Source organism: Lates calcarifer, linkage group LG17, assembly GCF_001640805.2.
Source record: "Lates calcarifer isolate ASB-BC8 linkage group LG17, TLL_Latcal_v3, whole genome shotgun sequence".
NCBI lineage: Eukaryota > Metazoa > Chordata > Actinopteri > Centropomidae > Lates > Lates calcarifer.
The window spans coordinates 22943179-23084186 of NC_066849.1; the positions used below are offsets into that span (position 1 = coordinate 22943179).

The 141008-nt window shown below is 40.7% G+C and overlaps 10 protein-coding genes across 14 annotated transcripts; 3 read left to right on the forward strand and 7 right to left on the reverse strand.

Moving 5' to 3' along the window:
* Positions 1-3593: 3593 nt before the first annotated feature.
* Positions 3594-12243, reverse strand: cp (ceruloplasmin). Of its 2 annotated transcripts, XM_018671540.2 has the most exons (24): positions 11929-12243; positions 10691-10935; positions 10396-10608; positions 9742-9915; positions 9568-9659; positions 9222-9384; positions 8989-9127; positions 8723-8862; positions 8105-8245; positions 7950-7994; positions 7639-7853; positions 7391-7541; positions 7049-7261; positions 6759-6963; positions 6484-6623; positions 6272-6400; positions 5759-5865; positions 5613-5668; positions 5393-5464; positions 4918-5009; positions 4631-4770; positions 4481-4537; positions 3949-4054; positions 3594-3863 (listed from the first exon to the last, which is right to left on the reverse strand). In XM_018671540.2, exons 1-24 carry the CDS (start codon positions 12087-12089, stop codon positions 3841-3843), a joined length of 3219 nt encoding a protein of 1072 aa, XP_018527056.1. In that variant the 5' UTR covers positions 12090-12243; the 3' UTR covers positions 3594-3840. The 2 variants fall into 2 exon arrangements, with proteins under 2 accessions (XP_018527056.1, XP_018527057.1); XM_018671541.2 differs by lacking the exon at positions 7950-7994.
* A 1192-nt stretch (positions 12244-13435) lies between these two features.
* On the reverse strand, positions 13436-21545 carry tm4sf18 (transmembrane 4 L six family member 18). Its single transcript, XM_051077509.1, has 4 exons — positions 21163-21545; positions 16722-16790; positions 15949-16091; positions 13436-14723 (listed from the first exon to the last, which is right to left on the reverse strand). The coding sequence occupies exons 1-4, from the start codon at positions 21340-21342 to the stop codon at positions 14525-14527; spliced, it is 591 nt and encodes a 196-aa protein (XP_050933466.1). The 5' UTR covers positions 21343-21545; the 3' UTR covers positions 13436-14524.
* A 1870-nt stretch (positions 21546-23415) lies between these two features.
* LOC108880111 (glutathione hydrolase-like YwrD proenzyme) lies at positions 23416-34313 on the reverse strand. 2 transcript variants are annotated; one of them, XM_051077508.1, is made up of 12 exons: positions 34101-34313; positions 32983-33136; positions 32735-32888; positions 31921-32127; positions 30205-30357; positions 30032-30119; positions 28727-28805; positions 27387-27543; positions 26362-26544; positions 25940-26024; positions 25240-25335; positions 23416-24350 (listed from the first exon to the last, which is right to left on the reverse strand). In XM_051077508.1, exons 1-12 carry the CDS (start codon positions 34198-34200, stop codon positions 24205-24207), a joined length of 1602 nt encoding a protein of 533 aa, XP_050933465.1. In that variant the 5' UTR covers positions 34201-34313; the 3' UTR covers positions 23416-24204. The 2 variants fall into 2 exon arrangements, with proteins under 2 accessions (XP_050933465.1, XP_050933464.1); XM_051077507.1 differs by having other exon boundaries at positions 28727-28898; positions 34101-34312.
* A 1504-nt stretch (positions 34314-35817) lies between these two features.
* tm4sf4 (transmembrane 4 L six family member 4) lies at positions 35818-41470 on the forward strand. The gene is given in 6 exon segments (XM_018671543.2): positions 35818-36292; positions 37202-37291; positions 38778-38885; positions 38887-38927; positions 40044-40230; positions 40605-41470. Coding segments are annotated over 6 exon segments (615 nt in total). The 5' UTR covers positions 35818-36121; the 3' UTR covers positions 40623-41470.
* A 591-nt stretch (positions 41471-42061) lies between these two features.
* Positions 42062-44209, forward strand: LOC108880113 (transmembrane protein 69). Its single transcript, XM_018671547.1, has 3 exons — positions 42062-42167; positions 42815-42859; positions 42983-44209. The coding sequence occupies exons 2-3, from the start codon at positions 42815-42817 to the stop codon at positions 43772-43774; spliced, it is 837 nt and encodes a 278-aa protein (XP_018527063.1). The 5' UTR covers positions 42062-42167; the 3' UTR covers positions 43775-44209.
* Positions 44210-44741: 532 nt separating this feature from the next.
* slc25a24 (solute carrier family 25 member 24) lies at positions 44742-55889 on the reverse strand. Of its 2 annotated transcripts, none has more exons than XM_018671545.2 (10): positions 55323-55889; positions 52632-52758; positions 52454-52541; positions 50569-50680; positions 47575-47733; positions 47217-47369; positions 46952-47059; positions 46277-46444; positions 45994-46144; positions 44742-45908 (listed from the first exon to the last, which is right to left on the reverse strand). In XM_018671545.2, exons 1-10 carry the CDS (start codon positions 55500-55502, stop codon positions 45727-45729), a joined length of 1428 nt encoding a protein of 475 aa, XP_018527061.1. In that variant the 5' UTR covers positions 55503-55889; the 3' UTR covers positions 44742-45726. The 2 variants fall into 2 exon arrangements, with proteins under 2 accessions (XP_018527061.1, XP_018527062.1); XM_018671546.2 differs by lacking the exon at positions 55323-55889 and adding an exon at positions 52850-52963.
* A 1655-nt stretch (positions 55890-57544) lies between these two features.
* Positions 57545-75945, forward strand: LOC108880115 (protein FAM102B). 2 transcript variants are annotated; one of them, XM_018671549.1, is made up of 11 exons: positions 57545-57826; positions 62546-62666; positions 63858-63887; positions 64324-64440; positions 64964-65010; positions 65876-65970; positions 68430-68531; positions 69436-69670; positions 70800-70936; positions 71451-71520; positions 72569-75945. In XM_018671549.1, the coding sequence occupies exons 1-11, from the start codon at positions 57681-57683 to the stop codon at positions 72609-72611; spliced, it is 1143 nt and encodes a 380-aa protein (XP_018527065.1). In that variant the 5' UTR covers positions 57545-57680; the 3' UTR covers positions 72612-75945. The 2 variants fall into 2 exon arrangements, with proteins under 2 accessions (XP_018527065.1, XP_018527066.1); XM_018671550.1 differs by having other exon boundaries at positions 68433-68531.
* henmt1 (HEN methyltransferase 1) lies at positions 68471-82133 on the reverse strand. The gene is made up of 10 exons (XM_018671548.2): positions 81951-82133; positions 81568-81680; positions 80297-80431; positions 79416-79598; positions 79074-79260; positions 77690-77903; positions 77420-77534; positions 76995-77152; positions 76123-76263; positions 68471-68548 (listed from the first exon to the last, which is right to left on the reverse strand). Exons 1-9 carry the CDS (start codon positions 82032-82034, stop codon positions 76154-76156), a joined length of 1299 nt encoding a protein of 432 aa, XP_018527064.1. The 5' UTR covers positions 82035-82133; the 3' UTR covers positions 68471-68548; positions 76123-76153.
* An 11998-nt stretch (positions 82134-94131) lies between these two features.
* LOC108880102 (uncharacterized) lies at positions 94132-126000 on the reverse strand. Its single transcript, XM_051077261.1, has 56 exons — positions 125562-126000; positions 124496-124795; positions 124259-124279; positions 123791-124054; positions 121522-121640; positions 120702-120843; positions 120153-120419; positions 119702-119962; positions 119330-119590; positions 118860-119114; positions 118434-118694; positions 118074-118337; positions 117291-117623; positions 116923-117183; positions 116459-116716; positions 115970-116233; positions 115547-115804; positions 115141-115401; positions 114679-114933; positions 113980-114243; positions 113640-113750; positions 113143-113406; positions 112546-112806; positions 111166-111426; positions 110823-111086; positions 109033-109293; positions 108555-108815; positions 108164-108427; positions 107762-108031; positions 107232-107492; positions 106874-107134; positions 105908-106171; positions 105369-105629; positions 104866-105126; positions 104321-104581; positions 103977-104237; positions 103600-103860; positions 103136-103393; positions 102799-103059; positions 102056-102229; positions 100986-101246; positions 100574-100834; positions 100193-100453; positions 99764-100024; positions 99367-99627; positions 99004-99261; positions 98271-98534; positions 97909-98169; positions 97550-97810; positions 96944-97204; positions 96582-96824; positions 96214-96474; positions 95823-96110; positions 95346-95582; positions 95172-95237; positions 94132-95030 (listed from the first exon to the last, which is right to left on the reverse strand). Exons 1-56 carry the CDS (start codon positions 125866-125868, stop codon positions 94744-94746), a joined length of 13869 nt encoding a protein of 4622 aa, XP_050933218.1. The 5' UTR covers positions 125869-126000; the 3' UTR covers positions 94132-94743.
* Positions 126001-131987: 5987 nt separating this feature from the next.
* Positions 131988-140476, reverse strand: LOC108880105 (fibronectin type III domain-containing protein 7). The gene is made up of 12 exons (XM_018671531.2): positions 140386-140476; positions 138340-138600; positions 137586-137846; positions 135498-135758; positions 135124-135387; positions 134708-134962; positions 134363-134620; positions 133983-134237; positions 133259-133513; positions 132304-132564; positions 132115-132144; positions 131988-132019 (listed from the first exon to the last, which is right to left on the reverse strand). The coding sequence occupies exons 1-12, from the start codon at positions 140474-140476 to the stop codon at positions 131988-131990; spliced, it is 2484 nt and encodes an 827-aa protein (XP_018527047.2).
* Positions 140477-141008: the final 532 nt, after the last annotated feature.

The window sequence follows — 141008 nt, forward strand, 5'->3', positions numbered from 1 at the left end:
CAATTCAGCCAGAACTAAAGCTGAAAGCTGAAGTCACTAAGGCTGCAATGGTTTGAGCACAATAGAGTGCTCACATACTGCTCCTCCATTGACCATCGCTGGCCTGCAGCTTTGGGCTAGTCTTGGTTTTCCCACAAACCAACAGAAGAGCAGGAGTCAGTGGCTCTAAAGGTACAGTCACAATGGTGCTCTAATCAATGCTATTTGCTTCTGTGTAATCTTGTTTGCTTTGCTTTCTATATTTTATTTTCAAGGTCCACTTCCTTTCATGAATGCACACATGAGTTCCCAGTGCTCTGACAAGTGTTGGCAATCTGGGCCATACCAAGTGGGATTAGAGGGTGGGAGGAATCCTTGTTTTATTCTTCTTTGTGCATCAGCCCTAACAAGAATATCTGTGGCTTAAATGTGGTTTTCTTACGTTATTGCACAGTTAAAAGTTAAATGAACAGTTTAAAGAGTGTGAGGTTAACTGACTTGACAGCTTTAGTTGTTTGTCTCTTTACACCGCTCTATTAAGTAGGTGGTTTTGACCAAGGGGTAGCTGCTGTTCAGATTGAAGAACTGTTTTGTCTGTGAAGCTGTGTTATCAGTTAGAAAGCATTTTCTGGAAAATTTCTTTTGGGCATTTATGTTGCTCCAAGCCTCCCAGAGCTGCTGGTTCACAACCTGATCTGAGTTTTCAAATCCATACCCAACACTGAGGCTGACAAAGTGGAGGTCTAAAAAAGTCGAGCTGAGCCTGACCGGCTGAGTCTCTGATGTCTTAAAATGCCCAATGTACAGACAACACGTCCTTTTGATTTAGTTTCTCCTGTCACACCCTCAACAAACATTTCAGATTTTACCCCTACAGAGATCTGAGAGTAACACATTTCTCATCCATTTACCAGTTTTGAGTCACAGCCTCACATGCTGCTAGCATGGCTTTTACATTTTGCAGCTTTGAATCAGCCACATCGATCAAACAACTGTCTCTTGTTCAGCTGGATTCAACAGCAAGAACAGATACACATTATTTTGGTGTAGGGTTGTAGCCACCGCAGTTTGGAGTGAGAGCGAGTGTCAGGTTAAGTTTTGCTAGTTGAATGTGACAGAGCTGTTAGCACATCATTGAGATTCAGTACAGGTTTAGATCAGAGCTGGCATTATTGGCCACATTTCATGGTCTGAATCTTTTAAATTCCATTTCCTTGCCAGCTAATGGAGGACTGCAGGTGGCTGCTTAGACACTGATCTGCACTCAGTACAGTGTGTGTGTGTGTGTGTGTGTGTGTGTGTGTGTGGGAGAGACAGTTTGTGTGTGTGCTTGTAAGTTGTGTGTGTGTGTTTGGTGGTGATAGGTAATCTTCACAATCTCAGATCCCTTTGAACACTCAAAAAGGGCAAAATGAGAATAAAGTGGCTCCTCACAAACCTGCCAAACTGTTTTTATCTGAGTCTGGGAAACCTAAAGTGACTCATTGCATTTTCTATTTAAGGAATTATTTATACGATACTAAAATACATTGTTAAGCACTTTCCACGTGGCACCAGGCTCCAGGAATCACAGACAGAGCTTACAGGAGTTGTAGGATATGTGGCAACCTTCAGATGAATGGAACAAGTGATTGAAGCCAATTTCTCATCAGTACTTGCAGACATACTGCTCCAAGTGGAACCAACCCCTCTAAAGGTCCCTCTGTGGGACACTGACAGGCTCAAAGGCTCCTAGTTGCATCACCTTGAAGCCCTGTAAGTCAGTTTATTTGAGGTGAAAGTAGCTCCCACCTATGGAATACCAAATGGGTCAAAATTCACCTGGTTTTAATGGTTTTTAACACCTGGTTTCTCACTCCGTTTCACTATTCTGTTAATGATAATGGTGCATTTATCAAATTTAGATCAATTTACTTCACAAAAATGACAAAGCACAACCCAGTCTCGAGACAGTTCATGAAACAGACTTTACCTTCACACTTACACTGGTGAAACAAGATAAAATAATGCAAATTAGCCATAAGATGTAACAAGCTCTCTGATTGGTTAGAGAGCCCTACCTGCCTAATACGCTGGCTGTCCTCTCTAACAAGATCCTTTTAGGAACATTAATGCATGTGTTTGCGCCACCATCCCATGGTTACTTAGTATTGTTTTGCCTTGTTTTACCAGCACAAGGCTCAAAGTGTCATGAAGAGGCAAAATGGAGAGGCTGAATGACTAAACAAATCAAATAGCTCATAGAAAAAAAGGAAAAGCAGCAGGGAAATTGAAATGCAAATAGTAAAGGAAATTGCCCTTTTAAATTCCTGATTTAAAATCTGTATTAATTCAATTTGTGAATCCAGTTATTTGTTTTTGTATTTATTTGGCATTCCATACAAATGTGCCTCGTTCGCAGTGACATCAGGTGGAAAACAGTGAAATCGTCAGCTCTGCTGTATCACACTGGGTGAGCTCTGCATTCATAACAAAGATTCCTCTCTAAAATCTCGATTTAAACTCCACCAAAACAAGTAAACTCCACCAAAACACTCCCTGCCTGAGAGTGCCCTGAGATTGTGTACTGTTACTGTGTGCGTGTTTGTAAGAAGTCAGACCATCACAGTGGATAAAAGACACCATCCAGCAGCTACAGAAAGGCACGTGTCAGCGACATCTGAGCTGTTTTACACTGATCTGTGACTGGAGTGATCAAGCCTCACAGGTCACAGACTTTCTACCACTGCTGAACCCCTGTCTGCTTTTAAAGTGGCAGCACTGCCATCTATTGCTCCTCCAGACTGAACCCCTGCTTGTGTAAAAATCATCTTACAGTGACACCCTGATTGCAGCTTTTCTGGTAGCTTTCATGAGCTTTCACTTGAGCATACCTGTGGACTAAAATCAATTTTTTTTTCCTATCTCCCAGCATAAACCCTCCAGAGAGAACGATTGCAGGTGATTCTCAGTCATATCTGGTTTAACCCATCAGCATCCAGCTCACTTAAAAATTTCCATCTTATTTTATACAGTTTTAAGGTTGGAGAATCATCTTATTCCACACTGTCTGACAGCATCACATACTGTATATATTTGGTATCAGCTTGTTCCAGCTCTTCACCGACACATCATTAAACTATAATGAACCCAAGACTGTTTTCAGTGACTGCATCATTCCCTCAAATTTAAATAATCAAATTTAAATAATCAATCAATCATGATTTGTGTGAAAATCCAGCCTGACATATTTGCATTCTTTGGAAAACTTTGGGACCTCCACTTTCATTCAGACAAAGTTCTATGAGTTTAAACAAAGCATGATTTTGTAGCTGCTGAGCCTCAGTTCCTCCCTCCGTCTAGGATTTTTCTCAGTATTCCTATTATGGGTAATTATATAGTCCAGTTTCTGCTGTGTGATGAACTGACTGAATACAAGATCATTTAGTTCTATCAAAACTAGACTTTGACACAGGGAAAGACAAACAGTGCAAAGAGCCTACAATGTTCACAGCTGCGTTCATGAAAGTTCATCAGGCATGAGTGTCGTAACATCAGGCTATAGTGCCCCCTGCTGCCTGATTACCGTCATTATGGTCCACATAAAAGTCAGATAAAACTACTGACTTCAACTCTCAGGTGTTAGCTTTTCTTTATTTTTTACACTGACATTGTTTGTCATTTGGAAAACATCAAGGCAGTCAGACAATTATAAAAATGCACATTTCAATATAAAATGAATCTTGGATTTTGATGTTCTGTTTTGTACCCTGTCTCTGATTTTACAGAGAGATAAATGTTATTGAATTAGCTGCTGAAATTTACTTTTAAACTGGTCTGTTTGCTGTTTTCTTCAACATGGACTTGCTGTATGTCAACTGTTCAGCCATAAAATCTCTTCTTTACTGTTGAAGAGAGACAGACATGTTAATCACCTACACAGCATCTTCATCATTATCATTTGTCTCCTTATAAAACCAGCATCCTTACCTTTTTCAGTGACAGTATACATCGCCTCCATGCCAGCTTTGATGTGATCAGTGACGTGACAGTGGAGCAGCCAGGTACCAGGATACTGAGGACGCATCTTTACTGTCTTTAAAGGAAGAAAGATGACAAGAGAGTTTCAATTTTTGTAGAGTTCAGCAGCAGTGTCGAGTCAAAGAAAATGTTTTTCAGTTTGCTGGATTGTGACTGGAAATCAAATCTTTTCTCAGATGTTTTGTATTTATTTTATTTAATGATGGCAGGCTCCACAAAGGAGTGCTGTATTGGTTAGAAGTGAAGCATCTCATAATTTTAACAGCACTTATCAGTTGTTTTCTTTATTAAAACTGATAATGAGTTGAAAGTTTATCTGTAACACACTATTTTGTATTTGTTCACAACTTTTTTTTGTCTGTTCTGTTTTAATAAAAGTTGGAGATGTAGAAATCTAATGACTCTTTTACAACTTTTTATAATGCTGTGGAGTTTTTAGAGAGAGCAGAAGCTGTTAAGTCCGGAGATTTTGAGGTTTTACCTGGAAGGTGGCTGGAAACAGCTCGTACACATCAGTCCGATGAGGACCTCCACCCAGCTGGAGAGAAAAGAGGAGGTGTTATCACCTTTGAGTGTTTTGTATTCTGTGATTTTGGTGGTGTGTCTTGCATGTATATATGTTTTTATTCACCTTATATTCCACACTGTGTCCATGCCAGTGTGCCGTGTGTATGTCCACTTCATTGCCCATTCCCATCAGGTACCAGTACACCTTATCACCCACCTCCATGTTCAAACCGTTCACATTACCGTACACATAACCGTTAATGGCTGCAAACAAACACATAGAAAAGCACATAAACACACACGCATTTTGGAAATAAAATTTAAGGACATTTCTTTTGATGTAGATAAAACAAGGAAAATATCCCATCTGTCAAAACAATCTATTTCATTTTGTGTGTGCCTTTATTTCACCATGCATCTTGTTGCTCTCTATAAAGGTTTCATCATCCTTCAGGTTCGTGCGGGGGTTCCTGATGTGGGTCCTGATGTTTTCATCCAGATACCTGTAGTAAAAATAATGACAGCAATAATTTTGCCTGATGATGTGCAATATAAGTCCAGCAGTTTTTGTTTCTGGCCTTGCTGCGGAAAGATCAACACCACAGATGGTGCTGTTGTGTGTCCTGATGGTAACGTGTACAGTATCACGTAGATAAGACATGATTTGTTTTTAGTTATAAACCTTGCAGTCATCTTTTTCTCTTTCACAGCTGATGAAATAGTCCATGTAAAAATTACTGACAGATCTTTAAATCAGTACAAGTTCTGACATATGTGTAAATCTCTAAAGCTGTTATCAAAACTATCTGCATGACCTGACACTGTGAAGGAAAAGGGAGGAAATCTAAACAGTTGATAGTTTTACAGTTAAAGTCTCTTTACTCACCAGCTTTCATTCTCATCAAAAACCAGGAAAAGCAGTGCAAACTCTTCTACTTCTTTCTTTAGTCCTAAAGTCCTGGAAGCAAGTTTACAGAACTGAACATTAGCATTTTAGTATCAAATCATCCATTGATATTATTCCCATAGATTTGGGAAACACACAAACACACAGTATACTGCATAACAATGGATCTCTATCAGTGCATTAATGTAGAAACACTCACCTGGCCCAGCTACGGCGACAAATCACCAACGGACCAATCAGCCCGCTGTACAGGTCCTTGTCAACAAAGAGGAAATCACTGGGTTAAGGCCTATGTGCATCTGTGTGGTGTGTGTGTGTGTGTGTGTTTTATGTGTGCTAGCATACCTTGACAACATCAACAGTGGAGTAATACGCTGACACAGAGCACTCCTCCTGCTCTGTGGTCGGTCCTGTATTCTTTGTAACGTACCAGTAGTAGGTGTGAGTCTCACCTGGGGAAAGACATTGTGGTTTTTAAGGTTTGAATCTCAATGCTTCATTAAGAAAACAGAAAATATACACAGTGGGAGAACAAGTAGTGCTAAGACCAGCCAGGATTTCAGGATCAAAAAAATGAGAGTGATATAAGTTTACAATAAATCAAGTGACGCCATAATCAAACAAAGTAATATAACTGTTGGTGGCACTGAAAAATTCTTCATACTACTTCCAACAGTAACAGAAAGTGTTGAAAAGGGAAGTTTGTCTGGAAAACATTTGCGACCCAAACTGTTTATTGATTTTGTCTCTTTGCCAAAGTAACAACCGGGAGAAATGAGCATTTGGGGATTTTCTTTCCACTCCAAATATTTCTTGATTGTCCACCTCCCTGTCAGCTGATACAGTATCTGTGTGTACCTGGTTTGGTGTGGTAGACATCAGGGGTCTCTGTCTTGACTCCATGGGCATGTATAGAATAAGGTCTGGATGCCATGTTTTTAAAAACCACCTTCACTTTGTCTCCAACATCAGCATGAATCATTGGACCTGAGTGGAAGGAAGAATCTCTAGTTACAGGACCATGATTTATTCTCAGTTCTTTGTGCTTTTCTCATGCCCTGAAGGCCTACCCAGAATGCCAAGGTGCTCCATATCAGCCGTTCTTTCTATCTCTTTGGTGAACTTGTCGTTAGTGTATTGGCGGTAGACCACCTTCTTGTAACGGGAACCTATGAATCCACCCGCCTGGTCCAAGAAGGTAGGAGCAGGACTGCAGAGGTAGAGAGTTTAATTTTAACAGGAGGAAATAGTGGACTTATTGGGGGCTATTTTTACCTGCGTATTAATACACTTTTGTTGATTTACAGCTGCAGGAATGTGAGGTGTAATTCAGGCACCACTCTACCTTTCCTGACCGCGGAACATCTCGGCCTCCCAGGTGCGGTTCGGAGCATAGTTCCAGTCCGTTTCCACGGCAGCGATGTAGTATGTTTTTGAATGGAGCATGATCTCACCCTGACGCTGCAAGATGCTGCACTTCTCTACCGTGTAGTTGGCTCTCATTCCACCACGGTAATGCATCACTGTAGGAGACACCACCTCAAACTGACCTGAAACACACACACACACAAACATTATATCTGCAGCCATAGAATACACTATATGTATGTGTGTGATTGAATGAAAGCTGTGTACCCATGCTGTCTGGCTCCATAGTGACAGTGCGTGAGATGTGAGGGAAAACACTGATGGAGTCTCGTCTGTTCTGGCGATAGAGGAAGCGGTTTCCCTGGAAGTAGAGGCTGTTGATGTCCGACTCTGACCCCAGTCCTGACAGGTGCCATGTTACTTTGTTTGCCTTGCACATGGTCAGACCTGGGAGGTTCCTATATATAAAGCCATTGATGGCTACAAGAAGGAAATGAAACATAGTGATTATCTCAAATGCGATAAAACTTTTCAGGTGAAATGTTAAAGATGACAAAGAAAAAAGAAGTGGAAATATTGGACAGTGATCAGTCTGTTTCTCCTACAAACCATGCATCTTGTTGCTCTCCATGAAGCCCTCGTCCTCCTTGTTAACAGTGGTGGGAGAAGTGGTGAACGTCCTAATGTTGTCGTCCAGATACCAGCTCAGGTTCTCGTCAAACACCGTGGCCATGAGGTGGAACTCTTTATCATAGTTTTTCTACAAGAGCAGAAGAGAAACAGAAATGTGTCAAAGAAAACAGTCCAGTCCAACCCTAATTTCCTCAGTCTGTATCAGTTCCCGGCTCTGTCCTCACCTGTACTCCTTTCTTCAGCGATCCCTGGCGACAGATGAGGAGGGGTCCAACCAGCCCAGAGCTGGTGTCTTTAACAGGGTCCACCCCAGAGTAGTAGAGATAAGACAGACAGTCGGCCTCCCCCTGCACTGGACCAGCATCCACTGGCACTGTCCACTCGTAGGTGTGCATCGTCCCAGATCTGACCAGAGCAGCCGGGGGAGGAGTCACCACTCCTAATAGCCATGGACAAGGAGAATTAATATCATAATAAGATTTATGTTAATGCATGTTAACTAAGAGTGGTAATATAAGTCAGGTTCTTAACGCACGTGGTTCCCTCTTCAGCTCCCGCAGTTTCTTTGCTGTGTAAGACTCTGAGGGGAAGAGGATTATGGGAGGAAATATGGATGAGGCAGACATGAAGCTCTTGTACAATATATTATCTTATGCACTGATAACTATGTGTATATATGCATATATTTACCCTCCAGTTCATTGTGATAAACTGTCCCATCCTGTTCTACGCTGTACTGAACACCATGTGGTTGGATAGAGTAAGGCCGGCTAGCTTTGTTCTTAAACACCACCCTGATAGTGTCCTTCTCTTCAGCTCGCAGAACTGGACCTGGAGACACAGATGGACACAAGTGCACACACACAGAGTTGTTGGTTTGTTGGAAATTTAAGACAGACTCATATGACATTTTACTGGGAGACATCTTGCATTTGCAAACAGTGCACATGCTCAGATTTCAAAGACATGGGGTTTACAGCTGAGAAGACTCCCAGGAAAATATCAAATATCAAAATACTTTATACAAATATTGTGCTAAACAAACAATATGAAGACATATAGAAGCATGTGAGATATGCATTTTTATATTTTCTGACATTCAACAGACTAAATGATTACTCAAAAAATATTAGGTAATTAGAAGATACACTTTTACTTTGTACCAAAAGCACTTGACTTCACACATAACTAAACCAGAATCAAAGTAGGCCACTGACTTTATTTCTGCCTTCAGAGCAGCTCTGACTCAGAAATTTTTCCCATAATTAAAATGACATTATGTGCCACCAACATAACTGCATGGATTACCCAGAATTCCAAGGTGTTGCTCCTGTGGGGTGCGCAGCATCTTTGTTGTGAAGGTGTTGTCGGTGTATTCCACGTAGCGAACCTTCTTATAGCGGCTCCCAATGCGGTTTGGACCTCTGGTTACAAACATGTCTGCTTCACTGCACACACACAAAAACACAAGTGTTACACAGGAACACCAAGACCAGCCAGGACCATGTGTGTGTGTGTGTGTGTGTGTGTGTGTGTGTGTGTGTGTGTGTGTGTGTGTGTGTAAAGTAACCAACCCATCGGTAGGCAGTGAAGGAGCATAATCCCAGACCTCCTCTTCTGCAGCTATGAAATACTCTCTGAGTTCACCGTGCGGCCTGGGTTTATGGACGTTGGGGAAACACTTCTTGATCTCAAATATAGCCTGCATTCCAGCTTAATGAAAGCACAAATTAAAATGTTTTAGCCACCACCAGGGAGGTTGGCATCACAATTGTGTGTGTGTGCGTGTGTGTGTGTGCGAGCTCACCCATCAGATGGTCGTTGACGGTGCACGTCAGCAGCCAGTGTCCGGGGTTATCAGCTACCATTTCAGCTGTGGTGCTGGAGGCCGGGAACAGACTGACTGTGTCTGTGTGGTGGTTCTGAACGGTCAGGATCTGGCCGTGGAAATGAACTGAATGCATGTCCACCTGTCAAAGAAAACAACATTTAAACTGGGCTCCTGATGGGTGCTTTTACCTACAAAGAACATTTAGCAGCCTTACAACTGAAGTAAAAACTAGCTGAAATACAGACATTTGTTTTTGGACATGTTCATAAATTTGCTTTTTTGGTAATTAAAAACAGAACAGTTATTAGTACATAATAGTTACCTCATTCCCTAAAGCCAACATGTGCCAGTGGATCGTGTTACCTTGGCACATGCTCAGTCCAGGCAGGTTACCATACAGATAACCGTTTATACCTGCAACACACACTCAGGTTTAAACAGTGTATTTAAATGTGTATATGAGGAGGAGGAGGTGGAGGTGGATGATGCCCCTCACCGTGCATCTTGTTGCTCTCAATGAAATCTTCATCCTCCTTCAGGCCTCTGGCAGGATTCGTGATGTACGTCCTGATGTTTTCATCCAGGTACCAGCTGAAGTTCTCATCCGACACCATGAACAGCAGAGCGTACAGGTAGTCTCCTGACCTGTCGCCGTGTAAGTCCAGAGTTCCTGGAAAAGAGAGTCTGTTGTTTTGGGATGTACTGCATACAAAGATGCTGTGGTGGAAGAGTAACTAAATATATTGATTTAATTCTACTTAAAATTAAAGTTTAAAAAAATCAAAACTGTGATACTATGGCTGAGGATTTATTCAGATCCTTTACATAAGTAAAGGTACACATATAATATCAAGAAGTATTATCAATAAAAATGTACTTAATGTGAAGTTAAAGTACCTTTAATGCTGCACAATCATAATGGTCATTTTAACATTTATTTGTATTACTTTGGGATAATTTAATACATAACAATGCATCAGAAATCACATGTTTATGATGATTTTACATTCAAAAGTAACCCGTACCTACAGCAGTCATAAATGAAAATGTTGTGAAGTAGAAATCTAAAATAGCAGAATATGGAAATACAAGTACAAGTGAAGTAATTGTACTTGTACTACCAGATCTGAGGTTAAAAAGGTTCCAGTACCTCTCTTACAGACAATGAGGGGTCCTAACAGCCCTGCGTTGATGTCTTTTGGGGGGCAGACGTGGGAGTGGTAGAATCGGGTCAAGCAGTTGCTGTCCTGCGATGTTGGGCTGTGGCTTTCAGGGAGGGTCCACTCATACGTCACTGCTGCACCAGGAGCCACCGAGTCATCAAGCTTCAGCTCTGGACTAGTACTATCTGGGTACAGGGCTCCTGAAAGAGGCAGATACAGAAACACAGTCACACATCTGTCTGTGCTCTGACTCATGCATCGTCTCACTCGTTCATTCCTCACCCTCGTTGCCCTTGCTGTAGTTCAGTCCATGCGGGTGGATGCTGTAAGGTCTGGTTGCTGCGTTCTTCAGGTGGACGATCAGCGTGTCCCCCTCCTCAGCCATCAGCAGGGGTCCCAGGTAGCCCAGCCAGTCCGGCTTCGCCACCTCTATCCTGTAGGTGGCGTCACTGTACTGCTTGTAAATGGCTTTCTTGTAGGTGGAGCCGATCCGTTGGGGGCCTCGCTTTAAAAAGACTGAGGCTTCTCTACAGTGACCCAGGCAGAGAGAGAGAGGATGAGATGTGTGCATGTCTTTTATCTGCTATTATATGAATTATAGTTTAAACATTTAAAAAAGTAAATAGATTAAGTGAAAGAATAACTTGTATTTTGTTGATTCTGCCTCTTTACACCCTGTCCTGTTACGGTGGGAATGAGAACAGGTCTGAAAAGCACAGGTGTTACTAATTAACATCTCCAGCCTGGAAATCAGCCATTTATTTCATTATTTACACCTGTGCTTTTCCTACTGTGACATGTTAAAATGTCTTCTGTGGAAAAAGGCCCAAATCATGAGGGGAAGACATTCATAATTACATTTATCATTAATGACGTGTTCTTTATTTTCTATCTACATGCGTGTCTGTCTTTGAGTGTTTAAACTCAGGCCAAGTCAATATTTCTATGAACCACAAGTGAATAAAGTCAATAAAAATGTCCTTTATCTGAAGATAATTTTTTTAGTCAAATAATCACAATGAAAAATTAGTGACTAGTTAAAGATGGAGACACATCCAAAAGAACATTTAAAAAATATTCATACATATTCATGTATGTTCAACGCAATTGTAAACATATGGAAGGAATAATTGCTCCACTCTGGACTGGCCTTGGTTTTTAATTGAGAGCAGTGGAAGATGGCAGTTGTGCAGTTACTGAGAAAGGTGGAGGAGAAGCTGAGAAGACTGGAGATGGTCAAAATCCAGAGAGTAGAATTCACACTTTGAATGTTAAATAGACACAAAATCTCTTAAGCACTCAGAAAAATGTAAAGCTGAACAACTCCATCTGCTGATGAAGACTGTGTGATCTGTTCGAAAGCTCCAGACCAGCTGCTAATGAACTGTATGGTGTTTTGTAAACAGAACACTGCTATGTTTTATCTTTTTCTTTCACAGTATTGTTGGCATAGCTTCAGGAGCGATGGGGACGACTGACTCCCTTTACAATGAAGAGATTTAACCATATTATATACTTACTCATCCTCCTGCAGTGTGCGGTTTTGAATGATGTTCATCCCACTTGGGGCATAGTTCCAAGACACCTCCTCAATCCTTACGAAGTACTCTCTCCTCATCCCAGACACACACACAGCTGCACAGCAGAGCAGCAACACACTCCTCAATGCTGACCGACGCATTCTGATGATAAAGTGTCTGCGCTTTGACAGCTGTGAGTAAATCCAAGGAAAAACTGCCAAGGAGGGAAGATGAGTCTTTATTTCTGTCCAGTGATCCACTAGATGATGATGAAGACAGACAGAGCAGTGGGCTGTCTCAGAGACTTTAAACCCTCGGTGTGTCTTTATACCCCCTCAGCTGACTGGCAGCTAGAAACAGACAATCAGAGCAGAAGGGTCACTGACCATCAGACATGGGGTTTCGAAGCCAACCTATCAGAGGCCGGACCACCTGTTTGATCAGCAGCTTTGACTTACATAAGAGCAGGAACTGTTGCTTTGTGACATCCATATTTGGTTTGTCTAAAATGTCAAGGTTTAAGTTACACTTACATCATATTACATGTTGTCTCTTTTCAGCTGAAATAGAAAAAAAACCTGTTCTTTATCACACTTATTTTTTCTATGCTTGTTGAAATGCAGCCAAACATTTTCTGTAGTCGTGTTTAGTCTGTGATAACAACACTCTGACTTGATCCAGTCAAGTTTGTTGCTCATCGTTAAAGACACTGGAAAATGCAGTGCACTGCTGACTACAACTGAATCAGTCTAATCAAGCTAAGTAGTTTAATTACCTAACATCTGAATTACCTCTATCTAGCTCTTTAGTTATTAAGGACAATCAATGCTCCTTTCAAGACTGGTTTATCAGTGTTCTGCAGGTCAATTTTAATTATAAAGTACCACTGATAAAAAAAAAAAAAAAAAAAGGATTGTCTCCCCACAGCCACGCTGTAGTAGAGACTTTGTAAGAGTTCATTTCATTTACCGAAAACAACTTGCAATGGCTCCCAGTGGTCAAAGGCCACATTTACTCAGTTTGGGTCCCAATGTGGATCAATAACAGGCAACTCTGGAAACTCCGCAGGACACAAACTCTTGTCCCAGAAGTGATTACAACACTCCAAGCAAGCTGCATGCAAGACACACATACACACACATTTTAACTGATTATACTTAAGCTAATACTGCATTTCGTCAGTGACCCTCCTCCCCTGTCAGAGTGAGTAGGGCCAAAAATAATGAACAGATAAAATGACATGTGATAAGCAGGCAAACAAATCATTTACAGTAATAGCTAGATAGAAGGGGCTTTGCGCATTAATAAACAAACACACATCTGCTTGCACATCTGTCTCTGCTCATTGCAACGTGCTGTTTACCACTGATATCTTTGGGGAGTTTCGGTTTAACTGCCTTGGCTGAAGATTGTCACTGTAACTGTCCTGACTATCATTTTGAAGTTTTTGGAAGGGTAAAAAAAAAGTAGCTGGTTTCATCTCCAATGTCATAAAACACTTGGTATATAAAATGGAAACTGTTATTTTTTATTCAAGGCAGCACAAACAAACGTACATTATAAAAATATGTCACTAAAATATATATAAAATGTCCGTTAACACTGAACTAGAATCTGAAAGACATACAGAAAACAATTTACAACAAAATGCTGTGAAAATGAAAACAAATGTACAAACACGCACAAATTTGCTTGTAACCCATGAGTCGCCCCAACACAATGTATAAAAGTTGGAACCACAAAATAACACAGAACAGAAAGGACACTTCGACGTGCCTCATGAGAATCGTCAGACAAAGTGGCACCTTTAAAAAAAACAAAAACAAAAACAAAACAATAATTATGGAAATGTTCATTTGCCCTTGGAAGAATACCATCAATATTGACAGTAAAATGTCCACAACAATTATAAGTGTACTGGTATAATAGCATTGATTTTCAAGGCAATTTCATCTCTGTCCATATGATAACACTGGTATTGTAGCTGATGGAGGTATACAAAGTACAAAGTGTAAAATAATAATAAAGAAAGTGAGCAACCTTGACATTGTAACCTATGAAATTACTGAACAGCTGTCACTATTTTAACTTTACATCTTTAAAAATAAGAGCAAATACAGAAGGACACAAGAAGGAGTTAAGATGTACAATGTTTAACACAGTTGTGTGACAACTGTGCAATGACCTCAGTAAAACCTATTGTCCTCTACACTACATATCATTATTAGAATTATTATTATTATGATCAAGGTTGCTCCAATTCTTTCTTACTATTTGTACATGTGGGTGTGCTTAGCTTTCTTTCACCACTTTTACCACAAATAAAGTACACCTTCCTATTCCTATGTAGTAGATAGGACACAAGAACACACACACAAAAATTATGGACAAATATCCTGGTGTCATCAGTGACTGCATAATGATTGATTTTGCCACAGTGGTTACATATGACTGATGTACTGCAGCTGCCAGATGCCCATGACAGTGCGTGTGTGAGTGTGTTGAAATAGTGTGTTGTGTTGCACTCAGACACATGCATGTACAGTATTTCTGTGCAGGTGAATGTACATACAGGTGTGTGTGTGTGTGTCTTTGTCTACGCATTAAGACTATACTCCTGCTTATAGCAGCAGGGCCGGCAGATGGCGTTGACTAAACCGCTCCCCAGCTGTAAGAGGCAGATGATGAACTCCAGCACGGCCAAACCCAGCAAAACACACAGAAGAGTCACGTTCCACTCTACAATGTGAACCGGCTGAAGACACTGTGACCAAATCTCTGGCTGCAGCAGATACCTGGAGCAGAAAGAGAGAGAGAGAGATCGGTATGAAGAGTGAATCACACAGTCGGAGGGATGTACAACATATGCAAATAAAGAGGCTGTTGAGTGTTGTGCTACACTGTGTTGAAATACTAGGGAAAGGAGATACATGCTTTTAAAAATTGCATTAGTGGACAATCATACACAACAAAGTTTACCAGTATATTAAAGGGAAGGACATGGTACAGGCTGAGAGTTTTCTCTACATCAGGACACAGACACCTATAACGGTGCTTATTAAAACAAATTAATTTGTTGATTTTTATCTCTATAGAGTGAAAAATGTTCATCACTAGTTCTGAGAGTGTGTTTAAATGTGTTGTTTTATCCAACCAATGGTCAGAAACTTAAAGATATTCAATTTTCAAATACATAAGACAGAAAAAAGCTGAAAACACTCATATTTGAGAGAGTGGAACCAGCAAATATCTGGCATATTTCTTTATTAAAGCTTAAACAATTCATAATTTATAAAAAGAAATGTTGCTGGTTAATAGTATAACTAGCAGATTTGAATGAGTCAATCATTCTAATTGTATCAAAATTTAGTACTTATACCACAGCCATTTACCAAAGGCAAAAAAAGAAGCCGTGTTCAAAGCATCCATTTTTAAAATGTGTGAGTAGCCACTTTTACCCATCATTAGGCTGATAACTAATAACACAGCATGAAGCAGAGATACAGTTGATTATAATGCTGATTTAGCATTATATTTAAGGTGTCATTTTACATGATCTTAGGGACACCTGCTGGTCAATCCAAAAGAGATATACTGGTATCAATCAAAATAAAGAAAGTAAGTTGATATTTAAGGTGGACTGAAATGGGCCACTTGCTCCATCATTGCAATCAGTGCGTAAAAGCATTTTCTGTTTCAGTCAGCTTTACCCATGCTGATATCAGTGATGTAAAATGACGTATCATTGTTGGAATTATTCATAGGAATTAGCTTTTGCTCTGTCATATTCTGTAAATATACTCTGAAATTATAAGGAGTTAAAAAGAGTCATTTAAATTTTTTAGGTTTTATAATACTGTGTGAACTGCTTTAACAGAAAACAAAGCTGTAATCACGAAAACAAGCATGTTTAACTCTTTTATGTTTTAAACAAACAGAATATTGTAAACTCAGTTTATGCCACCACATACACACACTCACACACACACACACACACACCATGGTGCAGTATCTTCCTACCTGCCCCCCTGGTCTGCAAAGGGGTATGTCCAACCTAAGGAGGTGAAGCACTGGGGACCCTGCACCAGGGTGAGCCCCGACATGACGAAACAGTAGCTGGAGCCCACCAGGCCGACCACAGCTGCCAGCACAGACCCGCACATCTTGAGAGGAACACACATACGCAAAGTATTTTTAAAGAACATTCACATGTTTGGAAGTCTTTCTGGACATTTGTGCAAGCTGTTCGAGAGAAGAAGCTGTATAGAGACAGCTGGAACATACACACACACACACATCCTTACTGTTTGAATTGCATGTTTAGTGCCAACATTTGTTCTCTTGATTGTCTTGTGTTTTTATTGTGGTATGTTTTTATGTGGTTGTGTTTTTACGCTGCTCTGCTGCTGTTTTGTTGAATAATAAAGATCTGAACTAAATTCAAGTGAAGACACGCACACACACACACACACACTGCAGCTGTGCATGTGGCTCGAGTGCAGTGAGCAAAGCTTACTTTGTTGAGTGTTACCTAACAATGGGACCCTTGTTGAATTATCATTGCTGGATTAGCATTAGCATTCCACCCCATAAGGAAACTGTGTTAGCTGGCTTAATGACAACTGTACAGTATTATTATCAAAGTAGGAGCAAAAGAGAGTTTGGAGCCAAAAAACCTCACATTTTGATGGGAACTCAGACTGAAACAGTTATTGAATAATAGACTGTGTTTAGCAAACAGAAACATATGAATGTGCATTTGAGCATGATTCATAGATTAACAAGCATCTTACTATTAAGCTCTCGTTCCAGCAGCAGTTACATTTCCCCAGAGTGATGAAGACAACAGCTGGAAGCAGCATCTGTAAGCACAGAAGAGTACATTGTTTCACTACAGTTCCCGAACAAAAGCACTTTTAAGACCTGTTTGTCCACTACTGATGGCAATTTATGGGTTGAAAAAACAGTAAAGGTTATTAGGAGGCTGGAGCTGAGTTCTTTTAGTCACATTTTGCTATGAGGGCAGATGATCAAACTTTGACCTTGCTTCTCTTTGCTGGCAGTTACTGCAGCTGCCACAGTAATTCTACACTTTATACCACCATGTGTACCACCAACCATTTTTGTTCCAGCTGTCACTGTTATGTTTCTTAATAGAAGCAGTATTGTTCATATGGATATTACCTAAAAAAAAAAAAAAACATCACCCAGGAAGTAAACATTTAGAGCAACACTAGCTGGGGCTGCTAGAAAAGAAAAATAACCATTTAAACTTTAATCAGCCTGCGTTTGGCCTGAGGATGTTGTTAACTAAATCGAAATAGTGTATCCTCTGTATGGGGGGCATTTAAGGACATTTCAGTCTGTCAGGTTCAGCTTTACATTGTCATATCTGGCTCAGCTCTTTGCAGCATCAGCTATGCTTAGACAAAATAAAACATGCTAACGTAACATTCAGGTTGTGCCAGAAATCACTTCCTCATTCACTCATCTACTCCCTGTATAATAATTTATTTAGACTAATTTAGACTTGTATCACTTGAACTGACATTGTTGCACTGTGGAAAGAAAGTACTCTTTTCATTCCACTGTGACATTTATATGCAATATATAGCACCCTCAAAAATTCCAACACAAAATTTCAAAACCTCAAATAAGATGGTGGAGGGTAAATATAGTCAGCTATGCAGTAAATAGGAAGTGATTTTGGACGCAGCCTTAAAATTACCATAGGAATTAGATTAAAAGTTATCCTGAACTTAAGAGTTATATAAAGTCAACGTTTTGATCTGTTGTCAGGGCTATATGAAAAATCAGGAAGTCAGCAAACTCATTAGACTTTAGCCTCTGGAGACCATACATTTCTGAACAAAATTTAACTCAAATTCACCAACACAGTTGCATCATTGGTGTTGCTCAAAACACTTAGTCGTGTTATAGTTGACTGTTGCTTTACAGTCATAAAGTTGGATATGGTGGATCGAAAGAGCAAATTACAGATGATTTAAGAGTTCTACTCTTTTACTCTCCCTCCCTTTTTCCTCTCCTCCTCTTTCCCGTGCTGTTGTCTCTCTCCCAGCAGTCAAGGACATTAAATCACATCCTAACAGAGGGAGGGAAGTTCCCAAGGTTTTACACACACACACACACACGCACAGAGATCATAGGCATCGTTATATACACATCCTGGATGTCCCCCTTAAATGCTAACAGAGACAGAGAGAGAGGCACTGACAATGCAGAGGGAAGTGTGCAGAGAGAAAGGAAGAGAGAGAAAGAAGGAAAAAGGGAGGGAGGAAGAGCGAGGGAGAGGAAGGGAGGGAGGGAGCTAAAGATAGATTTCTCTCAGAGGGGTTCAGTTTGCTCTTTGACTCTTTTACGTTCTGTCATTCCACAAAGAAAGGAAAAGAGCAAAGAGGAAAAAATAAGGACAGCGGGGCAGAAGTTATCGAAGACAAAGGAAAAAAGATACATCTATGAAACCTCCAGAATTAACACAGTCCTGCTTCTTATGCTGACAGAATGCTTTCCACTTATACCAGAGGCAACAAGAAAACATCCAAACAAACCCAAACACAGATTAACTGCTGTGCAATCCTCAAATACTGTGTGTGGCCTTCGTCTTCCTCGACTGAAGTAAGATTCAAGCCATGATTTTATTTCTCTTACTGGAGGCGTTTATTTCTTCTAAGATGGCTCAAAGTTAAAGGTTTTATGATCTGCTTCTATTTACTGTTGCTCCTGTTTGATGTCAATACAAACTTCCAGCAGTACATCCTGCATAATCCCTGACTTTTACTGTGAAACACCTGCAGGAAGGGAGGTGTCATTTGCAGCAGTTTAAAAAGTACATTTTAAGGTTCAGACTTTTCACTCTCTCATACCTTGACTAACTTTAAAGCGACACTTTGTAACTCTTTTACCTTAAAATATCGTTCCTACTTAGTGCCCGAGCACCTGTTCTTGCTCTGTGTAACTATGGTGAGCAGGTACAATCTCCTGCTAACTGAGTGATAGTCAGCAGCTTAAACTGCTGGAATCAGGCAGAAAGTTTAAGAGTAATGCTGATCAGTTAAAAAGACTTAGAAGTCAGTCTTCATCTTCAGGGAGGAAACTTACACTGTGCAGCCACAGTTCAGCTCAATGAGTGGGCCTACACAGTCCAAGCTCTGGTCAAGTGACTTTTGTTATGTGTTTTCTTAAAGGGAAACCGCTTAACCACTCGGACTCTGAGCCCAACAGAATTAATTTCCCCTCGTGGCTGCAGAGGCCGCTGGTGCTCAGAAAAGTTACATTCTATTGCTTTAATTACTCCTCCGATCATTGTTCTGTGTCCTCTTCTGGTTTTAAAATGCCTCACTGATTCATCACTGCTATAAATAAAGTTTTCTAACAGTGACAAATACTGTGCCAAATCTGTTGTACGCTGTTTTGTTTCAACTCTAAACTGCTGCAGAAATTAACAATTAAACTGTCTGTCTCCTCCATGAGAAAGTCAAATAAAAACAGCTGAGACATGCCTTCTTTTGAATGCTGTTCTTACTGTTACCAAATATTTATCAAAAATACGAGGGAGTGAACCTTCAGCAGGGTTAATCTTGCCTGGAAAATGACAATCTCCCCTCTGTTCCTCCTTAAAACCAAACTAAAAGAACAGCTCCTTTCTGCTCAGTCGGAGCATTAAACCCATCAGATCAGCAGCAGTGTAGAGCAGACAGATTAACTGTGAATTCACACAACACTCCATTGTTCTCAATAAATGACTGCAAACACACTCAGACTGAATGAGTGTTGAAGGAGACACAATTCATGTTTAGTAATCTTTTGGTTTAAAATCGTGTTTTTATGAGGCAAAGCTAAATAAAATACACAACTAAACAAATCTACAAAGAGAATAGTGAGATAAAATCCTATGACTTTTTCTTTTTCCTATTTTTTCTTATTATTCTCTTGTCATATAATAAATACAAACTGAGAAAAATAAAGAGGCTTCAGTCTACGCTGCCACTGACGGAACGACATGTACCATCGTCAGTCTCTAGATAAGGGAGGAAGGGCGGTGATAGTCATTCTCAGTGAAAAGTTCATGGTTTGACCACAAAACAACAAGAGTTTCTGCTGCACCGTTTAAGTGTCACATGGCTCAAACACTGTCAAAGCATCTCATTCATTTTGTTTAAATGTGTTACATACGGCGGTTAAAACATGGTTTCAAATGGTTTTTCACTCACTTTGGTTCCAGATGAAAAGAATCTGGATGTAATGAAACAGTATAATTGTTTCTGTTTCAGCGAATAGCGATCGTGGTAAGTCCCACCATGTGGTACCAGTGACCTCAGATAAACCTACATCCATTAATTGTTCTAACTTCTGCCAGGCAAAATAATATTTAATGTTTGGAACAATGTTGCCATTCAAAACCCTCCTACTTTTTTTACTGTCACTTCCCTTCATTCATTAGAGTGAATGACGATTCTTGTCATAATCAAAGTCAAATGTTTTATACTTTATATAGAATAAGACAAATGATATATAGTGTGACATAAGTAATGTTATAGTCATATCAAGTAGACTCATAACTCTTTACTCGCTTTCAACAACAACTTATTGTCATATTTTTATGAATTACTTATACTCGTTATGTAGAGAAATAATGGCAAAAAATTTCAGAGGCACAGAATTTTAACTTTGACTGTGTATAATACTTAAAATGCCTGATCTGTACACCAAGCTTACAGTGATGCTACTACAATCTGCTCCCTTTTAAGCTGCAGAAAAATGGATGGAAGGATGTGCATCAGAGTTTGTTTCAAATTTTGTCTAAAATCTTGTGTCATTCAAAGAAAACAATAATAACTCTAGATGTTTTCTGATTATCAGTTTCATTATCAAGAAACAGGTGATACTGGTGAAACTATAAGGGTAAGTTTGAGCTGTGTAAAGTTAAAGGAAAGTTGTTGCATTATAGTAAAGTTGAGATTTTGAAGGTACCACTGATTTTACTTGAAGTTTCAACCACATTTGGTGTATTGCTTGAAGTGTGGACAAAATATTGGTGGTAAAATAATTGGAGCTTTGCATTTTCCAGACAATCAAAGTTGCCACCAGACTATTCTAACCAAAGCTGTAAAGAATCAAGTATCAGAATAAATCCTACAAAAAAATCTAGAAATATATATTTAAAAAAGACAAACAAAAAATCAATAAGAACACGTGCCATTTTTTTTTACTCACCAGCAGTCCTCCACCTCCTAGTCCACCAAAGTACCAGATGTAGCTGGCCAAACGGTTCTCCTGAATGTAGGTGGTTTCTCCCATAGGAAACAGCAGCAGCAGGTTGGCCAGGATACAGCACAGGGCCAGCGGCAGCAGGGCCAGACCCAGAGACCTGGCGAAACCAAACGAACAGCACATCCTTCACCCAAAAACACACACACAACCACAGGGCAGGAGAGGAGAGAACTGGAGTGGACCGAGGAGAGCCGCGAAAAGACAGAGAGAGGGGAGGGAAGGGTCAGAGCAGCTGGGGAGCCAGGAAACAAAAACAAGTGACGAAAGCTTTGCTGGATGTGTGTGTGTGTGTGTGTGTGTAAGTACTTAACAGATTCTGCCTCCCATCACACAACGTGCACCAGGAAACAGACTCACAGGAAGGGGGCTGACCAATAGCTGCACAGAGATCAGCCAGAAATATGAAAAATCCCACAAGAGAGAGAAAGTGTGTGTGTGTGTGTGTGTGTGTGTGTGTTTCCCACAGCCTCTTAGCCAGCGGGGCCTCACACTGCACTCTAAAGAATTAATTTCCCTCAGAATTACTGAGTCACAACAACAGGTTGACATGTTTAAATACATAATCAGTGCATTTTTTCCTAATCCCTTTTTCCTACATGGTGAACACATTTGTACAGTATATATTCTGTATATCTGTCTGTACTCTGACTAGTCTGCAAAATGTTCCCACAGACAAATTTAAAATGCTCATGCTATCCCACCTACAGTCCAAAACCTTTAGAGAATTAAAAGTGTGAAAGGATATACTCCTAAAAGATTTGAGATTTCTTTTAACTCCCTGCACAAAAGCTGGAAACATTTTTAAAATGGCATATCTAAACATACGGTTTTCATTAAGCGCCAGCAGTGCAGTTCAGTTTAACAAGAACCAATAAATCAAAATGTTTTATAGATGTTTCCAAATTCCCCCTAAAATGTGTTCATGGGCGGGAATATGATAAGATTCCTGTCTCTGTCTTTCTAGGTCAGAATGATACAACAGCTCAGCAGGTCTATGTAGGGCAATAGGGCACAACATGACTCCTAATAGAGAGCCTGTGTTAGAAAGCCAAAAAGACTGTGCCTGTGCACATATGTGTGTTTCAGGGGCCCAGCATGTTGTGAGCTACATTATAATCCATCTGGAATTCAGCACATCCAGATAAACTGCACTGTATAAGCTGAAACTGACCACTAACAACCTGCACTAACTGGCTGGGTTCATTAAGGCAGATTATGTAAAACAGAGTGACAGAACACATGGTTCTTTATAGGAACAAATGGTTGGTACCAGGGTGGGTTTGGAGCTGTAAGCAGATCAACACTGAAACAAAGTCCAACATCATGTTTCTACATCCAGAGATTTGTGCTTAAGTAGAAACATGTTTGAGCTGCCAGCTCCAGGATGTAAGTGGCTTAGCACAATGTTTACCAACTCATTATTTTCACACAACCCAAGCTACTGTATGTACTGTAACTGTAATAATCCATCCTGTCTGGTGTCACTTAAAGATAAAACCCATCATACACATATGCAATACCCACTTCCCCAGGCATGCTTGAAAGCATGCAATGAACTAAATGCACCTCTGCTAATTAGTCAAGTCACAATCTCCCTTTCTGTTCCTGACTTAGGGCGTTGAATATTGACCAGAGAGGTGTTTTTGCAGAACTTTATAATGTCACAGTGAAGCTGACCTTTGACCTTTCACCACCAAAATTTAATCAGTTCATCCTTAAGTCCAAGTGAACCTTTGTGCCAAAATTGAAGAAATTGCTTCAAGGCATTCCTGAGATATCATGTTCATGAGAATGGGATGGACGGACAGACAGACGGCATAAAAAGATACATCATATGCAATGTACCAGTGAAGAAGGCCATGTCGTAATCAAAATCCAAAGTGGTGTTGTAGCACTAGATCATAGCTCATAGAGGGCCTGAAATAGAAATGTTTTTTCCTCAGGGGAGCATGAGTGTGCTCAGTAAAAATTTATGATGGTGGTGCTAGAGAAAAGGTCAGAGATTAAGTAAAACATCAGGATTCATTTACCAAAGAACTGTTACTGAACTCCAGACAGTATTAACCAGTCCTGATAAAGCATTATACACAGAGGACTGTGAGCTTCACCAACAGAGAAGCAGTCACTGACTTTGAAAACTAAGTGTTGCTCAAAAATAAATAAAAATTTATTCATCATTTGTAAACATGTAAAAAATCATTCTGAATAGATCCAGTATATTTCATTTAGCACCACAGATCATTTGAAATACAGACTGCTTTCAACAACAGCAAAAACAAATATGATATGTCACTGATTGACTTAATTCACACACATTATTACATTATCTAAACTCAATTTGTTGAGTTGTCAATGTTGCCTCGAGTAATGATGCAACTATCATTTATTGAGGAAGGAGGGTTATAGACTGTTTGTAATGATCCTGGTACCATTTCTAGCAAACACCACATTAGCAGCAACTAATTAGAGACTGAAACTGATAATTATCTCAACCACAAGACGAACAGACGTCAGGATTCATCCTCTGGGGACTGATCTTTGGTGTACAATATAATGTTACACAAAGATTTGCGCAAACAAACCCCTAACCATGACATCAAAATGCAGAACACATGACATATGACACTGGTCTGCAGCTAGTGTATCTCACAGACTACATAGAGCACATACAGTAGCAATAATCAATTACATACAAGTGTGTATGTAAACAGACAACAGTAGTAAAATGAGAAAAGAGCATGATGAAAAAAGGCACTTCATCAGTGTGCAGTCCATATCATCCTGCGCTACAACCTGAATTCTTGTCAAGTTACACATGGTAATAAAATCAATCAGCTGAATAAAAGGTTCACTGTGAAATTTATCACAGCCTAATACTGAGAGAACTTCTCTACATTTCATGTAGGAATTTGCCTTCAGAAAGCTTTGTGATCAGTTTATCAGATTATTACATCTACAGTGGAGATGAAAGGAGGTTAACTATGCCTAGTAGCCCTGAGCACATCCATCAGCTCTGGCATCTGATCCCGCCCACAGCACCCTGGCTGGATGATCGGCTTGATTGACAGATGGGTTCCACCAATCCCCCACTGTGATGATCTGTCCCCGCCCAAACTGAGACCTCTTGTGGCCTGTGTGTTTGAATGAAAAAATAAATAACAAAAAGAGCCCATTAAACAGTCCCATCTTTCATTATTTAACCAGAACATTACATGTGTCATTAGTATGCTACGATCATTTCTGTGTTTTACAGGTGCTTAAAAATGTCCTGAAATGTCTCTCAGGATGTGATATTCTTGTTTTGATTCATATATGGAAACTCTGGATAGGACAAATGCCTTGCAGATACAATATGAGATTTGATAAATCAGCAAATAGGATGAGCTTGGATAAAGACAATAAGTATGAATGAATTTTGAAGAGAGAAACATCATGAGATGAAGGTGTCAGTTAGCCGGTTACACAGTTTTTTTCTTCAGTGATGAGCACAGTGATGAGCAGTTTGATATTTGGTTCCTTAAATTAGATCTTCTTGTTAATGATTATCAAAATGTATAATGATCAGTGTCAGAAAAGTAGATAAAGCCAGCCTCACAAAGTTTAACTCACCCAGAATGAATCCAGTAGAAGGAACAAGTAAAAACATCCTGTTTGCAACAGGAAGCAACAGGGTTTTGGGGAACTAATACCACTGATCTGAGACCACCGGTTGTTTTAACCATGGTCTTATTTGTTTATGGCTGTTACTATAAAACACTATAGTAACTGATGTAACACATTAACTTGTGAGTAAATTGACTGTACTTACATAGTGCTTCCCCATACCAACCACTCACAGCGCTCTACACCACGACTGACATTCACTCATTCATACACACATGTACTCAGCATTTGTTCTAACACACACACACACCCATTCACACACCCATGATACATCGAGGGCGATTTAGGGTTCAATATCACAGACTGGAGGAGCTGCGGTGACCCGCTTTACCTCCTCACACCTAATGCAACACCTACCCGTGATTGGCCAGTTGACTTTCTGGCCTCGTTTTTTCAGCTCCTCAGCTACCTCCTGGTCGACCCCCTCCTCCAGATTAACCAACCACTCACCAGCTAAAAAACAGAACGTTCAATCAGACTATGATTTTGAGAAAAGGTGCTCTATAAAAACATGGAACGTAGCACTGCTTTAACTCTCATAATTCTCAGCTTGTACAAATTAAGTTACAATACGTGATTTTTTTTTTTTTTTTACAAAATTGAACCATCCTACTATATGAAATACACACCTACATCTTTTATGACCACTTTGTGACTGAATTTCTGAATAAATCGTATTGTAAAGGCAGTGTCTCTGTTATCAGGCATGAGATATGTTAACTAATGCATAAAAATAATAGATAAAAGCATTGAGGAAGAGAGCTGAACTGTATTTATTCTAACACTGATACAAAGTCAATTTATCCTATCACATATACAATATATTATAACCAAAGGAAATGAATGTCAGTGTGACTTATCTAATCAGTGCCCCTCACAAGAGGAAGTATACCACTGTACAGTGTTTTGTCTAAATACACAAAATCCTTAATCATTAATCAGGACATGATGTTCGACTGTGTGGAAGACACTTAACTGATGCTAAAATCAGTTTGAAATGTGTGTGTGTGTGTGTGTGTGTGTGTGTGGCCGTGTTTTGGAGGGGGAGCGTGCATACTTTTTTGGTCATACTGTACGTAGACTCTCGGTGCATCCAGAGCTTCTTGAGGATTCATCCCGAACTCCAACATGTTCAGCAACACCTAAACACAACATCAGTTGTCAAATGATTAAAACATTACACACCAAGGTATCAATGAAAACCAATGTACCCAACACTGCTAAATCATATATTAATTAGTGTTTACTATTTCTCCCATGCCTGATCTAGTCTTATAATAAAACCATCAATAACAAAAACAATTTTACTTACAAACAGAAAAATCAAAACTGGATCTTTATCAACAAAAAGATAAATGATAAATTAAAAAACTAAGTGTTTGGGACATACTGTAGTGTTTGGGACATACTGTATCTTTAGTTTATCTGCTAATTTTCAGCATTCAGTGCTTGACACAACTCTGTTCCTGGCTAGTGTACCTGGACGTGTCCTTGTGGCTGCATAAAAGCCCCCATCACTCCTAGCGCAGCACGGAGTTGTGGTTTTTCTGATGTGGCAGCAGAGGCTGTGAGGAGTGCAGGTATTATGGTGTGATACGGCCGTTTCCCCCCAGCAACACAGTTAATGTGGTTACGACGCAGAGAAAAGTTGGCACCTCGATTCTGTGAGAGAAGAAAAAGAGTTTTCTTATGGTGAATATGTGGATAAATTCAGTATATATAGGTTCATAGGTCTGGTTCATGATTACCAAAAATATCTCCAGGTTAGCACCACACACACACACACACACACACACACGCAACACAAACTCACCATTCATTCTTGCTGGCAGTGTTACTATGAAAAACAGGCTAATAAAACATGAAAGAAGTAATGTTACTATGCAAAAATAGCCTAATAAAATATGAAAAATTGTCACTTGTTCATTCATGCCTAACATTTTCCATTTTGTTTCAGAAATAAGCTGCACTAAAAATATTCCTACACTGCTCGCTGCTCATGCAGGAAATACAATTGTACTTTAGCATCAGACCAAGCATGTTTCATTTATAGTTATATAACATTTAGATATCAAGCAGAGACAAGCTAAGAAAACCAGCATACATAGACTTTCAATGAAAAAGGCGCAAAAATGAGTTGGGAGAAAATCACTTTACATGTAACTAGATTGTATCATAGTTTTATTTCTTATATTTTTCTGTTCAATTTGTGTGTATAAATAGTGAAATAATATTTTTTACAACCTCAACATGTTCTATAATAATATTTGGAGTGAGTTGAGTGATTTAAACTGCATAGGATAAGGACAGTTTAAAATATGCTGAAAAGATACAAAAATGAACCAAAATTAATTAAAATTAACCTGGACTTATTCATCAGATTCACTCGTGTGGCCACCCACTCTGCAGTGACTCGACAATTTGTTAGTTTTACATATCCATCACTACCTGACATGCACACACACAAACACAAACACACACACGCTCTCTGTGACCCTTCAGACCTGTAGTGAGAATCCACAATCCTTTGGGACCAGCCCACTCCCAAAGGCCATATAGATGCTGTTAACAAATGAGCATGCGTTCCCATGACTGTCAATCACACAGAAATAGACTGTGTCACTTCCTGTCATTAGGCCAGGCTCCACTCCCTCCATGGCCCTACAAATACACACACAGACACACACACAAAAGTAATATTAAAGACAAATAATCAGTGAGGTCCTGTGTCAAGCTTCTATATTAATAGTTAGTTTTGTTGGTGTTTGGTGTAACAAATACAGCCAGAAATAACAGAGGAAATAAAGTAGTTAGAAGGTTACAAGATATTTTAAATCATCTTTGCTTGGCACATCTTCATTCTGTTTGCAAATGTAATAAACTCTTTTGTCTACATGAGTCCTTACTGGGGGTACACTATGTGCTTTTCCTCTCTAACAATGTTTGCACAGAAAACTGACTTTAAGAAATTCTTTAAATTGTTGAAACGAGGAGTGACTGAATGAACCCTGTTGCACTTTTAAGAGAAATGTAAACAAAACATTTTAACTTTAACAGAATAAAAGCTGCATCTGCCTCAACTTTCTTTATGATGATCTTTATGATTGTGTGGTTTCTCAATACAGAGTCAGTGAAAAAACACCTCAGCCTGCAGCATCATAAATCTCTAATAAACTAGAACCTTTTGCATGCTATTGGTTCAAACATATTGTAGGGTGTTGGCCGAGAAATCTGACTGACCAGCTGCATGCAAGCTCACATTTTACAGTAACTAGGTTATTGCAGTACATATAAACGTGATCTATAATTTCCTGCTTTCACCTGATTTCTCTCTGTTAGCTGGTTTATTACATGCATGTAAACATAGAGGCTGTGAGGACACAGATCTTAAAATTAACACTTAATTTAGGGTTGGCTGAGGTTGTCGTTAAGGTTGAATAAGGCCATACTGAATGAATGCAAGGTGGATTAGTGTAAGTATTTGTGTGTGTTGCTTAACACAGTAACACACGGTCAGTAATTTAATGTTACTAGAATATTAAAGTACAAACAGCAGGATTTAGCCACACAGACTATGAAAGATCATCATGTTGCTTTACATAGACTTATAGTCTGTTTGTCTATTTGTCTTACAACTGATAAAGACCCACAGTTCAAAGTCTACATCACTGGCCAATAAATACAAATTGTTGCCAAAGATAGATACACACACACCCGGCAGATGAGGGAGGGAGGGGAGAGAGGCATGAAGGGATGAACGTTACAGTCGCAAGGTAAAAGTCTACAGTCCTATCTTAAGTCAACAGAGCACGACTGGTACACACTGGTACTGAAAGACACACACCTCTCCATGCTGATGCACTGTGATCGCTGACGGCTGTAGCTCTTGTCCAGTAAGGTTTCCAGAGGGAGGGTCACGTGGTCTGGGTCACCCAGGTAACACAGAGCATCTGTTAGTGCCAGACACACAGCCTCCACCAAAACATGGATGTAGTCAGAGCTGTTATGGCCCAAAGCTACACACACACACACACACAAACACACATACAAAGATGCTTGTCAAATTCCACAATCCTTTTAAACAAACATTGCAATTTTTACAACTTCTGTTTCTTCCTCTACTCCTCTGAGGATAAGAAGAAAGAAAAAGAGACTACAACAATTTCAGACATGTATAGTATGCTTACACTTACACACAACATAATGAATAAATAAGTGACATTTTTTCTCCTTCTTTCTGACCACAGATATAGAATCATTATGTGGAGTTTTTAATCATCACAGCTGTTTTCTATGGGCGTCACCCTTTTGTTTTACATCTGCTCATGTTGACAACCGTATATTTATCCAATATTTAGTTTTAATGGTCCTCAGTTGCTGCATGCTGAGATATTTATCATTATCATATCAGTTTGCATGGGATTATTCTCTTGAAAGACGAACTGTTCACAATAGGAAAAGTAAGAGTTCATGAACTTTCTATCAGCTGTATCAAACTGTACCTCTACCAGAACCCCATCATTACAACAACACTTGATCAACTAACAAATGGAATTTCCCACAACCTCACTGAATGTTTTCTCTCTAAATGTCTTGATTTAAGCTAATCTGTGGACCCATCTGGCTGCAGTGTCCTGCACTAAAGTGTTTGGTCCAGTGTTTGTGGTTTTTGCCCTGTTTAACCAGTCTGAGATGGCGGTGAATCATGAATCAGACACCTGATTCATGCTGCATATGTCCAGACACTGAGTCAGATGTCAGTGGAGGCACTGAGCTGAGCTGGCACTGGTTTGGTGTCCTGAATTAAAATTCCAGGGCTGTCCCAGTTTCTCTTTGAGGACGGACGCTGCTCTAAATGGAGCTATTATGTCATAACAGTTATAATTATAATAGCAACAATGAGAACTTCTGTGACTGATCAGTGTTGTGAGATATAAATTAACTTATCTGTGAATTAAGGACATATTTTTCCACCTTCCCTTAGTGGTATATAGCCATGTAGATTTTTGGTTTTAATAAAAATGTACACATGTAAACATCACCCGCCACTTCTTACTCAGCATCACAGACAGGTTCATTCACCTCGACCGGTTTTTCAGAGGCCAGCAGAGACCTCAGTGGTACTTTGGCTCAGTGTCCCTGTGGTTACCTTTGAGAGGGAAGTTCTCCAGGATGTTGAGCAGCAGCAGGGCAGCCAGTCCCTGACTGTTAGGAGGGGGCTCCCATAGTCGCACGCCCTGAAACACACAATGGAGTCATTCACACTGATGACCAAGTTATTAAAATGCAGACAGAATAAGCGTCACTGGTCACCGACCTCACCTTGTATTCTGTGCTTATGGGGGTGATGACCTCACTGTCGTGGCTGCTGAGGTCATCCAGGGTCATGACTCCTCCGTGTTGGCGGATGACATCAACAATGGCTTGGGCCACTCTGCCCTGGTAGAAAGCTGGTTTTCCCCGTTCACCCAGCTCCTGTCGATACAACAGTCCATCAGTGTTACAATCAATCAATCTATTGGTCAGTCAGTCAGTCCATTAGAGAGTTTATCTGTTTGCAACTTTTCTGTCCATCTACATGTTTTAACCACAGTAAAAAGCATAATAAATATGATGGTTAACATGATGTGATGCTACAGAAGTTCAGCATTTTAAAGTAATGCAGGTGACGAGTTCACTATTGTGTAAACCTGCCACTCCAATCAATGTTATTGAATGAGCAGGAAGGCGTGAGTTAATGTATGATTATTCACTACAATGAAGTAACACACATCATCAACGCCGAGGAATGACCGCTAAGATGCCATGGAAACCATTCATCAATGAGGCTGAGGTCACTGCTATTGTTTTCACTATGAAAGGAACGTGAGTGAGTGTGTGTGTGTGTGTGTGTGTGTGTGTGTGTGTGTGTGTGTGTGTGTGTGTGTGTAGGGAGCTGTCATGGGCGTATTTGGCAGTTTTCCTGCATTATTGCATTGCTAATGACTGTGAGTGTTTGAAAGTAGTAATACATAGGAGCAACAATCAGTGTGTGCTTTAATGGTGAAACACAAGCAGACAGACACACACACACAGTGAGTCATTGTCACTGATAGGAATCTAAAAAGTGAACACAGTTTTATGAATATCACACTGTCCACTGTCCACAAAATCTCGGTCACATACTCAGATAACGGACAGGAAAGTCAAAGACTTGGAAAGTCAGGAGACACAGTCACGCTGAAGGTGACCTTTGACCTTTGGCCTTTTGGATATAAAATGTCATCACTTAATTATTTTATCAGTTATTTGTGTGAACTTTTCTCATAATTAGTGCATGAATTCTTGATCTATGTCCAAAAATGCATTTTGTGAGGTCACACTGACCTTTGACCTTTGACTCTTAACCACCAAAATGTATCACACCATATTTGGTGAAAACTTGACTGTTTAATATGAACTCATCAAACAGATAAGCAGTGGAGAGGAGGCTTTATTTATGTTTTCATTCTTTTCTGGTTGTGGCAATTTGTCAGCATTGGAATTCATTAAACCCTTGCTAAATATTTTTAAATATTTTTAAATATCACTGCCTCCACCTTCACCCGTACTTCTTTCCTTCCCCTCACCCACTTTCTTCTCCTGACCATTTCTCCCCCATCATCTCCTCTATGTCCTATTTTCACTTCACCCCCTCCACCTTTCCCTCTCTATTTGCTTCCTTTAACACCCCCGTGAAATGTACATTCCTCCCTCCCTTTTGTTTTCTTTCCATATCAGGTCCATCATCCCAGTGGGGTGAGGCTTTTTTTACCCATATGTCCCTCGGTTCATCCAAGGTCTTCCTATACAGATGGCTAAGTCAATGTTAGAAAAGCAAACAATCTCTGGGAGGATGTGCAATTGACACAGTATTTTCTCTGGGGTTCTACATTGCTCTGTTTCCTTCTTGTCTAAATAACATTCAGAAAAAAAATGTCCCAGTGCTCCTCACATAACATCTGATCCTGTGTTTTTCTGTTTTTGTTTTTTTTTTGTATTTCATTTTCAAGGATTTACCTTCAGGGTCCGAGCTAGGGCAGGGTTTCTAAATACTTGTCCACTTTTGGGAGGGTGATTGTCAATCAGCAGGTCCCCACCTAGTTCCTTCCCAGCATCTCTCAGAGCAGCCACGCCATTTGCCCAGTGGTGAGCTGTTACCTTGGCAACAGGAAACCCCACCTCTGCAAGCTCCAACGCCCCACTCAGCACCTCCTGAAAGGACAGCTATGGGGGGGGGTAGAGGAAACACACACATTACCTCACGGGAAAAAGCTCACTGAGCAGGAAGTGTGAGTCATTGTTTGGAGAAGAAATATGTGGAGACTAAAACTGGTTTGTGATTTCCTCTCAGGGTTTTCCAGAGAAAGAGGAAAAAACATTCAATTAACTGTTAGCTCTGTGCAGGTCAGAGGAGTAAACTACTAACATGAAGAGTAGAGTATGCTAGGTGAGAGAGACAAATTAGTTGTTCAGCTTTAGAATAAATAGAGAAGTTTATTTTCTGTCAAGTGGCCACAAATTAATTTAACTGTGAGACACCTGTGGAAACCCTACCATAGATGGCTATGTTACTGCTGTTTTGACCAAACTGTGTAGTATCAGTATCAGGAGAGTTTATCCACTACTCTTCCGTTTATATATGTATCTGTTCAACACCACTGTTTAGAACATAGAGTCCTAGACTTCCAAGTGTGTTTGTGCGTGTTAGTGGTGCAGAGTTTACACATTGGTTGTTTATGACATGCAGATGATTATGTTAGATGGGCTTTTGCATAAAACACAAATCAGCACAAATAGTTCTACACAATAAGACACTGAAACACAGTCAAACCTTGTGACTCCCAAACAGCTGCACAGTGTCACACCAACACGCAGGAGCCCCTGGTACTGTGATATTCAAGGCATTAAAAGGCGAAGGAGGGGCATCTGCAGTGTAACCACGGCTTTCCAGGAACTCCAGGGTCTGCGCTCTAGGCGAACGACCACTAAGGACACACAAGGAAAAAAAGAGTAAGAGGCTCAGCTGATTATTCTGTATCAATAAGACGAGAACAGCAGTGGCGAGAGAAGAGTCTCCACCTGCCATTAATTCCTCTGATCTCTCCAGTGTCTCCGTTGTAGAACAAACAGAAGGCGTCTCCACCAGGACCGGTGCTACATGGCTCTGTTACCGCCAGCGCTGCTGCTATGGCAACTGCAGCATCTGCCGCATTACCACCACGCTTCAGGACATCTGGATGCAAACACATACCCATGAGTGATTGACGTGACTGGCTCAAAATAGCTTTCCTAGCCTAAAAGGACCTCACCAGAGTGTGTGTTAGCGGAGTTCACTACAGTGATTTTCCACAGTACCTTGAAGGCAGCCACTTCTTCTCCTCCTCACCCAAAATACAACAACCAAAAAATGTTTTCTCTCACTTGCCCCCAGTGGTATTTATCTATGAAAACAGTTTTGGTTTGCAGAGTTTTCAACATATTCACTGCTGAGATTTTTGCCTCCACTCCATATGTCCCATGTCCCATGTTTAGCTTGTGAGCTGCACACACTAAATTCAATTTACCTCTATTTGTATGTCAAATCTCAAGCATCTCATAATGTATATTGCCTGGTAATACTTTTTAAATCAATATGCACTAGAGCATAAGAGTGTAGATGTCGATTTCCATACCACTTTGATATTAAAGGGAAACACTGGGAAAGTCATGGAAATATATTCAAAAAACCTAAAACACAACAGGATGGGCAGAAATAAGAGTAATAAGAGATTTGTGATTTGAGAACTACTTTCATTACTGATTAATTGTTATGCTCTTCTTTAAGCCAAATTGTTCCTGGTTTCAGGTTCTCAAATATTTTTAGTTTTTTATTTCTCTTATATGATGGTAAACTGAATATATTTATGGTTTGAACTGTTGGTTGGACAAAACTAAGCAAATTGAATATATCAGCGCGGGCTAATGGAGTCTGTTTCACCACTATCTTGCTAATATTTATGGACAAAGCGATGAGGGTTTCTGAATCTCCTGTTTTTTAATGTCAGAAAAGTTTGTGTGTTTGTCCTTGTGTTCACTTCCTTCTGCTTTTATGAGCTGACAAAAAATTAACGTTTTTGCTTGAAAAACTGAAACTTTTTCAGGAGACTGTTACCTTGCAGTCGAACTCCAAGATCACTATGGCAACTGTTTCCACTCACCCAGTCCTATATTTGAAGCTAGCGGCTGGCTGGACGCTACACAGCCGTGTAAACACACCACAGGAGACCGACGAGAGGAGAAGGTCAAGTCGGTATCCATCCCGCTTTAACGACAAGCGACTGTTAGCAACAAAAAGGGCAAAACAACCGGAAAAATAAAACCTTTCCCGGACGCAACCTCTGATCAATTACTCGGGCATCGATTGGGTTTGTCTCTAGAACGGCAACAGAGAAGTGGATGACCGATCACATCGATGGAGGCTGAGTTTTTAGCGGCAAAACATAATAATGTTAAAATAATGTAGACTTTTAGACGGAGAAAAATGTCCACAGTGGAGATAAAAGAATTCTTCTCACAGCAGAAACATTAAAAATGGTTTTCACCTGTTTTTATGGTGAATAGAGTGACTAATCTTAAGCATCAAAGTTCAATTCTTGAATTGAAAAAACTCATCACAGGGTTCATTTAGCAGCTGCTCTGAGGCCTTAAGTTGTTCGCATGATCTAAATCAGCAGATGGAGTAGCCGTGAAAATGTAGATGGGTCAGCTTTCCATTTTCTAGGCGCTTCTCATCCATATAATTAATGTTGTTCCATATGAAGGCTATGTGAAATTAGGCCATATGTTAAGGAAATGTGAAATGATCTCAAACCTGCAGACTATTATTTGCATGATGGAATGACTTATTTGCTGTGAAATATCTTTTGCAAATTGTGCCTGTGGAACACTGACAGCCACCCTCTATGCAACAGAACATTAACACCAGAGGTGTGGATTGAGTTATGTAAAAGCTATAACACTGTTGAATAATTACTAGAGCCCTACTGATAAAAGATAAAGTAGAAATAACCACATGCACTGTTGCTTGTGGATTGAATTCTCCTATTATCATGAAACCAAAATCTAAAATTCATCAAATAATACAACCCAGTAAGTTTAGGATGGATTGCAGACGTTCTTCAGGACCTCAGCTCATATTTACAAACCTTTTTACCTTACAAACCCGAAGTTCAAGTCCAGTTTAAGATTCAGTTTACTGGTAATTTCCTCAAAATGAAGAGACCCATTTAATCATTAAAAATGACACCAGAGGCCAGGATCCAGACCAAAGAAACTTTAATAATTAGTCAACAGATTAATGACTCACTTGGGTGTTTTCTATGGCATAAAAAGCAAATAAAACTATTAACCTTTCAAAATCAATAATTTTATGGATTGCTTAATTTTTTACTAATATTAACTCAAACTGCCTATGTTATAACTATTTGACATCTTGATGATTCTAAATTAGTCACATCTGTGGTGAAATACCAGACATGGCTGTGATCAGGTGATCTTCAATTTGTCCTTCTACTGAGCATCTTTTGACATTTTGTGTTATATAGTGCTGAAAATCATCATCTCAGGCATCTCTCACATCGCTCAGCCTGTAATGCACCATGAAACCTTATTAATGAAAAATTAGGTACGCCTAGCAATAGATCCTGACTAATGAAGAAATTCTTCTTGTTACTCACTAAACGTGGTGGGTGCAGATCAGTCTTTAGGGCCCCGCTGTATCGACCAGCTCTCTGTCACTTCCTCTTCTGTCTCCATGTACACAAAACACTTGGTAGAACATTAACCTTTGTGTCTTCACTGGTGTGTCTGTGTGCACTGCCCTGCATTAATGGCTCTGTGTCTGTTTGCTTGCAGCTACATGTGTGTGCGTGTATGTGTGAGTGCAATGTGACGGCTGGCTGCTGTAAAACTGAAGCAGTGAGATCACACAGGGAGATGGACAAGGGGTGGTTGGGGTAGTATAAATGCTCAGCTATAGTGCCACATCCTCAAAAACAGGACAGGTGAAGCAGACAGCATATTTCGGAGTAAAGACGAGTGATTAAAACTTCACCTTTGTTTTGTCAGTTTTAGCTAATTCAACTGAAAGATCAGCCTAAGTGGATTTTAAAGACGGCAAGATATTTTCAAAACCCAAGGAGTTGTTTCTATCACAGGTGGTTTTAGCATCAGTGTCAGAATGTGTTCAGGCAGTTTTGCCAAGTGTCTGGGGATCACCCTGATTCCTCTAGCAATAGTGTGTGTGCTGTGCAACATCCTCCTCTTCTTCCCCGGCGGTGAACCCCCGGAGGACGGACACATCACAGAGCAGGTCTGGTATTTTGGAGGCATTCTGGGATCTGGAGTGCTGGTGAGTGTGTTAAACAACAACACTGAAGGTAACAGTGGGTGAAATCTTCTCTGCCACATTGTGTAGTATCAGCTGTTTTTATCATCACTTGAGACAAATTTGTCTGCATTCTTTTTTAATTTTTTAAAATCTTGCTACAATAGCACATGACACTAATTTGACATCATGATGGCATGTGTGTGTCTGTGAAAAGTCATTAGGGCTGCAACTAACAATTATCTTCATTATAAATTAATCAGGCAAATACTTCTTTGATTAATCTAAAAATTGATCACTCTATAGAGAAAGAAAGCTAAAATACTCATTAAAATATTCCAGATCCAAAGGTGCTGTTTTCAGATTGCTTGTTTTGTCCAATCAATGGTGTAGTCTTAAAGATATTCAGTTTAATATCTCATATTACAAAAAATTTTTTAAAAAAAGATTAAAAAGCAAATCCTCACATTTAAGAAGCTGGAACTAAAGAATGGTTAGCATTTTCAGCCAATTGTTTAAGCTCAGAAATCTATATTAACAGTCACACTTACATTAAAGAAGTAATGATTGAAAATGCAACTGAATGTTACCATATAGAAATGCTAGTAAGCCACTATGTGTATGTGTTTACAGCATCTTTTAAATGGTTCAGATAGTGTATTTGTGTTTGTGTATTTGCCAAAACATTAGACATTATTGGTGAAAATTGGTGTAGAACACCAGTTCAGGAACTAGTTACACAACACAATGTATCTTAATGATTATGATGGGTAATTAGGCTGTTCAGAGTCCTCCTGTATATGGCAGAGGAACAAGTAATTCATCATCTGCTCGACAGATTCATTGTGTGTGTGTGTGTGTGTGGTGTGTGTGTGTGTGTGTGTGTGTGTGTGTGTGTGTGTGTGAACTTGGGGTGTGTTTTTCCATCAACAGATGATCTTCCCAGCTCTGGTCTTCCTCGGCCTGAAGAACAATGACTGCTGCGGTTGCTGTGGCAACGAAAGCTGTGGGCGGAGATTTGCGGTGAGGAGGATGTTTCACTGCTCCAACTTCTCACCATAATCAGATTATTATTTACAGTTGTGGCTTTCAAAAAGTTTGGGCACGGATCCTAATTAGAGTCACACAGGACAGGAAGATTAGAAAGGGTTGCAAAACAGTTTTATTTTGGGTGGGTAAATGTTAAACACTTTTCAGAACTGTAAACTTGATCATGTTTGCCTAATGACCAAACAATTTAGGGTGAAACATCTGCACAATTTGATGGCTGTTGTTGCACATGCAGGTCAGGCTGTGGTCAGCCACAGTATGAACTGCAGGTCACATGATGCCCAAGATGTAAATAATTGAATTATTATTTGAGGTTTCAGGGTCGTAATATTGTTGCTGGAACACTTTTGTAATAATCTATAATAAACTTTTTTTGTATGGGAAGGTGCTTGTATAAGTAACATAAGACAAAACATAAACATAATGCGAATACACAACAGCAAAAGAGAAAACAAAACAAAAGCTGTTAATGTCATTACCACCATATGTGCTTTTTAAAATTTAATGAAAAAGGTCTTTGCACATGTATCATGAACCAGAGCACGACAAGCATTTTTACTTAAAACATAACTTGAGTGGTAATGACTCACTATGTTCAGTTCAAGAAATACTGTAACTAATTAAAAATGTTGTAAAACTTTAATTGGAAAAAAATTGAAAATTAATAAGCAACACAAAAGCTTTGATGTAGAACTGCGGTTTCTATTCTATTTTGTTTGTTCTCTCTCTTTTTTTGTACAGTGAGGGGCTCTGGTCTCCACATTTTTGTCTTCACCTGTTATATATTATATTCTGAGCTACACATTGCACAAGATGATCTCTACAGTTTGCTGCAGAAAATATGAGCAGTTAACAGTTGTTCAACCTTTTACTGGTGAAGTTGGGTTAAGAAATAGATATGGTAAACCTCATGGCCTACCATACCTAAAAGAAATGAATGAGCATTAAAGCTCACAGTGTTAACTCTGTGTGGTCCTGCTGCACCTGTGAACTAATTACTTTCAATAGAAAACAAACATCACAATGCCACTGTGTACACACACACACACACACATCATGATTTACACAGCAATAACTGTGTGTACTCTCTCACACACATACACACACAAATTGATGAGATTTCAATCACTGTAAGGAGAAATTCCTCTGATGGGAGTTTCACATGACTTCCTCTCACAGAGCGAGTATTGTGCTGCAGCAGACACACATACTGATCGATACTTCAGGAATGTGTAGGTGTGTGAGTGTGAGGAAGGAATCAACAAACAAAAGTCTGTCAGATTACTGCACACACACATTCACACCATCTCAGATGCCCTGTGTTGGCCGCGTTAGGTTAATGACCCTCACCCTGGTCTTTGCGCACCGAGATAATAACCTCATTGTTGTCATTGTTTAAGAAGTAAAAAGCGAGTTTGTTGAATGTATTGATTCCTTCCGTCTCTCTCTTTCTCTGTAGATGCTGAGTTCCATACTGTTTGCAGGTGTTGGGGTTTTGGGGGCTGGTTACTCAGTCATAGTTTCTGCTGTGGCCATCAACCATGGACCTGAGTGTGTGGTTAGCAAGAATCGACACATATAAGGAGTGGGGCAGTCCCTTCTCAAATGGGTGAGACACACAAAATTATGAAGCAGTTCTTATGAGTGTAAGCACCAGTGCAATAATGGATATGTTGTTTCTTTCAGCTAAAAATATCAACCATATTCTCACTGAATGGACATGTACAGAAACATTTTAGATGTAAAGACTTAAAGGTTTATTTGCTCAGGGTTTGAGATCTCTGTAAAATAATAATGATGTAAAATTTCAACAACACCCCAATACAATGGAGGTGACTGGAACTTCATTTGTGGTTAAACTGGCAGTGAAGCAGTGTCCCTGTTAATACTGGATAATCCACAGGCCAGGACTAGATTACCAACCCAGCAACCACCCCAGGACTTCAGATCCTCACAGCCCCATGGACTTAAGTTTAATCATGTGGTTGCCCTCAGTGTAAACTGTCTCCGTGTAGGGATCATAAAGAGGTTCCAGGTGTGTGACTTATCCAGAGTGACAGGTACACTGTTTGTGGGAGAGAAGAGATGATGCATGCATTCACCTTTATGAAGTCACATTAGAAAACACAGGCACAGATATCTTTAGATATAGACAAGAATTGTGTCATGTTTGGGTCATATGATCATTTAAACTGAATTACTTGTTTTAAACACTTGTTTTAAGTAGTTCACTTTAAGAGAAAAATCTATCTTTATTTATTAGCTGTCGTTCCCTCTTTTAATCAGAAATACTCAGATAGTAATTGTTCATTCCCAGAACGTCCCCACAGGTGAAACTATAGGATGTTCCCCCCATGTTTTAACACTTCATTACCATAACGTTTTGCAGAACACTGCGTGACATTACAGGAAACTGAGATTTATTCCTAGAGGAAACATTTTCATATGACCAACAGAGAACGTTCTGCTTACGCCTAAAATGTCCCCTTTGAAACATTATGATCATCTAGTTATATAGAGAACTTTAAACTGTAATTATTATGTTTGTCACCTGTAGAAAGTGTTAGACAAGGTGCCCAGAACATCCCCGCCTATTTGGGTGCTTAACTTGTAGCTTGTAACACCAGACTATTAAAGTGGCTGTAGACCACTGTGTTCACTCATTAATTAACCTGCTGTTCACCAGATAAAAACAGCTTGTCTCTTTCTCACTCTCCCTCTCCAGAGACTACCTGTCCAACAAAACTTTCTGGTCGCTGTGTTTAGAGCCGCACGGCGTGGTGTCCTGGCATCTGTCTCTGTTCTCCGTGCTGCTGGTTATGGGTATAATCCAGATGGCGCTGTGTGCTGTGCAGGTGGTGAACGGCCTGCTGGGAGCTCTGTGTGGGGACTGCTGTGGCTGCTGTGGAGGGGTCAGTATCTATTCTGAGTTTACTACAGAGAGTCTATAGATAAATCAAAATTTATATTATATTGGCAGATATAACAGATATATTAATAGAGAAGAAAACAGTCAGTGTAGTGTTGTTGTGTGACGATATGTCAGGAAGTTAAAAAAGATTACAAATACCCATTAAGCCACTTATCCACATAAATGCTAATAATTAAAACCTAATCAACATACTGTCTATTCCCCCTTTTAATGCCACATTTAAGAAGCTTGATTTCTAATTTGATGTAAGCTGAGAAGAACTCATCAACTCCAGTGAATTTACGTAACTTGCAGCTAGAGGATTATATTGTGAAAATAAACCACGTGTAAATGTTAATAATGTTTGTCTTTCAGAGTGATGGAGCTGTCTGAGTGCTTCCTGCAGCTGTGAGAGTCTGAGGGTGGCTGGGTTTTCCTGTATTTATTGTGTTTTTTTTGTTTGTTTGTTTGTTTGTTTGTTTTTTTCGAGGACGGAAGTAATTTCTTGTTTTATCTACTTTACATGCTGTAGAAATTTGAGCTCATTGATCACAGGATGTGAGTTTTTTAACACCACCAGTGAAATGACAGAGCTCTACATTTAAAATGTTTACTCCATCGAAAACATTAATGACTCCAACTTCTCATTATTCAGTCTGAATGTCTATCTCTTGCTTTTTTATAAAATATGTTAGAAATTTTCAACACTAACCACCTTTTATGATTTTCTTGTTTGTACCTGCTCTTGCCTTTTAGTGATGTTGTGGAGTGTGATGGTGATACTGCATTAAGCAGTAAATAAAGATCCTATTTTTATATACAAATGATTTGTTTTTTCTAGACAAGATGAAATGATGATAGTAACCTGCTGGAACAATAATTTTCCGTCTCATCTTCAACATGTTGAATTTTCCTCCTACATCTCATGAATGCCCCCTGCTGGACATTTAGACTCAAAATTACTGAGCATGAATATTTTATTCCAAATGTTATCTCTGGCTTTCCATGCTAAACCCTTTGTTGTCTCAGTCAATCGTCTCAATAAAAGACAGAGGTGTTTTTATTTTGTAGTAGGTTACAGGAAGATATTTAACACTATGTTTACTATTTTTCCTGAATTACCCATTGTGAGACCTAATGTAACTGTATGGGTTTTTGTATTTCTCTTTTATCTACACATTCTTTCTCATGAGGCATTAACTTGTCTGATCTGTTATCAATTAAAATATATCTTTCTCTAAGCCTCTGAATGACTCATCTGATTCCATGCTATTCCCTGGGTTTACCAACTGACCTCAGCAGCATTCACAGCATTTTCAGGTCATGGTACAGAAGAAAAGTCAATTATAACAGCTTACTGAAATTTGAAGATGCAGACAATTTTACTTCCTTTTCATCCTTTGACAAATTGTAGCTACAACATTAGTGAAACTTTGTTACTTTCATACCTACTGCTGGACCTGCCACAGTTATCTAAACCTGGCCTCAGGTGATAAAAGCCATCATAACAACATGTTACTGTACTGTATATTGATGTTCAAGAAATCATTGTATCGTGGCAGTCTACCGCAGCATTCCAAGCACACAACCTGCCAGCAAACAAATTTCTTACAGCACTTATTTTTCAGTTTTATTGCCCTATAGGCCAATAATACATTAATTTAGTACTAAAAAGGCTGATTAAACATAACATAGTTTATAAAAATAAAATAGCACATTTCCCTTTTTGTTATATTATTAACAATTATTAATCAAACCAGCCTGATTTTATTAGATCCACTGAATTAAAGCGGAACTGAAGTTAGGGAGATCAGGACGAAGCTTGGCAAACACGGAAGAAATAAACCGTAGTACCAGCTCTAAGTCTGCTAACTTCCCACTGGCTGACCCTGAGGGTAACAGACAGTCGAAGCATAAGGGTTTTACCCTGAAACGAAGGTAATTATAATGTTTGTGTTACAGGAATGTGGTTTATATCGCACGGCTTCAGTTGTGTAACGTTAGCTGTTAAATTAGAAACGTTGTTGTTGTATCTGTTGTGTCAAACGCCGTCCTTTCTCTGCAGCGTGAAGTAACACTGCTGTCCTGCCAGTTGTATTTTGCTTTCTGTGACACTTGTGTAGGAGTTTGAACAGGATGAAATCAGTAAAGACAGATTTGGTTTGTGTGGAAACTCATTTCCGCTAATATGATGGCGAAACGACCTCAAAATAATGATGAGGAAGTTTCTCATTATTTTAATATACAAAATAATGATTTTCGAGAAATATAGGTTGTTCTTTGGAGAAGGTTTCTCATTATGTTGAGATATTAAATCATTATTTCAAGATACCAAGTAAAGTTTCACGTTATTTTTAGATACTATCAGGAACAATATTCTAGATGCCCAAAGCCCCTTTTAAACCGGATGCATTTTTAAATGTGTTGGATTTTGTTTTGGGAGATTTGATGTAAAATATTTTTGGCTTCATTTACATTTTATTCCTAGATTCCTTTCAAACTCATATTCATCAATCTTAATGAAAAAAATTAGCCTTTATTATGTGTTTCTGCCTGACCTAACCTGACCTCTGTGTCCTTTTTAGATGCTCACTGCCATGTTTAGAAGAGGCACCTTTGCAGCTCAGAAGGTAAAGGACCATTTTTGATATCCCAGCTTCCCGAGCACAGTTGTTCATGTATCTTGGCAATGATTAACCATTTTAAAAGTAAAAATCAATCAGAATTTTAACACAAATAGTTTTTTTTCTCAGGTGTTGCACTGGGCAGGTCCTTCACAAAGATGCTGGACATCAGCCCTTACTGGAGCTTCTGATGATGGTGGATCTAGGACCCTGCAGACCTGTTGGGCCTCACCAGCAAAGCTGCCATCTAAAGAAAGGGGCACTGGACTTTTAAAACCTCTTGCTGTCCATGGTTTCAAGCGGATTGAGCTCTTCATGAGGACTCAAACCCATGCTGCTTCCTTTCTAGTGAGGAACCAACATTTCCACTCCTCTGCTGTGAGGTTGAAGAAGCGACCACAGCCTGAACCTCCTCCCAGACAGCTGCCTCTGCTGCGCTATGACATGGAGCACTTGTGGAAGGGTCCCAAACCAGCCTTGGTCCTGGGGTTTGCAGGGCTGATCCCCTTTGTGTCCCCTACTTTGTTCATGGCTGTGACTGAGAGCTATTTCCCAGAATTAGCCTACGCTCAGTTAGCCTACAGCGCCTCCATCGTTTCCTTCGTGGGTGGAGCTCGCTGGGGATTCGCTCTCCCTGAGAGCAGCCCCGCCAAACCTGATTGGATAAACCTGGCCAACAGTGTGGTTCCCTCCATGTTAGCCTGGGTGACCATGCTGATGAGCGACAACATTGTTTCCGCAACATTCATGGTCATTATGGCACTTGGAATTGCGCTGCATTACGACCTCTCTCTGCTGCCCACTTACCCCAGCTGGTTCAAAGCCCTGCGTGCCATCCTGACCATTGTGGCATTTTTTTCTCTACTTGGCACACTCCTGATTAATGGAACATACCCAGAAAAGAAGATTTTCTCAGATTAAGTAAACTGTAAAGCTGGACAATAGATTTTTATTTTGCTTTTTCTTTATATTAAAGAGTTTTCTGCCCCATTAAGTGTCTTAATCAGAGCTCTGTCAGATTGAATGCTTTTGTCAGGAGTTGTATGTTTTATATATCATGCCATGAACTGACCTCTGTAAAATCAAAAGAGAAAATATAAGGGCAAAACTATGTTTCCTCTTATCTCGTCTAAAAGGTCTTTCTTACACATCCAGCTGTTATATTAGAGCTTGTATCATCTTTCACAGAGAGAGGAAATAAGTATCTGTCAGTGATTTTTGATACGACCAGTAGGAGTTGCCAAAGTCAAAGACTTTCAGATCCTTTCACAGTGAAGGAAAAAAAATAAAATGGATTGAAAAAGCTCATGAAACCACACTTGATGAATATAAAATAAATGCACTTGTGTCTTGCAACGTGTTCTTTGTTTGATTAGACGATGGAACAGTCAGTCCACATTTTATAGCTTTTCAACAGACTTCAAAATGATGCCTAAAATGTGTCTGTTTTGTGAGGACGCCCAGAGGTATGCAGTTTAGGTTATGAAAAAGAAAAACTTAAAGAGCCTGTACCCAGGAAATGTTTGGTGTTTTAAACTTAAATGATTTAGCCATTCAAATTATTAAGTGTTATAAGAGTCCAGTAGGAACTGGATAGCTGGAAGAGTGCTTCTTTCCTGTAAGTTCCTTCCATTAGTATAGCACTACAAATTAGCATAGCAGCCTTTCACTTTGTCCTGTTACGTGCTTAGGATCAGACAGCTAAAGTCAGGAGTACTGACATCACTGGGGGAAAGGATATTACATAAGATCTGAATTGGAGTAATCTGTACTTAGAGCCACCAGCAAATAGTACAACACACATGGCTCTAGTGGAAGCTTTCATCAAACATATTCATTTAAATTCAATTACATTTCAAGATGAAAATTAATGCAATCATGTCTCATGTTTGTATTCAAATTGGTTTATTACTGTAAACACCAGCATCTAATGAACCAAATATTGGAAAGAAAGGCAAAAAAACGGGACGTCTGAGAAAAATCATGTAAGGCACATTACTCCCCTGTTCACCAAACTCACTAGAAAGGTGCCTTAATAATGTCCTGTGTAAAGGAGACCTTTGTGGAACCAACAACACTCAAGTGAAATCATTTGCCAAAAGACATAACAGTGAATGTCCAATGTGTAAATACAGTATTGCACTTCCAAAATTTCAGGGGGAGCTGTATAAATCTGGATGAGATTCTGGAAAAAAAATGAAAAATGAGACTTTCTGACTTTCTGACTACTTCTGATAATCATAGAGAAGAGAAAGAAAAAAACTGTGACTCCATTTTAGCAGGTGATATCTTGGATTTCTCCCCCAGACTCAAGTTTGGTACAATAAGGTGCTTTTTGGTCAAATATTAGAGGAACATGTGACACATTTGTGGTGGAGTGACATCAATGGGACCCACGCGTAAAATGAGACTTATATAAAAACATTGACATTTCTACTTAAACCAACAATTAAACCAAACAAAAATAAGCTCTCAGAGTGTTTGTATTTTTTAAGTTCTTTGGTTGATTAAATGAAAACTATGCCCTGAGACTGACAGTGCACTTAAATCTGCGGGCGCATCGTAAACGCAGCCTGGACAAACCCCATACAGATGGAAACACTGTAGAAGTCTTATTAATTATTATCATGCGAGTTCTGCAGGATTTTCTAAACAGCTTCTTTACTGTAGTGGCTCAACAAGTCCTGCAGTCACTTTAAAAACTTCTACAGTGGCTCCATCTGCAGCAGAGTCCAGACGTTGGTGACCTACAGGTAAAGTTCTTAACATGACAGTTTCCCTAATATGTAAGAAGGGAAATGTTTTGAAATACAAAATTGCTGCACATCCTTTCACACTCTGGTAATCACAGATGACTTTTTTTTTTTTGCTGCCTACTTTTGAATCCCCAGGCCAGACCTCATGTACTCATACACCACGTAGCTGATGCTGACAGCCGGTATGACCTTCATGAAATTGGGCAGGATGCCACGATAAAGTCCAAAGAAGCCCTCCTTCTCCAGAATCTTCTTCACCATCAGGTTCATCGGCAGCTGCTCTGAGCCCTCTATGGAAGCTGAGAGAAGAGAAGGACGGTAACACAACACAATGGATTTGAAACAAAACAAAAACTGACATTAAAGAGCTGTTTTTCTTCATACCTTGTGCCTGCATCCTGGTACGAATCAGAGCCAGAGGGTAGCTGGCTAGCTGACCACATGTGCTGGATATGGTACCACAGCCGAGCAGCACCAGAACACCTGGGTTGGCTGTGTCTTTGGCGTAGTGGGACAACCAGAAGTTCTTCAAGCTCTGAGGATGGATAGAGGATGAACAAGACATGTATGTGTGTCTTGGGTCTACCACACTTACCAAAATCAATGTAGGGTATAGAACATACCATGTGGCAGCTTATTGTTCATAGACAGATTCAACACCACGTACCTCGTACACAGCCAGATCTATGCCAGCATAGGGAATGATGCCCAGAATATTGGGAATGTAGCCCTTGTAAAATGCCTTCACTCCCTCCTTTTTCAGGATTTTCTTGGCACAGTCAAACATTCCTGAGTACTGTCCAGTCTTCCTCAGGGTCAGACGGGTTTTCATCACCTGAACAGACAGAAATTATCACTATTATTCACCAGACAGCACTTTGACTTCGGCCTCCATTCAATCCTTTAGACAGTGAGAGTTACATTAACAAATTATTTATAGTCACATCAGATGTTCTGTCACATCCTGTCCTGCTGTCCAAGGTCATATCATATTATATACTGATATACTCTCTTCCTATTGTTTCAGTCATTATTTCCGGTTTTATTTTGAAATACTCACCTCTAGTCTTGTTTCAGATACTTCCTGCCCTCATGTGTTTCCCAACCATGTGATCACCTGCTCCTCCCTAATAGGTTTCACCTGAGTCTGATTGCCTCCTCTCCTCTTTTTGTTTCTCTTTTTGACCCGTTGCCTCTTTGTGCACCCAACCCTGATTTGTGAAGTAAACACTTTGGGTTCTACCGCCTGTGTTTAACTCGTGCAATTGACTCCTGTTGCCTGAACCCCAGTTTTACTTTCTCTCTTTAACCTTTTTGTCTTTTTACTACTCTCTCTGCTCACCTCCATGGGGTAGATGGCAGTTTGCGCTGTGGCTCCAGCCAGCGATCCAGCCATGAACCTCTCGTGGGTCTGGATCTTTCCTGGTTCACTGGCCAGCAGCTTCTTATACTGATGAAACACAGTGACACAGGAGTGACGGTCTATTCAAGACTAACAGTGACAATAATATGATCTTTGATAATTAAAATACCAAAATATAATTCATTTTTATTAGGGTGACTGTGGCCAAACCTGAAGTGTATGTTGCTGTAATCAGTGAATCTACCTGCTCATACGCCATGAATTTAATGGCCGTCTCGGGGGCGATCTTCAGGACATTAATGCCGTTTCCTCTCCACAGAGACGTCACGCCTCCTTCCTTTAACATTTGCTTGAAACCACCGACCAGGCTGATTTTGTTGCTCTTAGAAGCATGCACCTGTAAACAAAAAAAGACTAGAAACTGACTTTTCAAAGGAAATATGTTCATTAAGCATTAGAGGCAGCCTGTAAAATACATCAAATAGACTTAAGAACAGGTTAAACAACTTAAATAGGGGAATTAGTTTGAACTTTTGCCACATTATCTACCACAGAACCCACTGAACACTCTCAACCACTGAAAAGTACAAGTCCTAACTCACCTGCATGAAGACCTTCATTCTGTCCAGCGGGGCGGTTCCTGTACGGGACACAGCGCCCGCCATGGCTCCTGCCGTCAGCTGCTTCCACCACAAACCAGTCGTCTTCTCCTCCTCTGTGAACTCATCTGGGATGGTGAGGCTGTCACCGATGTCCAGCACCTACACACAACACAATACAGTTAAATCACAGTAAAGGATGTTTCTAAAAACATCAACTCGTCAGTTCCCTGTAGACTCTCAAACCCGTGGACTGCTTTTGAGATGCATTTTATCAAAGCCTCAAAGCCACAGGAGACTCACAGCTTCACCTTGTACTTAATGCCTGGCAGGACAGGACACACACCACATCCTTATCCAAAATCCTTGCATAACTACAGGTCCACGCTGGGAGATTAATTACATCAGTTACAGCAACATACAGTATCTGTAGCAATTTAATTTAGACGGCTCAGTTTAAATACTGTGTGGACAAATCCTTGTGTGATCAGAAGGCTTGCATTGATATTTGATAATTAACTTATACCAGCATATTGTCTTGTGAACAGACTACTGGAACATTTAGAGGCAACACTGATGTGCAACGTCACTCTACACTTGATCTGAGATTGGAAAATGGAATTAAATCTGTTGTCAAATAGAAGCAGGACAAAGAACATGACGTTCTGTACAGTGTCATAAAAAGGTGAATGATATCTCAGCAAGAAATACTGTACTACTTTTGTGAATCTTTAAACGTACTTGTCAAGTGAGACTTTGATAATTAATTCCAAGATGTTGTTGCACTGAATAGAGTTTTATGGGAAACCTAATATTTTGTCATCTCCTGTTTATTCATGAGAGTGGAATGTAAAAACTTATTTTATGTTCCCAGGGTCTCGTGTTCCCTAGTTCAATGTTGTGTTAACACACATTAACCCTCCTAATGCATTTGGGTCAAATTTAACCAGTTTCAGGTTGAAATATATATATATATATATATATATTTTTTTTTTTTAATTGAAACTTCAAAACAGCTATATAAACTGGACTATGAGGGAAAACATGCTGTATAAACTAGAAGCCCTTTAACACTAATCTGTGCACTGTGACTATAAAGTGGAGCCCATCCAATAATGGATTTCCGAGGGCTTTAAACATAAACAGTGAGTGAACAAATTACATAATGGCAACACTAATTCTTAATTACTTATTTCCTATTATTTAGTATTTATTTGACACATACTCCAATAAATATATACAGTATCCATGTTAAGTTAAAACTGACCGATACACTGACCCCACTAATGTATCAGTGACGCTCTACCATAAAGACACTGAATTCATGACCAGGTGGTAAACTAAACCCAAAAGGGTCAACACACAAACCTACCATGTCCACCTCCACCTCATAGATCCCCCCATCGTCTTCAAAGTCAAGGAAAAACCATTTCTGCTGGTGTTGCTGCTGCTGCTGAGGCTGCAGCAGAGCCATGGCCATCTCAAGCCTTTAACAAAGCTGCTGATCCAGCGCAATGCAGTCCCAGTATCGAACAAACTCCCTCCTAAACCGACCTGGATCCTTCACACGATCCTAAAAAGGTGCCCGGTCAGATGCCAAGGGACTGCAGATCCAATCCAGCCTGAGGTGAGACACGTTGTATACCGAGTGGCCAGTAACCATCGGTGTGAATACTGGAGGTGGTGGGAGGCTCTAACTGCCATAGATGTTACCAACCACTCCTTCAGTCTCACTCCTGTCCTGCTCTGCTCTGCACTCACTTCCTCTCTCCTCGACCTGTCCCAATCCCACTGACAAGCTAATCCCCCACCACAGGTCAGGACTGAAATTAGCTTATCTCCGCCAGGTTTAGCAGCTCCAGGTTTATTTGACCTGGGAGGTTGTGCCAGTGAACAGAGGCAGCAGACGTCAGAGATTAGCCATTCACTGGAAATGGCACGCAACAATTGTACATGTCACAGTATTAGTTCCATGTAGCCAGTGATCTACATTTTGAAGTTCAGCTGAGACAGAACAATGTGAATATTCTTTGTTGGTCTGTTGGGCAGCAGAAAGTTGAGGTGTGAAACAACATTTCTAGAACCAAACCAGAAAGCTCTCAATTAGCATGGTTGCACTCGATGTTGTAATAAATAAAATGTTTTGTTTCTCTGATCTGAATCTGATCAGGAAAAGTCAAGCTTCTTATCCAGTGTCAACCTCCGTGTCTTTATGGTACAGACTTGATCGTGCTCAGAAGTTACAAACTCTTCATAGCCTCCTCCCCCACCTCTCTCCCTCCTTTTCTCACCTCTTCTCTGGAAATGAATGAACATAATCTGGTGACGCAGAGATACTGAGCTGCCAACGTCCTCAGCCAAATCCAGTATCAGCTGACCGCTCTCTTTAACAACTTTCCCCTTCAGTGTTGGGCATCTTAGAGTGAGGTCTGAGACGCTCAAAGGACACTGAGGGCACAGGTTGGACGATTAATTGTTTTGCCTTCATGTTGTGTTTTTTACTTATGCCTCTTTTCACTGAAGGAAATATGTGATGCAAAATGACTTGGCTTGAGGGAATTTGGGACATGCTACTGTCTCCTCCACAGGAAGCAAAACAAAAACCTATTCACCAGCACCAACTATTCATGGTAACCTCATCAAAAACAAAGGAGACATTAACATGAGCTAAAAATACTCAGCTTTAAAGTCCCACACCATGAAAAGATCTTTATTCTGCATTTTTTATTAATACTTTTCTCCTTGTGTCCTCCATTAAAAACTACTATTAAAACTTACACTGTAGCTAAATTAATTTACAATATACTGAGTTGAACCTTTGTGTTTTTTGGCTCCATCTTTGGTTGTAAGTGGATGTTATTTTGGTCTGTGTTTACTAAAGGGAATCCATCTTTAGGATCTCTGCTCTCTCCCTCACACACACACACACACACACACACACACACTAACATAAGGACACAGACAGTACAGTGACTGAGTCATGCTCCGCCTCCTCACCGTGGTGTGCTTCCAGAAGCGAATAATCTCCTGCAGGTTGGTGGCCGGGTTAAACAGGAAGTGCTCCCTCCATTCATTCCAGTCCACAGTCATGGTGCCGTCCACATCAATACTGCAGAACAAAGATAAACAGAAAAAATGTTATTTTATGTCCAGAGTGATGTTTTACCCTGGCTCAGCTGTCCTGTCTATTTACAGACTAGTCCGAGCTTCGTACTGGCTGATGCACAGAGATTTATTCTTCCTCCTTCATCTGAAGTTTAAGAGAACAAACACAAAATGAGGGGAGAGCCACTTAAACACCTTAAACCCCCAGGCTATCAGAGCTAATTTCTCATATTTCAGTAAATACCTAACGCTACACAAAATGAGAACAGCCAGTGACATTTAACCACAAGTTTAACCAACCAGTCAACTTACATTCCAGAGTATTTGAGACAAACAAGAAAGGTAATATCAGTGCTGAATATTAGCATTACATTCACCAAGATGAAAGTGATAACAGTGATGGTTTATCTTGTTAATTTCACATCATACCATTGGGCCCTCTGTCAAAGGAAACAGACAAGTGGATCAACAGTAACGCTGATACTCCATTCCAAATCCCATTCACTTTTTGGACCAATTAAGTTCTTCCTTACCTCTGCTCAGAGAGAGAGGGAGGGATTTGCCTAATGTTAACAGATAATAGTGAGGGAGCATGCAAACAAGAATTAGGTCACAAGTCATAAAGAGTGAAGTCATCCAAACCACCACCAATTATAACACATATAACATCTCCAACTACCATACAAGATGACATATCTGAGCCCAAGTCACTCCCCCACCTCCCCTTTGGTCTCTTCCACAATCAGTCTCTGTCCTCATCTTCCCTCAGCACACAGCTTTTATTTCCTTCCTCTGTGTCTGTTCAGCTTAGTAACACACTCATCAATTACAATTATTGTGTTTTTTCAAACAAATCTCTGGGTCTGACTCAAAGTCATGGACATCCTGCTTTACTTCTCTTTCTAGGTCTCACCGTCACATGCGCTCCTGTACATATGCACAACCTTTGTCTATGCAAATACATCACATACTGCACAGCTCCCTTCATAAACTGGACTAACTTGAGGAGCAGCAAAAAACTGAAGTTCTTAACATGATCCCAACTCATTGTAACAAATAAATCATCTCATAAATCCTCCTTTATCTGTGGTAAAACATTTTCTGTGCAGCTGAACACGCTGTCACTGTTTGCTCACTTAAAAAAAACTGTTACAACATATTTGATGTAGCTTTTATTGTCTGCCTCCCAGTATGTCTGGGCCTCCTGCCAGAAAGACAAACACATACTACAAGTTGCACACACATGTAGTACCCAGACCTTCCTCTGTGAGTGTCAAAATAGTTTACTGATGCAATCCACTATTGTTAATACCATCAGGCAGCTCAATCAGCATTCATGAGGAGAAGCAGTGGATTAAAAAAATTACAATAAACCTACAGTAACTACAGTCTGAAGCTACAGATCTATCTATCCTGCAGTATGTATGTATAATGTGTGTTGTTGAAATTAGGTTCAGGAGTCTCTTAAGGGAGTGCTGAGTGTTCCTTTCAAACTAGGAAATATTCTACAACATATTAATATATGGATACAAATGGATGTTATTCCTTAACATTAGCATGCTGTCTCCAGCTCAGTAAGACATCTTTATCATATCACAGCCAAAACACACACTAAACTGGTTATCAGTCGCTCACACTGGTCTCCTCCTTTAACATCTTGAGGTTTTAACGAGCCTGGGTTAATACATTTTACTCACATTTGTGTTGCAGAGCACAACAAATATTGCAAAATGGAAGGGACCTAATTTATGAGCAGCTGTAACATGAGCAGAAATACCTTTTAAGGATCTTCTCTGCATCCTCCTTAGTGATTTCCATTCCCAGATCAGCGAGTGACTGCTTTATCTCCATGAAGTCTATTCGACCTGTTGGAAATAAAAACACAGTCGTCTTCTTGACATTTCTCACATCCCACAAACTTGAACAGTGGTAAAATCCATAAATATAAAGTTTACCATCATTGTTTTTGTCCAGGCTCTTGAAGGTCAGCCGTAATTTCTTCTCATGTTCCTTTAGGTACTTGGAAAACTCATTGAAGTCCAGCCCGTCATCTTTGTCCTGGTCTCCAGAAGAAATAATTTTCTAAGGGGGGAAAAAAAACAGTATATCATCACACCAGTTTCTTTCTTTCTGTCATGCCGTGACCAAGTGTGTTGGCTGCTGGTTGTCTGACCTCCTCTGTGACTGAAAGTAGAGGTTCAGGTTTTGCTGCGACATGAGGTAGGTTTGTCATCGCCTCCTCAAACAACAGCTGCTTGATTCTACCAGCTGGTGGCGGAGTAACACAGAGAAAAGCTTCTTCACTTTATCTCAACTCACTTCCTGTGTAAGCTCCATGATTTGGCCTAATTATCTGTCATTAACTTTCCCTTACATAGTCGAAGCTGTTGCCTTTTGATTTTATATTTCCTGCTTTGCATTCATCCATTTATCTCTTTTTTTTTTTACTGTTATGTAAATAAAGATTGTCCTTGTTCTAGATCAAGAAAATTGTCTTACTACACTATAGGTGCGTAATGTTGCACAAAAATGTGCTGACTCATGATCAGCTCCTCAAGACATCAGTTGCTATCTAGACCTGTTTCACAAGTCAATAGGTGATCTAATCCATTTGGGTATGTGCAATCCATATAGAAAAATTAAGCATTAATAACATGCCAGTTTTAATAAATCATTCTGTGTTAAAATTATAGATTAATTAAAGATCTGAGTTATTGTGATGCATGACGACTCTACTGGCCAAATAAGGCTGTTAGAGAATCAGCCAGTGCACATGTTTATAACCACTTTATCATCATTATCATGTAATTGTATGGATAGTGAACGCTCCTGTTTTATAGCACCTGGTCACACACAGCGCTGACCTCTTCTTACCTTCTCTCAGACTCAATGACGAGCCTGAGGAATGCAAGATTATTTGATTAGTAAAGGTGGGACCATCCTCTTAAAGTCGCAGCCCGCAATAAAAAAAACTCACCTACACCTACACTGTGAACTTTGAGACAGTTTGAGAAATTCAGGTGTTCCTTTTCTTCAACCACGCTACTCTTTACCGGCCTGAGCTTGCTGTTATTTTTCCAGAGAAAACCACATGACTGAGATGGTGATTTGGCACCATTAGAAAAAACTATATAAGAAAAACCGGAGGAAATGAGGCACAAACTGAGGTTGTGACGTCTTGTCAAGGACCTGATCATTCACAGACTTAGCTGCCCAAGTGGAAGTACTGAACCTATTTGTACCAAAGTTGGAAATGGATGGGGGATGGGCCAGGGAGGAACCTATTACATGTTATTGCAGATCTGGTTAAACGAGTGGATTCAGACTTTTTTAATCACTTCTTTAACTTTGCAGGATGGGGCATTGGTGGGGGTATGCATTCTACTGAGCGCCATTCTAGTTTCCTTTCTATTTGCTTTATTGTTATAAGAATAAATAGAACTGTTAAAATATTCAGACAAAAGATGTGCATGGGAATAATGAACTGCTTCCCTCCGCTCCACATTAGAGATCTCAATGTGAGATCATTTTCTGGATTAACGCGACTGTTGTAGGTGCAGGACCTGAGTTTGGGTTTAACTTTCGGGTTACAACCAACAAGAAATGGAAGAAATACGTCATTACTTTTTTTTGCTTCACCTGGGTTGACAGGAATGTTTGTTGCTCCCAGTTACACACCTGGAAACTGCTCTGAACAACCACAGTCTGACCTGTTGGGACACTCAGCAGACACACTGGTGCGGTTTGGGGTTAAGTGCCTTGCTCGAGGGCATGTCCATGGTAGTAATGAGAGAGGAGCTATATCAGCTCTTTGCTCTTGCTGCTCATTTAGAGTCCTGAGTTCACTGTCTCAACAAACGTTTCTAAACTTGGAGAAAGTTCATTTAGAGATATAATGAGAATAACATGCTAAAACTCACATTGAAGATTATGTGATATGATGGAAAAGCTCCAGAACAGCCACTAAATGGCCCTCATGGTCAGACTGTTTTCCTAACTGATGTTTTCAATCTCAAGAATGAACTTTGAACCTAGATTTTTAGGCCAACAAGGACAAGACGTCCTTAAAATGCTAATAAACATTTCCACGTCGACTCTGCAAACTACATCTGTTGATGAACCTCATGTAATACTAAAGAAAGCTCCGGAACAGCTACTTAATGGACCTTGTGACTGATATCTCATCTTTTTAGATAATGTTTTACAATGCAACATAATATAAATCTGAATAGGGAGAATTTGGGACTGTAACTATGAAATAAATGTAGTACAAAGTACAGTTAAATAAAGTAACGCTGAAGCTATCTGATGACTTGATGAAAAACTTTGACCACTGAATAGTCATTTTAAGTCATTTATTAAGTGCCAAATATTTACTGGTGGAAAAACAGAAGGTAACTCTTTGGCCTCTGGGAAACTGAAAATCATTTTTCACCGGTTTACCAGTATCTCAGTGCTGTACTTACATGCAGTACATGAGTAAAAGTAATAAGTTACTTCCTCTGAGGTCTACAGTTAGGGTTGGTTAGGGTTAACTCTGAGGAATTACCGCCTGCTCAGTTTAGTCAGGAATGCAGTAGCACATATAAAGCAACTTTCTCCTCCTTAAGGCCTTTATGTTTACTGTTCAGTTTCTGTGGCTCTACCTGAGCTGCTCCTTTCCCGGTTTTGATGCCCATGGCAGCCAGGCCTGCCTTCAGCTCGGACACATCCACTTTCCCATCCTTGTTGGTGTCGAGCTTGGCGAACAGCTCCTCGTATATTTTCGGCGCATCTTCTGCGCACTGGCAGTCCGTAAAAAACAGCTTCCTTACGACTTGGTACATGGTTAAACGGAGAGGGAGATCTGTAGAGGCCTCTGGCAGCTCCACACAGACACACAAATTGGGCAACTATACTGCAGTGGCAACACACACACACGCACGCACTCACACACTCACATACACACAACCCGATTCCTGTGGTTGGCACTTCTGGTTTCAAGCAGTTTGGATGGTCCCGTTTGATTTTCAAAGAAATGTCCGCAGTGCAGCTTGAAAAACAAGTCGTAGAAAAGTCCTCACAGTTCGGTGCAGCGTGAAATCCGGTAAATAAACGATATAATGTAGAATTAGAGTAAAAAGCTGTTGACGGATGAGGTAGGTTTGCAACGCTGAGCGAAAAGGGTGGAGAGGGACTCGGTTCAGTTTGCCCGAGAAGACCTCCTCCTTTACTGCGCACACACACATCACAGAGACACACCCTTCAACAACACACACTACTCTGTTACTAGGTTTATTATTTCACGGCGTGTGTTTCCATATATAGATGCGTAGACAGGTATCGTCCATTTACTTTGCAGATTCCCTAAAAAAACTCGTCTTTATCATGTGCTTGATAAGCTTTTAGTTTTAGACTTCGACCTCTTTCTTTTCTAACTTATTGTTGTGGTGTTGTGGTAACACCCACACACAGGCGCACGCACGCGACTAGGCTATATTATGTATGTATTCATATATGCAGTATAATCCCTGCTCCCATAGTGGGCACCATGGTAACATTCAAAATTAATATGACTAATCTGTTTCCGTTCGGTGAGTCATACCCACAGGAATCTGACAGATGGTCCTGGCAAAAAAGTATCCCCAAAAGTTTTTAAGTGGGGGGTCGGTCCATTGTTTTGAAGGCGAAGGAGGCTGAGAGGTGGATGTGAGGAGAGGGTGGAGGTAATTCAACGCCAGAGAAATAAAATATACTCACTTCGAAATGTTTGAATTTTAGTGACATACCTCTCTAACCCTTACTTTGTATTTATGGTTTATTTTTATTTTCAAAATCCTGGTGTGGATCCCAGAATTTCCAAAGACGCCAAATGTTTAAAGTTAAAAATCCATACGATTATGCAGGTATATTATTATTATTATTATTATTATTATTATTATTATTATTATTATTATTATTATTATTAGAGCGTTAAAGAGAGCAAAGCAAAGAGCAACACCTGGCGGATGTCTTTATATTAGTAAACAATTTTTAAAGTGTGTAAGATTTGTCTGAGACGTGCATTTCACAAAAGTGTCTTAGCAGTGGCAAGATTCTACCACAAGGTGGCAACATTTGTTATACGAGAGCAGCTGGCGTTACTTGTTGTGATTATCTGATCAATCAGTGCTGCTGTTGTCTCGATTGACCACCAGGGGGCGATAGAGAAAGGAGGCGGGCCACAATTAATCAAGGTAGCGTCTGACATCACTGTGCTTCCGTTAAATTCATAGTTACTTCAAGATAAAAGCACAGGTGACTACAACGTAGAAAGAGAAATTCCATGCATGCACAAGTACAGACTCACACAGAGGCAAAAATATTTCAAAGTATTTATTTGAAAAATGTTAGATCACTGTGTTTGTCGCGGTTAAGTGTATAAACTATGTAAATTCACAATTACAGGCTAATATAAATATTTAGTTGTCAGTTTAGGAAGACGTAGCTAAAACACATGCAGTCTAATACAGCAGTTAAATCTCCCCTTCATGAATGTTATGATGTTCATTCTCTGTTGATGCAATCGTATGACCATTTTGTAAGCTGCAGCTTTAGGTATTTTAGGTTCGAGTTCATTTGCACTGTGTTATTTTGACAGACGTTTCTGTTATTTTGTCCCTTCCATTCAAATCAGTAAGGGTAGGCCAAACCACAAACTCCCTCTTTATAACATGCAATGCAGTACATACAAATAGTATAAATAATAAACAATATAAATACGCATATACATCTACGGTTAAGTATGTTTTACCTACCTTCACTGCTGCTTTATGTTAAAAAAAGGGAATGCTTTTATTTTGTAACTTCGACAAAGGAAGTGGGTCTCCTTCGTCGCTTCAATAAACGTGACTCTTGTGGCTTCACCATCCTCCCACAACACAACACTACACTACTCTGTACCTGTGTTAGACACAACACAATGGGGCTGTAATGTCAGCGACGGGCGAGATCAGAGCATCATCTGAAGAGTACTGAGCCTGTGTATGGATTTAATGATGATGAAGAAGAAGAAATTCAAGTTCAAGGTGGATTTTGAGCTGGACGAGCTCTCGTCGGTCCCCTTTGTCAACGGTGTCCTCTTCTGTAAAGTCAGACTGCTGGATGGCGGGTTCTCCGAGGAGTCCTCTCGGTGAGCATGTTTGATTAATACAGATGTTTTAAAAAAACTAACAGGACCTAGTTAGCATTGGTTAATCTAGCTCCGTAGCTTCGGGTTATTAAGATACGATCATAGCTAATCACCTAGCAGGCTACCTAACGTAAACTAGCTAACGTTTGTCAGTTTGCCACTGTAACGATATTTCAGTGGTTCAAATTCAACGTTACCGTTCACATTTTAACAGATGAGCCAGTCAGGATTGTAAACTATATGTCAGCGTCGACTGGAGAAAACGTGACGACTGCTGCTGGGAAATATCCATTAATTAATTGCCATTTTCTTAATGTTTAAGGCGACAGCTGGTTGTATTTCACTGGCTAACTTCCTCGCTTTACTGTGGAATTGATTGATTGACATAACTCCTATAAAGCAAAATACAATTCAATTGCTGCTAAATCAGTACTGTCTGTTGTTTTGATTATAACTGATCGAGTCAACTGATTGTTGGGGACAGAGCAGAGCTGTATACCAGTACAAGTCATTTACATTAGGACAGCACTTTCTCAAATTATCTCTGTCTCATGTATTTTCCTGTAAAAATAAATAATAAAAGAGAGTAGAGCTGCACCTGATAATGATTATTTTGATTACCAATGAATTTAAGCAAAAAAAAATTCTGGTAATAGAGCCCCACAGATCAAGATGATATTGTCAGATGTCTTGCTTTATCTGACCAACAGTCCAAAATCATCTAGATAATCAGTTTATCATCATGTGTGACAAAGAAAAGCATCAAATCCTCATAACTGGAGAAACCGCACATATGTGACGCCTTTGCTTAAAAACTGACAAAAATATTCAGCTGATTGTCAAAATAGTCGCTGGTTATTTTTCTGTCTGTACTGATCAATAAATCCATTTACCTTTGCAGCGATACCATGTTTGTCACCTGTTTGTGCAGCTAAAACTGTAAATTTGTTGCCTACACTATGAGGGATTTTTAAAGAAATTAAACTGGTGGATGCCACTAATTGTTTGGCATAAAGAAAATGACATACCAGTTTAGGGTCTACCTAGGGGTCCACAGCAGAGTGATAAAGTTATTGTTGCTTTCAAATTGAGACAAGCAAAGAAGCTTGTTCAGGGCTTTGACTCATAAGTTACAGTTAAACAGACCACTGTTGCTCCACATCTCATAGACTACAGAAAGAAAAGCACAAAGGGCTGCAGCAAACAACAATTTTCATTCCTGATTAATTTTCAGATTATTTTCTTGAGAAATCAACAAATCACTTGGTTTATAAAATCTCAGGTAACAGAAAAAAAATGGCCATTTAAGTTCCCCAAAACCCACGATGACGTCTTCAGATTGTGATTTATTGTTGCTTAAGACCCAGAAAAACTTGAAATCCTCAGAACTGAGAGTCTGGGACTGGATCATTTTTGGTTTGTTTCCTTGTAAAATAAGACCAAGAATTACTCAGTTATCAACATAGTTGCAGATTAATTTTCTGTCAGTCAAACAAGTGATTTATCTGCTAAATGTTTCAACTCTAGAGCATAGATTTGTTATATTAATTGTCTGAATAACTATTGTAGTAAACCAGTTTCAGGCCACCTGCACAGGTCGTGTCATTTTCCTGTCAGTCAATCCCCAGAAAACTGAGACATGTCCCCCAGCAGCTTGCCTTAGCCAGTTGTAACGACTTGTTAACACATTCTGCAATCATGTATGAAAACTAGTTCAAAAGTGAGCAAAAAAAAAAACTTAAAAGAGTAGTTGCACCTACTGGAGAGGGCCATGGGTTACATCAGACAGAGAATATTTGGAACCACTGCACAAGGGCAACTGCAGCAGAAATATGGTGCTTTGCAAAATACTGGCCATAAAAGAGGCTGTTAAGGGGAAATGGAAGACGTGATACCAAATAATTGGCAATGAAGGGAAATTACCCCCAGTATACCCCATTATTCATTGTCACCCAAGGGTTCACAGCAGTGTCACCATAATGCTGTAAAGCTGAGGCAAGCAAAGACGGTCATCTCCTCTGTAACCTGTTTGTGCTTTCACTCATAAATTGGACTGGCTTCTGACATTGGACAAAGGGAAAAGCATTGTTTTGGAGGCAGGCTGCAGGGATTAGATGGCTTCACCCTGATTATATAACAAGCCTTCTGTTGCTCTACACTAAGTAGCTCTTATAAAATGGCTAAACAGAAAGCTCCAGTGTGCACTGGACTTTCTGAGTCAGGATGCACCTAAGGTCATGGCATTAGGGTTTTAATATAGCCACAGTTTTCTTTGTATATTTCTTCACATGCAAGCAGCCAGCTACGGCTAAATGAAAAGACCATAAGAGGTCCATAAAATCCCCAGACAGTGAAGTTCTGGCTCTAATTAAAACATCCTGTTCTGCCTCTGTCGTGTTTTAACTCCAGCCCTTTGTACTTTTTATGTCTTGGCCTATAGATTTTACTCAAAAGGATGATGAGGTTACAAGTCTGAGAGGGTATTAAATGACACTTTTCTGCAGCAGTTTGATTTGTTAGACCCCCAAACTAGATTTCCTCTCACACTCTTTTGAGTCATCCCTGCTGTGAGTGTAAGGGAAGTGGGGATTGTTGTTTTATGAGCTTTTTTTTCCCTTTGGTGTGGCTTGTCAGCTGAACTGAGCTATTGTTTCAGCCCTACTCTAGTTTTCCTTGTTATGTGTTTACTTCTTTGAAAATATAACATTTTATGGACAAATTCAGACATGATACTTCCATTTCAGCTCAGACACAGGAAAGCCCTGCATCAAATTCTTGTCATATAGATTTGTTTTCTGTGTAGGGGTGTGTTTGTGAAAGTTTACATCTGAAGTCTGACCACAGCTGCCTTTAAAAGGAAAACAGCTGTAGTTGAACGAGATGTCCGACCTCTAAAGTAGAGAGATGAGAGTGACGACCTCCGCTTGTGCTTAAAACGCTCACTAATAGGTTTTTTGCTTTGCTGAGAAGCACTGTGAGCTACAGTACATGTAATCAAGCCTGAATTCCTGAAGCACACAGTGTCCAGCTGGGTGGGAGTTCCCTTTCCAACTCTGGGAGTTCACTCTCTGAAATTTCATCGACCTCAGGATGAAGTCAGCGTTTGTAAAACGTTGGCCGCACATCTGCTGCTTTTTATTTGTAGTGAAGCAAGGACACAGGCTCATGTAGTCAGTCTTAAACGTCTCAACTGTAATCCCAACACCCTGTTAATCGTTTAAGTCTCATGTCATCAACGCTGCACTAAAACATTTTCGGCATGTATCCGTCAGTCTTTGGCTCTTTTTGTCACTATCTCAGATGCAGACACTTGCATAGATTTTTTTACTTGTTGCATCATTTTCAGTCGTACTGCATTAGGAGAGGAAAACTGTCAGCTCTCTCTGCTCGTGCTTAAATCCAGCAAAGTCGATTGAAATGAATGGCGTGTGGGCCGTCTTGACAGAAGGGAGCTGGTTAGGTGAGTGGGAGAGGAGACGATGCCAGTGAAAGGGAGGCCATCTGGGGTATCGTAATGCTGCCCACGCACATGCAGTCTTTCTCTTTCACTTCATCTCATCCTCTCACTGAGAGTAGGCTTCACCTCACGATCATTTTAACCTCCAGCTGCCGGAGGACATGTCGTTTTCCATTTCTCTCGTGCCAATTCGAGCCACACCCTCTGCCACAACCTTTAGTTTCACCAGTTAAATTAATCAATAGGTGAAAACGGCACTGTAATGAATTAGTTCATTTATTAAGCGGCCAGAAGAATCTGAGGATAAGCACATAAGCTCATATTGGCAATCTGAATCAGCAGCCTTAAGCAGTTTGTTAATCCAGTAGTCATTCAGCCCAAGTGGCTTTCACTGTTATGTAATAGTGATATTTAAATTAATGAAATTAAGTTCTACACTTCAGGGATGTGATCAGGGCTGAAATAAGACAAGGCAGGAAATCGACCAAAGAATCTGCAATAAAAATAAATCACTATGCATGTATGAGTATGCAGGGTGCAGCTTTAAACCTTTTGGTTTGGTACAGATACAAAACATTTTTCAATAACCAGCTTTATAAGCAAAAAACTATATTGTGAATATTTTGACAGGTATTGTGATATGAGTCACAATTTTATTTTGTAAATTTTAGAATTTCTTTTTCACTGAAAAAAAAAAGATGATGATGTGATTTTTGCTGAGGCATGTTCCCTTACACCTGGAGGATATGATTTGTAGGCCGGGGCATTGTACCACAACCACAGAGCAAAAACCCACCAACAGAATTTAGGGGTAAGCCAGAGACGTCACTTCCACAAAAGTGCAGTAGGAATAAAATGCTAATTTAGAGCTTAATCATAGGTACATGACAAGAGAAATGCTTTTAACCCAGTCATGTATTCAGAGCAAAAACACCCTTTCTCATATACAGTGTATGATGCATTTCGATTCTGGTACAGAGCCAAATAGTTAATCAGTGGTCATAGTGTGAGTTGTCCAAACCACAAAAGGAAATGAACCAGTGACTCGCTCTAATGATTGAGTTCCATCAGGAATGAAATCCCAAACTCTGTCAATGTTTGTTACTCTCTCTCTACCCATTGAATCTGGAAGCATTATCTGATATAACATTTAGTCAAAGCTGTTTGTCTAACATAGCTAAGCCCACAGCATTCAGTCTGTGCTCAACACATACGATTATCTGACCTTAGCTTTTACTGAAAGAGGTGATTTCCTCTCACAGGGAGCCAGTGCAGGCCAACTGTGTCCGATGGAGGAAGCGCTTCTCTTTCCCCTGCAAGATGAGTGCCAATGCAGGGACAGGTGTACTGGACCCCTGTGTGTGTCGTGTCTCTGTCAGAAAGGTACAGTATGTGGCCACCATCACTTTAGATAAAGATACATTCTCTGTTGTTGATCCATAATCTTGATGCTTTGCATGTGAACGAGCAGTATCAGGTTAAAGATGCAGCAGAGAAGGTTTTTGTGTAAATAAAAGTCTCCTGGTCTCGTCAGTGTAAAAATAAAGTTCTGGTATTGGTTTTGTGCAGTTTTTATGCGGCAAATTGAAACTCGAGAGTGGAATGTGAACTCTTAAAACTGCAGCTAGCAAGCACAGCAGTCTAAGGAAAACAGACTCATCAATGTGAAATCTTTTACCTCTCATCCTTTTGCTAGCTTATAACCTTTAGCCCCAAACACAGATGTGCTCTGTTCAGTCTAATCATGTCATGTTATGTGGCTTTTAAGAATGTAAGGTATAAAAAGAGTAATAAAAACAATGACATGAACCAGCCTTCCTGTCAAATGCATTTTTGTGTATCCACATTGTTTCTGCAAACTGTTTCTGCAGCCAAATGCATAAAAGTCTGCATAGATTTATGATTAAAACTGTGTGTACACAGGAAGGCAGAAATACGCATACACAGTCTTTTTGTTAGATTTATGAAGCCACACATATGCCTGGTTCTTGGCCAATGGATGTTGAAACATCCTTAATCATCCGTTTGTGCATCAGAGCAGCTGTCATTATGCACAACTGTTACGCAAGGCTGTGGCTATTTATAGCATCCATACCATTAATTTATGACATATATCTGTAAACCATCATCACTGCAATATTTCAATCATCACTTTTAAACTTAAGAAAATTATCAATGATTAATGTATAAGAAAGTGCATTTGCTATTTAAACAACATGGGAGCTGGACAGGAAAATGCATCAGTATGAAACTAGCAAAGACAGTTGGCGCTAGGTCCAAAACAGAGCTGTACATCTTTCACCTTTTCACACATTCTTCTATCTTCAATAAATATCAGCTGATTGGTGGAAACCAGTATATGCATGGTTTTTGTGCATTCACATCTTTTAAACGTCTCTTCACTTTTATAAAATGTTTCTTTTCCCACCCCAAGTATTTGGGGAATTTAGTTGAATCCCAAACAAATTTGATGGACAGAATGATCATTAATCTTTTTTAACTTGACTTAACATGGATTCGAATTTTTTTTTGTGTAACATTTTAATTTCACATGTTTATGCTTCTCCTCTCTAGGAGCTGAAGGGCGGGAAGGCATATGCAAAGGTAATATGTTCCCATACTTCTGTTATCCAATCCCCATACCCTAACCCAACCTCCAGGTCACCTACATTTATAGTAATCAGCCATATTGATGTAGATAGGCTTGTGAGCCCATAGCAAACAGATGGCCCTCACTGCCTGCAGGTTGGCTCATTACTGTATGTCATGTGTTCTCCCTCTCACTGTTTGAAAGTAATTATTTACTGAGCTTCTAAACCTCTTAGTTTTTCCATAAATATAAAAATGGCAGAAGTTTACCAGTTTGTCACTGAAGGAAAAATTATTTCTAAGATGTGTTAAAGTTGTTCAGTTTCTCTGAAGTTTCTCTCATGGTGACAGTGTCCTTTTACATCCAGAGATTGTCACATTGCTGACAGGGCAAAAGATCAGTCCCCTGAGAGCAAATAAAGTTCACCCCTTGTCATTCTCTCTCCTTCAGCTCGGTTTTGCGGATCTGAATTTAGCAGAGTTTGCCGGCTCAGGGAATACAACCCGCAGATGTCTGCTGGAAGGCTACGATACCAAAAACACTCGACAGGATAACTCCATTCTCAAGGTAACATTGAAGTTACGGTAAAGCATCCACACCACCCTGATTTGACTTCTTTAGGAGAATACCTTGCTGTTTTGAATACAAGTGTGGTATTTTTCTCAACTGGGAACGAGGTGGGGAAAGGTTTTTGCATAAACATCTAGCACTGTTAACAACAACAATGGCCAGGTGCCCAGATAGTCTGTAAACTGTAGCCAGTGTCATCTGTGGAAAATAACTGGAAAAATTTGATTTTTGCCTTCCACCTGTCATCATCTGCTGCATTTCATGAAGAATTAGTACAACCCCTAATGTTATAACATTTATAATAAATCAGTGGGAAAAGATTCACCGTGGTTTTTAAAGTTGTTTAAGTCATCAGTTGATTAATCTGCAGTTCTAATGTGACTTCTCAAGTTTAAAGTACAGCTGTGTTTGAACCAAAACACCCTTCCTTTTCCTCTTTGAATTAAAAATCCATGCAAATAAGAGCCTTGAATGCAAGTCAAATCTGAATCAATTAACAAGTATCTTGTTCTTGTCACAGGTCATCATCAGTACACAGCTTATGTCCGGAGATCCCTGCTTTAAAACGTAAGTTAAAATAACGCCTTCTGCCTTTTTATATATGATGTTAAATCTGGTGTTGTCTGCAGTTGACACAGTCTTGGGTCAGTGTTGGTTTCAGCTGACTTGTAGCTCTGTCACTTGAAATTCTTGACCTTATAATTTTGATTTGATTGGAAAATTAATTACGAAGCTGTTTTGACCAAAAAAGCTGATCCTGACTGTGCCATAACTTAAGGCCATGTTCTCTGTAGTTTAAGCAGTGGGTTGTTATCTTGCTCAGTCTTTATAAAGATTAATTTCCTAAATAATTCTTTGCCAGAGTTGTGACATCAAATCTGCTGCTGAGTGCATTTGTTTGGGAGCTGTTCCAAGGAGGTGTGGTTCTTACAGCCTCGACAACATTGTGCTTTGTCAGACTTGGGAAAGTTTCATGGGAATCAAACAGTATTACAGGATTATGCAAGCCCAAGCAACTGTTAGCTAATCAGATTTTCACTTGTCAAAAGCACTGACTGATTTCACTCTGCAAGTAATATACCACAGGTCATTGTAACAGCTCCTCTAGCAGATATATGGTTTTCAGTTATAGTGTGTATCAGCACAGAGAGATAAAAGCTTGCTTTACCCAAGGGCAACACATGACCTAAAAATTATTCAGTAGTCTGTATATTTATGACAAAAGCTTCATCTTCTTTTCTCTGTACAGCATACTCACTGCATACTCATATAGCAACCAGACTGGTCTTTTTCCCAATGAATCTTATTTCATTTTCATCAATTATTTCATTTCTTTCTCCCCATTTCCCCGTTTTTGTCTTTATCACTTTGCTTTGACACACTGAAATACAGTAAAGAAAATAAAGCCTCATTGTCTGTCCTCCGTCCTCAGGCCTCCCTCCACAGCCACAGTGATCGGGATCCAGAGTGACGGAGAGAGCCTGCTGGAGGAGAGGAGGGGAGGAGACTCACAGAAAGGCTGCTCTGGTGAGATCAACCACACCACATTACACTCCTCTGCTCTGCTTAGTCATGCCATTTGCTTTTTCAAACATTTACAGGGACCTAGTAGAGAGCTGCTGTGTGCTGAGCCACCTTTAGTTTTGGAGTTACTAACACAAGAAGTAGCAGCCTTACTGTTTTCTCATCCTCTCACTGTTGCTGTCTTAAGCTACTATCAATCACCGGCATAGATTTACATTAAGATGATACAGATATATTCTTACCAACTTGGAGGAAATCTAAAATATCCCTCTCAACCACAGACTGTATATAAAGACCTCTTATCTTGACAGTCTCTTCCCATTAAAATTTTAGGTTGTGTCACAAGGCTGAAACAGATTTTCACTTTAATGTGATCCCGTCTACTCAGTTGTGTGCTGTAGACAAACTCGCTGTGCAGGAGTAGATTTGCTCAACCGTGCCTCAGTGCTTGTCCTTGTGACATCAGTTTCTATTCTGTGTAGCTATCTACATAGCAGATCTAACCGATGATGATGCAGACAGGATGAGACTGAAGTGTACCACCTAGATTCAGATCAGGGAAGGGCATAAGTTTTTATTTTCTTTGATGGAGTGCTCTGTTGTATCTAAGAAACCACTGCTTCTGTAACACCCTTAGCAGTTATAAGGAAGTGAATGTACATCACTTCTAAAATTAGCAACACAACCTCTGATTTATCTCAACCTGACTCTTGAGATGTTCAGCTCTACCCTTGTGTCCCTGCCTACCACTGCCTGCTGCTGCTTTACAGTATTAAAAAGTTTACACAGAGAAATGGCTGGAAGGCTTTTATTGTGAAGCAGCCACAAGAGGGGAAAACCTTATTTGCCATCAAAATTAGCATCTACATTAAATCTGATACAGACTAGTTAGTTTTATCGCATTTTTCAGCATTTGTCTGTTGGTATACTGGTGAACTGGTAAGAATAGTTGCAGATTGGTAGGTGAAGTCAAACCTCAAACACTTCTTACTACAGAGTCCTGTCATATTGGAAGAGCATCACATGCTGTGATCATGGTGCGGTTATTCCAAATTTATGAAAATTTAACTTGGATTTTTTGTTCTGTATATGACTATTGGCAAGTTCTTTAGTTAATTTACAGATCTGATAACCCATGTCTCACTCTCCATGTGTGCATCTGTGTGTGCACTTAAGTCTCTGCAGTATGATGCACTTCTGCTTCATGTAACTGCAATTTATCTTCCATCCACTATTATGAAAATATTTCTCTTCCAGCTGTCCCTTTCCGCTACATTTGCCCCCCCCCCCAATTACTCTTTGTGTGTGTTCATGTGTGAACACATCGCAGTGTTGAACGCTTGTTCCTCCTGGAAGCTTCAGAGTGAAGCGCAGCTCTTTCATGTATAATTTAAACTAGCTCTCTTTTAGATTTGCTACAATCTGCTCCAACCCTGTAGGCTCTTAACATGGTTAAAAATAGGACTGTGTGCAAGTCAGTCTAGGCAGCAGGGGGGTGTGTGTTTGCATGTGCACAATCACACGTGTATTTGTCGGCTGTAGACGATGCTCTTTCCTGTCAACATCATCATGTCTTCATGTAGTGCAGGTGCGTGTGATCAGTTCAGATGGAAAGTTTCCTCTAATATGAGACAATGTGATTTCCTTCAAATTGCAGAACTGCCTAAGCTTTTATACTGTTATCATCTTGGGAAAAATATTGTTATAGCATTGCATCAGGAGTTTCCCTGTCATTCGCAGCCCTTCTTCTTAACATGATTATTTTTGCCTGAGCAAAACCAACACTGCGTCCACACATTTGCCACCTGTGGTCACTCGCTCATTAGCTCAGGGAAGCTGAACTGAAGGAAATCTACCAGGGATGCAGAGAGGGGAGTTTTCTCTGTTGTTGTATCTGCTGCTAGTTGACAGCAATAAGCAAGAAATCAACAGCACATTGACAAAAGTTTGGGCTGTGGAGAGGAGATCACTGTGTTGTTTGCATGTAGCAAAGCAGAAACTCGGTCTATGTCTGTAGCCTTAATCGAAAGTTGTCCTAGACCAGATCTTATTCATTTTAACACACACACTTTGTACAGCATCAGGGGCCCTAAGTTTCAGGCTACGTCAGTCTCACCTGCAAAGACGAGAACAGTGTGTTGACAGTGTGTTGAGAGCATGTGTACTTTCACGTTTTTACTGTTTCGATTTTTGGTTGACGACAGTCAACCACAAATGTTTCATCTCAGGCATGCATTGAATCAGAGAATTAGCCAGCAAGACCTCCACAGGCTCCATCTTTATTTTGCCTTCGTTTCTTTCTGACGATAAGAGGAAGCATAATAAAAGCTGTAATATTTTTACTTAAGAGATGGCAGTGTGTTTTGTTTTTTTTTTTTTTTTGCAATAGAACAGACTCCTCAAGACCTTTTCAGGCCTTTGTCATCACCTGTCTGTCTTTTCCTCTGTTCTTTTTGATCCAGCAGAGAGTCGAGAGGGGAAGTGTCCAGTTGTTTCTGATGACCTGGGGGGCTGTGGTCACTCCCGGACATCCAGCTACGCCAGCCAACAGTCCAAACTTTCAGGTATGCACACACCACATCTAAAAAAAAAAAAAAAATACTGTTGTTGGCCTGATATGGATGGCAGACAATCATACAGAACATTTTTGCAGATGTAACGTAACATATATGTAACCGTCCACTGACTAAAACTAGTTGCTCCCAGCTTCCACTATGTAACTCTAATCTTTTCCTCTCCTAAAATCATTTTTACTGGAGAAAATGTTTGTGCACAGTCAAACAGAAAAAACCTTTTGACTGAGGAGGAGGAGGGAAGCGATAAAATAATTTTCCAGTGACACTTCACTAGAGCAGTTCAGACCTGAGGCTCAAGTTTCCATTACAGGCAGATCAGATGACCGTAATAAAAGATCACAGGAAGTGGAGAGAGGCACTGGGAACAGCTCTAATGGCCCTCTAATTCTGAATTTGAAAATGTATTTCCTGCCACATGTTAACTCTTGATAGATTTATTTGAACCACATATTAGTGTGGGAGAAGTTTGCTCTTCCATGGATTGCAATGAACTGATGCCTTGACATCTCTTTTGCTTTAAATGGCTTCCTGCAGACATGATAGGCATGCGATTGTGTGGGTGTCACCGCAACTGCTAAATCATTAAACACACTGCAAGTTGCAAATCAGATTTACTGGATCTATTTTAATTCTGACGTTAGGCAGTAAATCAGTATCCTTATTCTACATTTATCTCCACTTAGGAAAGCAATAACTGGACTTTTATGTGTTTATGATATCAAATTTATCCTCCTTCATTGATGTTGTAAAGCAGATTAGACCACCTGTGCTAATCTTATGAATTAGTAGCAGGTGGTTTGTATCTCTTGAATGCTACAGAACATTTTTATAGGATTTAAGTACTATTTACTGCTGTTGTACAATTTTAAAAATCATTGCCCATCCCTCTCAGGCTACAGCACGGGTCACTCCCGCTCCTCCAGCATGTCAGAGTTCAGCCACCGGAGAAACCACTCAGTGGGCAGTGCCTCAACAGGCATCGGCAGCATCCCAGAACCCAGCGAGGACCGAGACAGAGAGACCAGACCCTGTCCTGCGCTGCCTGAACACCCAGTCCCCCCCACCACCACTAGCAACCCACAAGGCACACCAGTACGGAGCGCCTCATCCTGTGAACGACTCAACAGGCGAGTCCTGTACTCTGTACTATTTAATGAAGAGAAAACAGACAGCAAGTTAAACATGATAACTTATTCTTTATTGTGAATAATGACTACAAAACAGAGTGGCAGTTATTGTAGGGAAGTTAGCAAACCGCAGACAAAAATCACACCTGAGACCTGTATTACGTTTCAGGAAGCAGCTGTCATGAAGTCAAATGCTGTGAAGCAGGGCAGCAGAAGAGTATTTGTGGTTTCATTGCGTGCTGTCAGTAGACGCTCTTATTATGTGTATTAAAAAAAGTAATAAGTAGTTTGTGGGATCTAAAAAATATCTAACTGTGAATCAGGCAGAGCAGTTTCTTAATCTCAAGCATTTTATCATGTAGTTCTGACGTCATTATTACAAACACTGTAGCATGTTTTACTTTACTTTGTTTTCAGATTTGTGATTTAAAGGAATGGTTGATTGATGTCTCTCTCAGGTCTGTATGTAAACAGGAGGCTACCACCAAAAGCATGAGTCTGTGCTGGCTGCTCAGGAGCCTCAAAACAACAACAACAACAGCAAAACTCCTGACTTCCCCTTTCTACAGTCTCTGTGCTAAACTAGGCTAACAGGCAGCATGTAGTAGGCTTCATATTTACCTACAGACATGAGAGAGGTATCAATCTTCCCCTCTTTGTAAGAAAGCTAATAAGTGTCTTTTCCCAAAATGTTGAATTATTCCTTTAAACATAACAAATTGCTAAATTAACATGAGATTTAGCAAATGAGGGTAAAAATACATAATGATAAACAATACAAAACATAGCATATCTGTTCCAAGAGACAGATGACTGAAAACTGGGCTGAAACACCTTCTGTGAGCAGTATGGACCAGAAGCACTTTCACTAGTAACAACATACAACAACCAAGGATCTACTGCTTTAACAGCAGTAAATTGCTCTGGTAAGTGTGTGGCTGCTACCAAAAACACGTTTGATGACAATGAGTCAACTAAAACAGGAATCATTTCCATCTGCTTCAGTGGATTCTCATGACTCCCTGGTTGACCACATCCCCAGCAAAATAAAACTGCATTTTCAGTTTGCAGTGGAAACCATTAGTGGTCAAATGGACACAAAATGATTCTCCTGTTATCTTCCCATCAGACACCCAGTGAAACAAGACTCCATGGAGTCTCAGCTAAAGAGAATGGACGACACGCGGGTGGATGCTGACGACGTTGTGGAAAAAATTCTTCAGAGTCAAGACTTCACACCGAGCCTACTGGACTCCAGTGCTGAAGGTAAAACACACACTAAGAAAACACAGTGAGATCGTTATATAGTCTTTTGTTTATTTGGGTTCTCTATGTACATTATGTTATTAATGATTAATAAGTGCTTTATAATTACTAATAAAGAGCCAATATACTTCTAATATGCATGTTAATAAGCAATTCGTTAATGATGAGTATATGTACTTTAATATAAAGCATTATCTAATATTACTGTTAGTTGCTGCTCCTCTTTCGAGTACTACTATATGTGCCAAGTGCACAGCTAGTTTGCATAACACAATAATTAATCTTGACAGTATTCTGTTACCCCATGAGTCAGTCTGGGTACTTTGAGGAGTAGGGCATTGTTTTTCTTTCCAAGGTCTCATTCTGCTCAAAGCGAGGAAAAGAAAGCTGCTGTCAATATGTGATTATTTTTAGATTGCCTAGCAACTGACTGCTCCTCATGACAAGAATTATACAGGAGGATGCTGGTGCTCTCTGTACTGACTGAACGTTAATACATCTGCGTCTGTTGCAGAGGAAGGCTTACGTCTGTTTGTTGGACCTGGGGGAAGCACAGCTCTTGGAAGCCATCACCTTCCCACTAGGTGAGTCTCACAAGTAGATTTAATCATCACAGTTGATTCCAAGTTTGTCTGGTAGTCTGATGCATAATATAGTAACTAATGACTGAAATTATTTTTTTGGCAACTACAGCCTGTCTAGGTTGTCTGTTGTTGTTGATTAGAGAGGGAATAGGACATTTGCTCTGTAACTCCCACCACAAGTCTTTTAAAGGATCAGTCTCAGAGTTTTAAACTGGGCCTTATTTACATTAACAGCTGCCTCGATTGGTTAGTTTGTATTATTATTTGACTTTGAGTGGCAGAGTCACAACAACACAAGCAAATTAACTGATTGAGGCAGCCGCAGATTAGCAACTCCTGTGTTCTGGATGGTAAAATTACTGTTTTTGTCAATGGAGTGTGGTAGCGGTAAAACAGCTGCTTCTGGTAAGAGAGAAAGGATCTTTCTCTTTAATGATCTGTCTCTGTGTGTCTCTCAGTGGCAAAAACAGGTGCTTTTAGTGGGCATATCTATTTTCTTGTCTGGTATTATGCTATATTTTTCTTATTGTCAACAAATCCCATAAAAAAAACAGGTGGGCGCTGTAGCTTTTACCAAACGTCACTATAACAAGAGTACAGTGCATATTTAGGGGGCTATTTTCAGCTGTGGATTAAGACAGACTAGTGAGTATTATGGCAGCAGCGCAGTGTTATGTGGTTTGACTAAAAATACACTGCAATGCACATTGTAATAAAGGGATATGTCTCCTACTGCAAAGGTGTGGCTCTAATGATGTTTTTTTAAATAGTTTTTGGAAAACTATGGAGCTCTGTGGCACAGAGGAATAAAGGATAGCATAACATGCCTTGGATTAACAAACAATATTTTAGTTTATTAGATCAATTTGTTGTTGGTTTTGCTTTTCCTTTGGATTTAAGAGGATAAAGGGGAGGATATCACCTGACCGTGCCCTGGTTAGGTGCAGTAAAAGAAACAGAATAAGTGGGAATATCATGCATTATAAAGTGTGAGCTTTACTCTGTCATTACAAGCGATGGCTAATTTTTTCCTGTCTTCTCCTCCAAGGGTTGGTGCTGGAGCATATGAGCAGGTGGTGATAAAGCGTTAAACCTGCAGCCTCTTAGTGATGGACTGACACTGCTTACATCCAAAAACTGGAGTCAAGGTTGTGTCCCATTTCAGTCTATTCCTACAGCTTGTTACCTGATCGGCACTGTGTCTGACCTGATCACTCAGTGAACGGTCGACGTTACAACAGTGCCCTCCTGTGTCTATATCTGCTACATGACACGGTAGCTTCCTGATAAGATTTTTTTAAACAGGCAGAAGTGGACAGTTGTCATCTCAATGTAAACACACACACAGCTGTGAATTAACGAAAATGAAACATTGTCCAGATTGTTCAAAAACATTTAACATGTCTGTGACTGAAACTGTCCACTCCTCACTTTCTGGATGTAGATTAGCCTTAATCTTTCTGAGGTCAATTTTAATCACCCAGCATCCAAAACCAATTAATTATAAACTCTTAGAAACTGGAAAAACAAAAGATTAATGTTTGATCTCCATTGGAGGATGTGCTCTGTGTACATCATCTACACTGAAGGGGAGTATGCCATGCATTTTCGATACATTCCTTTTGTCTCTGTTTGTTTTAGACTTCCTTCTCAAATAGGACACTCTGTTTAATATTTGCCTGTAAGCTGCAGTTGTTGGCACTCTAACAACAGTTGGTGAGAATATTTTACTACAAAGAGGAGAAGTTAAGACTTGAGCTATTCGATGTGTGAACGAGGACTGTGTGTGTGTGTGTGTGTGTGTGTGTGTGTGTGTGTGTGTGTGTGTGTGTGTGTGTGATAGCATAGTGTGTGATAACGCTACTTTTATTAGTAGTAACAGTTATCCTGCTATTTTGGACAGGTGGAAGGATATTATGATCTCCTGTAAGAAATGCTGTGTTGGCATTTTCAAAAAGAAAATGGGAGAATACAACACTTTACTTGTTTGTAATCACAGAGGTCCCTGTTCTTATCTGCTGAGGATTGTTTTAGAAAATCCTACAGTACTGATTTGCTCTACAGAGGCAAAACGCAGTAACAGCGTATTAAAATCTGATCTTTTGAAATGTGCTTTTCCATATACTCAAATTTAATACTGTAGAAATGTCGAATCTGTTAGAACTTGAAAATGTGCTTTTAAAAGTTACTTCAAATTGGGGTTTAGAACCAAGACAACACACATAGTAATTTGGTTTGCAGTGTACTTGAAGCTAAAGCAATACAGCTATATATATATATGAGAGCTAGCCTGGCCTTATCTAAAGCTAAAACTAAATCCACTTTCCCCCTGTTATCTGTAAATGAGATGTACCAATTTTGATTAACTAATATCTTGGTTTATTATTCCATGTAAGTAAATGAGGCAGAAATAATGAACAAAACAGCTACCTCCTGCTAAGGATAACTAGCTTAGCAGACCTTTGCTGTTGACTCAAGTCAAAGTCATATGATTTGGTGTGGTTAAGCTACCATTAATCACATATTTGAATGTATTAAATAGAAAATTAAATCATTAAATTACTTCATTTTACAGATACAGAACATTTATCATAAGCTATAGACTATAAATAATCAAAGTTTATTTTCTTGAATTAACTAGTTTAAAAGAGGAAGAAAGCGAAAACAACAAATTTTGTTGGTACATTCCCTAAAAATACAAATGAAAAAAAAAAAATGCCAATCATTTATGGGGGTGAAATAATAATAAGGCTAAGCAGTTTAAAGTTACAGTATTACAACCTTCTTATGTTGCGCAGATTGCAGGTCAACCTGAAAACTTTCAACCTGTTTTTTTTGTGTGTGATTTCACTGTTTCTGTAAGTTACTGCTCTCTGCCTCTGTAAATGCTGAATAGAAAAGGGGCTCCTATGATAAATATGCTATAAAGGGCATATATCTAATTCCTAGTGTTTCAGATGCGTATCTATTGTATACCTACGCTTTGCATCGCTTTTAAACTACATCTCTCCTTGAGCTCCCCCGTTGACCGGGAGGCTTACATCAGTGAACAAATCAAAGATCCTGTGACGCGTCAGCAATTTAATTAATGTACAACTGATGTATACGATAGTAAACAATGAAGGACTAGTTTAAGTAATCCACTGCCATGAAGAAAATACAAAACAGCGCCTGTATTTTAAAAGACAGAGAGTAATACAGTAATTTTGTGTGCATATATCTTCCAGCATCATATCAACTGTTGGCTCAAGCAATCAGATACACTGACGATTAGTGGTACAGAAAGAACTCTAATCTAACAGCAATTTAAATTTGCTGAGGATTTTGAATTCCTGATAGTGTCATGCATGTAGGCGTTTTGTGTTTCTAGCCTAATAGGGGATTTAAGTGCGCAGTTTGTTAGACTGAGAGCAAATTAGCCAAAGTACACAACACATTGATATTACCTGGGACCCTGTCAGGCCTATGCATTAACTGTAAGGACAATATTAGACACATGATAACTAATGAACAGACTGTACAGCATCTGTAATCTTCGATCTCCTGTCATAACCCAGAGCAGAGGTGGGATAACTTCCTCTTCTAGATTAACTATATACACGTTATATCAATATCTGCACAAGCCTCATCAGTGTATGGTGTTTTAACTATACGTCAGTGTTCTGTTTTTACGTTCGTGTGTTCTGCATGATTAAGGTGTGCTTTCGTTAGCGTGCAGAACTTGACACATCATCTTTTTCCCTAATTTAATACTGTGCCATCTTTTAATCTCAATATTTCCACTCTGAGGGAAAACCTTTGCTTGCCTATGTAGCATGTAGGAAATCGTTTTGTTCTCATTACGTATTGTTAAAAGCAGGTATCTGCACAAATGTCAGTGTTTAACTGTACATCAGTGTTCTCATTTTGTGTGTTTTTTATGTTCAGCATGGTTTAAAAGTCCTGTGTTAAAAATCACATCTAGAGGATACTGTCGTCTTTGTTTTGAATCTTTCATTGCTGATATTGTGCCATATTTTTGCTAAATATTTTATTGTTTAGGGGGAAAAAGCATTCGCACTACATCAATAAGACAGTGTTAAGTATATGATTTATGGCTACCAAATATCAACTATTGAAGGGTTTTGTTTTTTTTTTCTTTTTGGATAAAAATCACTTGTCTTACCTGGGTATACCACAGGTATGTTCATCTTGGTACCTAACATGTTGTTACAAACATGGTTGCTTCTTCTCTTCTGTGAAGCTGTTGTCTATATCTAACTGTAAAATGTATTCTCCTGTAAAGTGATGTTCTGCGCTGTTCTGACACTGTCCAGTGTTTCTTGTTAAAAACTTGTTCTTCTGACCAACATTTGCTTCCTTAACAAGTGTACTGGATGCTTCAGATGTGTACCTTGCACTGAATAAAACTGTTTAAAATCCTCAGCATGTACAGATTCCCTTTCAGCCTGTACACAATTCACATCATTCACAATATGAACATTTCCTCATGTCTGGAGTTTTATTGTGATTTTTACATTTGGACCTGTCTAGGTGGCTTTCAGTTCATACACTCATATTGAGTCTTAAAGCTAAATAGTTAAATCTGAACAAGTCACCTACTTGTCCTGAAAACAAAGCTGCATCCTCCAGATCAAATATTTGTGTCCCAGTTCTCTTCTTGTTCTGCAGTGTGGGAGCTCTGCCTGGCCTCTGCATACCCGCTGTCCTCCAAATCATCATGAGCCTCCTCTTCTTCAAGCTCTAAGAACACGAATGAATGACAAACAGTGTCACAACCACAGAATTATTCAGTTCTCAAATTCATAGGCTGAGCAGAAGAGCAGGGAAACACACTGTGAAGTCAGCTGATGATAAGTGCAATGACCTGAGTTGTAGTGAGTGATGTGGAAACTAAGCTCTGTGAACCACTTAACTACTGTACTTCACTACCATGGAGCTTGTGTGCAGTTGAAATAGCGACATCAGCTGGACAAACCTTAGTACTGCAGCTCCATGGTGCAACTATGGGTCCACAACTCCACAGGGAACCTTCAAGTCCAACACCAGGATAAAACAATGACATTGTCCTGGTATCTGATAGATCTATACAGTCTACAGTTCTGTCTGTGGCTGACCAGCACATCTTTTAAGTTGTAGCATATTTTGTGTCATTTGACTTATGTTTTTTGTCTGTAATTCTACTACCTGCTACCTCTGCTACCTATCTTGAACAGGACACTCAAAAAGTGGCTGTCAATCTCAAATCGCATGATTTTTGCTGCGTTGAAACGAGGCATCAATACACATTACTGTGATATCTCTGCTCCTCAAAATCAATACAGTGCAACATCACTAGCATGGAGGAAATACATACATCACTAAAGGAATAACATGGTTAATGACTCATGTTATTAACCATTCTTACATCATTCCTCTTCTAATATATTAATGTTGACATTTTACACTTTAAGTAAAAACTCATCCAACAGTACCTTGTTCCTGGTAATTTACAAGCACAGCAGCACCATCTTGGCTCAGCTGAACTTCAGGGTCATCCATCAGTAGATGCCTGAGGTTACTGAGACTCCCACTCAGGGCACTGACTCTGGGACAGCAGGACCACAACGCAGCCAGAGGTACAGACACACACCTACCGGCAAACATGAAATAAAAATGAAAGTGGTTACTAGCTAAAGAATATGGAATATGCTTGATGATATTTTAATATTAAGAATGAAACTTGTAAGATAACTTTGATGCCACACATTCAGATACATTTTCAAGTGAATGAAAGAAAAATGACAAGATGGCTGTTTTTTACTGGCATCTATGTGTAAACAAATTTGTACAAATAATGACATTTGGGATGAAACAAGGTTATTAAGAATATTATTCCATCTTCCTCGAGGAAACACACCTGTTCAATGTGCAAGAATCTTGTCGTCTTAATACTTCTTCATCCTCTTCCTCCTGATCCTCTGACACGACTTTCCCACACATTTCAACTGGATTTCTCATCTCTGCTCCACATGCTGGAAATGTGAGATTTGATTTGTTTGAAACCCTGATTAACCAAACTAACCAAAACACCTAAATTAAGCAGTCTGGCAGTACAAACATAGTGATATCTTGGCCATATGTCTTTCAGTTGGTTTTCATTTTATTGAACCAAACCTTTGATATTCACCTGTCTGCTTCTCCTCCAGCTCCATGCATCGCTCTGACAGACATTCCTCTCCTTCCTCAGTTTGACGCAGCGTATAAGCACCACTATTCCTCTCAACGGCCTTCTCCTCCATCCATCTGCTCTTCAGTTTTTCTGCCCAATACAGCACCTCGCTCACCAAGACCCTCCTCAAGATGTTGTTGTCATGCAAGCTGGGATAGTTTATGCTGTATAGCTGACACAAAAAGACAGGAGATGTAGATTTTAAAAAATCTGATCTCGGACTTGTGCATGCAGATGATAAAAAGAAACCTTGACTGTTTGAGATGTGATATTTGTGTTGTTTGTGTCCATGATGATCATCAAATATCTCTCCAGCTGCTGACACTGATGCTGAACAATTCCAGTAGGTCAGTGTTTATTCACACACCAAAAAACTGATGTGATCTGATCTCTTATCTGTCTGCATAGTTTACTTAACTCTATTATTTAAATTAAAGGTTGTGACTGTGAATTAGAGGTTTCCATTTTCAAGGGGACAGAGAGTATGGCCTGAGGGTGACTGCAGTACAGGTGCAGTTCCTATGAGTCCCCAGAAGAGGCAGGAGACCCTCAACATAAATGACTGGTAAACAGATAATGATGAGAAAATGGAAAGCTGTAGAAGCCCCATTATTCCAGGAATGGATCTCAGAACTGGCAGCTTTTAAGAGAATGTCCCAGTTATAAAAAAAAAAATCACTCAATAAATGAGGTAGAACAATACAATAATAAATGGGAAATGTTTCTGCTGTTTCGCTCACTACAAAGAACACACATTCATTAATTAAGCATTAATTTGAATTCAGTTATAAGTATTTCTTTTCCATTTTTGCTAGGTCTAATAAAGACAGTGGAATAACTAAATTAGTCACACAACCAACTAAAACAGGAGAACCACAATCATCCCCTCAACATTAATCTGTCTGATCAGACCTGAAGGACAAATAAAAGGAGCAGCTGGCTGTTTGTAAATGATGCAGTCTTCTTCCTCTTTGTCAGACTAACTAACTACAGCCTATCACGACCAAATTATACATGTTATTTTGAGAATTTATAGCTAATTTTATTGTTTCTTAAAGTCTGTTTTCAGTACTTAACAGATTGTCTGTAGGTGTTTAAGCACCAGGTATTTTAATTCCTGTGCAAGAATGGTAAATTCAGTTCTTCCATCCTCACATCTCTCTCTCGCATCCCTGTGGGGAGGAGCTACGATGTGAAGAAGAGCTGGGAGTGAGTAAGGCAAGGATCCACGTTAGCCAAATGGAAAACACCTGTGGTTATATATCTTCACTCCAATGCCACTCCAATTCCAACCAGAGAGAGTTGAAAACCAGAAATTAGTCCAGAAATTAAACATACTCACTAGTGTGTGTGAAAAAACATCCTCTGCATCGTCACCAAGCAACATGTTGCAGCCACTTCTCCCCCCGAGCCGACAAAACACCCCAATCTGAGAGCAGAAGCCGACTGTCTCCTGCTGGCCTGGTGGTGCCTGTCCAACTCCAGTGAACTCCACCTCATAACCGAACTCCAAACACACCTTCACAGCCCTGAGGAAGGATGTAGATTTAATAAAATACAACACTGGTGGTTTCTGGTTCAATTCATCCATTAGCATTACCTGTCACCACTAACTTCATTAACACTCTCCACACAAAAAAGCAAATATGCCTGAACATGGATCTTTAAATACAGTGCACTTTACCAGGATCTGAACTCTGCTCTGGTCCACTCAAACTTGTGGTCACTGTGCCTGAAACCTGCAAGCCCAGGGAGAAGGGGGTTGAACTCTGAGTTTGGGGTGCTGATGATAACTGTCGCTGGCGCCATGTAACCAAACACCACCTCAGAGAAGCGCTCCACATCTGCAACAGTGAGGTGCTCTATGCTGGAGGCAACCAGGGAGGAAACATGATGATTAACAACAGAACAGTGGAACAGAAAGCAAAAGAAAGATGAAATCAGCACAGAGAGAAAGTAATACAGAGACGAAAAGATGTAGAATCAAAGGAATAAGAAAATACAAGAAAGACTAATATTCATACTAAAGCTTGGTTTATACCTCTGTGTAGTATCGACACAGAGCCTACAGCCTGGCCTACGCTGTTTTGAGCGTTTATACTTGTGTGTTGGGGTGTCTGCGTCGCTCTGCAATTACACTGCCAAAATGCCAGTAGGCAGTGGGGTTTCTATGCCACTGTGCTGAGTTTCTTTGTGTGGAATTGGAGTTAATACATTTTGAAGAACAGTTGCTTTTACTGAAATTACTGCCACGCAGAAAAAAAAGAAGACATTGGAGGAGATAGTGTGTACAATCACTGAACTAATTGAGGCAGGCGAAAGGATGAGTTTCCTCCACTTGTTCGGCCACGGAGAGACATGTACAAGTCCAACCAAGCAGACCAATCACAGTAGTTGCAGTCTGCATTGCTGTGACATGTAGTTGCATTTCTAGGAAAGTGCACGTCAGGCTATGGTGTATCTGCGGTGTCAATTTACCGCAGAGGTATACACTGGCCTTACCAGATGCCAGAGCATTAATGCTTTAAGATAATGGGTCTTAATGTTACATCAAGAGCCACTTACAGCTCTATACTGGTCACCAGATCAAATCCTTTGAGGCGGGCGTCTCTCTGAGTGACTGATCCCTGGTACAGCTCAATGCGCAGCTGATCGTAACTTGGCTGCAGATAGTCAGTTGATAAAGGAGCTAATCCATGCCTGACAGAAGACACAAGCAGAGTGTACACATGGTCAGTTCACACAGCAATAGTTATCACAACAAGACGCACAGGGCAACCTGAGGAATCAAAGATCAACTGATGCTCTGATAATCACTTGATCCTTATCCACCAAGCAGATGGAAAAGAGGTTAATAAATGCAACTTTTCTTACCAACTACATGTGGATGTAGTAAAAACTTTTTAAGGTTGGCAATTAATATTAAATGTTTAGAACAATTGCTATGTTTCTGATAGTTAGCGTTCTCATTTCAAATAATTTAAAAACTTTGGGTTACTGCCGGAGAAACAACTGATATTTAATTTGGATCTGAAACCAAAACCTTAGAAGGGTTTGTAAATAATCAGTAAAAGCTGGGGCACCTGTAGACACTGTTCACATAAACTTTCAAGTCAATTTATTTCCATTACTGCAGGAAACCTGTAAAAATGTTGATTTATTTTCTTTTGTTCCAGGTTTTTTTCCCCCTTGAGCAGTTTACCGCTGATCTTTGTACCATTTAAGGTTAGTCACTGGACTTGAACGGCCTAAAATTCAATAAAAACTGGGAAAAGGGGGGTGTTCTAAAACTTTTGACCAGTAGTGTAAGCATATAGTTGTATACTTAAATTTAGGAAAATTATATAATTTGGTTAATTTTTTAAAGTGAAAATTTATAAATATATAAAAATAATCCTACCTCAAACAATACAAATCAGCATTTCTTAAAATTCCCTCTAATGCCCTATTACTTTTTATTATGTGTATTAAAAAATACAACATAAAAAAATAAAATAAAAAAAACAGGAAAAAAAATCAAACAGTAACGGGGGGGTCTTCAAAATTTGAAATTTATCCGAAACCTTTACCACGGCAGTTTTAAACTTTTTCGGACTATTTTACGTACTTTTCATCCAAAAATCATATGTAATCATAGATTAATCTGACAATCTTATTCTATAAATTAATTGAGCTGTGGTAGTCGAACTATTTAGTTTTTGAAATGTCAGAAAATAACAAGCTCTACGAAATGTGCACCTCTCATACCGTGAAACAGGCTTCTGCATATTGATAACAGAAGAAGGAAGCACGTATTTCAGCCAGCCAAGAATGCAGTCATTTATAAACATACATACATCTTTTTTTTCACTTTGGTGCCGTTGATGTCCACTCCGACCAGAAGTTCAATTTCACGGTGAAACTTAAGCTTTTTGAGGAGACAGCACTCACTACACCCCAAGTCCACCACCTGAAGAGGTCAGGACAAGATGTGTGAGAAATGTAATCAGCCAGAGGAGTAAACATTTGGCTACAGGCACCAAAAAGCGAGTTATCACAGAAATGAGCGCAAAGTTTAATAAGGAACAGCCGCCGCTAAAAACGACTGCAGCTAACGTTAGCTCTGTTTCGGTACAGAAACAGGTAGCTATCGTGATTAGCTTCTCGTCACTCAAACAAACGTTGGCTTTGACGCCAAAGTTTTGAAAATAAATATAATTCTCAGTAAGATGTTAGCTACCTTTTTGGGTTTGTTCCTTTTGACAAAATCGATGACAAATTGATGTCTCTGCCTGTGAAGCGGCGGACTGAACACTGGCTCCATCTTTAGCTAACGTTTGTGTCCACAGCTCCGCCGGCCCACAGAGGGCGCTGTTGTAATTCAGTGTCGACGCAAACCAAAGACAGGTGTGTGTGTGTGTGTGTGTGGGTAGGTTGCTAAAATGCAAATAGTATAAAAAATGATTTTTATACAGTCTATGATAAAAAACCAAAAGACAAATTTTCCAATCGTCAGTTTTTAGGTGATAGTCTGTTTGTCGGTGCACTACTTTGGATTGAAATTCTCAACAAGCATCTGGATGGTTCACCCTTAAACTGAGTTCATTCATGGTCCCAGAGGATCCTGAATTTGGTGGTCCTCTGAATTTTCTCCACTTCCGCCTCCAGCTTAGACACAAAATAACTTCAAGGAGATGCAAACTAGATGCAAAAGAGTCAAAAAGGGGGACACAGACACAGAACACCAGAGATGACCGCAAAGAGATGCTAAACGTCTACGGGGGTACTAAGTCGATGAAGCGGTGGCACCCCTGAAAAACGATGAAATGGTAGCATCCACTTTCGAACCCGTAAAGACGTTCGAACGTAACACATTTGCGCATAAGAACAAGATCCTACATAAGCCAGGCGGTGCAACCAAAAGGAGATACAAATTAACCACATGAAAAATCAAATACTACAAAGATTCACATAGCAACAAGTTGGGGATCTGTATTTATGTATTTGGGGTGTGGGGCCTGTACACGGCTGTGCTCAGAGGCCCATTGTTTCATAATTCGGCAATGATCTTATCACAAAGTCAGAGGCATTGAGGTTATTATAGGATGAAGAGGAGCAGAGAATCAGGAATTCGGAAATTTCTGACATTTATGATTAAAATATTTTATATATTTAATTTATAGCTTTTTCTTAAACTGATAAATGTCTAAGACAATATGATATTCCCTAAACTACATGTGTTGTATGTCAGTACATTAACACCTTCTTGATAAACAATGATATCCCAAACCGCAGGGCATGCCTCCAATTAAAGGTGTTAAGAAAACACACTTCACACCATAAACACATGATACAGACTTCTGTCATCAACACATGATGTAATACTAGTTTGTAAACAGGGAGGCTTATCCCCCAGACAGTATGAGCTGCTTTGCCTGTCACTTACTCTGTAATCGGGTTACAAGACCAAAATCATGGGTCACTGGAAGGAAAGTGGACAACAGACCATAATGAACACGAGGCAAGAATTTAAGTTTGTTACTTACAGTACACAATATGAGCACATTATTTATTCTATTGATAAAGCAATAAATACTTTGGCCTACAAAATACACATCATGATTTCCTACAGCCTACGGTGATGTCATCAAAGGTCTTGTTTTGTCACTCCTAAAAGCAAGTTACTGTACTTTGACAAAGTAAAACCAGTCTAATTGAAGGTGAAGTGATAAATGGACTTGCACTTCTATAGCGCTTTTCTAGTCACATCGACTACTCAAACCGCTTTACATTACATGTCACATTCACCCATTCATCTATGCACAAAGCACTCCAACATAAACACAGATATTCACACACCAATGATACATCAGGGGCAACATGGGGTTCAATATGGGCCACAGACTGGAGAAGCCAGAGATTGAACCGTTGACCTTCCAATTAGTGGGCGACCTGCTCTACCTCCCGAGCCACAGCCACCCTGTAAAGTGTTTAACTGAATATATAGTGAGTTCACAATGATTTCTAATGAATTCAAGAAAAGCAAGATTATAAATTTGTGCTAAATGTGCTACTTTATGTGCAGTCAAGCATGTGTGTGTGTGTGTGTGTGTGTGTGTGTGTACGTGGCAAGGGATAAGAGGCAGGCAGGGCGTCAGGAAGGATGATGCAAATGAAGAAGATAAAATATCTCTTCTCATGTAAACATCAGTCAGAGAGGCTGCTAGACTTCAGCAGCTCTCTGCTCAGATCTGCAGTCACTCCTCTCTCATGATGGTGGAGACACTGGAAAGAGATGACCTCTGTTCCACTCCTCTCAACTCCTCCTGTACGTTAATGCATGGCACTTCAAAGTTCATGGTCATCAAAACACTGCTGTACTGCATGGCTCTGTTCACTGTGATACTCAACTTGCTGGTCATCATCTCCATCTCTCATTTCAGGCACAGAAACGTTTTCTTGAAATATATTGTGTGTGTGGGTTTAATAATTGATTGAAGATTTATTTTTATGTATAATTGTGTGACAATAGCAGTGATCATGATAAAATCCTACTTATTTATTGCACAAACTGTGATAGTAACTAGTTCAAATTGTGTGGAGCTGATGAATATCATACTGTTAAGTCTTATTTGGTATGTTTGGTTTTCATATTGCTGTGTTGATAAAGGTAAAAATGTCACTTTCCATATTCTGTCTGTATTCTCACAATAATTGTTATGATCTGAACTTTTTTCACTGAATAGGAGGCCATGAAGAAACCATCTCTAATCATATTCTTCTCCCTCAGGCAGCTCCACACCCCCACCAACATCCTCATCCTCTCCCTGGCTGTGTCTGACTTGCTCTGTGGGCCTTGTCAGTGATGCCATTTGCAGTCGTCAAGTTGCAGTCCTGCTGGTATCTGGATAAAATCTTGTGCATTCTAGCAAACCCGATGGACTTCATCCTCACCTCTGCATCTGTTGGCACCATGGTGCTCATATCAGTCGACCGTTATGTGGCCATCTGTAACCCTCTGTCTTATTCTTCCATGATAACAGCATACAGAGTTAAAATCTGTGTGTCTCTGTGTTGGTTCTGTTCTGTTATCTACAATTTAATAATACTGAAAGATTACTTGGCACAAATAGATATGTCTGATTCCTGTTACCAAGAATGTATAGTTGTCATTAACTACATTTCAGGGGCAGTGGACTTGGTTCTCACCTTTTTCGGCCCTGTCGCTGTTATCACAGTTCTCTATATGAGAGTGTTTGTGGTGGCTGTGTCACAGGCTCGAGTCATGCGCTCTCAAATTGCAGGTGTCAAATCAAACACTGTGACTGTTAAGAAATCTCAGATGAGAGCTGCTAGAACTCTTGGTATTGTCCTTCTTGTGTTTATACTCTGTCTCTGTCCATATTACAGCCCTACCTTTGCAGGACAGGACACCACTGCCAGTGGATCACCAGCTACACTCTGGCTCTTTTATTTTAACTCCACTTTCAATCCTCTGATCTATGCCTTTTTCTACCCCTGGTTTAGAAAAGCAGTCAAAGTCATTGTTGGTCTTCAGATACTGCAGCCAGGTTCCTGTGACATAAGGGTAATGTAAAGAAACAAAGTGAATTCAGTCTAACTGAAAGTGAAGTCAAATGTTGATTTTAAATGTATACTATGAGTTCACAATGATTTTAATGAATACAGGAAAAAGCAAAATGTTGTCATATCACAGCACCACTGTTCCTGTCAATTCATGCAACTGCAACCAATATCCAGTGCAAAATGTCATACAAGAAAGTTTAAATTGTATACATCTGAATAACATGTGGGGGTCTAGGCTGTGAGTCAAAGTGCAGGGTGTTTTGTTAGTTAGTTAGTTTTTTTTTTTTTTTTTTTTTTTTTTTTTTTTTTTTGCACATATTCAAGAACATAGTCCCTCTGATCTGATCACCCAAGATGCATAGAAGTACTTGGTTAAAGGTTTGGTTTACCCAAAACCATGTTTTCATTTCAGCATTGATATATACCGATCAGCCACAACATTAAAACCACTGACAGATGAAGTGGATAACACTGATCATCTCATTACAATACAATGTTCTGCAGGGAAACCTCGAGTCCTGACATTCATCTGGACGTTACTTTGACACAAACCACCCACCTAAACACTGTTGCAGACCAAGCACATCCCCCTATTGCGACAGCACTCCCCAGTGGCAGGGGCCTCCCCCAGCAGGACAATTCACCATGACATTCATTGACTTTAAGCCTTTTTAAAAATATATACATTATATCTCTTTTGGTTATGTAGTTTCTCACAGTGTCTGGAAGAAACAATACGAGTGGTGATTGATAAGTTTGTGGCCTAAGGTAGAAGGAGATGAATTAGACAGCTCTCTTTATATACATGTGCAGGTCAACTCTTTGAGTGATTATGCAGAAAGTTTGAAGTTTAATAACGTTTTTGGTATTTCTGATTTGGATAACTGAAAATTGTAAGTCAGCACTGTCCAAGAAAATGGACAACATCGGCCTTTGTGCAGTCACCCACTGAATGTGGATTTGAACTTATCCAACTCCTGCCCTATTCGCCTGACTTGGCTGCTCAGAGTACTACCTCTTCCCCAAGATGAAGGAGGTGCTCAGTGGTCATCATCTTGACAGTGATAACAACATCATTGCTGCTGTGGACAATTTCTCGGACAGAAATAACTACACAACCAATTGTCAGGATGAAAAACAGGGTGGTTGACATGGGGATCAGTGGACAGTGGTATAAACAGGCTGATGGGAGGGTGTCTGTGTGGCGAGGGACAAGAGGGGGAGAGGCAGGGAGGGCGTCAGGAAGGATGATGCAAATGAAGAAGTTAAAATATCTCTTCTCATGTAAACATCAGTCAGAGAGGCTGCTAGACTTCAGCAGCTCTCTGCTCAGATCTGCAGTCACTCCTCTCTCATGATGGTGGAGACGCTGGAAGGAGACAACATCTGTTCTTCTCCTCTCAACTCCTCCTGCACGTTAATGCATGGCACTCCAGAGGTCATACTCATCAAAACACTGCTGTACTGCATCGCTCTGTTCACTGTGATACTCAACTTGCTGGTCATCATCTCCATCTCTCATTTCAGGCACAGAAACTTTTCTTGAAATATATTGTGCGTGTGGGTTTAATAATTTATGGATTTTTGTATAAATGTGTGACAATAGCAGTGATCATGATAAAATCCTACTTATTTATTCCACAATTTGTGGTAGTAATTATTTCAAATTGTGTAGAGCTGATAAATATACTGTTAATACTGTGATTTGATACTGTGATCTGAACTTTTTTCACTGAATAGGAGGCCATGAAGAAACCATCTCTAATCATATTCTTCTCCCTCAGGCAGCTCCACACCCCCACCAACATCCTCATCCTCTCCCTGGCTGTGTCTGACTTTCTTGTGGGCCTTGTAGTGATGCCAATTTTAATTATCACACAGCAGCCCTGCTGGTATCTGGATAAAATCTTGTGCATTTTTGTGAACCCATTAGGCTTCATCCTCACCTCTGCATCTGTTGGCACCATGGTGCTCATATCAGTCGACCGTTATGTGGCTATCTGTAACCCTCTGTCTTATTCTTCCATGATAACAGCATACAGAGTTAAAATCTGTGTGTCTCTGTGTTGGTTCTGTTCTGTTATCTACAATTTAATAATACTGAAAGATTACTTGGCACAAATAGATATGTCTGATTCCTGTTACCTACAATGTATAGTTGTCATTAACTACATTTCAGGGGCAGTGGACTTGGTTCTCACCTTTTTCGGCCCTGTCGCTGTTATCACAGTTCTCTATATGAGAGTGTTTGTGGTGGCTGTGTCACAGGCTCGAGTCATGCGCTCTCAAATTGCAGGTGTCAAATCAAACACTGTGACTGTTAAGAAATCTCAGATGAGAGCTGCTAGAACTCTTGGTATTGTCCTTCTTGTGTTTATACTCTGTCTCTGTCCATATTACAGCCCTTCCTTTGCAGGACAGGACACCACTGCCAGTGAATCGCCAGTTACACTCTGGCTCTTTTATTTTAACTCCACTTTCAATCCTCTGATCTATGCCTTTTTCTACCCCTGGTTTAGAAAAGCAGTTAAAGTCATTGTTGGTCTTCAGATACTGCAGCCAGGTTCCTGTGACATAAGGGTAATGTAAGGAAACAAAGTGAATTCAGTCTAACTGAAAGTGAAGTCAAATGTTGATTTTAAATGTATACTATGAGTTCACAATGATTTTAATGAATACAGGAAAAAGCAAAATGTCATATCACAGCACCACTGTTCCTGTCAATTCATGCAACTGCAACCAATATCCAGTGCAAAATGTCATACAAGAAAGTTTAAATTGTATACATCTGAATAACGTGGAGCTCTAGGCTGTGAGTCAAAGTGCAGGGTGTTTTGTTAGTTAGTTTTTTTTTTTGTTGTTGTTGTTTTTTGCACATATTCAAGAACATAGTCCCTCTTGTACATGATATTAAATGATGTTTAAAGCATAGGTTTTGAGAGGTCTGAATGTTTACATGTGATATACATTTCATATAACTTAGCCTTTTATGCCTTAGGCCACACTTAGTAAAGATTCTGTTTTAATATATATAGACACCACACTGTCTCACACAGGAAGACAATAAGGCATTTAATAGCTTACATACAGTATGCAATCTGACTGATCTCTTGAAATAATAAGAGTTGACATGTTACATGCTTGTATTGAATCTCACACTTGCTCTCTGAGCATTCTCAAATTTAGAAAATAAAAGTTTAACCACAAGATATTGAGCTGCAGTGATTAGTTGATTATTTGGTTAATTCATTAATCAAATGACAGAAAAATGATCAGGTCCTTTTCCTTGTCATAAGGAGACATTTTCTCTTTATAACAGATGGTTTCAGCTGAAAACAGCATGTTCTTTTAAAGATGATTTTTTCTTCATTTCTGTCTTTATTTGATAGAAACAGTAGAGACAGGGAAATCAGGGGAGAGAGAGGGGATGACATGCAGCAAAGGGCACAGGCTGGATTCAAACCCAGGCTGCTGTAGCAGACAATAGTTGAGTATTCTGATCTGTCACCCCTGTGGTTAAAGGTGTTTTCACTCATTTTGCCTGAACTGAAAACACCTGTGTGGGTGTGCAGGGACATAAAGGAGTGAATTAGATTTAAGCAGCACCTGGCATTAACCTGTGTCTTGGCTGATCTGAACACACGCAGACAACTGAGACACATCACAGTTCACACCTGTGTCTATCATGCATTTCCAAAATGTCCAGCTGACTGCTTGTGCTGTCTACGTCAAACTATCATTACATCCTTGTCAGAGACACATCAGGACACATTAACACTACATATGTGATCAAATGTGTCCCACACACCTCGGCAAGTAAATTTGAGTGATGAGATCACAATGCGTCTTGGTGCTGGTTTACACTTGTATTCAGCGCTGTCCACGTGTGATCTGATCACCCAAGATGCATAGAAGTACTTGGTTAAAGGGTCGGTTTATCCAAAACCATGTTTTCATTTCAGCATTGATTTATACTGATCAGCCACAACAGGGGAAACCTCGAGTCCTGACATTCATCTGGACGTTACTTTGACACAAACCACCCACCTAAACACTGTTGCAGACCAAGCACATCCCCCTATTGCGACAGCACTCCCCAGTGGCAGGGGCCTCCCCCAGCAGGACAATTCACCATGACATTCATTGACTTTAAGCCTTTTTAAAAATATATATATTATATCTCTTTTGGTTATGTATCACTCGGGTTTAGATCAGGGAGATATAAAGATATAAAATTAGATACTATTTCATTCTACATTTGATGTTTACCACTTCTTAAATGTCAATATTTGCTGCTTTTATCGTAGATTCTCTTTGGGTTTTGGATAATTTTTTACTTCTGTTTTATCAACCAAACAATGAATCAATAAACTAATTAGCAAATTTTCGTCAGGATCAATCTGCATTTTTTGCAACCCTGGATAGGCGTGTTACACAAGCAGTCACACACATATAAAGAAAAAAAAAAAGAAAAGTTTTCAACACCGATGTTTATACAGAGGGGTGTTTTAATGTTTCACAGATTTTGTTTATTCTTTAATTTCTGGGATTGTTAAAAAAAATCTGTCAAAGTCTGCTCGAGGTTTCTGCCTTTTGAAAGGAAGCTTTTCCTTGCCACTGTCACCTAGTGCTTGCTCATAATGGGAATTGTTGGGTCTCTCCTCATAAATGTAATAACATAAGAGTACAGTCTAGACCTGCTCTATATGAAAAGTGCCTTGAGATAACCTTCATTGTGTCATAAATATAATTGACCTGACTAAGCTTTACTCACCATCACCACCACCAGGTCTAGGCTCCGGGGGGTAGTTTCCTATATATCGGAAGAACCACTTACATTTGAATGCTTCCCATGGTGATGTACTTCCTGCCAGGGTCTAAGCACCAAAACTCTATTTCCCCTGTGCACAATAAAACTTTATTCTACTCCAGGTTTGTACATGCTTTTATTCTAAGTCTCTCCTGACTGAACTGTTAGAATTTTTGAAACCTGAATACAATCTCCAGAAGTAAAAAGCTAATGTTAGGCTATAAACACCACCAACATCACCACCACTAAGCCTCCAACTGGTCATTTAATTTAGCGCCGATGTCTTCAACAATAGTCTTTCCTCTTAGAGAGGTAGTAATAGTTTGCAAGAGTGAATATAAACACAATGAGGTTGTAAAGGTGGAGTGGTGAGTAGATCGCATTTTGTGTGTGGTTTCAAAATGTCAACAACCACTGTATTGTCATTTAGCCACTTGTTAGCAACCTCCTCTTAAAGACATGTAATAGCTTAAAAAATCACGTGGAGTATTTTCTGACATATTTTATGTTGCAGAATAAAACATGAAGATGTCTTTAGCTTGTGTTGACCACAGACTGTATTTCAAGCTTTCAGCCAAAACCCATTTAAAAAAACCCACTGAACTTGGGACAAGGGAACTTAGGAGTGTTAACTTACTTCCAGGTTTTAGGACTCATTCCTGCACCACTCCATTGTCAGGCTGAAAAACAGGGTGGTTGACATGGGGATCAGTGGACAGTGGTATAAACAGGCTGATGGGAGGGTGTCTGTGTGGCGAGGGACAAGAGGGGGAGAGGCAGGGAGGGCGTCAGGAAGGATGATGCAAATGAAGAAGTTAAAATAGCTCTTCTCATGTAAACATCAGTCAGAGAGGCTGCTAGACTTCAGCAGCTCTCTGCTCAGATCTGCAGTCACTCCCCTCTCGTGATGGTGGAGACGCTGGAAGGAGACAACACCTGTTCTTCTCTTCTCAACTCCTCCTGCACGTTAATGCATGGCACTCCAGAGGTCATACTCATCAAAACACTGCTGTACTGCATCGCTCTGTTCACTGTGATACTCAACTTGTTGGTCATCATCTCCATCTCTCATTTCAGGCACAGAAACTTTTCTTGAAATATATTGTGTGTGGGTTTAATAATTGATTGAAGATTTGTTTTTCTGTATAAATGTGTGACAATAGCAGTGATCATGATAAAATCCTACTTATTTATTCCACAAACTGTGATAGCAACTAGTTCAAATTGTATGGAGCTGATGAATATCATACTGTTAAGTCTTATTTGGTATGTTTGGTTTTCATATTGCTGTGTTGATAAAGGTAAAAATTTCACTTTCCATATTCTGTCTGTATTCTCACAGTAATTGTTGTGATCTGAACTTTTTTCACTGAATAGGAGGCCATGAAGAAACCATCTCTAATCATATTCTTCTCCCTCAGGCAGCTCCACACCCCCACCAACATCCTCATCCTCTCCCTGGCTGTGTCTGACTTTCTTGTGGGCCTTGCAGTGATGCCATCTGCAGTCAACCTGCAGTCCTGCTGGTATCTGGATAAAATCTTGTGCATTTTTGTGAACTCGTTAGGCTTCATCCTCACCTCTGCATCTGTTGGCACCATGGTGCTCATATCAGTCGACCGTTATGTGGCTATCTGTAACCCTCTGTCTTATTCTTCCATGATAACAACATACAGAGTTAAAATCTGTGTGTCTCTGTGTTGGTTCTGTTCTGTTATCTACAATTTAATAATACTAAAAGATTACTTGGCACAAATAGATATGTCTGATTTCTGTTACCTACAATGTATAGTTGTCATTAACTACATTTCAGGGGCAGTGGACTTGGTTCTCACCTTTTTCGGCCCTGTCGCTGTTATCACAGTTCTCTATATGAGAGTGTTTGTGGTGGCTGTGTCACAGGCTCGAGTCATGCGCTCTCAAATTGCAGGTGTCAAATCAAACACTGTGACTGTTAAGAAATCTCAGATGAGAGCTGCTAGAACTCTTGGTATTGTCCTTCTTGTGTTTATACTCTGTCTCTGTCCATATTACAGCTTTTCCTTTGCAGGACAGGACACCACACTTGGGGACTCACCAGTTACACTCTGGCTTTTTCACTGTAACTCCACTTTCAATCCTCTGATCTATGCCTTTTTCTACCCCTGGTTTAGAAAAGCAGTTAAAGTCATTGTTGGTCTTCAGATACTGCAGCCAGGTTCCTGTGACATAAGGGTAATGTAGGGAAACAAAGTGAATTCAGTCTAACTGAAAGTGAAGTCAAATGTTGATTTTAACTGTATACTATGAGTTCACAATGATTTTAATGAATACAGGAAAAAGCAAAATGTTGCCATATATAAATGCATCTATGTGCTGCTTCATGTGCAGTTTGAACATGTGGTACAGCACTACTGTATCTGTTTCACTTTCATCTACAATGTTACTCTTTAGGGTTAAAAACTTGGGCAATTTATGCAACCAGTGCCCAGTTTAAAAATGTCATGCATACAAAGTCTAAACTGAATATATCCAAATTAGATATGAGGCTTTAGGCTGTGAGTCAAAGTGCAGTTGTATGCAGATACAGCAGTGTTTTATTGACACCTTGGAAAAAAAAAAATCAGGTCCTTTTGTCATAAGGAGAATTTTTTTGTTTATACTAGATGTTTTCAGTTTTAAACAACATGTTCTTTTTGTTTATTTAAAGATGATTATTTTTTTCTTCATTTTTGTCTTTATTCAATAGAAACAGTAGAGAGAGACGGGGAAATCAGGGGAGAGAGAGGGGATGACATGCAGCAAAGGGCACAGGCTGGATTCAACCCCAGGCTGCTGTAGCAGAGAATAGTTGAGTATTCTGACCTGCCCCTCTCTTCATATCAAGACAAGTGGCTGAAGATCTGATGATACAATCACAAAATTGATCATTGACCTTTGGCCTAAGGTGTTCTGGTACCAAGTACTATGAACACCCTTATGTTCGAACATGGTGTTTGTTATGGCCAATCTGTGACTAACACAGAACTCCAATAACACTGCACCACTCAGGTTTAGATCAGGGAGGCTGTTACTCCAAATCACACCCCTCCAGGTTTCTCCATCACTGCCCACATGTGCACTGAAGTCCCCCAGAGGGACTATAGAGTCCCCCGCCAGGACCCCTTCCAGAACACCGCCCAGGGACTCCAAGAAGGCCGGGTACTCTGAGCTGTTGACTGGTGTATATGCACACACAACAGCCAAAGTCCTCTCCTTAGCAACCCGCAGAGGCAAGCCTCTCCTTCCCTGGGCAAAACTATGTATTTATATTTATATGTATATATATATACATATAATGTATGCAGTGTTTTATTGTAGTGTTTTACTGAACTGTAATTTAATGAGTTGGGGTATAATATTAACTCGACTAGTGAGGGCTTTTTTGCCATATTTTCAAGAACATTTTGTGCAGTATATTATATAAATGAGGTTTGAAGCATCATTTTTGAGAGGTCTGAACCTTCACATATGATTTACTCTGTGCAATACATTTCATATAATGTGGCCTTTTATTCCCTGAGCCACACTTAATGAAGATTCTGTCAATTTTAAAGCAAAGAGCCAACATTTTGATACCACACAGTGTCACACTGGAAGACAATAAGGAATTTAATAGCTTTGATGTCCTGTAGGAAAAAGGAAATCAGTGACATACATCTGACTGATGTCTAAAAAAAATTAAAAGTTGACTTCTGTTACATGCTTGTATTGAATCTGTGTGCATTTCAAATGTATGTACTATTTCATTCTACATTTGATGTTTACCACTTCTTAAATGTCAATATTTGTTGCTTTTATCGTAGATTCTTTTTGGGTTTTGGATAATTTTTTACTTCTGTTTTATCAACCAAACAATGAATCAATAAACTAATTAGCAGATTTTCGTCAGGATCAATTTGCAGTTTTTGCAACCCTGGATAGGCGTGTTACACAAGCAGTCACACACATATAAAGAAAAAAAAAAGAAAAGTTTTCAACACCGATGTTTATACAGAGGGGTGTTTTAATGTTTCACAGATTTAGTTTATTCCTTCATTTCCGGGATTGTTAAAAAATCTGTCAAAGTGTTCACAAAATGAGAAGTCATATAGTACATCATAAAGAAAATATACTGCATGGTTTTAAAAATATTGCTTGATAAATTATCAGTTTATTTGTTTACACTACTTTTAGTTTTACAATCATCCAGAGAATCTAATAACCTATCTCAAAAATAAAGCCATTTTTGATAAATATCATTTCAGAAATACTTTGTTAAACAGCTATAAAGCCACATGCTGCTATGATACCAGCCACAATTAATGAGAATGTATACAACCTATCGCTACCGTAGATTCATAAGCATTGAAATCTAAAGGTTCTCCTCAGTTTTGATCATAATTTATTTGTGATGTGTAAGATGTACCCCAACAGAAGAATTCTGTTTGAATTAGCTTTGCAGCTGTAATTACTTTATTTTTTACAGTTTTGCCCCTAATGTTCTTAGAGATTAAACTGGTAACAATTCTGTTATGGATGCTAAAGAGTGGAGAAGACAAACACACAGTATAAACCATATGATGGTATTTCTGCTGAGTCCAGTGTACAGTATATTTAAATTGATCTGTGGTATTTTTTAAGAAGAGGCACCAGTGGTTCTGCACTCTAGCCTGGAGTAGCCGCTTCGGTTCATGACGTTTTTGGCCTCGACCCTGACGCAGTAGGTGGTCCACGGCTTCAGATCAGTCTCTAAGTAAGAATCACCTTCCACGTCTCTCACTCTCGGCGGCTCAGTAGCCTGCTGCCCTTTCTGCTCCTCCTCAATGACAAGTGTGTACTCGGTTGCATCCTTCACCTTTGTCCACTTCACGTACAAGGACACTTTACTTACTGTCACTTCCTTTAACTCTGGAGTTTCAAGATCTGAGAGAGAGATGGGTGATAAAATAACAGCTGTTTTAGAGTACAGGCCTGTCACATATGATACATTTGACTGTGTAGTATATCTATACTATCTCTACACCGTGTAATACAGTATGTACTATGTATTAACACTATAGTTACCTTTGTCTAATTTGGCAGAGACTTCAGTATTCCGTAAATCTCTCCTTCTGCGAGATCCCACCGGACCTAACATCAGAAATTCAGGAGGTTAGCTTAGCACTGGCAGCTAAAACAAAAACCTAAAGTTCAATTAAATTAGTCATAAGTCATATGACTTATTCCTGTTGGTCTGACCTGTGATATCTCGGTTAGGGTTGCTCTCTCCCACGTCATTGCTGGCTGTCACTTCGGTAGCGCTGGAGTTGAAGTTAGTCAGCTGGCAGGAGAGCCCGGTAGTGCTACACAGCTGGACACGGCCTCCCCCCAGTGTACTGTAAACAGTGTAACTGGTGGCAAACACTGATGCGTCCCAGGACAGCATGGCAGACTGTGTGTTACCGCTGTATTTCACGTTCTGTGGAGGACAGGGGACTGGGAAGGAAACAGTGAAAATGCTATTAACAAACGGAGAAACAGTAACATGTTTTAAGTACCTCTCCTTAGCATTTTATATACCACTTATAAATACTATGTATTGGACTTAAAGTGTGGTCAATATTTATTTTCTCCACATAACCCTAGACCCAAAAGAAGGTAAAAGGAATTTCACATAAATACATAAAGGTCACAAAAAACTGTATAAAATCAGGGATGTATATGGTGTTAATCTACCTGTGACTCCAGTAAAGGCGCTGGAAGGTGTGCTGACCCCCACTGAGTTTCTAGCACGTACAGTGAGGTTATAAGTTGTGCTGCATGGCATCGGGAACTCAAAGTATTCCCTTGGTAGCCAGTAAGAGGAGAACTCCATCAGGGCCTGCGGGCTGTCTCTGATTCGACCGGTCATCTCCGCCAGGTACTCGACATCAGTGCAGCTGACGCTGTCCCATGACGTCATGGCCCAGTGCATTTGGCCAATCTTCTGCATCCGGACGTTCAGAGTAGTCGGAGGACATGGAACTGAGGAGGAGAGAGGCAGTGTTTTATTAGTGGGATGAGCTCACTCTTCAGGTGTAGCATATGTGCATATTGCTATGATTCACTTGTTAGCTTTAATATCTACCTGCTCCCGCCTTCAGAGGTGCACTGAACGAGCTGTTGCAGACGCTGTTAGAGGCTTCCACTGAGAAATTGTACATTTCACCGCATTCCAGGCCTTCGATGGTGCAGGAGGAAACAGTGCTGTCGCAGTAGAGCGCGTCTCCGTCTTCAGATTGGGCACAACCATAATACTCCATAGCGCCCTCGCTGGCACTCCAAGAGAGGATGGCAGTGTTGGTCTCACAATCAATATCCACTGCGAGACCAGAGGGCTCACAGGGCACTGAGAGGAAAGAGAGTGAGGACTCCTGTCAGAGACTCAAAGTGTAACTATTTTACCTTTTACCTTACCTATGGTTGAATTAAAACTTTCATTTATTGTGTCTCTACCTGTTCTGAAGGATGAAGTTCGTGGCTCGCTGGTGCAGTTGTCTCCGCTGGCGGTGATGCTTAAGCTGTATGGCTGGCCACAGTGCAGGCCAGCCAGGGTGCAGTTGTTCACCGAGGTGTTGCAGATGGCGACGTGTCCGTCCCTTCCTGTGGCTGTCAGCATGTAGGATGTGGCTACAGGGGAGTGTCCCCACGTCACTGCAGCTCCGTTCTCCTCACACAGCTGTTCCACTGTCACATTTTCTGGCACACAGGGTGCTAAAGAAGACAAGAATAACCTTAAACATTTTCATATTTTCATTTGTAGGGAGCAGAGAAAACATCATGTATGTGAGGCTGTTACCCAGTCAGCGCCAAAATACCTGTTTTAATCTTCTTTGGTGGACTCCTGAGGCTGCTGCACTTATCAGAGGAAGCTGATACTATGATGCTGTAGTGCATGTCACAGCGAATATTCTTGAGAACACATGAATTGGAGGAGCTGTTACAAGAAATGAGGGATTGGTCTTGACCCTCAGCGGTCACCAGGTACAAGGGTGTGTCCACCGTCTCCTCCCATTCAACCAGGATGGTGCTGCTGTTGCACTGTGTCACTGCATTGATGGATCTCAGAGCACAAGGACCTAGAGGATTAGGTCACAGATGATCAAAAATATGCCCCACAAAGTTCTTTTTTTCCAAACCTCTTCAAACCAAAAATGAGACCACACTGCTGCCAACTTGTGTGTGTTTCTAATACTAAATTATTTGCAGTTTATTATATAGTTCAAAATATGAGCTCAGAGTAAATCCTATATCGTAGATAACAAGGGTTTACAACTAAACACTGCTTCATTTTACAAGCCCAGAAGGTTGGTACCAGTGACACGTACTGTGATGTAGTGCTTTGATTGATGCGTTAAAGTGGTAAAACTCTTCCTACATAATTTTCCCTAGTATCCTGATTGAGTACAGTACTTGTTGAATACCTGTCTCGAGCTCAAAGGTGGTGCTGTTATTACTGCGGCAGTGTTTGTTGATGGCAGTGACGTGGAAGGTGTAGAGCGTCCCACATTTTAGATCTGGGACATTACAGGGAGAGGAGGCAGCGGTGCAGCTGGAGTTGTGTCCTTTCTCCCCGTCGGCAAAAACAAAGTAGCTGAGGGCACCCGCTGAGTCATCCCACGTCACCCAGGCTGCGTTTGATACGCAGTCCAGACCACCCACAATGTTCCTGGGCACACATGGAGCTGCGGAGGGTGAAATGGAGAGGAACAAGCATGTAGACTGAGAACTGTCTCTACACTTAGTGGCTAAACTTAAATTAAACTTAACAGCTGACATTTACCTGAGGAAGTCTCTACTACAGAGCTCAGCTTGCTCTCACAGCCATCTCTTACAGACAGCACCGTGATGTTGTAGCTCTGTCCACATGGTAGGTTGTTTATGGAGCAAGTAGTGCCGGTTGAATTACAGTGGAGTCTTGCGCCAGTGTTGCTCACTGCTGCTACGTGGAAGTACTGGGCATCAGGGTTGGGAGACCAAGACACGGTCATGGCATCTTCAGCACACTGTGCATCAACAATCACGTTCTGGGGTGCGCAAGGGGCTAAGGGGGGAGACAGGGCAGGTTAATGCAATATCGTTAAACTACCTGGAGATTTCTGGGTAGCACATTTCACTATAACAGTAAAAAAGTATTTACAGTACCTGTTCGTACATAAGCCTTCTCACTCTCCATGCTGGAACAGGACTCATCTTGGCCGAACACGCTCACGTTGTAGGTCTGTCCACACTGCAAGTCTGTCAGATCACAGTGGGTCTGGGTGTTGTTACACTGAGTCCGGTGACTTCCGTCTGCTGTGACACCCACTGCAAGATAGGATACCACTCCACTGGCTTGCTCCCATGTCACTGCAGCAGTTTGTGAGTGGCACTGCAGAGAGGCCTTGACGTTGGTGGGCTTGCAGGGCACTGGGAGAAGAAGGAGAACGGACATGATGGTGGATGAGGTGCAGTTGCTTAGTAAAGTACATGTATGAGGGATAAGACAATTTTAATACACTTGATAAGGTTCTGCCAATGCAAGCAAATATTAAAGACCAAATGATTCTTTCTGTGGAGAGCCTAAGACGAAAACTGGTGGACAAAAATTATTTAGTGCTATCTCCCTGATTCTCCAAACCTGGTCCTACAAACTTTTATCGCTGGTCATTCATTAATGCACTCTCTCAAAAAGCATAAAGAAGTCATATTTTGTCACTGAGTGGCCTGAAATCCATTTGCTAGAGAGAGTTAGTGGCGGAGTTGCCAGCAATTTTGCAGCAATTTTGCATTTTACAAATGGGGGTACCAGCAACATTTTCCCAAAAATTTCCAATTAGTCTATCAACTGAAATAAACCACACCGGTCATACTGAAACACTTTACTGTTTATATCTACCTGACTGCAGGCTGAGGTAGGCGTGGCTGTTGTCACACCGTCCATCCTGAGCTGTCACTGTCAGGTTGTAGAGCTGACCACAATGCAAGCTGGGTAGCTGACAACTGGTTTCGGTGCTCATACATCCAGTCTTGTGACCATCAGGCCCAAAAGCTTTCACTGTGTAGGAGGACACGCCCTCCTCCTCTTCCCACATCACCAGGCCCGTGTCATTACCGCAGACCATCTCTGCTGTTACTTTCTGGGGTACACAAGGCACTACAGACAGACAGATAAAAATAAATAATGGCATCAACAAAACTCTAATATAGCATGCAATATGAATGTGCAACATTATTATGATAAATTAAATCTTGATTTTACATGTGTCGATCTCCACAGCAGAGCTTTCAGCACTGCTACACGTGTCGTCTGAGGCACTAACAGTGATGGAGTAGTTGAGGCCGCACACCAGGTCGGTGAACAGGCACGTTGTCTCGCTGCTGTTGCACGTCGACGCATAGCCGCCGCCAGCCTGAGCAACTGCCGTGTACGATAACGCCCCTTTGCTCGGCTCCCAAGAGACCGCCACAGCACCAGACTCACAAACCACCACGGCCTCCACCTGCTGTGGTATACAGGGCACTGAAAAGACACAGAGAGAGAAATTTTAATGTTTTTTATTGCAAGTATATATCCTGACCCAGCAACACAAACTGCTTCTAAAATGGTTCTAAAAATCTATCATGCTGCCCGGCCCGTAAATGCTCCTAATCCTTACCTGCTTTTAGCTGTTCAATGTCACTCTGTGACACATTGCACACGCTGTTGACGGCAATCACACTGATGTTGTAGGTGAAGCCACACTCGAGGTCTGGGAGGACGCAGGACAACGAGTCTGTCGTGCAGCCAGATTCGTGCTCTTCCACACCAAAGGCTTCAACGATATAGGCGTCGGCCCCTCTGCTAGCCTGCCACTCAACCAGGGCTGTATTAGTGGAGCACTCCAGTTCGTACGTGACATCCTCAGGAGGACAAGGGACTGGTGGAGGGAGGAGAGAGTGAGAGGGGGAAAAAAGTGAGATGAGGATGTTTTTGATCAGTGTCAGAGGCTAGTTGTGTACTTTAGGAACTAGGAGCACTTCAGAAACAGTTGATGATGCATTCATGCTGCAGAGATGATATTAGACTGATTTATCTGCCGCCTCACCTGATTCCACCTGCAGACTGGTGCTTGGGGGGCTGCTACACAACTCGTTCGAGGCCACGACAACTGCATTGTAGATCTGGCTGCACTGCAGGTTCTGTAGCTCACAGTTTGTAAAGTTAGAGCTGCAGGTGGATAAATGGCCGTCGGAGGTCTGGGCTGTTGCGGTGTAGTTCAGGGCACCCTCAGCGTAGGACCAGTCCAAGAGGGCTGAGTTGGTGAAGCAGTCCAGAATCACTGAGCCAATGCTGGGTGTGCAGGGAACTGAGAGAGGGAGAGAGGAAATGGACGTGTTGTGAGTCACACTTCAGTTAGTGCAGCAATGAGTCAGTGACAATATCAGACATAAACACAAATAATATTCTGCTATTCCATTTGTTTTACCTGATTGGAACTTTGTAGCTGGGCTGGGCAAACTTGAGCAGATATCGTCTTCCGCCACCACCTGGACAGAGTAGGACTGCCCGCAGGTCAGGTTGGTCAGAGCACACAAGAGATCTGTACTCTCGCAGAGGGAGGTGTCTCCCTGTGTGCTCCGAGCCATCACTTTGTAAGACAGGGCCCCTTCGCTGGCACTCCAAGACACCACAGCTTGATTGATGGAGCAGTCTATTTTCACTTCCACATCAGTAGGAACACAAGGCACTGGAGAAACAGGCATGGGGAAAAGGAGACGTTTAGGAATACAAAAGATTAGATGTCTGGTAATAGTTGTAATAGTAATACATTAAAGACTGAAGAATCTATGCTGTATTTTCCCATGTTTTCAGTGCCATCCTCACTATATTTAACTCACCTGACTTCAGGGTGTCGGGCTCACTGGGGTCAGAGTCACACTTTTCGTCGGAGGCCACGACAGTAACCGTGTAGTTCTGCCCACAGTGGACATTCGGCATGCCGCACTGCTCGCTGTCGGACCAGCAGCTTGTCGGCAGGCCATCTTCTGGTGTTACTGTGGCGATGTAGAACTCTGCCCCGGCTGAAGCAGTCCACGACACCACCGCAATGTTAGAAAGGCAGTTCATGAAGCTGGAGACGCCGGTGGGTGGGCAGGGCTCTGAGAGAAGGAAGGAGAATAGATGGGATGAAAATGGAAGGAGAGGCATTACAGGGAATATGTGACCTCTTAGTGACCTGTAGCTGAGTTTGGAATAAGCAGAGGTGCAGCTGTGTAGGGATCCCTGGTTAATGAGTGTTTTGATTTGTTTTCTTTTGTTTCTTCCTCCCCTGTTGAGGTTTGCAGGCTGTATAGGTCGTAGATCCCCTACGAGACTAATTTGTGATTTTCCATCCATCCATCCATTCATCCATCTATACTGTTTATCCTTAAGGTTCGCGGCGGAGCTGGAGCCAATCCCAGCTGACTTGGGGTGAGAGGCAGGGTACAACCATTGTATGGCACAGCTGACAAACAACCATCTACACTCACATTCACACCTACAGGCAATTTAGAGTCACCAATTAAGCTAACCTACATGTTTGGACTGTGTGAGGAAGCCAGAGTACCTGGAGAGAACCCATGCAGGCACAGGGAGAACATGTTAACTATGTTAATAAACTTGATAATGGTTATTAACATTAACCATTTGTTGTAAACTATAGTTTTGCTGTAAAATATCTTCAGAATTTAAGTGGTTTGGAAGTGTAAAATGACGTTTTTTAAAGAGAAGAATAAATAATTAATATAGATGACTGACTTCAGGGAGATAAGAATGTGGCGCAGTCATTAAAGTATCTTAAAGTTACAAAATAACACTGTTAGTTTATGTTACTTTTTTACTTTAACTTTAGGTAATCAGAGTAATGTTTAAAAAATAAAAAATTGGTTTGGAAACCAGTGTTTCAGGGTATGACATAGGAATCTACCTGACTTAAGCTCTGAAGGCTGACTGGGTTTGCTTGTGCACACAGAGTCTGCCGCCTGAACAGACAGGAAGTACTCCTCGCCACACAGGAACTCAGAGATGAAAGTCCAGGTGTCGTTGGTGCTGAGCTGCACTTTGTGGCCACTGTTGGACTCTGCTGTCACAATGTAGAAGTCTGCAGTTTCACTGGCATTCCAGGTCAGAGATCCCACCTTACAAACAGATCACGTTTTAATTATAGTTTATAATCTATCAACAATAGATTCTGAATTTGTATAGCCCACAAAAGAAGGAAGTTTCAGAGAAACAGAAAAAAAATATTAACCTTCATACTGCAATTCAGAGATGATTTCAAGTTCTGGGGGATGCATGGTGCTAAAAACAGAAGACAAACGTTTAGTTGTGATTAGGGAGGCAAATATAATTGTTTTCAATATCAATCAATATGCTGATCATTATCTCAATTTATCTATTCAGTATAAAATATTAGTCCACAGTAATATCATGAGTGGAGATGCTACAACTAGGGAATGTTTGCCATTTTTGCTTAAGAATGACTCTATTCTCAAAATTGTTTCTAACAATTGACTGATCACTTCACTGACTAACTGTCCCAGCTCTATGCAAGTGCTTTTCATATTCAGAGCAACATTTTCATGTGTGAGCTATAAAAGTCCCCTAAGAAACCCCAGGTTTTCATATAAGGGTAGTTTGATTTCTCAACATAACCATAGTCATATTTACCCATTCGTATTGACGTGCTGTTGCTTGGCATGCTGCTGCACATGTAGTCATTGGCAATGACATGAACGGTGTACACCTCTCCACAGTGCAAGTCATCCCACATGCAGGTGGTAGTGTTTGAAACGCACTCATGGGTATGGCCGTCCTGTCCCACTGCAATGGCCATGTAGGTGTCTGCCCCGTCACTCTTGGCCCAGGTGACTGCGCCCAGATTGTTCTCACAGTGTGTAAAGCTCTTTACATTGTAAGGGACGCAGGGGCCTGAGGGGAAGGTAAACTGTTGAATCATCACGAACCCACACCTCTTATGAGACAAAAATATAAACTAGACATGTACCTGACTTGAATTCCTCAGGCAGACTCACAGCACTGTCACACTGATCACCCTGGGCTTTTACAGTGAAGGTGTACAGCTGTCCACAGGGCAGCTCAGCCTCTATCGTTGTCTCAGCAGTTTGGAAATGTTCAATGTATCCCAGGTCTCCTGCAGCTGTCACCAAGTAGACTGACGCACCTTTAGCTGCCGACCAATCCAACACCACGGTGTCATTGTAACATGACCCATCGACTGTCAGGCCTGTTGGCTGGCAGGGTTCTGATGAAGGAAGAGTTAGACACACACGTCACATTGCTATAAAATACTACTTCAGCGTGCAGCTGCAACTAATGATTAAGTTTACAAAATGACAAATATATCCAATGGACGTGTTAATTAATTTATAGGAGGTGACCAACAATTAAAAACCCAATCTCTCGATCAACCCCCTAACAAGTTAATTAATTGACGATAACGGCCCGTACCTGTCTGAATCTCCACTGTGCTGCTGGTTTCACTGTAACACATGTTACCATATGCAGTTACAGAGAATGTGTAGGTTTCCCCACAGTTTAAGTTGGAGAACTGGCATGTGGAGTTGGTGGAGTTGCACTGCAGAGTTGTTCCCATGCTGCACGTGGCAGTCACCAGGTAGAGCTCTACCCCCTCCTTTTCCTCCCAGTGCAGGTTGGCCGTACTCGTCCCACACTGCATGTCCACTCCGACACGCATCGGTTTGCAGGGACCTGGACAAGACATTCAGTTCAATATCACAAATAAGAAACAAAAATGTTTAGCAACAAAGAAAAGTTTACGATCCTAGTTTTCACTTCCTCTTTAACTACTCTGCTGCTCCACTCACGTGTGCTGATGCTGACATTTGTGCGTGTCTCAGTTTCGCAGTGGTCACTGATGGATGTGAGGGTGATGCCATACGTCTGACCACACTCCAGCTCCATCAGTTCACACTGGTGCTCAGTGGTCTCACAGGAAGCTCGGTAGCCATCAGCTGCTACAGCAGTCACCATGTAGGAGTTGGCTCCGTTGGCTGGGCTCCAGGAGATCTCGGCTGTGCTGTTGTCGCAGTCCAAGTCCGCCATCACATTTTCAGCTACACAGGGAGCTACAGACAGAAGGGAAGGTGAGCAGAAGTTGAACGGAAGTTAGTATTTTAATAAACTGAGGCCACAGCTGAAGGTACCATACCTGAGACCAGCAGAACGGTGGTGGAGGCACTGCTGTTGAGTGTCTCTCCGATGGCGATGACGCTGGTGTAGTAGACGACTCCACAGTGGAGATCTTCAAAGTCACAGAATGTTTCGTTGGTGTAGCAGGACAGAGAGTGACCATCACGCCCAGCGAGACCGGCCTTGTAGCCCACTGCGCCGGCACTGGCCTCCCACGACACGGTCCCCATGTTGTTATGACAGTGAACACTGGTCTCCACGTTGTTGGGTGGGCAGGGCTCTGTGGACGGAAAATGAGGGAGAACCGGTTGAATGATGAGGAGCAGATCCTGATACTATCTTTCACACAATTACATACATATATCTTATTTTAAAACATAATATTTACACCAACAGATACTGAAAACACACTTTAAAAAATGTCCATTACAGTTTTCTAAGTTGAAAGTGATGCTCTCAAATGTCTTTTGTCGGATCAACACCCCAAAACCTATAGATATTTATTTTACTATCATATAGGACACCACTTGAGACCATATCGATGATATCAGTGTGTTTTATCACCTGTTGTAATCATAACCGCTTCAGTCGAGATGGACACGCCTTGGCACACACGGTTGTTTGCCGTGACAGTGACGTTGTACGACTGGCCACACTTTAAGTTATACAAGACACAGTAGGTGTCATTGGTGATGCAAGTGCCTGTGAGGCCCTGCTCTGTTATCCCCTCCACCATGTAGTAATCAGCGCCGGCAGTCCGGTCCCACAGCACCTGGCCGATCATCAGGCTGTACTGAGTGGTGATGTGTTCAGGGATGCACGGCCCTGGAGGACAGGACGGAGGAAAGAGTTGGGGAGTTAAGAAAACAAAGAATACATGAGAATACAAAATACAATACAAAAGAGAATTCTTCAAATAAGTTGATCTGAATTGGAAAAAGGTGGAAAAATTAATAGTTGACATTTTCAATTTCCACACAAGTCAAGTCAAGCAACCATCAGTTCGATATATTAATCTACATTTAAACATGCATGCAGTATTGTTAAGCCCACGTGCCACTGCTCACCAGTGACCAGCTGTCCTGCCATGTGAGCGACCCTGCTGCAGGTCTGTCCCAGAGCTTTGACGGACACCGAGTAGCTCTGACCACAGAGCAGCCCTTCCAGCTCACAGCTGGTGGTGTTGGTCTCACAGATGATATTGTCGCTCGATGCGGTAGTGGCCATCACCACGTACGAGAAAGCTCCATTGCTCGGGTACCACGACACCACGGCTGTCTGCGTGTTGCAGTCAAACACGGCGTTGATACGTCGTGGCTCACAGGGGACTGAGAGAAGGACGGATAAGATGAGATGACACTGAATGAAACTTTAATGGCAATAAAAGTGTTTCACAATTGATGGATATAAAAATATTTACTGCACTAAGAAAATACATAATCAGACTTGATCAGACGTGTTTGGTTCAATTAGACTGTAAAAAAGTATAAAAGTTCACTTCTGTTATTGAATTAATTGATTTGATTAAAGATTTACTAAAGGTTTCATAATCCTACAAATCTGTCCTTAACATACTGCTCATATGTCACCTGACTCTCTCTCCTACCTGAGGGTGTGTCAGCCACAGGAGTGGGCGGGCTGTCGCAGTATCCATCAGAGGAAACCACAGAGACATGGTAGATCTGACCGCAGCCGAGTCCCGTCACGTTGCAGAAGCCTTCCGTTGTGCCCTGACAGGTCGTGGTCTGACTGTTGCTGTCCTGCACTGTGGCGATGTAGGAGTCAGCTCCTGAACTCTCAGACCAGGACACGGTCAGAGCATTGGCCTCACAGTTCACCACAGAGGAGATATTTGCAGGGGTGCATGGCACTGGTGAGAAGAGGTGGAGAGGAGGTTTAATGAAGCATTCGAAGTCTTGTTTATCACCTTAAAGAGTTCTTGGGCAGATTATACTTGTTATAGAGTTAAAGCAGTTTGATGCTTTGAGAAATATGATTTATTGCTTTTTTACGTTGAGAGATGAGAAGCTTAGCATAAAGACTGGAAACAGGGGGGAACAGATAGCTTGGCTCTGCCAAACAGTAAAATTCCTCAACCAGCACTGCACCTAAATGAATAAGTAAATAAGGGATTTAGCAACAAAACTATGTCTTGGAAAAGCACAGTGATTCCCTGGAGTCTCTGCTGGTTTTTGAACACACTGAACAAGCAAGGTATAACGCAGCTATTTATTTACCATAAATCTAACTCTCGGCAAGAAGGCATACTTCCCAAAATGTCAAACTATTCCTTTGACTTTAAAAACTTTTCCTGAAAAAAACAGCATTAGCTGTAACAGCAAATATTGTTCTAGATGATAAGAAACAAAAATGAGAATTATCTATGAAAAGAAAAAATTTTAAAAAGTGTGTGGTTTTTGATTTAATGCGAAAATTAGAGAGCTTTTCCATAGAAGTCTGTGATCACTTGTAGTATGCAGCTCTGGATAACTTGCCTTCCATGTGAGAACTGAATAATAGTACCTGTAGCAGTAAACAACAGTATTTCAGGATTTGTAAAGTCAGTACGTACCTGTCTTGATCATCACACTGTCACTCGGTTGGCTCTTGCACTCTACGTCCTCTGCTGTCACAGCAGCTGTGTAGTGCTGTCCACAACGCAGGCCTGTCAGATCACACTGGTTCTCATAGGCGGTGCACTGGTCCTTGTGTCCATCAGTACTCACTGCTGTCACTTGGTACAGCTGCCCTATTTTGCTGTCCTCCCATGACACGGAGGCCACATTGTTGCTGCAGCTCAGACTGGCTTTGAGGTTCTGAGGAACGCATGGCACTGAGGGGGAGAGGTCAATATAAAAATTTACCTCTGCATTTTTTCATTTCTATCAGGAATGTGAATGAGTGTGTGACATTTACTGTGTATACCACACCTGTCCTGGTGATGACCCCTTCGCTCTCGGAGCTGTTGCACATCCGTCCCTCAGCTGTGACGTGCAGGATGTACATTTCTCCACACGGCAGGTCGGAGATGTCGCAGCTGGTGTCCGATGTGGTGCAGCAGGTGGTGTTTCCGTTTATTTTGTCCATCGTGGCCGTGTACGTCACTGCACCAGGAACAGCCATCCAGGTGACGCTGACTGTGGCATTGTCGCAGCCCACTGAACTCTGTACATCCTGAGGTGCACAAGGAGCTGGGGAAGAAGAAACATTTTGAGGTAGAATTTAAAAATGAGCTTCCTCACTATTAAACTCATCCTGAACAAACCTTGTATCTTCACTTTTAGAGTGTAGAGAAAAGCAGAACTGTTAGTGCTCCACAGGATGTACAAAAGCTACAAATTAAGATTCAATATCAACATTTACAGCGCAATAAATCTGTGTTACTATCGTTTGAGATAACTTCATACTCTTGATACTCTTGTTTTCAAAATTAGGAATAATGTTTTTGTTTTTTATTTACCTGTCTCAGTTGTGACAGCATTGCTGGGTGGACTGGGGCACTGTTGGTCAAGGGCCTTGAGGGTGAAGGTGAGGTTCTGGCTGCAGCTCAGCTGCGGCAGAGCGCATATCCCATCTGATGTGGCGTTACACTCAAACATCTGCATGTCACCCTGGCTGTCTGTCACCATGGTGACATAGTATTCGGCCCCAGCAGACTCCTCATATATCAGCCAGGCTGAGTTTGTCAAGCAGTCGATCTCCACGTCAGATAGTTCAGGTACGCAGGGAACTGAGCATAAACAGGGACAGATCAGACAGTTAGTTGTGGATAGTACTAACATTCACAGATTTAATAAATGGCTGCCTACTAGCTACAGTGGCCTCTTTATTCAAGTAAAACCAGAATATTACTGGTCCTTGCCTGTTCTGATCATTTCAGTGGGGCTGTCTCTGCCTACACATCCGTTCCTGGATGGTGTGATAGTGATGTTGTACTCCATCCCACACTTCAGTGTGCTAAGATTGCAGCCGCTGTTGTCTGTGCCAGTGCAGTTGTGTTGGCCACTTGCTCCGTCAACTGCCGACACTGTGTACACGACTCCTGCTACGCTGTTGTTCCAGGTTACAGATACAACTCCGGTGTCACAGTTCACAGCGGGAAGGAAAGATGAGAGAGGGCAGGGAGCTGAGCAAAACAAAAGTGGAAGGAGAAGAAGAAAAGTGAGGTGAGGATAAAACATAAGGGACAGAAGACAGTACAACTAAAGTCTGACTGTACTGCATGGTAAACTATGACCTGGAGCTTTACTCACCGGTGAGGACCTGCTCTGTGGGGCTCAGGGAGCTGTTGCAGGTCTCATCTTCAGCCACTACTGTAACATCATAGGTGGTATCACACTGCACATTGCGCACTACACAGTGATGCTTATCCGTCTTGCAGGTGCTGACGTGACCTTTGCTGCTCACCACGGAGGCATGGAACCGCACAAAGTAACCTGTCGACTGCCAGGTAACATTTAAGACAGCAGACAGACAGTCAAGGTTGCTCTGTATGTTCTGTGGCACGCATGGAGCTGGAGAGAGAAAAGAGAATAGTTAGATAAATTATTATAATAAATAATTATTATTATAGTGTTATTAAGTGAACTGTTTTTACTTCTGATTTTTGTAGAAAATACAACTTTGCTGATTTATATGTTGACTCAATTCTATTGCAGATCTTGGGGTTTTCTTTGAGGTATAGTTCCATTAAAATATTTCAAAAATAATAATAATAATTTGAACACCTACCTGTGCGAATAACTTTAATGTTACTCTTGTCTCCAAAACAATTTTCATCAATACCAACAGCATAGACCTGGTACTGCTGTCCACACAGCAGACCAGATATCTGGCAGCTGGTGCTGCTGGTGTTGCAGGACCACCGGTGGCCCTGTTCATTCTCAGCCACTGCCATGTAGGAAACCGAGCCCTGCGAGGCCTGCCATGACACTGAGATGTTGTTCGATTGGCAGGAGGAGGTGACCATCAGATTGGTGGGAGGGCAGGGGGCTGGAGGATTCAAAGAGGAATCGTCAGTGAGATCATTTATATGCATCAGCACATGCATTAAAAGAGCATACATAAGCACATTTTAGGTTAATTTTAGATGCAGCTGCTGAATAAAAATCCAGCTGATTAGTTGGATTATTTTTTCTGCTGTAAACTTGCATGGTGTACAATTACTTTGTTGTCATCTGATCTACTTTATTTTGACATTAGTCAGGAAGCTAGCAGAGTGATTTAAATAGTTAGGACTGAAGTACTGGATAAATGACCTAAACAAGTAAGAGGATGAAAGTAATGTATAAAGAGTTGCAATTGTTAACTGAAGTATCTTAAACAATTAGCCAAAAAGAAAAACATTTAGAAACAATAATTACTTATAATTAATAGGCAAACAGGTCAAATAACTGGCTAAAAGAAAGCATTTGAGGAAAAAGGTATAAAACAATGGCTAATTAAGCAATGGGTTTATTGTTTATTTTTTAGTTATTATTGTTAAATAGTTAGCTAAATGAAATAGATAGCTAAAAGTAAGGCTGATAAGCAGCTAAAAATGTATTGTAAATTTATGTATGTAAATTTAATGAATACATTGTTCAGCTAATTTCAGCTAATTAGCTAACCTAGTTTGGGTGTAGCCACAGCACAGACATGTCTGTTTACAGTGTTCGCTAGCTAATTAAGCTAGCTAGCTAAAACAATTGGAAAAAATGAGTCAAAGCTTCTTTGTGAAACGCTTGTTTGATAGGTGTGAGTTTTTGTACGGCACACTCTAATGGCGAGCCTGCACTGCTGTTAGCAGCTAGCTGGGCATAACAAGCTAGCTAGCATAGCTAGCATAGTTAGCATGCGCCGCTCTGTGTGTAACCCAGAGACTGTGTAAAGATAAGGTGTAGCCGCGGGTGTTTCTGGTGTAACAGCGCCATGCTGGGCAGGTGACAGGTGTGTTTATAGTTTGAGTGTCCTCTGAAAGGAGTCATATTTAAAATAATTAATTAAAAGTTACTTTAATTTAAAACTTTTCGGTGGAAATAGTAGCTAAACAATTGAAATAGCTGCTAGTTTGAAATGATAAGCGAAAAGTCTCGTTTAATATTTGAAACCAGTAGCCAAAAGTAATTTGTAAAGAGCTGAACATTTGGGTAAAAAAAATGTATAAACTGTTGAAATATTGGATAAATTGATAAAAGCAGCTAATAGTTAGCTAAAAATAGGTTTTAGTAAGTTGAAAGTGTTAGTTCAAAGTAATTGTTGATATGTAGTTGAAGTAATTATTCAGGTGAAAGTAGGAGATAAAGTTAGGCTTGTTTGAATGTAATAGTATAAATGAAAACTTGTCAAATTGACCTTGACCTATGAAAAAAATAACTATTCACTTGCGTGCTGCTTAACTTCCACTTAAAAGTCACTAAGATGAACGCATTTAGTAGATGACAGGTGGTGCTGATGAAGAAGCACCTGAACTCAAGACTGAACTACTGTGAGATTATTTTAGATATTGGTCAACTTTGTATAACTTAGTTAATATAAGTTACCTGTGTTGATTCTGTGCCAGTCCAGGGCCGGAATGGGGCAGTTCTGTCCCTGTCCACTGACGCTCACCCTGTAGCTCTCCCCACATTGCAGAGAGGTGATGTTACAGGTGGAGCCGTTGGTGGAGCAGGTCTGCTGGTGTGAGATAGCCATGGCATCAGCTGAGGCGTTGTAATACAAGATGCCACTGCCTGGTGTCCAGGACACCACGGCCGTGTTGGTGTTGCAGTCCAGTGTAGTCTGCAGACCACTGTGAGGGCAAGGACCTGGACAGAGAAGGAAATTTCTGCTCACTGGATCACAGCTTTTTAAATTTTATCAGCTGTTCTGGTTGTGTTTTATCACCTGTAGTGGCAGTGAAGGTGTCGCTGACCAAACTGATGCAGGAGTCGTGACGAGCCACCACTGTGATGTTGTAGTCCTGACCGCATGCCAGGTTGGGGAAATTACAGTTGGTGTCAATGCTGTTACATTCAGCATTGTGGCCGAGACTGCCCTGAGCGTAGACTGTATAAGATGTGGCGCCGCGTGCGCTGTCCCAGGTGACCACAGTGATACCGGTCTGGCAGTCCACTCGTGCTGTGACGTGGGTGGGGACACATGGAGCTGGTGGAGGAGACAGAGAATTAAATACGTGGCAGGGTCACAGTGCCAGTTTTCATTTCACAGCTTTGTTTATTACAAGTGATGAAACATAACTAACTATATTTACTGTGTTTACTTACTGTACCACTTTAGTACTGCGGGTCTTTTTAACTGTAGATATTTCGACTCGTCAAGCACAGGTGTTACTAATAACAATGCCTAATTAACTATAGACTCCCAGTGAGCTAACAGTGTGACAGCATGCACAATACCAAGATGCTGAAACTGAGGCAGGTAAAGGGATTTCAGCCATCATGATTTATTATATAAACTTTTGCTTTTCCAACTGTGATACTGTGTGTCAAAAATACTTACTACTGCCACTTTTTACACCCCTGCATTTATCTGAAAGCTACAGTTACCAATTACATTCCAGATTTATATACAAATCAAATGAGCAGCTCATAAAAAAGAAGTTCTGCTGTATTATTATGCTGTTGAACTACTGTTTATTTACTGTTGATTTGCTTTACACTTTTCATTCAGTTTACCTTCACACATTGCAGTTAATTTACTGTTAAATTACTGTTAATCTACTTTGCATTTTTTTTTTACCTTTGTCCACACTGTATATGTTTCTGTTCACTCTCTGTGTATTTCTTATTATTACTATTTTATAGTAGTTTTCCAGTAACAATGAAAATGTATATATATAAGTATTATATGTTAGTGTTTGCTTTGCAATCACACTAAACTGCAACAGCTTGTGAAGAAACTACAGATAATTACTCCACTAACCAGGGTTACAAAAACTGAACATTTTAATCCTGTAAGCACAGAAGTTTGGATCTTGATGGTCTCAAGATGTACAAAAAAATCTTCTGTATGTCACGTTTAACTATATTCACTCTCATACTGATGTTTTTTCCACTTTGTTATAAAATACACAGAAATACATAGAAAAACAGTAGAAATGCTATGCTATCTTTGCATGTGATTATATATTTATAATTGAATGGTGTTATTATTGCTGTAGTGTGGGTGATAAATGTATAAGTACAATTCATAACTACATTTTCAGACGTAAATTATTTTTGGGCCCAATCTAAGGGATTAAAGAGACTTGCTAAGTGGCGTTACCTGTGTTGAGGGTTTGGGCAACAGCGGGTTCACTGCTGCATGAGTTTGTGTAGCCGACCACACTGATAATGTAGGTCTCCCCGCAGGTCAGCTGGTCGAAGGTGCAGTTGGAGCTGCTGGAGTTGCAGGTGGAGATTCCTCCTCTGCTGTCTTCTGCTGACACCACCTGAGTCTGATCGGGGCCTGAGTTTCCCCAGGTAACTAACGCCAAGTTAGTGCTGCACTGCAGATTCACCATCACGTTGTCTGGTTTACATGGAGCTGGTGATTCAGAGGAGAATGGGTAGAGCATGAGTTTTATATAGATCAGGAGTTTTGTTGGGAGAAGCCTATTGAAAACAAGTCATTTTTGAGTCATATATGCCTTGTTTAAAAAAAAAAAGAAGACACAAACAATGACAAAAATGTATGCAGCAAGGTTATTTCAACCTTTTTCTAATTTAAATTAAATTTACATACTTGTGTACCATGTACTTTTCCTTAATACAATGACTCCCCCTAGTGGCCACATGCATGTGCAGCAGTACTGTCATGTCCCCTTAATAACTAACATATTTAATATGCTGTAATTCAAGAAAAAGATTGAACTTTTGCTACCTGAGTGCACCGTGTAGTCAGAACCCTCAATGGTGCCACAGTCAACTGACGATGTAGTGACAACAATGCTGTAGGTAAGGCCACATTTTAGGTTCTGGATGGTGCAGTTAGTGTTTGAGGAGTCACAAGTTGCTCGAGTGTCATCACTGCCGATGGCAATGGCAGTGTAAGAGCCAACATCGCCAATGCTGCCTCTCCACTGCACTGCGAAGGAGTTGAGGTTGCAGTCCAGGTCTGCCACCACCCTGTCAGGCAGACAGGGAGCTGTGGGAGGAGGAAAACTGAGTTATTCACTTAATACTTTTGAAACACTGAGAGTACAGTTGCAGGGAGATGCAAGTTTAATTTACCTGAGTAAAATGTCAAGGTGGCTCCCGTGCTACTGTTGCACGTCTCACTAGAAGCAATTACTACCGCAGAGTACTGATGTCCACAGTCCAGCTTCACTGAGCAAGTTGTTGTGTTGGAGGAACAGGAAACTACATGGCCATGGGTACCGGTCACTGTAGCTGTGTAGGAGATAGCATGGATACTCGGCGCCCAGGTTAGAGTTCCCATATTAGTACCACATTGGGCAGTGGCGGTCAGGTTGGTGGGTGGGCATGGAGCTGACAGGACACAAAGAGAAATACATCAAATCATCCTCACTTTAGAGTTAGCTTCTTTGGTTGTTTTCTTGTTATTTCATGGGAAGAGATATTATATATGCATTACTCATCATTGATAAGGGGTAAATATTGATCAGATAATGTTTCAGTGCATAATGAGAAAAAGATAAATCCTGTTAGATTTACTCTGGGTTTCTGTAGATGCACAACCAAGAAACCAGATATTAACCTGTTTCAGTTTGTATGGGCATGCTGAGGACGCTGGTGCACTCAGAGTCAGTGGCAGCGACCATAAGAGTATACAACTCGCCACACTGCAGCCCAGTGATCACATGGGACGTCTGGGTTGTGGAGTAGTTGGCAATGGCGCCGCCATCTTCTTGGGAGTAGAGGAAGTAGTTAACCCCACTCTCAGGTCTCGGTTTCCAGCTTACAGTGATGTCGTTGTTCCCACAGGTTGTCACTCCAGTCAGATTGGTGGGAGGGCAGATGACTGAGGACAAGAGAGAGGGACGAAGAGAGAGACATTTTTTGACATTAAACAATGTAAATGCAGACTTTTTCGAATTGAAACCAAGCAGGGAAGCAGGGGAAACACCTAATCTGACTCTGTTCATAATTGAAAAATACACATATAGGCACCTCTGAAGCTCATCTATTACCACGGTATATATTTTTAGTTTTTTTTAATCTGTACACAAACTGAAATGTAAAAATAACAATTAGCTGCTGCAGGGAGGTTTGCTCTATTTCCTAACAAAGAGCAGCTAGGTGCTGGATACATAGATAATCTGTTGTTCATTAAGAAAAAGTTGCAGCACATAACTCCTTCTCCACAAATTCTTATCTAACTCTTGGCAAGAAAGCTGACAAGTGTGTTTCCCAAAGTGTAAAACTATTCAAACAAACTACATTTTTATTCTCTGACCTGATGGGAAAATGACAGGCACGCTGGGTTCGCTCATGCAGCCCCTCTCGATGGTGACCACCGTGAGGACCGATGTCTCACTGCAGTGGAGGTCTGTGATGGAGCAGCTTGTTCCGTTGGAGGTGCAGTTGTGTACGTGTTCATTCAGGGCTGTGGCCACATACATGTCAGCATTCAGGGCTGGGTCCCAGCTTACGTGACCCACGTTACCAAGACACTGCAGGGACACTTGAACATTGGTGGGAGGGCAGGGTCCTGTGAGAAAAAAAGGTCAGAGGAAGTTTAAGTTGAGTAAACATGTGGGAAACATACAGCGAACCAGAACTAAAGGGAAATACATCAATCTACAGTTAAGAGCAACCTTAGTCATTTTTTACCCTTATGAAATAATAGCATTAAATCATATACTAATAAATACAAAAATGTATAAACGTTAAAGTATATTATTGTTGTCCTCCTCACCTGCAATAAAGGTGTATGGGTAGCTGTTGAAACCCTTGCATTGAGCGGAGAACGGGGTGATGGTGATCACGTAGGTCTGAGCGCAGTGCATGTTGGGTAGGTGACAGCTTGTGTCATTCGTAGAACAATGTTTGACATCACCATCTCTGCCGAGTGCTGTCACTTCGTAGGAAATTGCACCAGGACTGTCTGACCAGCTCACCGCCGCAGTGTTGTTGTCACACACCAGGGAGGTACTCACGTTCATAGGAGCACAGGGGGCTGATGGGAAAACAAAAGGGGCATGGATATCAAAAGATGCCTGAAATGGTGGGAGAAACACATTAAAAAAATCTAAAACTGTATGCAGTCGTGTGCAGTGCATAAATTGGTACACACTCCCCCAGGCATCCCATCCCTCTCTTACCTGTCTGTATTATTGTTACCCCCGGCACACTGCTGTTGCAGTGGTCAGCCACAGCTGTCACCTCCACATCATACATGCGACTGCAGAGCAGTGAGGGCAGGGAGCAGTCGTTCTGGCTGGTGTTGCAGGAGGCAGTGTGGTCGCCCGAGTGGACGTAGACGTAGAAACTCTTTCTGCCCAAAGTCTCGTCCCAGCTCAGGAAGGAAATGCCAGTGTCACAGGAGTATGTGTACTCCACATTTGCAGGGGTACAAGGCGCTGGATGACAGAAGGAAAGTAGTACAGGAGTACAGTCAGTTCCTAATTTTAAACTAATATTTATTATAATCCAGTTTTAACTCTAAAGCCTGAACTGTGTTGTAGCAGGTTAAAGGAGTCGTCCTTGTTTCCTATCAGTGCTTTTCAGCGCTGTTCGTCACTTACCTGTAACAATCTGAAAAGCAGTGCTGGGTTTGCTCATACACTGGACTCCTCGTGCAACAGCCTGGACGGTGTAGGTGTGTCCACACTGCAGCTCATCCAGGACACAGCTGCTGTTGGTGGATGAGCTGCAGGACGTCGAGTGTCCCAGGCTGGAGGTCGCATTTACTGTGACACTCACGGCATCTCTGTCCTCAACCCAGGTGACCAAAGCATGGTTGGTGACACAGTCCAGAGAGTGATCCCGGATCATTGGAACACATGGAGCTGGACACAGGATTGTCACACATTATTATTATTTTTTTTTTTTTTTTTACAGGCTAATTTTTGGTTTTAATTTGACGGATTAAAGAGCCATACTGTACGGTTAATGAAACAAAATTAAACTTAAAAAAAAAACTTACAGTGATAACAATCTAAAATTGGTGACTCAGTATATTCCAAGTAAAATTAAACATATGAGCTCTTCACTTCTATTGTATCTTTCTTTACCTGTGGTCACATTCGTTTTAGCAAGTATGGAGCTGTTGCACTTCCCGTCCCCTGCCAGTACAGTCACAGTGTAGTCCTCCCCACACTGCAGCTTGGTCAGCTCACAGGTCATGCCAGTGGAACTGCAGGAGTCGACATGTCCATTGGCCTCAGCCAGGACTGTGTAATAATTTGCTCCAGCGCTGGCACTCCAGGTCACAGTCACCACACCAGAGGGGCAGTGCATGTCAGCGGCCACATTTGTAGGATCACAGGGTGCTGAAGGACAGGGAAGATGAGCATTATTATTTTATGACTTGGTATGACTTGGTTCAAGACTGGGAGCATCAATTCATTGCTAGTTTTGGCTCTTGTCATTTTGTTAATAAGAAAAATACAGGATATCACTATCCTTTTAATGTTTGCTTTTTAATGTGCCCAACATGAGAGTCTCAGATTTACTTATAACCAAAATGTAAATTTACCCGTCATTGCTGAGATCATGGTGCTCATAGAGCTGTTACACCGGTCATTGAGGGCCACCACACTGAGCGTATATGTCTGAGCACACTGGAGGCTAGGGAAGGCGCAACTCTCATGAGCTGTAGGACAGGAACTGGAGAAACCACCTGCTCCCTTCAAGGTGGAGATATAGGACACTGCACCGGCAGCTGCATTCCAGGACGCCTGCAATGTGTTAGTGGAACACTTCACGACGCCTTGGACATTCATAGGAACACAGGGAACTGAGAGAGAGATGAGGGAAAAGCCAGAGAACTGTTTTAGTATTAAGAGAGATCATATCTGTTTTTACATGTAACACCTCATTCTGTTCTGTCATCACCAAACTTACCAGAGTTAACAATCTCCGGGACACTGCTATGTCCTTCACATGTGCTGCTGATGGCTCTGACCATCACAGTGTACTGCTGTCCACACTTTAAATTAAGCGTACACATGGAGTCATGTGTGATACAGCGAAGTGCAGTTCCATTTCTGGCCAGGGCGGTGGCACTGTAGTTCATTGGCATGGATCTGGGTGTCCAGCTGATGGTTAGCTTGTTTGTGCTGCAGTTCAGGGTGTTGACCACATTCTGAACAGAACATGGGGCTGACACAGGAAGCATAGAGTTAGACTTAGTGGTGGTTTGATTATAAATGTAAGACAAGAACTTAGTACTTAAAACTGCATTAATGGATTTAGCTTTTTGGCCACTTGAGGGCAGAAGAGTTCCACAACACACTCATAGATACCCAATACTGAAACCATATTTATTCACCTGTAAAAATAGTTGCGTTCTACACTATGCTCACACGATAAAATACACAGTCAGGTTTACCGGTATGTAAATTTTAGGAAGTGCAACAAGTGTCTTCTCTTGTCTCTTTCAGTTTTCCAACAGCACAAGAAACACTGAGTAACCAGTGTTTTTCAGCTCAGACTAAAAACAGTAGTTGACAAAATAATATTATCTCATTCAGAGAGAAGCAAAAGGAAATGATAAAAATGTGGTAAAGAAGATGTACAGGTACTGTTAGAGTAAAAATTAGAGGCTAAAGTGAAAGGGGGGTGTAGACAAGATTTAGAAACGGAGAAAGACTAAACTAAAAGAAAACAGGTGGCACTCCCTCTCACCAGTTGTACGGATGACCGACATGCTGTCAGGGCTGTGACAGTCACCGTCTGAGGCTGAAACAGTGAAGGTGTACTTCTTGCCACAGTGCAGTCCCTCCAATCGGCAACTGAGCTCCATTCCTGCAGCACAGGTCACATTATGTCCATCTGTGCTCACTGCCTTGCCAGTGTAGGACACTGCATTGGGGCTGCTGCTCCAGGTCAACACTGCAGAGTTACCGCTACAGTTCATTGAGGCGGTGAGCTGAGAGGGAGGGCAGGGTGCTATAGAGGAAGGACACAGAATAGTTGGATGGTGTGAGTTTGAGAGGATATACATATTTCAGAGTTACAAAAACACTGATCTCTGCTGATTTTTACCTGTCGGTCGATTCACTGCAGGGCTCCCTAAGCTGGTGCAGATGTCGTGCACAGCAAAGACGCTGACATTGTAAACCTGGCCGCACATTACGCCTTCCAGGTTGCAGGAAGTTGCATTGGAGGTACATTCCAGACGACTGCCGTCTTTACCCACAGCGACTGCGGTGTAGTTTTTGGCACCACGGCTTGCTTTCCACATCACTTCCACAAAACTCTGGCCACAGTTTCTCTTCGCCACCACGTCAGTAGGCACACATGGTGCTGGGAGTGGGAAAATCTCAGATCAGCTCAGTACATTTAGTTTAATCTATTATGTTATGAAGGAACTGTCTTCAGAGTAGAGCACTGCGGTGCACTGTCTACACATACAGGAATGAGTTTATTCTCACTTTACTCAAAAACATGAACCCTTTAAACTTCTCTCACCTTCCTTGACAGGTAAGACTGTGGGAAGACTGACACAGGTTCTGTTGAAGGATGCTACCTTCACTGTGTACTCCTGCCCACACTCCAGCGTGTTGATGCTCAGCATAGGCTTTGTGGTGTTGTAAGACATCTGCGTGTTGACGTCTGAGACCATGGTGATGTAGCCCTCTGCGTTTTTGGATGCGTTCCAGCCGATGGTCAGTCCACCAGACACACAGTTCACATCGATCTGCACATTTTCCGGCCCACAGGGAACTGCACAGAGAGAAGAAGGGTGAGTGAAGAACTTCTTCCATGTAATTCTATATTCAAATTTTTTGTTGGTCTTAGGGAAATGCGTTTACAAAAATGTACATGTAGAGATGTGAAGCGCAGATCCTGATGCACAGGTAGTAAAAAAGAGAATGAAACTACATATCTGTAGCTGGGCTGTAATGCTCACTACACACTACAGCAGTACGTATTCCTACCAGATTCCAAGTAGATGGCCTCAGAGGGGATGCTGGGGCAGATGCCATCGTGGTGGATGACAGTAACAGTGTAGAGCTTGCCACATTTCAGGTTTGGTACTCTACAGCTGTTTGTAGTGGAGCTGCAGCTGAGAAGTCCCTGTTCTTCATCCATAATGGTGGCTGTGAACGAGTTGAGTTTGGGCTGGCCATGCCATGAAATCAGAGCCTCGTTGGCTGCACAGTCCAGGGAGGCGGCAACGTTGTCTGGTGGGCATGCAGCTGAAATGAGACAAAGGGACAGTTAAAGCAGCAGAATGAAACAAAACGTTCTTAATCTTGGGATATTTTGAGATGAAATGCTGAGACAGAATTTAATCCAACACTCAGTACCTGTCTCTATGATGACCATCTCGCTCTCAGAGCTGTTGCACATGAAGTTGGAGGCAATGACGTACACCGTGTAGTTGGTGCTGCACTTCAAGTCATCTATTGTACAAGTCAGATCGATGGCATTACAGTTGTGAATGACACCATCATCGTCCATCGCCATGGCGACGTAGAAAATTGCACCAGGGGTCAGTTGCCAGGTGGCCACGATGGAGTCCGCCCCACATTCCTTCACTGCTGCTACATCCTGAGGAGTGCACGGGACTGAGAGAGAGGGGAAGAATCAAAATGAGAAAAGATTAAACCTATTCCCAGTTAGAGATCAACTTACTCACACCTGATTCATGCCTTAAAGTCTCCTTTGACTCTGATGAAACTGGGACAGAAACTTATAATTAATTAATTCCCACCACTGCTGACATGTAATAATCAGGCTCCAACAGCCTTCCCTCACCTGTCTCAGCCACAGGGCCCAGTGTCCTCGGACTAGCGCATTCGTCGTCAAAAGCAGTGATGTAGATGGTCAAGTACTCTCCGCAGTGGATGCCCTCTATAGCGCAGCTGTTGGACATTGAGCTGCAGTTGTAGCGGCTGTTGTTTCCGTTGTTGCCGAAGGCCTCCACAGTGTAGCGTAGAGCCCCCTCTGCCAAGTCCCACTTGCTGAGCAGAACGTCTGAGTTGCAGTCGGCCGATGTTTGCATGTTCTGGGGTATACAGGGCGCTGGAAAGAGGGGAATGAATCCAAAGATTAAGTTATTTTTAAGTAAATTAAGTAGGAGTATAAGTAAATTTGCATCCTTCTCCGATAAATACAGTTCCAGATATGAAGCAGCTCATGAAGTTTTACAGAAATGTCCACCAGAGGGCACTCACACGAGAATGGACAACTCCAGGTAGTAAATAAACTGGGATAAGCTGTTTGCTTGTGCAAAACATAACCAGGATACTAGTGTGCATGTAAACACTCACATATAGAGTGGATGTACTATATGTGTGGTCATACCTGTGCGAATGTCAACAGTAGAGCTGATCTCGCTCCTGCACTCCCCAGTGATTGACTGGACAGTGAAGTAATAGTGTCGTCCACACACTGTGTGTGTGAAATAACACGAGTTGTCTTCAGTCAGACACTCCTGGACCACTCCCTGGGTACAGAGAAATCACACAATATTTTAATTACAGTATACACTAATTACAGTCTGTAGTCATTAACTCCTGTTCAGCCCCCTCATGTCTACAGTAAACATCAAGCTACAGCAGTTGGTTAGCTTAGTTTAGCAAAAGGAAAAAATAGCTAGTCTCTGTCTAAAGGTAACAATATCTGCACCTCTAATGTCACTAACAAACACTTTACATTTTGTTTGTTTTATCCTTGGAAAAGCTAAAGTGTAAAAACAGTAAGTTGCAGTGAGGTAGCTGAAACTTCAGAAAGTCACAGCTCCCAGACAGGAAGTAGTCATGCCTATAACTCTCTGTAAAACCACTACTTGTTGTTTTTACTCTTTTGTTTTGTTTGTATGGAACAAATAAACGAAACAAAGATATAATGTGCTAAGGAGCCTAAGAGGTGCTTATATTGTTTTTAACCTTTGGGCAGAGCTAGGCTAGCTATTTTCCTCCATTTCCAGTCTTTATGCTAAGCTAAGCAAACCCACGGCTATAGCTTCATATTCAACACACAGACACAGTAGTGGTATTGATCCAAAATGTCAAACTATTTCTTTAACTCCACAATAAGTGCAGTTTAATCTCCAAAATACAAAACACCCTCCTTTTATGAATTATTGCTGCAAACATTTTTAGCCCAGAATACATTAGGCTACCTTGGAGTCCACTGCCTTGGCCAGGTAGTAGTTTGTGTTGTTTGTGTGCTCCCAGGAAAAGACGATGACTTCGCTGGAACAGTCTCGCAACAACTCCAGATTCTTGGCAGGACAGGGGACTTAGGAAATAGATATTTATACATTAATTTAAAGTGTGTAGATAGATAAATAGTTAGCATCATCAGAGACAAGAGAGGTAACAGGAAAAAATAAGTAAAAGGGGTTTAAATATCAACATCAAAGGTGAGTGTCTCAAATCCCTTTTCAGGTTAAAACGCCCTGATACTGAAGATTACACTCCAGTGTTGCTTTTCACTGTATGAGGTTTCAGGTTTAGCACAAAGATAGGCTCATTCTTAGCTGACTGAACACAACACAATATGATATAGACAGTGCAGTTCAATAGGAGACCCAGTTTTCAAAGGAGACACCTAGTGATGCACGCAAATAAACGTGTGAACTTGGACAACAAACAAAACAAGGGGGGAGAAAATAGCTATTCCCAAATGACCTCTGACTGATATGACCTCAGTAATCATTATCCTGAGGTAAAAACAAATAGATGTAAGGTCTGTTATGTTTAAATAAGTCCAATCTATGGTGCGATCTTGCATTTAATTATCAGCTTTGTGTGATTTTAATGTGAAAATTGAAATGTGGATCATTGTGCTGTATTCTGAGGCTCAAAATACTCCAAGAAATCAATAAGAGCTGTATTATTACAAAAACAGATCAAAAATAATCTAAAAATTATGCTGTTTCCTCTCTTCTTGTGCCTTTAGGCTTTTATAAGAAAGGTTTTATATGACCAGATTGAGTTATTCAAGGTCATCTCTGAAGTATTAAATGGCTGTATACTTGACATGCAACAATTACTTTTCATAAAATCATATTCAGCATCATCCAAGTTACAAAAGATTAGCGGTTCACAATGTGGCCCCAGGGGTGGGATTGGATGGAAAATCTCGAGCAACCTCTCTAACAGAATAGAGTGATATGTGAGATGAAAGGATTAACTGCCTGCACAAAATAGGTGACAGGGTGGAGCGGTAGAAATGTTCGTCATCCAAAAATTTAATAGAGCAGTGTCATTTCAGTTAGCTGACTGGCACTGATGGTTTGGTTTAGGTTTAGTCAGATGACTTTCTCTTCTGCAAAATCACAGTTGAATCCAGGGTTGGCTTAACCTCAACAGTAGGTGGAGTGGAATCAGCTCTGATTCAGCAAAAACCCAACGAAAACATAAAACCTAAGGCCATTTGGCAAATACATTCCACCTGACTTCTGAGTCCTTCTGAGGGAAGGACATGCTGATCATATCAAGCTGTATTCACAATTGCTTTAGATATATCCTTTGGTGGAAAAAAATTGTGAAAAGTCACAGTTTCTACTTTGATTGAAGGGCGCTGGAGATGCTAGAGAGAGCCCTGCAGTGCATATTAAGCATCACTGCTCAGGACAACAATCGGGTTTTTGTACAACAGAGGTTGACACTTTATCTAGAGTTCAGGATTTGCCGAATGCCGACTTCAGATTTAAAGTGTCACTCTGCTGATTTGCCTGGGCTTGGAGACAACAAATTAGCTTCTGTTACAAGCTGTAAGTGAGGAGTTTAAAAGATGTGTGTGTTCATCAGGTGGTGAGAGTCTAATGAACAATGTTACTGAGTTAAAAAATGGAAATTGTAGAATCATTTTCAGAGCCTTCATGATATTCTGCCCTCTGCTGCTTTGGTTTTGACTATTCATTCTTCTTTTTAATAAGCCTGCCGTAAGTTTATTAATGGAGGTGAAGCAGCATCACCCAGAGGGTTGTAGCTGTTTCTGCTTCCATGTCTTTTCTGCTTCTTACCCTGCCTCCTTTTTCTGCTGTTTTCCACTGTAGCACCTTTAAAGGTTTGGCATTTAATACAATCATCATGCTGAGTTAGATTAGAGACTGCTGCAGCCTGCTGGCACAAACCTTTCAATACTGTAGGTTGTGAGTTGATTCAGAAAGACTTAAAGAGGTGTGAGGAGACTGTTTAACAACAGCTGAACAGATACTGCTGAGTCACTGAAGGAAAAAGCAACTACCTCCTTGTGAAGAAAGGCCTACTGTACAACAATGGCTGAGCTGGCTGGTTATGAAAGGGTCACATTATCTGTATTGAACAAACTTGATCAGAATGGACTTTGGAGAAGATGCCAATGTGTGTGTGTGTATCTGTTTCTTCATTTTTGTATGTGTGTTTCTACATGTTTTTGTTTTCCTTTGTTTTTGGTCTCACCAGTCTGAAAAGTGGTGATGGTCTTGTTCACCATATTCTCACAGTTCTCCGATATGGGCGTTACGTGCACTATGTAGTTCTGACCGCAGCTCAGTCCGGTGATCTTGCAGCTGGTATTCTGGCTGGTGCACGTCAGCTGCGTGCCGTTGTCACCTATCGCCGTGGCCCTGTAGGAGTCTGCCCCGAACACGGCCGACCAGTGCACGTTGGCAGAGCGAGTGGTGCAGGTGTAGTCCACAGATACTGATGAAACTGGTGTCAGCTCTGCAAGTAGCACAGAACAGAGTATGATTTTTTTGATGTAGAGGACAGACCTTTCATGTACTTGATCAAAAAGGGTCCTCAAACTAAAAGTATTCAGTTGTTAGGTGGTGATTGGAGAGTTGTTTTTTAACTCACAGCCTTGACATTGCTCTGTTCATTAGTATTACAGCACTCTCATAAAGGCCTAATGGACAGTATAGATACTATGGCAAACTGAGAGGAGATCTAGGTCACACATGTCACAATTAAATTACTGCAAGAGAATACGATAAACCTTTGAATTCAGATTTTTTTTCTCAGGTTTATGTTTACATGACAGCCTCAACAACAAGTAGGTTGTCAGGGCATCTGAATCCTTTTTCCCCCCCGAGGATCATATTCTGCATGTCTGAAAGGAACGCCTCAGAGAGAATAGCTGACCTAGATCCTAATCGCAAAGTTATTTATATTGGTTTGACTCCGCCGACTCACTGTTGGTGGTGTATGTGTAGTTTCTGGGCTCGCTCGGTATCAGGAACTTGTTGAGCGAAGACACTGATATCAGATAGGTGGAACATGGGAGGATGCCACGAATGTCCAGCTTGGTGTCTGTGACGTTCTGCACAGACAGAGGGCTGTTGGGTTCGTCCAGGCTCTGGATGGCGACTCGGTATAACAGGACGTCCTGCACCGGCTGCCACGTCACTTTCGCTGTGCTACGGCTGGTCTGTGTTGCTGTAATGTTCACTGGAGGCTGCACCACTGAAACCAGACACTTGCACTTATTAAATCCACATTACATATTCATTTTTGATACAAATCTAACAACCATAATAACTAAATTGAAAGAAAGGGTCTCATTTATCAGTTTATCAGTGCAGTTACAGGGAATGTCACATCAAGCAGAATATTAAAGGAACAGTTCACCAAAATCACAAAATTCATACCCCTGGAGGTGTTTAGACATGATATGATAGTTTTGGTTTTGTGTGCTAGGGTTTTGAGATCAGACATGCCAACCTGATATGATGAAGTTGAAAGAAATTAAATTTGTGCAGCTTAGAGTAAATAATAAGACATTTGTCTGAGACAGTGTTCCCATAACTATATCTCTTCAAGAAAACAGTTCCAGTGAAAACTGCCCATGGTGATAAATGTTTGCTAAAGGACCAATGACCCCATATTCAGGCCGACCTTGAAATCAAGACTGATTTCATTTAGTGCTGTTAAATCTGAATTTAACAGCACAGCCTGTAATTTTCTAGTCTCTGACAGAAAAAAATAAAACATAAAACTGACTGACTTGACTACATCTGACTTAACCTCAGCTAGAAACTAATTCAAAAAATGGTATTTCTTAAGAGTTATCATCTGAGTAATGTGTTTAAGAATCTGACGACTAACATTGTTAATCATCCAAATAAATCTGGTGAACACGAACAGGGTTTTGTTCACGCAGAGACATGTCTTCAGATCAGCACACCGCACTATTTAACATCCACTCATCCTTTCGAAACTGGTCACTCACAGGTGGTGATGGTCCTCACTTTGCTCCTGCTCCCCAGGCCGGCGCGGTTCGCCGTGTAAACGTAGCAGTCGTAGTTGGTGGAGGGTTTCAGGTTTCCCACTACAGCGCTGTGGTTGGTGTAGGTGAGATTGAACATCTTGCCGGTGGTCTGAGATTGCACCAGCAGGTAGTAATACTCCGCCGAGTGTACCTCGGTCCATTCTACACGGATTGAAGTGCTCGACAGTGCAATACCAACTACTATCTGCGATGTGTCGGGGACTGAGAAGAGAGAGCAGGGGAGAAAGCGTCGTTTAGGATGCTGCATAGCTGCGTTGCGTCCGTGTGTAACGGCGCTTATTGCGCGTAAAGACGCAGCCTAGATGGACTACAGTTTCATACAGGTCGTATTACAAGTACTTGGCAGTTCAAATAACTAGTTTGGGAGCATTTCAGATACATATGTTCATGCTCTATGTTTATTTCTCTGGATATATGTTTATAAATATCTATCATAATTTGACCCCCGAGGGCGAATTTCATGATGATGCTCCTCAAACCAAAACAACAATAATTCCAATCACTGCCACGTTTTAAAAGATGTTAATGCTATTTTACGTTAATGTTGTGTTAATCGTCCTCCTCTTTACCTGTGGCCGCCGTAGCTGTGTGCGAACACACCACACTGTAGAACTGGAACGCTTTGAGAGACACACTATACTCGGTTCCCGGTCTCAAACCCTGGACATCCTTTTCTGTCGCGGTTCCTGGCACGGTCACCACAACCGGTGCAATATTTGTATTGTTTTTCACCCGAAGGTCCAAAAAATAGCTCGTAGCCATGTTGTGTTTTTCCCATTTTACCAGAATCGATGAGGGGCCTGAGGGGGTTGCTGACAAAATTTTGCAACCTGTAAGAGATGAAAACAGGAACTTTAAACAAACAAACAAACAAACAAACAAACAAAACTGAACAGTCAACATTAAACCAAAATAAAAAATATTTGTTGTTATTTTTATCTAATCTGAATTCCTCACAATAACTTCAGTTTAGTTTGAAATCTGTTGCTTAAGTGATCTATTCTGATTTGTACATATTAATAAATTAACTTATGCAGATACACATATGGGACCTATTTAAACTAAATTTCTTGGTTTACTTACCTTCTGCACTATTAGGTATCTGTAAATAACAAAAATAATGTGATCATTAACATGACACGATATCCATATTCTTGATCAGTGTTCCAGGTTTTAGCATAAAAAATTATATTTACCTGAGTTAGAGATACCAATGCTAAAGAAAAGCTTAAGGCTCCCAACAATCCCATCTTTGACATTGACTGCGGGATTACATTTAGTTTAGTATACAAGGGAGTCAAATACAAAAGGTGTTGGATTCTTTTGAGCCCAGTGTGTGTGGGAACCAATCAGTATTCCCCAAATGGGGACGGGCTGTCCCACCAACAGCCCCAGGCAGTCAGAGCTGCCCTGAGAACACAAGAGGGAGGGATGGAGGGCGAGATGAAGGGATGGATGGATGGATGGATGGATGAGAGTTTGGTGAATTTACCTGAGGTAAGGATGATAAGAAGGTCTTTCTTTCTACCATTTTTCTCTCTCTCTCTCTCACATACAGTGGCTGTCATGCATCTTTCAGTTTGCATAACCTCCGTCAGGGCAGTTTTTTCTCATAACTGATCAGTCTGCCTGTTTCTGTGTTACTCATACCAGACTGTTTTTGGACTTAACTGACTTTTGTCTTTGCTTTTTTTCACACAGTGCAGTCTCAGACAGATTGTACAACATCTCTAGTAAGAATATTGAATAGATGTATTATCTGTGATTGCCAACAGCCTTCAAGGCCATGGGGATCCTGCAGCCTCTTTAACGGTGGATTGTGATTGGACTGACGTGCTTCAGAAGTCCTCTACAAAAAGTTATGCATTATAAAGGGAGACATTGACCTCAACGATTGCAAGCCCCTCATCCCAAAATACAGCAGCACTGAAAGAAAAAGGGAAAATCCAAAGAAAATAAAAATACTTAACTGTTATGCAGAACTGCTGCAATTTCTGTTACTGTAGTTTTATAACAGTTCATATGAGGTTTTGGGCTCAAGATGGCCCCAAACTTATCAGTCAATGGGCTGTTAATAATATTTCCACTGTTGCAGTCTTCTTTCTAAACCTTTATTTTTTTCTGTTGTGACATTTTGGTTCATATGTCAACAAATAAGGTCGTATTAGGTTAAAAATTGGTTGAGAATTGGTGTTTAATATGTTTATTGACAGTGTGAGATAGAACATAAACACAATAACCATCAGACAATTTTAGCTCCTCACAGAGAAAATGGAAAAAAATGTTTTGAATCTATTTTCCTAGATTCAAATTTACAGAACATGCAACATGACTTTACTGACCTACTAACACAACCCAGCCCCCCCCGAATAGAGACTTCACGTCACTCATAGCAAGAGTGTGTTGAATAAAAACTGTCAAAACATTACAGATATCACATATCATTACATTTATTTGTTTTCTCTCTCTGCATTTGTGATCATTTATTTCTCTCCAATCAGTCGTTCATGTTCTGTTTCTTTCTCTTTCCACCCACCTCCCCCCCGATCTGAGTTACTGTAAAATCTGAAGGCATGCTGCGACTCCACACATGGACATGTTTCTGCGTTAACTGCTCTTTTTTTGTCATCCCTGTAACAATACATGAGAACACAGTGAATGACCTGAACTGAAGAGATAAAGACTTGGGAGGGGCCGCCCAAGCAAAGAAGACAAGTGCCACTGAAACCAAAGTCAAGAATGCAATCTTGGGAATTGGGACTTCGTCTAAATGGGATGTATTTACAAAACACATCAGGTTAGGAACTGTTACTAATTCTGGTCTTTCTTAAACTCTTAGCTTTTGAAGGTTCAAAGGCATTTGGTAATGGATTTCGATAAAAATATGAAGTTAATTTCCTCCCAGTTAGACTGGTCCCTAAGCTGGCTGTATGTAGGCTACATGCTGGGCTGAAAGGGCTCTTTTATCACAGGAGAATAAAAGGCTATCACCTCCTAGTTCCTCGGTGTGTATTAGAAAAAAAGAAGTCAACATGAAAGTGGATATGGCCATAAACCTTGCAGGAAACTTTAGCTCCCCAGCATAAACAATAGAGCAATTTTGAAGCGCAGTGAATAAGGACAAGTGATGTGAACACCGTGATATTACATTGTATTTTTATGCGGCTGCGATATTGTCCTGAAGTAGACAGTGTTACAGGTCACAGGTGTTCAACATCTTATGACGCAACTTCCCACAAAACTCTCAAGTCATTTAAGTCAGAGCACTGTCTGCACCTGCTCTTAAAAATGATATTACAAGACAACATGGTTGTTAGCGTTTGCTGCCGGCAGATCTGAAGTGTTGTTAGAAAAGATGTGGAATATTATCTCACAAACACTTGCAGAAGTGGAGAGGCCAAGTGTGCAATTGGTTTCACATTCAGAGTACCTCAAAGTGATCGTTAGGATGAAAAAGACGGACGCTTCTGACGTAGCAAAACTGCCCCCGAGTGTTGGGCTGCTTCGAGATGATTATATGTCAGTGTGAAGCAGGGCCTATCTACATATCAAAGTAATGTCATTTAAAGGATGTTAAAACAATGGTTGCATGTAACATAAATATCTAGAAACATTTCAACTTTAAACTTAACGGCTTGAGTGTGCTCAGTCAGTGCTTCAAGGGTACAGTAAGGACTCTGAAGTCATTTTAAATCAGTTGAATACTAATGAAGGATTCTTAAATTATTATTAAATGAAAGCTAGAAAGAAAGAGCTAGAGACTGATCAGCCTCATTATAAACACTGAGCCCTCTGACTGCTTTCTAATATCAAAGGACAAATCAAAAGTAAGATATGTCTGGTGGTGAGGGTGTGGGGGTGTTGTGTAACCATAAATTCCTCTTGAGACCATGCGGCTAAATTAAATAAATTACCTGCACTGGGAGGTGCCAGCTGACATTAAAATCCATCCCTCTAAGCATCAGAGCCCTGCCTTAAACTGAGATCAAAATGTTTGAGATGAAACTCAAAAATGCAGTTTTCTCTGAAGTAATTTTTATGAGAAATACGTCAAGATTTTCACACACACCCCACATAAAAAGAAAAAAAATTTTGTGGGAGGCTTCAGATTACTCATTATACTGTGACAAAGCATCTTTCACAGCTCACCATGATGGCATGAGATCAGGTCAGATACCTTCAATAATCCCTCAGGAGACAGAGAAGCAGGTTAAAAAAACATCCACAAAAAGGTTCCTTTGTACAGGAGTGTAGTTTGACTTGTATCTTTTTGTTGTTGTTGTTTTTGTTCAAAACGATTTCCTATCATCGTTTAAAATCAGATTTCCAGGAAAGCAGAGACGTCACACAATAAAAAGAAAATCAGGCATGTGGTGCTAGAACAGCTTCAGTGCACCTTGATATTGACTCTACAAGTCTCTGGACTCTACTGGAGGGATGAAACACCAATCTGTCGAAGGATATTCCCTCATTTGGTGTTTTGATGATGGTGGTAGACAGGTGTTCAACTGGCTTGAGATCTGGTGACGGCAAAGACTGTATATGACTGCATATGATCCACATCATTTTCATACTCATGAAATCATTCAGTGACCCCTTGTGTCCTATGGATGGAGCTAATATCCTTTTTCTCTACTCATTTTCTAGATTTATCCTTTCATTCGTCACCTGTCTGCACATGCGTATGTGTCTGTACATATAGCAGTAAATGTTATATAAACTCACTTGGTAGTTTTTTCCTACAATGGGATATTACGTAAGCTGCTAAACTACCTCCAGAATTGAGTGGGGATATCTCCAAGATCTGTGCGTCTCAAACAAAATGCCATCTCTTTGGCTGAGTCATGTTCCACGTTTTAGCTGTGAACTATTCCCCATTGAGAGCAGCCACAGTATCATTATTGATAAACTACACAGTTTACAGTGCACTGGGGATAATACTTGAACCATTCCTTTTGTGTTTCGAGGGACTTGAGCCAACTGAAACCTGTGTTGCGAAAAAAGGAGGCGTGGCGGCACATGTTTCTGGGATAGGTGCCTTGGGAAGAGGCCGGCAGTGTTTTAAAGGAAGAGTGATGTGAAACAACCAGACACGTTTTAATTGTCAGGGGCGCAGTTACCTTAGTGTAACATCAAGGGACATGATGGCTTGAGTGTTTCAGTATTGTCATGCATATGAGCGGTTTATGTACAAAACAAACCACAAAAACTCACAAATATGATGCAGGGGAATTTTTATTAGTAGAAATATGCATCAGGTTCACACATTCAGTGACACATATTCCAAAATGTTTAATTTCATCCTGAGAATGAGCAACAGCGCGCTGAAGGCAAACAGGGTGATGCATGATGAGATCAGTGTCTGTCACGTATCGTCAGGAGGCTTCCTACTTAGGGCTGGAGCTACAAAATTTATTTTAAATTTGGTCAATTCTCAAAATGGAGGGGCAAAAGGTTTCATGAATGTTGTAAAATATCTGTTGGGGCGTTGTTTTGCTGATTGATTTTTGTCAATTACATAATTTATTTGTAGTTTTTTTTTTTTTTAACCTAGTAGCTTGGGAATAAAATCAATTTACTGTCACAACTTTATTAGTTTAGCATATACATATAGGCTTATTTGTGGATAAAATGTTTTATCCTAAGAGAGTTTTTCCACTTTTACCAAATCCATACCATAGTTAAGCAGCAAACACAAAATGTGCTGTTATTCACTTGTCCTTGTTTTCTAATATTTAAGTACCTGATCGTGTCTGTTGTGCAACAATGGGTTTTTTTTGCCACGATAGTGCTACAACATTGAGCAAAATTTCAAACACTCATCTCATCATCATTTTATACCATGGCCAACAGACAGGCATGTTTATTCTTGGTAAACAGTTTTTATATCATTGTCAGATTTCCTTCATCTAGATAAGAAAGGATGATGCAGGAGGAAGAGGAGGATGAAGAAGTTGGAGGTGTTTGTTGTATCTGTGGAGAAGTTACATTAGGTTGGCTGGATTTTTACATTTACTGTAAAAAAGTGTACAAGTGTAGTTTCACTGACGTCACAAAACCTTATACTTGCTCACTTCAGTTAAGCAGCAAGATTATTCAAGATTGAAGAACTTTATTGTCTACCATGAAATTGCAATTAGGTCATCCTCAAATGGTGCATTTGTATTTAAGACTTTATAGGAATAAGTAAAACAAGAATGAGATAGAAATATAAAATATAAGAGATAAATAAGCAATATAAGTACAATATATGAGCAATATAATACAGGCATTTAGAAGCAAAAATGCAACATAAGGTCCAGTGGGATCATATACTGCATCAGCTTCTATTACTCATCAAGTACAGTAATATTTACTTACCATATGCTATTCCACACTTCTCTTCCCTCTGAAAATGACTGAAGAAATTGGAGATTGGAAACCATTAATTCTAGAGATCTAAACTTCTAAATAATTAAATAAATCTACATTAAAGTTCAAAATAACAACTCACCTGTGCCAATGTTGCTGTCTGAGCAGGTCACTACAAGAGCAGAAACAACGACGATGACAAAAAAGGTAACATTTCAGTGTCAAAGTGTTGTCATACATATTCATAATGTTACAGCAGAACTATAAACTAAAGTAGCCTCAAAAGAACTGAAAAGATGTAAATATTTTTCATCACCAGACATTGTCATACCTGAGTACAGCCTCTGAGGACAAAACAGGACTTTGCTGCCCTCTGGTGAGAGTGGGGCCACCACTACATGATAGATGTCCCCACATTGGATGTTGCTCAAATCACAACTGTTCTGCCCAGGAGATGCAGTGCAGGTGTAGTTGTTGCTGCTGCCCACCATCTCTGTGATGTAGCTGTGGTTGCCACCAGCGCTGCGCCAGTGCACCCGCAGAGAGTTACCAGCCATCCTGTAGAGCCTGACGCCTGAGGGACAGCAGGCACCTACCAGTGAGACAGAGAGAGAAACAAGGATGTTGTGGCTTTGTTATCAAAGAATACATGGATGCAGGTGAATAACTGATCAATTATACTTTACTCAAAACTTACAGACACCATTCAGAGACAGAAAACTACACATTAACGTGTTTGAACTATTAATATTAACAGTATTTTGATTTAAAGTGATTCTTTTGAAGAGAGACCTTCCTCTTGCAGCGAATAAGTTGAATTCATAAGGAACAAAAGTTACTCTTGCTCAATTTACATTAAATGTACTGTTACTTTTCACTTTTGATGTGTTATACAGTTGTTTGTAGTAGTACTACACAAGTATTGTATACTGGTGTTGCATTTTTATCTATACTGTCTTTCTGCTGCTGTTAACATCCAAATTTCCTCAGCCTGGGGATCAGTAACATCTCATCTTGCTTTAATATACTCATAACACTTCCATATTGCAAGAGGATATTCAATAGCTGCATAAATAAAAGGCAGAATTTAGGCATTTAAACCCTGCACTCTCTGTCACTCACTCTCTAATTTTATTAGTACATTATGTCGTCAGCTATGGTAAAATAACTGGTATTGTTTTATTCAGTTTGGAGCTAATAATAATTAATAATGTGAAGTTAACTATGTTGATATTGTTCAATAAATGTCTTTCTTTCCCTCTCATTGGTTGAAAACAATCACTCACTGGACGAGAAGCCCTGATAGGTGCAGTCAGCCTTCCGTCCGCTGTGGCTGAATGCCTCCATGGTGACAGTGTAGCTCGTCCCACAGGTGATGCATCCCATCAGGCAGTGGGAGTCCTGGGTGTGGCAGCGAGCGTGACCACGTGGTGATGTCAGAGAAGTGATGAACGAATGCGCCCCTTTGGCATGAGACCAGGAGACGTTGGTCATCGCCTGCGTCACCTGAGCCACTGTCAGATTCAGCGGGCAGCAAGGTTCTGTAAGAAAAGATGATGTATATGGATGTTAACACAAAGCTACTGTCTGTATCTGTTAATGAGAGAAAAATGTCTTCTGCTATAAGCAGGTGGTCTAATCAGCTGTTTTCAACTGCCATTCTTCTCTTCATTCATATGTGAATGGGTTTAGTTGCCAAAAAAACATATATATGTTGTCGTAGTGGTGCACTTTAACCTGACAGAAAAACTTTTTTTTTTTAAATACACATGAATTATTCAAGCATGATTTTCATGATGCCGATGTGAGTACACCCCTAGTGGATGCATACGATCCAAAGAAAGAAAAGTAGGTTGTAACCTTTCTCTTCTATCAATACTCAGATCAAACCAGGCTGAAAATCTACAATCTATTGTTCAGTTTTAATCATCAGCACATGTTTATATCTTCTTTTAATTTGTCACCAGTGTCTTTAATCTAACAAATCTTTCCAAACCTTTAGCTTCTCACCTGTTTCCAGAGAGACAGAGTAGCTGGGTAAACTCAGGCCAGCAGCGCTGCTCGCTATGGCGGTGACTTCATAGATGGAGCCACAGGGAAGGTCAGTGATGTCGCAACTGTTTCCTGTGGTGTTGCAGGTGTAGGTGCCGTCCTCTCCCAATGCATTCACAGTGTAAGTTGCAGCCCTGTTGCTTGCTGTCCAGCTGACACTGACGCAGGAGGAGTTCTTTGGATTCAGGCTCAGACTCATTGGCATGCAGGGAGCTGATGGGGAAGAAGAAAAGGAGTATTTCAAAAAATTTTTACAGCTGTTTTTAAATCAGTTTTATGTGAAATCTAGGAAACAAAGTTGACAGATAAACAGAACATAGGTGCCAAATGTTCCCTACCAGTGTCTTTTGTGTGAGCTTTGCATGCACGGTTGCATCCGCTGATTTCATTGCAGGGCGTCACCACCACGCTGTAGGCGCTGTCACAGCTGAGGTCAGAGAGGGCGCACACTGGCGCCGTGTCGTTACACAGGATGACTTCTGAACTGTCTGCAGCCCGAGTCTCATACAGCTCGGCCCCCCTTGAAGCTGTCCACGTGATCTCTAACGTGTCAGTGCTCACGGCGGAGACGGATACACCCTCTGGACAACAGGGCACTGAAACACACGGGTGATACACACGTAAACACATGTAAATATGTAACTGTGATAATCAGGAAACATGTCCCCTCTGCTGCTACTCACAGGTGGTATAGTTGAGAGTCTTCCCCGGAGGACTGGAGCCAGCCTGGTTGAATGCGAGCACAGACATCAGGTACGTGTAGCCACACTGGCAGTGGTAGTTGCAGTTGTTGCTGGTGGTGTTACAGATCTCCTCGCCACCGTCACCTCTCTTGATGAAGGCCGTGTAGCTGTCAGCATGAAGCACCGTGTCCCAGGTCAACGTGCAGTTTCCTTCTGTCGACTCCTCAAGAGCCAAAGACTCTGGGGGGCAGGGGACTGACAGCACAGGACGGCAGAGAGTTTAGTCCCAATCACACATTGAGGTTCTTTGATAAAAACTAGCATCTATCTATTTCTACCTGCTGTCTATAATCTCCCAACCCTATTTAATCTAACTTATATTAAAGTAGAAATCAATAACAGGAGCTGCTACTCACAGGTGATGAAGACTTCGGGGCTGGACGGGTAGCTGGGACCAGCCTCGTTTGTGGCAGTGACCTGGATAACGTGCATCTCTCCACACCCCACTGGAGACAGGGTGCAGGAGCTGGATGTGGTGTTACAGGTGAGGTCCTGGTCACTCGTCACAAAATACTCTATGGACCCGTAGACCTCCGGGTCAAGTTCCCAGGACACAGAGAGTTCGGCTTCACCATTACTCCTCACCACAGATATGTTGACAGAAGATGGTGTTGGAGGTCCTGGCGAAGGATACAAATACCAGTCAAAAACATATGCAGATACAGTGTTATATACTCAATACTCCTCAAGTGTTCTATTTAAATAGCAAAATGTCTGAGCGCCTCCTCACGTGTTGTCTGGTTGACATGCAGACTGCCCTCTCCCTCTCGGCCCTCAGGGTCCCAGGCGAAACCCCTGATGATGTAGAGCGAGCCGGCGTCCAGGCCAGAGATGGTCAGATTGGTGTCGGAGGTGTTGTGCTTCATGTTGGTGTTTGAGCCAAACTTGTAAATGTCCAGGGTGTACTGGACAGCGTGAGCAATGGGGGCCCAGGATACGATGACGCTGTCGTTGCTGGGAGAGGAGGTGGAGAGCTGAGGAGGAGGCAACACTGTGGAGGAGGAGAGGAAAAGTTTGACAAGTTTTACATGCGTGGGATGTTCAGGGGGAAAAAGACGGTACTTGTCCTCTATTTACAGACCACAATTGTTCCATAAAATACAAAATTCGAACAGCTATTGCATGGTGTGTAGAGGACAAATAACTCCACTGGATCATGGTAAAAATCCCAGCAAGTTCCTTTTCAAGATTATTTGTCTGTCTGGACACTTGTCACTTTAGTGGTAGAGCATTCAGAGCTGTTTTCTGGTTTGGAGCAAGTCAAGTCTTATGTTCTTAAACACAAGTCAGGTCACGAGTCTTTGTAAGCAAAATGCAAGTTAAGCTTCAGGTCTTTCAGCTCTCTGAATTCTGATGATTAAACTGACAATATAAGTGTAATAATGTCTTTACATTACGAAGGAACAAGGTATTTCACTACATGGGCCAAATAATGAAATATTCAAGCTGTGTGATTATGCAATACTCTCTATGTTATTTATTAATTTTTCATTGTTCTAGGATTTAAGTGAGTCAAAACTAGAGACTTGAATGTCTTTGCTTTCAAGGATCAATTCAAGTCAAAGGTCCTGAAAAGTTTTTTTTAAATCAGTCCCTTACTATAATTAATGCTGTTGAGCTGTTTGGTTAAAGCTATTCAAACCACACCCACACCGTCCTGATGAAGCAGATTAGCTGAGTTTATACCCAAAGACTTTCTTATACTTTAATTGTTGGTTAGTCTCTAGAATTTCATGTTTCTGAGAAATATCTAAGATTTCAAACCAGGTTTCCAGGGGCTTTAGGTTAAGCGAGTCATGTTTCAAGGAAGCTTTTTGTGACTTAAATCTGACTCATGTCTCAGGTTTCAAGTCTATACCTCTACAAGTTCACTTATTTTTATGAGTCATAGATAATACAAGAGTACGCACAGCATTCCCTAATTGGTTTTCATGTTATTTCTGACTTTGGGTGAGTATCTTACCTTAAATCCAGTACCTTATCCATTTTCTGTGTATTTTTGTTTCCAGCATGTGACTGAGCAGTGTGCTTTTATATTTTGAATATTTAAGAATTTGAATTTGCATGACAGTATAATGTAGTAAAATTGATTCTAGGATATCAAACAGATAGAGAGAGAAAGCGCATATTAGGTGAGTCAGTACTCTGAAAAAGTTTGTTTTCAAAGAGATTTTTGTTGTTTGTTGTTTGTTGTTGACTAAGCTGAGGTATGTAGCTGAGGGACCTTACAGGAGAAGAGTTTGAATTGAGATATTAGTAGTCTTTGCTCTTGAAATAAAATGATCCAATGATCCACAATGTCCAACAGGAAACAAAAAATGGCCAAACATGTTTTGCATGCATGTTTTTTTTTTTTTTTTAGTTCTTGAGGATCAGATTTTCCCCCTAAGGTTGGAGATTAGGTGAGAGGTGACAGCTATGTACTCACGAACAGGTCAGCTCTTTGTGTTTTTGACATAGAGGGGTCAGGTATACAGGAGTGGCCCTGGGGGATGCTGATGCATTTCTTGGGTAAGACAAACACTGAAGGTGGATTTGCCTAAAGATGGTGAAACAGCGTATACACTCACTCGCAGTACTGTATACAGGGGCTCTGCTGTGGGACAATGAGTAAGATTAGGTAACTTCTGCAGGGCACAGGGAGTGATGACAAAAGGTAACTCTCAGTGCATGTATGACTCATTTCTACATATAAACCAGCCCCTTGGGTGTTATGTCTCCTGTTGAATTCACTTCTGAAGTTTTGTTTCCTCACTGTGGAAGAGGAAAAATATAAAAATCTGCACACAGATAAAGAAAATGTGAGAAACAGATGTACCTGTCTTTGCAGTCACAGGAAGAGATGGCTGGCTGCGGCCCCCGCTGTTCTCAGCCATGATGCTGAGCGTGTACTCAGTGTACGGCGTGAGGGACTGGATCTCAGCGGGGGAGGAGGACACTCTGTCTTCTCTGTAGAGGCCATTGGAGTTCTGCACGCGTACAATGTACTCAGTCGCCCCGGTCTTTGGGGTGAACTCCATCATCAAGGTTGTGCTATCCTTCACCTTCACCGTCTGGATGGGATCCATCATCTCAGGGGCTAAAATAGTCACAGTCAGTTCAGATCGGTGATGGCATCCAACAAGAGGACACATACTGTAAGATTCAGCTTCAAACAGAAACATTTTGGTAGTGGGATGTGAAAGACAGCCTCCACATTAAGCACTGGGCAACAAAATTTTATCTCTCCCTGGGTAAATCTGGGTAAACCATACACTGAATGTAACTTTAAAAAGTGTCACTTTAAGAGTTTTTTTAAAAACTTTTTAACGTTGTTAGGTTATCATTATTTTAAACTGAAAGCCAAATGTAGGTAAAACGGAGTGCCTTGTTGATGGTTGTCTGCTCAGTGTAAATTGGGAACAGATCACATCAGCCTTCAGTTTTTTAAAGTAACATATAGTGGTAAAGTGGTGTCCCTGAATTTTAAGACAAAGTCCAAACACAAAACACTACAATATATACTAATAACTAAACAGCTTGTTTAGAAATGGAAAATTACATATAAATGAAGAACTAACTAGAATACTCACCTGTTGACGACTCAACAGCTGCAGTACTCAGTGTTGCCTGGGAATCATCCAGAGCTTCAACTGTGAGGACATAATTGATGTTTGGGGACAGAGCACTGATAGAGCCCATCACTGTGTTTGGACCAAAGAGGGCAAAAGCGATGGGGTTGCTGGGTGAGCTTTTGGGGGCAACGGAGATCTTGTACGAGCTGGCTCCAGAGTACCTGGTCCACCTGAGAATCATAGTCTTGGATGTTGCTGAGAACACTGATACTTGGATAGCTGATGAGAGATGAAAGAAATACAGGTCATTTTCCACCCTTACACATGGATTCTTTTGCACATAAACATATAATAGAGCCAATGTTTTGTGCCTGTTCATTCTCATATATAACAGTGATAAAATATCTACAGAGGGATATATGTTAAAAGAGAACATACAGTACCTGAACTGGTTGCAGTCTGCAAATATATATGAGAAAATATTATTAGAAATAGTTTTATTTAAACATAAATTATAAACTCCAACTAGTTAACAACTTTGAATGTTATTTTTTACTTTGCATGCTCTTCCCTTTTCTCAACAAAGTTCTTATGACTGAATTTGAAATAAGCCATCAAAACAAATTAAATTTCATTACTATACCTGTGAGCATACGCCCAGCAAAACAAAAATCACCAGCCACTTCATATCTCCCATTCTTCACCTCTGTCTCTAGAAGCACTCCTCTCCCTGTTTGCAGCTTCTGTTAGATTTTCTTTAAAATGCTTCGCTCTTAACCGTTTTACCTTTTCTTGAACACATGTGGTGCCTGTGTTAGTTGAAATACCTGTGTCTGGCTCCTCCCACTAGGCACAAAGGTCCACTCATTGTGAAGCAGAGAGATTTAACTTGGGGCATGTGTAGGTTGAATAGCATGAGAAGGAAGCACCTTTGTAGCTACAGGCATGATATTCTATATTCGAGGAAGTAGGCAAGACACCAAAGATATGTGGCATGTACGAGGGTCTGGAAAAAGAACTGGACTTCCCCTAGCTAGAGGGGGAGACACTCTATTTCACACTGATGTAAGAAAGGTAGAAATATGGTTAGTGAATTTCAAATGAGTTTTTTTTAGTAATTGTAACATCCAAAAACCTTTCCCACATACTGCACTGATACCGGCCAGAAAATTACATTTGATCTAACATCTTCCTAATCACAAAGCAGAACAAGCAATATATAACACTCTCTGCTACTCCTGTGTAGGGGACAATGCATACCTCTATGTAAGGGGTAAGAATGGAAAAATATATAAAATGATCACAAACAAAAACATATTTCATCTAATTAAAATCAATCAAATGTAAAACATGGATCACAGGTTTACAATGTAAAAACATTAACCACAAGGTTAAGAGATGTTAAGTTAAAACCCCATAACTAACCCCATAATATATATATATATATATATATATATATATATATATATATATAAATATGGCATTAATTTTTACTTAAGTCAATTTTTTACTTTTATCTTAATCTAATGATTTTAGATAGATAGATAGAACTCACCACATTCAGCATCTGATGTTTAATGGCTAACTAGATACATGTTAAGTAGCAGACTACCATTTGGGTGGGGTAGTGGGTGGAGGTTAGCTAACGTTAGTAAGATTAGCCAGCTAATAAGGCAACTCACCTCTGAATCGCTGGGCTTTTTAAGTTTATATTTTTTTAAAAGTCCAGTTGAAAGGCCCATGATTGCCATGGATGTGAGTTAACTTCCACTGGCCAAATGAAAAAACGTAAAAATATATAATAGATGAACAATCATTGCTGTTTCTACATATTTGACTTATAGATAATGAACACATTTCACTGTCAAAACGTTGATCATGGAAACATTTATTTCAGTGAGAATTTGACATAAGCCCGTACCCAAAGTTCAGCATTTCGCCAGTTTTGGGTTGACAATAGACAACTGCAGTGTAAACAAAGCGATTGTATAACATAACTTTTGTATGCTAAGCAGGATGTGTGGTCCCCAACATATGATTGGCTCAAACTACTGGAGGCGTTACTTTGTGCACCTCGTGCCCAAATCCTGGATCCTGATTGGTGCAGCACCTGATCCGGTCCTCCAATCAAGTAGGCGCAATTAGGGACCGACATTATAAGAGCTTGGCTAGCACGTTATCCAGCCACTTCTTGTGATAAACTTACTGTTGCTATAAACCCGGTGCATTCATGCCGAGAAACTTGTGAAACTCTCTGGTTAGTGGGCCATGCATCGATTTTAAGAAAAACTAATATCCCATACACACAGGAGTCCTGTCTTTGTTTTAGGGACACTAGGGGCGTGGTGTCTTTACAGGCTTGTTTGCTGGGATATTACTTATCCTGTAAGTCCCTAAATCAAAAGAAGAAGAACTCAAAATTCCTAATGGTTATCAAACCAGTGAGTGGCTAATTGTGATCACAACATCTGCAGTTTTTGTTATGCTAATATTGAGACTGCTGATCATTTACTCAGTTTTTCTACTGTATGTAATCTGTGACTTTCAGGGAGGGTATGCAGGACTGATGCTTTGAGACTAATGAAAATAAAACATGTAAAGCCTCTCCTCAGAGCTTACTAAGAACTGAACATGTTTAATGACCTCTTCCCTCTATTTATTTATCTACTTTTCACAATTTCTTAAAA

What these genes read in the sequence shown, in the direction of transcription:
- cp (XM_018671540.2), bottom strand. Translation starts at nt 12,089, where the DNA reads ATGCGTCGGTCAGCATTGAGGAGTGTGTTGCTGCTCTGCTGTGCAGCT. An exon ending in CCTCATTGTCTGTAAGAGAG is followed by an intron (nt 9,916 to 10,395) that starts GTACTGGAACCT and finishes TCTCTTTTCCAG; the next exon opens with GAACTCTGGACTTACACGGC. An exon ending in CCACTGTTGATGTTGTCAAG is followed by an intron (nt 5,669 to 5,758) that starts GTATGCTAGCAC and finishes TTTGTTGACAAG; the next exon opens with GACCTGTACAGCGGGCTGAT.
- LOC108880113 (XM_018671547.1), top strand. Translation starts at nt 42,815, where the DNA reads ATGCTCACTGCCATGTTTAGAAGAGGCACCTTTGCAGCTCAGAAG. An exon ending in GCACCTTTGCAGCTCAGAAG is followed by an intron (nt 42,860 to 42,982) that starts GTAAAGGACCAT and finishes TTTTTTTCTCAG; the next exon opens with GTGTTGCACTGGGCAGGTCC.
- tm4sf18 (XM_051077509.1), bottom strand. Translation starts at nt 21,342, where the DNA reads ATGTGCTGTTCGTTTGGTTTCGCCAGGTCTCTGGGTCTGGCCCTGCTG. An exon ending in TAGGAGGTGGAGGACTGCTG is followed by an intron (nt 16,791 to 21,162) that starts GTGAGTAAAAAA and finishes CTGTGCTTACAG; the next exon opens with ATGCTGCTTCCAGCTGTTGT. An exon ending in TTTGCAGACCAGGGGGGCAG is followed by an intron (nt 14,724 to 15,948) that starts GTAGGAAGATAC and finishes TTTCTGCTCCAG; the next exon opens with GTATCTGCTGCAGCCAGAGA.
- LOC108880115 (XM_018671549.1), top strand. Translation starts at nt 57,681, where the DNA reads ATGGATTTAATGATGATGAAGAAGAAGAAATTCAAGTTCAAGGTGGAT. An exon ending in CTCACAGAAAGGCTGCTCTG is followed by an intron (nt 65,971 to 68,429) that starts GTGAGATCAACC and finishes TTTTTGATCCAG; the next exon opens with CAGAGAGTCGAGAGGGGAAG. An exon ending in ACTGGACTCCAGTGCTGAAG is followed by an intron (nt 70,937 to 71,450) that starts GTAAAACACACA and finishes CGTCTGTTGCAG; the next exon opens with AGGAAGGCTTACGTCTGTTT.
- LOC108880111 (XM_051077507.1), bottom strand. Translation starts at nt 34,200, where the DNA reads ATGGATACCGACTTGACCTTCTCCTCTCGTCGGTCTCCTGTGGTGTGT. An exon ending in GGAGAACTTCCCTCTCAAAG is followed by an intron (nt 28,899 to 30,031) that starts GTAACCACAGGG and finishes GTGTGTGTGTAG; the next exon opens with CTTTGGGCCATAACAGCTCT. An exon ending in CGTACAGTATGACCAAAAAA is followed by an intron (nt 25,336 to 25,939) that starts GTATGCACGCTC and finishes TCTGTTTTTTAG; the next exon opens with CTGGTGAGTGGTTGGTTAAT.
- LOC108880105 (XM_018671531.2), bottom strand. Translation starts at nt 140,476, where the DNA reads ATGTCGGTCCCTAATTGCGCCTACTTGATTGGAGGACCGGATCAGGTG. An exon ending in CCCCGAAGTCTTCATCACCT is followed by an intron (nt 134,963 to 135,123) that starts GTGAGTAGCAGC and finishes CTGTGCTGTCAG; the next exon opens with TCCCCTGCCCCCCAGAGTCT. An exon ending in CTATCAGGGCTTCTCGTCCA is followed by an intron (nt 132,565 to 133,258) that starts GTGAGTGATTGT and finishes TCTCACTGGTAG; the next exon opens with GTGCCTGCTGTCCCTCAGGC.
- LOC108880102 (XM_051077261.1), bottom strand. Translation starts at nt 125,868, where the DNA reads ATGCAGCATCCTAAACGACGCTTTCTCCCCTGCTCTCTCTTCTCAGTC. An exon ending in CATGATCTCAGCAATGACGG is followed by an intron (nt 116,717 to 116,922) that starts GTAAATTTACAT and finishes CCTGTCCTTCAG; the next exon opens with CACCCTGTGATCCTACAAAT. An exon ending in TAAAACGAATGTGACCACAG is followed by an intron (nt 116,234 to 116,458) that starts GTAAAGAAAGAT and finishes TCCTGTGTCCAG; the next exon opens with CTCCATGTGTTCCAATGATC.
- slc25a24 (XM_018671545.2), bottom strand. Translation starts at nt 55,502, where the DNA reads ATGTACCAAGTCGTAAGGAAGCTGTTTTTTACGGACTGCCAGTGCGCA. An exon ending in GCAGAGAAGATCCTTAAAAG is followed by an intron (nt 50,681 to 52,453) that starts GTATTTCTGCTC and finishes TTTGTTCTGCAG; the next exon opens with TATTGATGTGGACGGCACCA. An exon ending in CTGCCATCTACCCCATGGAG is followed by an intron (nt 46,445 to 46,951) that starts GTGAGCAGAGAG and finishes CTGTCTGTTCAG; the next exon opens with GTGATGAAAACCCGTCTGAC.
- henmt1 (XM_018671548.2), bottom strand. Translation starts at nt 82,034, where the DNA reads ATGGAGCCAGTGTTCAGTCCGCCGCTTCACAGGCAGAGACATCAATTT. An exon ending in AAAGGAACAAACCCAAAAAG is followed by an intron (nt 81,681 to 81,950) that starts GTAGCTAACATC and finishes TGACCTCTTCAG; the next exon opens with GTGGTGGACTTGGGGTGTAG. An exon ending in ACCAAAGTGAAAAAAAAGAT is followed by an intron (nt 80,432 to 81,567) that starts GTATGTATGTTT and finishes GTCTTCTGTCAG; the next exon opens with GCATGGATTAGCTCCTTTAT.